Genomic DNA, 132,832 nt, shown 5'->3' with positions numbered 1-132,832 from the left:
AGACATGTCACATGTGAGAGCAGTGAGAGTGGGGAAGCGGACGAAGTGGCTTTACGTGAGGGAGCTGCTGTTGCTGGCGTTGTGGGGCATTGTACATAAGGGATATTGAATGAAATAAGGAACAGATTTAATAGTGTTGATAGCATTAGCAATAGAGAATTGAAGTGCCAGCAAAAAACATGCAAAAAGCTGTAAATTCAGGATTTTTCTTTTTTTTTTTGGGGGAGAAAAGACAAAAGGAAAAAAAAACACAAAGGAAACTGCAGAGATAATGAAGTGAAAGAAGAAGTCGAGAAAGCAGTAGAAAATGTGAAAACGAGAAAGAAAAATAAAAATCAGAAAAATGATCACAATAAAGGAAAAGTGCCAGCAAAAAGATGCAAGAGGAGAAAACTTACGATTTTTTTTTATTTTTAAATATGAAAAAGAGAAAGAAAAATAAAAATCAGAAAACAAAAATTGCGGAAGAAATGTTTAAGAACAAGTTGAGAAATCAATAAACAAGGAGAAGGAATGCTGTGTTGTTATGAAAGAAGACGGACAAGAACGAACAAAAAAATATAGCAGAAATTAGTGAAAAGTGCCCAGAAAAGGAAAAAAAATCCAGAAAAAAAATTTTCTGAGAAAATGCTGAAGACGAAGCAGACATGAGGCTTTAGGAGGGGCAACACGCAAAGTCTCTTGTGCATAGAGGAGCCAATGAAGTGAAGGCACTCTTTTAAAGTTGATTTGAAGCACATGACATTGGCGAGACTCTTAAGGGCTTAAATCTGAGACACAAGCGTATCCATGCACATATTGTTGCTTTAAATATATAAATAAAATTAGGTGAGTTCCTTCTATACAAACGGAAATGGGCCAGTCTTGCTTAAAAGGTTTTGAACTCACCAGATTCGACCATATATATCTCATTTTGGATAGTAAGGATTTGATTTTTTTTTATTTGTTTAAAATAATTATTTTAATATAGATAAAATTGAAGTAAATTACAAAATGGCACCTACATCATCCAATAACGCTATTTGAGATTGTTAAATGCTGTTATGAAAATACTTTTTTTAAGGGAAAGGCAAGAACAAAGCACTGCGAAAATGCTTTGAAAACTATACAAAACATACTTCCCTTATATTTTTAATATTTCATTTTCATATACCAAAATATTAATTGATTGTTAAATTACACATGTTGAGCCAAAATATCACTCTCTCCGATAAAAATGCCGTTTAAAATTAATTCAAAAATATAATTTGATAACATATATTTTCAAACTTGTGTTATTAATATATATTAGATTCAAATGTCTAATTCATGTGAACTCTATTTTTTCAAACTCAGCGATTACTTAATTAATGATTCGAATGGCAAACGCTACAAGAACCAAGTTACAATTAGTCAAAATTTCAACAAAATTAATACTTAATGGATTGAATTTTACAGAGTCAAAGTTTAGGCAATAATCAAGTTAAAATTATAAGACCAAAAGGATTAATTTTTCCTTTTAGAAAAACTAAGATTTTGGAAAAATTGGGAGGAAACCCATCCATTTTACCCCAAAAAAAAAAAAGAAAAACAACAGAGGGTATGTTTAGACATCATGTAAAACTAGGGAAGCCACAACTTAATAAGTAGCTTGCCTTCAATATATGGTTGGAAGTTGGAACAGGTTTCTTCTTCTTTTGGTTGGTTGCTGTCTATATTCAGAAACACAAGAATATGCTGCAAAAGTTGAAAAAAAAATTGAACTTTATAAACACCGACTGACTTTGGCATAAATCTATATTTTCAAACTTACAGTAGTGGCCAATGTCAAACTTTGCAATTTCAAGGCGTATGTAAACCTCAATCTCCCAATAGTAATTAGCTTTCCTCAGCGTTCCAACACAGATCAAGCATGAGAGACGTCTTTTTTTATGGTGTTTTGAACAACTTTGAGAAACAAACGCTTCACAACAATAGAAGCCAACTATAAAATGTGAAAGTTTACGAAAAAGGATGATGAACTTGCGAAATTAAACAGGAAAAACAACATCAACTAAACAACAAAATATCACAAAGATGATGAAAAAGCAGTTTTTTTTAAAAAAAATTATTATTACGATTTTTTTTCCCTTGAAGAAATATCACAAAACCAGAAAAATATAGTTGAAGATCACAACAGAGAAGAGCTAGAAAAGCAAAAGGAGCAAATTCAGGATTTCCTTAAGAACTTTTCTTTTAATATGGGTGAGACAGAGAGAAAAGAGAAATCAGGAAATACAAGCAAAGCCCAAAATGCCCAAAAGATGTTAAGGAAAGAAAGAATTAGCAAGGAGTGATGCGAACAGTGAAACCATGAAAGAAGATTTAAGAGCCAACAAAAGTTGCAAAAGCAGTAAATTCAGAAATTAAGGAAAAAGGAAAACAGAAAGTGGAAACTGCAGGGATGATGAAGTAGAAGAAGAAGCTGAGAAAGCAGTAGAACTTAGCAGAAGGGAGAAAGTAGTAGGAGACTTGTGAATGGAGGAGGAGGAGGAGAAGAAGAAGAAAAAGTTCTGAAGCTTTAGTTAGAAGGATTGGCTACAATGTCTCTGGTTGAGATTTTTTATTTTCTGTTTTCTTCTTCATGTTTTTGGTCGAGAAACATATAACACAAAGGAAACTGCAGAGATGATGGAGTAAAACAAGAAGTTAAGAAAGCAGTAGAAATTAGCAGAAGGCAGAAATTAGGAGATTTGTGAAACTATGAAGAAGAAGAAGAAGAAGAAGAAGCAGATTTGAAGCTTTAGTTGAGAGGAGTGGCTACAAAATGGAGTCAAGTCAATGTAGAATGGTTCAGACACTGCGGTTCATATTATTATTATTATGAGGGGGGAAAACACATTGTACGGTTTAGGAGAATTATTTGTGTGTCCTTTCTTCTGACGAGTGTTGATACTCCTTTTCAACTTAATTAACTAATTTAAAAAAATAAAAAAAAATTTAAAAAATTAATTATGACATATATTACATTATCTTTTTTAAAATATTTATATATATTATTAGATTATATATCAGTCTATAAATTAGACAAATTAATTTAAAAATCCCTACAAAATTTTAAAATTAATTTTTAAAATTTTTTTTAATCCCTCTAAATTAAGTAATTGAGTGTCATGTTAAGGATGGACCTATTTAAATGGCAAAAGGGCACCGGCGGAATCGGACGAAGCAAGTGGGTTTCACTTCGGGGGTTCTTTATGGTAGAATTTTAAGAAGCATTTCTGGTGTTTTTTACTTCAAGAAACAATGGAAAAACCCTTTTACAAATACTTTTATTTTAAATTTTTAATTTAGTATCTATGTATTTTTTTAATTAAATTATTTAATTTTATTCTATTAGAATTATCAACTCCTGAAATTTGCTCCATTTGCGCTGTCAGCTACTATTAACAATGCTAACCAACTAAAATTAAATATGTAATTAAGAGAGAAAAACATTAAATATTAAATTAAAAATTGAATGAGAAAATAATTTTCTCAAGAAAAAAAATTACAGAAATAAATTCGATGATGATCAAAATGAACAAGACTACTCATGCGATCACACTAAGTTACAAGTCCGTCATATGATAATCTTATCCATTATAATTTGGAGAAATTAATTTTGAGAAATTGAAAAATTAATAAATTTCTTAAGTATAACATAAATGACATGATCTCTCTAAAATATTTATACGTATTATTAAATTATATATCAATTTATAAATGAAGCAAATTAGTTTTAAAAAATTAATAAATATAAATACTTTAAATTAATTTATTATTTTTTGAATATTTTTAAATTAGCCAACAAAGTTTTATACTAAAGATAGAAAATAGTAATTCAAAAATTTAAAAATTGAGAAGCAAAAACTGAGGAGGAAAGGAGTGAAAAGGACAGTGAGAATAAGGAAATGGAATAGAAAGGCATCATATGTGGGGATATCAATATCATATGTTCATATCACGTCATGTATAATGTAGACGTCCCTTTACTTTTCTTTAATTCAAAAATAAAGTAAAAATGATAAAGCGGTTCGTAAATCATGAGAGACTGGGGCAGGTTTAGGGTTGACTTTATGTGGTCAGGGTCCCTAGTGGCAGGAGAGACATGTCACATGTGAGAGCAGTGAGAGTGGGGAAGCAGAGGAAATGTCTTTTATTTCAATGTTCACATTGGGGAGAAGTAAGGGAGCTGTTGTTGTTGACGTTGTGGGGCATTGTATGCAAGGGATATTGAATGAAATAAGGAACCGATTTATAACAGCCGTCCTTGTGTTTGAGTATTAACAAACTCAGTAAAAGAATTGTTAATGCCATTAATAGTGTTGATAGCATTAACAATAGAGAATTGAAGTGATAGCAAAAAAACATGCAAAAAGCTTCAAATTCAGGATTTTTCTTTTTGTTTTTTTTCCTTGGTCGAGAAAAGACAAAGGAAAAAGGAAAACACAAAAGAATCTGCAGAGATAATAAAATAAAAGAAGAAGCTGAGAAAAGAATAGAAATTAGCAGAAGAGAAAAAGTAGTAGATTTGGGAAACTACGAAGAAGAGGATGCAGATCCGAAACTTTAGTTAGGAGGAGTGACTACAAAGTGGAGTCACGCAAATGAGAGTTTTGAAGAAAATATTCAAATATTAAAATGAGGGAGCCAAACCTAAGTATCTGCACTATAGCTGGAATACATTTCTTCTTCTTTTTCTTGGTTGCTCTCTATATTCAGAAACACAAGAATATGCTGCAAAAGTTGAAACACAAATTGAACTTTGTAAGTACAGATAAATTAACCACAGATTGACTTTGACATAAACCTATATTGTCTAACTTAGGAGCTAATAGTATTGCAGAGGATAGTAGTTGCATGAGAGACATGATGATTATGATCACACATTTGTAATTGGTTACACGATATTAGGTCTGGAAATTTTTAGAATGACGTCTAAGATACTAATGAGAAATAAAGACATAAGAATGCTTGAATGGATATTAGTATAGCTATGTAAATGCCATATTAAGGATCTGTCGACACATATCTACTAAAACTGAATTTAAAAAACCCAAAATTTAAAGTAATGTCCCTGTTTAGACAACCATAAAGAGATTCATTGATAACTTATTTGACAATCGAGAATGTATAGAACCTAGAGGGAACTTCATGATGTTTTACAACACCAAAGTTAGAATACATAAAATTTTATTTTCCTTCCCTGTTTCGGCCATCTTGTTTGAGTGAGTGAGCTAGAAATTAGTTTCGATAAGTTTGAGGCTTCCAGTGATTTTTAGAATTAAGTTTTGTGTAGGATTAAATACCTGGTGCATGCTTGGAAGCTATTAAAGTGGAAATGAAATTTATATAAAAGTGTATGTTTGGAACAAGACAAGGCATCCACTTAGAGTTGGAATTTCTTAATTTTGATACCTTCAAATGAGAAAACAAGTTTGAAAGCGTTAGAAATCAAAATAGAATTTCTGTGTAATAAGGTCCTTATATTTCTCTTTTGATTAGTTAAAGGGAAAGAACCTGGAATTTGTTAATTTTAAGCTTAAAAATGAATTTCTCACGCCAAATTGTGTGGAAATAGCATGAAAAATGAATTTCACAGTGAGAAGATATGCAAATCTAGAATAAAAGATAAAGAAACAAAGTTGTGAAAGGAAATCAAGTATACAAGCCACACCTATGGTACTTTGGAACGATATTTTATACGATGGAGAATGATTGAATTGTAATGGTACTGCTAAGGAATGTTTAAAAGCTAAAGTGAATAGGATATAGGAATGAACTAAGGTTGGTGTCTATTTGATGAAATGTAATTGAAAACTCTAGAGATTGAATTGTTTAGGGTATAAATTGGTTGTTGTTTTGGGAGAACATATTGTCAAATTTTGATAAGAAAGAAAGTTCAAGTGCTTAAAACCTTTGAGGATAGAGATAATGACCAGAAGCTATTAATTAGAAATTATGTAATTGGCGCAAAGTGTGTATTTGTACAAAGATGAATGCCTATTAGATTTGAGGCTGTGTGATCATTAAGAGAGAAATGCTTGCTGCTTTAATGCTCAGGAATGAAAGAGACTAAATGGGTTAGGTTTTTTTAAAAAAATAAATAGAAAAAGGACGAGATGTTTAAAAGACTAAAGTGCTCAAGAAAGCAACGGTTGTGGAGTTCATGCTCCGTGTGTGTGTGTGTTTGTCTTTTGGCCTATAGGAACCAAAAGAAGAAGAAATTTGAAACCGATAAAGTGAAAGGTTATTAAATGGAGCAAGAGGTAAGACATTTGAAATGTCTTTAAATAAGCTAACAAATTTAACGTTTTTACCCGGTACAGTCAAGAGTTTAAATTGAACAGGAATTCAGGGAAATTACTTAAACTTATAAACCATAAATTGGATTACATTTTAACCTACCTTCACCAATATGGTAGGTTTTGATATTTACTTAAGTTTGCCAAGAAAATGCTAGAAGACATTAAGTTTTGTTTTGGAAGAAATCGTATCAGGTAGTGATGAACACGATCATGTTCATCAAATGTTCATCAAATCTCAATCGTTCAAATTTAGTATGACCAGCCGATATTTAATTTCTTAATTTTTTTAAATATTTTTTTAGTAGATAGATAATTTTTAAATATTTTTTTAGTAGATAGATAATTCAAAATAAATGTAATATTTTAAATGTAAATTTTTTTAAAAAATATGATTCTTTTTAATTTAAATTTAGTTAAAAATTTTAAATCTAAAATACTAAAACTGTATGCCAGTGATGTATCAGTATCATGGTGCTTGAAACTGCTTCCATCAAAGTATTGACAAAATTAATACTTTAAGAACTAAGCATCGAGTTAAAGTTCAATCAACAATTAAATTAAAGCTATAGCAACAAAAAGATTAATTTTTATTTTAAAAAAGAAGAATTATGTAATTTTAGCAAAAGTAGAAGGAAACCCTCATGTTTCACTCTGAAAAAAAAAATCCAAGGGCACTTCAAAACCTTGAGACATGATATGAAAGAGAGCCACACCCTAAGTTACTTCTGACTTCAATATCGTTGGAGCAGGTCTCTTCTTCTTTTTCTCGGTTGCTCTCTGTATTCAGGAACACAACAAGAATTTGCTGCAAAAGTTAAAACACAAATTGAACTTAGTAAATAAGGAGCAATTAAACCCAAGATAGACTTTGGCATAAATTTATATTTTCAAACTTACAGTAGCCGATGTGAAACTTGGCGATTTCAAGATATATATGCCTCAGAACTCCCAGCAATAATCAGCTTTGTTCCAACACAGATCAAGCATGAGACCACCTTTTTAAGGGATTTTGAATAACTTTAAGAAAGAGATGCTTCACAAAAATCGAAGACAACTAGAAAATCTGAAAGTTTTCGAAGGAAGATGCTGAACTTGTGAAATGAAACAGAAAAAACAACATCAACTAAACAAGAAAAATACAAGAAAGAAGTCGAACTCACAGGAAATGAGATCACGGGGATAAGCCGTGACAAATTGAAAAAGCGGTGTTTTTTAAACTATTTTTGGGATTTTTTCTTCTTGAAGAGATATCATAAAACAGTTGAAAATGATCACAACAACAGAGAAGTGCCAGCAAAAAATGCAAAAGGAGCAAATTAAGGATTTTTTTTTTTTAATTTTCTTAAATATGGGTGAGACGAAAAGAAAGCAGAAATCAGGAAATACAAGCAACACAAAGTGCCGAGAAGACGTTAAAGATCAAGAGTTGAGAAATTGAGAATTAATTAAGAGCTAGCACGGAGTGATGTGAACAGTGAAACTACGAAAGAGGACTTAAGATCCAGCGAAAGTTGCAAAAGTTCAGGAGTTTTTTTTGGGGGGGGTGTTCTGAGAAGGGAGAAAGGAAAAAGGAAATCAAAAGGTGGAAATAATAACACAAAGGAAATTTCAGAAATGAAGTAAAAGAAGAAGCTGAGTGAGTAATGAAATGCGGAAGGGAGAGAGTTGGAGATCTGTGAAACCAAGGAAGAAGGAGCAGATCTGAGGCTTTGCGAGGAGTAGTTGCAGAGTCTCCGGAGGTTTGGTTCAGAAACTGTGTGGTTCAGGCTACTACGGTACTCCTCTAGTCCTATATTTATAAGGCAGAAAGAAAAGATTTTTCTTGATTCTATTTATAAATCATTTTATTAAATTTTTATTATGAATGTACTATATTGTTTTTCATTTATTATAATGTAGATAGTTATTTTTTTAAAAGTTACATATATTAAATATGGGTAAAGTTGAAAAGTTATTATATTTTAATGAAGAGATAATACAATTTAAGGTTTTTTTTTGTCCGTATAAAATATATTGGAAGTGCCTATTTATACCAGAGAAGTAAGTCACAAGAGCGAGAGTTTCTATTGCGTGTGATGTAAGGACAAGGGAGAAATTGCGGGCTTTGAGTGAGAACAAACTGAGGATGTCACTTTTTTTTTAATTTCAATTATTTTTATTTTTATCTTATTTCTTTCCCTTTCTTTCTTTTGCATTTCAAACATGCCATGGGCAGGATTCCGATTTTTCCATTCCCTCCCCTTCCATTAATATAGGTTCTATGTACCAAACAGGCACTTACCACCTACCGAAATAAAAACATCAGTGACTTTAAAACCCATTTTTAAAAAATAATAATTCTCCAATCCTTAGCATAAGACTTAATTATTAAATTGATTTTGGTTCTAAATATAAAATTTATTTTCATATTTATTAATTTTTTCTAAATTACTTCTATAGATACTCTCTCAACCATAATTAAGTAAAAGACAGAAAAAGAGAATATTAAGGAAGATGATTATGGTGTTTACGAAAAACATGTTATATTTCTTATAATTAACTAACTTATCTAACTTTTTTAATCTAATCAAATTAGTTAAATATGTCTTATATTAAGAACCGGAGGAGTAATTTTTTTATTTAACCCACCCGAAATTAAAATAATAGTAATGATACCATGAAACCAAAATCCAGCATCAGCATGAAATGTAGAGGTGTTTAAGGCCGGCCCATCCCGGTCGGCCCGTTCCGTTCCTGGTCTTATTGAGACGGGACGGATTCGTCCCGAAATTTTCGGGACGGGACAAAAAAGGGACCAGGATGGGACGGGACATGGGACGGGGTCATCCCGTCCCGGTTCCCTTTTTTTTTAATTTTTTATCCTATTTATATAATATCATTTTTTCATATTTTTTTAAGATTTGAAACTATTGTATGGAACTATAGATATATTTATTTAGAGTTTTTATATTTGTTAATGATTTGAGATTATTGATGATTAGAATTTTTAGCAAGTTTTTATTGTGTTAAAAGCTTTTGTTTAGAGTTTTTAATGACTATTATATGTAATATTTTGAGCTTTTGTTTAAGAGTGCCCAAACAAATAAAAAAGAAAATAAAAAGATGTTTTTATAAGATTTAAGCTCAAAAAAATATAATTAAAAAAATTTCGAGACGTCCTGACCGGGACCGGGACAAACCCGGGACAGAAAATCTATCCCGTTACTGTTCATCGCTAAGGTGAAAAAGTAAAACAATTTGATGGCCAATGAAAGAGTAGAGAAGCCAGTGGGTTTGAACAATGGAACAAAAAAAAAAATTTATAAGAAAATATGATGACCTTTAACGACTAAAGACTTAACTAATTTCCCTTACTGGAGATGATGATATATATTCAAATGAAATTTGCCATTGCAATTCATCATAAAATAAACAAAATATCCCTCCGGTCCTAAATGTAAACCCCATTTTATAATGTAATTTACATATGAGACCTATTTTGTAACGTAATTTACACTACAAAATGAGTCTTATATTTAAGACAGGAGGAATACATAATATAAAATCGTATGGTACTGTTTATGGATAAACAATATTGAAACTCGAACTATAGTGCTTAAGAGGATACATAACAATACAATCTAACAGAAAATAGCAACACTCACGGCAACATTTACTCACTCATTTATTTCCAGAAATTTTATCTCCAACACAGACACTCCATTTTTTACCAGAAAAGGAAGATTCTTAGAACCTCTCGCAAGATGTTTTAGAATGATTCATCCCTGCACGCAATGTTTAGTGAGAAAACAATTAACTAGGAAAGGCTCTTGGTAAAAAAGATTATTGCAGCAGATGAACACGAGTAATTTATCCTTTTATTTTTCTTTTCATATTCTATAAATTAAAAATTTTATCAAGAGATTATAAATTTTCTCGCAGTTCTATAGAAGTCTATAAACAAGACAGGCAGGTGAGTGAACACTATCAAAATTTTCTTATATGCTATTTGTGCTTTTTTTATGAAATATGCTTTGCGTGGTTTAATTAAAAATTCTACAAATTTTGAAACACTGAAATTTAAGATACAAGAATCTATATGAAATTTGGGGAAAATAACTTATTAACAAATATAATAATCACATGATAAATATTCATTTGCGTGCATTACTTGGGTCAATCAAAAAGCAACAGCATTTGCATGGAAGTGAGAATAATTTTTACTCTACCCCTATGTTTGGTGTGAGGGGAATGGAGGAGAAGAGAGGGAAGAAAAAAATTTAGTGAAGTTGATTTAAAAAATAAGAAAAGTCGGGTTTTAAAATTTTAATAAAAATAAGATATAAGAGAAAAAAGTAATAAAATTAATTAAAAACTTTTCATTGTATTTCTTCAATATTTTAAAGGGAAAAATATACTCAGGTCTTACAGAAGACAATTAATTTTAAAAAAGTCCCTGAAAATCCTGAAATGATTCCTAAGTTCCGAGGGACTTGTGTGTAATTAATTATAATTGTGAAATTACCTATTTACCCCATTAATTTGAACTTAATGTAATTCATTTACAACCTCAACGGTAGTTGTTGACAACCCGAGAAGAGATGGTTAACAACCTCGGCAATGCCTCTGGCATCCCACAGAGTGAGTTGTCAGAGCACTGGCGAGGTTGTCAACCACTTCTTCTTGGGTTGTCAACAGCCACTGTCAAGATTGTAAATGAATTGCTACAATAAAATCAATGGGATAAATAAGTAATTTTACAATTACAATTAATTACACACAACTCCCTGAGGACTTCAGAATCATTTCGGAATTTTCAAAGATTTTTTTGAAATTAATTATCTTCTGTGGAACCTGTGTACTTTTTCTTTTTTTAAAATCAGCCTATTAAAATTTTCTCTCTCCTCCCCTCTCATCTGTTGTCGTCGTACCAAACTAACCCTAAAGCTTAACCAAATGAAATTACTTGGAAAAAATAGTTACCTTTCTCCAGATTTTGAAAGAAGATGCGAAATAACTTCGTCTTCCAATGCGTATTGATCAATTCCTTTCAAATTTTGATGAAAGGAGAAGCCTGGTAGCTTCATCTTCCCATTGCAATTGAGCCAACCACTCATGCTCTCCTTTAAAGCTTTGTAGATTCTTCAATACACTTTGAGAATTAAATGGGAGCTTCTTCAAATTGGGCCACTCTTGTACTCGAATCTCCTTCAAAGAAGGAAACTGTAATGCCATTGTACAAATGCTCTGTAAGTCACTCAGAGATCCCAGGTGAAGATTAGTGAGACTGGAAAAAAGATTATTCTCAGCGCCAATAGTCCCAAAGTCTGCACTTATAACTTCCTTCAATGAATGGCAACGACTTAATTCAAGGACTTCAAGGTCACAAGCATATATAAGCCAATTCAAGTCAAGTATATTTTGACACTCGAAGATAATCAACTGGCGAAGGCTGATTTTATATTCATTTCCCCGAAATGGGCTCCTTGGAATATTCACAGCTTCAAAATTCTCTGGTTTCACGACACCCATAACTTTTAATGTTTCAAGATGCGTCATTTCTCCAAGTGATGAGGACAAGTCAGGGAGTAATGAGTTTGCTTTAATGAATAGCTCACACATGCACATCTGCAACTTTGGGGACCTCAGTATGTTTTTAACAGAGGATATGCTAGAGACAGAAATGCGTATATAATGAAGATCATTTAAGCCTTCTAGCTCATGCAACAATACATTTTCACCTTCCCCCTCACGCAACCATACATTTTCATCAATCATTATCACGCGAACTTTCCAGCCTCTCATACTGAAGGCTTGAAGAGATAACAAACTGGATATAACTTCCTGTGGTAATTTAAGCTCTGCAAGTCCGTCCAGCAACAAGAACCTTAGCTTCTTCAAATTCTTGAACTCCTCTGGCAATTTTGATATATTAGTATGGGATAGGTTCATGTGTTCTAGATTTACGAAGTCCCCAATTGCTGATGGTAGATTTCTTATTCCATCATTAAACGACAAGTCCAGTACTCTAATGGTATTTGGGAGGACAAGTACCTCTGTTGGAAAGACCTCTATACTAGTATTCCTAATAAGAAGAGTGATGAGATTAGGACAATGAGGTGTTTGTAGGGGGTTTAGAATCATATGACCATTGCTCCACAAAGAGAGCTTTTCTACCTGTTTTAACTTTGTATGACTAAATCCTCCCAGGCCAGTAGTTCCATAACCGTCTTTTACAATGAATCTTGCCTGCTCCTCACATGCTATCCAAAGGGCCATATCTCTAATGACATCATGCATTTTAATTGTGTTTTCTTTGTCACCGTTTTCCAATAAGCAAGCATAACTCAATCCTGAAATTATATCTTCTCCATGCTTATGTGCCTCGTGTGTATAATCAAATTCAACCAAATAACCTTCCGCTGTCCAGAGGAAAACAAGGTCTTCCTTTTCAATGTTATAGTCCTCAGGAAATAGAGCACAATACAAAAGACATAATTTGTAGGTATCATTTGGCAATCTATCATAACTAAATTTAAGCAAGCAGTAGACATCTTCAACCATAACTTGGATTTTTGAGGGATAACTCCTCAAAATTTCTATAGCACGCTTCCATTCAGCTGGAGACACCTTATTAACCATGACTCGACCAATAATGCGAAGAGCAAGTGGCAACCCTTGACACTCATCCACCACTAGTTTTGCGAGATCAGAGATATAAGGGTTTTCAAGAATTGTTGTGCCCACGGTCTTCTTGAACAACTCAAATGCTCTATCTGGCGGAAGGCAATTTACTTTTATATGTCTCTGTGCACCCATTAGGCCACATATTTCTTTGGACCGAGTTGTGAATATTATCTTGCATTCACAATTATTAGGGGAAGGAACCCCCAATTTCCACAAGTCAATTCTTTCCCACACATCATCTAATAACAATACAAATTTCTTCTTATTCAAGATGTTGAGTAACAAAGAGGGTCTCTCATCCATTGTCGCATTATTCCAACTATCATCTTCCACACGCAATTTCCTTCTAATGGCATCTTGAATTCTTCCTGGATATACATCTTTAGACGCCACAACCCAGATGACTACATAGTCTGCTCTTGTTGAGAGGAAATCATTGTTGAATTTCTTAAGTAGAGTTGTTTTGCCCACCGCTCCCATTCCATGCAAGCCAATGACACCTACCTGGTTGTTCTCAAAGCATGTACGTAGCTCCTCAAATGTTGATTCCACACCCACAGCCTCGTCCACCGGAAGTTCAACGAACTGATCACCAGCACACTTTTCTGCTACATGATCAAAATTCCCTCTGTTTAGAAGACGGTTAACGTCATTCAACTTCCGAGTGACCATTTTGTGTAGCTTGTATCTAGCTCGACAATTCTTGGGACAACCAAAACACTTAGCTTGTTTTTCTTGATCACCTCGTTGTAGAATATCCTGAACTTCTTTTTGTAGATTTTCAACTCCGTCCATCCAAACCCGTACCTCATTCAAAACCATCAACTTTGGATCTGGATTCTTCTCTGCCGTTTCGACCTTCCTCTTGACATCAAGATATCTGCCATTGAGTATCTCTGAAGCACTTCTCAAAGGGTTGAGGTTGTCTCCCAGCCGGCGTATTGAATCTGTCCATTTGCTGCAGCAACCGAACAAACGATCTAGAATGCCAATGACTGGAGTAATAATATCAGCCATGGTTTGGCTTGGGTGCACCAAAGATGTGAGGATCAAACGTGAGAAGGAGAAGATAGAAATACAGTGAACAGCGAGTGGCTATGTTTGACTCTCAGTTGGCGCGAGCTTTTTTGACAATTATTAAAGTGGATGAACCAGCCTGTATTGAAAAATTACGGTAAAATTTTTTGAAGAGTTTCACCATCAACGGTGTAAAACAGCGTTCCTTATTTTCTTCTAATTTTATTTAATCTGATGGGTAGCCTTCCCGGTAAGAGGAAATAGTATTTCTATACACTAATATTTAATTGAGTGAAAACCACTTCTTGGAATTGCTTTTATATAAAATCCGTAAAGAATTTGGGAAATTTAAAAAAAATGATAGCTAAATTTTTAAAAACTCTAACAGGTTACTTGAAGTTAAGAAATTTCAAATTTCTTATAATCATTAAATTAAAATCTTAAAATGTTGGTGAATTCACACTCTTTAATTTTTTTTAACAGCTCACAATTGTAGATTATTATTAAATTAATGGACGTAACTAATTTTTTAAATGCTTGTTTAGAGCCACTTATTTTATGTTTACGTAAGTCCAGACAAAAATTTTTTACATAAGTTTGAAATTTAAATTGTCTTAATCTTTCTTATAAAATCATAGTTGGGGTTATCTAAACGTTTTTATTATTGTTATCTCTAATTAATTTTAGACATTACATTAATTAAAAGATTGGCAACTTGAGATACTATAATTTTTTTTATTATTACTTTATTTTTCTTTGTTATTTACCCATTATAAATAGGTGTATTTAAAAAATTTTATTTTTTTACACATTTATTATTTTTAATTAATTTCAACAGTTTCTCCAAATTGCATAACTTCAGCTGCAGGGTTTTTTGTACCGCATGGAAGTCTTTTTCAAACAATAAGGTCACTGTAGCAAAGATTTAAAAAAGCAGAAGGCGAGAAAACAGCCAACCTGCCTATCCTTATCCTACTTCATCAACCCCCACCTCTTGAAGGAAAGGTGGCTGTGATCAAATGGGCAAAAAATTTTCTGATCTCTACGGGCGGATTTCGCTAACAGTCTCCAATGGTTATTCTAGAGGAAAAAAAATTGCATAATTTCCAAATTACCAGAATTTGATTATCACTTTTATTAAAAAAACAGTACTTTGAAAGGTCGTGCGTGGCAGGGTTGGGAGGCAATAAAGCTGCAGCCTTTATGGCAGCGCGTGCAGTAAGGCGGCGCTTGGGAGTGGCTGAGCTGACTTCTCCTCCATCCTCTTTTTGCTGTTTTGGCTCGTGACTCTGCCGAAAAGAAAGGAATCCAAGAAAGAGGCTTACATCATTAAAGGCATTGACAGCATTTTTACGGGGTTTCACTATTTTATTAATATCATTTACAACAAATTTTATAACAATTTCAACAGTTAAAAAATATGAAATTTACCATCTTGTGAATGGTGATAACTAGGTTATCAATTTTTTTAATGCATTTATGAAGCTTGGAAAAAGCATAATTTATCATAAATTGTATATTTCACATTGATTAATTATTTTGAATGGTGATAATTTGATCAAATCTAATTTTTTTAGTTGTGAGAATTTGATTATATTTTACATATTAATTATTTACTTTTATTTTTTTAAGTGTTGAAACTGTAAAAAAATTATTGTAAATGACATTATTGAAAAAACGAAACTCGCTAAAAGTATTATTAATGTCATTAATAGTGTTGATTAAAGTTATGATCGAAATAGTAAGGGTCAAAAACGTTTTTTCATCAGATTTAAAAAATTATATCTATTTCACATGAAAATATTTTTATTGAGATAAATGTTGTTAAAAAGTTGATTGAATGAACATTGATACTTGTTGATCAATCCGCCTGACTCAACAATGACACAGAGTAAGCATATGGCAAAACCAAAGACTCAACACTGTGTTGGTTGTTCAAATAACTTCAAGTGATTTGATCTATTATAATAAGGGTGTTTGAATAGAAATAAAATATTTATCAAAATAAATATATAAAAAAATTTATTTTGATTTGTAAAAAAAAATATCTCTCAAAAGTACTTTTTGGTTTTCCAAACACCAAAACCTAGAATCTATTTTGCCTTGTACGCTAGAAAATCGACCTTTGCTGAAAATTGGGTCTCAGGAAAATGTTAAAATCAAAGGTGTCATCCAGGCAAAATCAACATTTTATTTCTTTGTTACAAAATTTTTAGCGTACCAAACTCAAATGGTTACGGCCGAGAAAATGGTAAAAATAAAGTAGTTTGTGAATCATGAAAGAGGAGAGGAGTTCGCATAACATGCTCAGCGCATCAGTGAGCACTTAAAACTCATCCCTCAAAACGATATTGTTTGAATTTAAGTGACCCAATATCAATCTGAACAATTTTTCTTTCTCTGCCCCCCTCTCCTTCTCTATTTGCCCCTCCTTTGCATCAAGTGTTGAAAATAAAACACATTTGTATGCCATTCCCACCATTGCTTCTTGTAACGGAAGATGAAGAGCTTTGAACGTGATTCCAAGGATATTCAGGTCTGAAAATATGCTCAAATTAAACCACGTGGTTTTCAGAGATGAGTTCCAGGTATTGATAGGTCCTCATGGGTGCGGGTTTGGGGTTGCTTTTATTTTGTCAGTGTCCTTAGTGGCAGCCTGACAGGAGAGACATGTGAGACTCTGAGAGTAGTCAGAGACTCAGAAGAAAAAGCAAGGCATCCCACGAGCAAAAAGGTTACTCAAAGTCAAAGCGATTCATGTGTTATTTGTGTGCGAATTAAATCGATTTTAAAATTAATGTGTAAAAAAAGTTTTGTTTCTATTTGTATAAAAACAGTTTTAAAAAATATTTTTTGTGATTTCTAAACGCCTTCTTAATTTTATTCTTTCATTTAGAATTTCTTTGGAACAAATAAAAATTGAGGACAGACAAAAAAATTTAAAAAATTTGATTTAGGAAATTAAAAAATTAAAGTTAAAACTTTTTAATTAAATTTTATTACTCTTTTATTTTGCTTTTTTTAATATAAATTTTAATTAATTTTCCTCTAAGCTAAGAAAAGACATCGTGTTGCTCAGCTTGGATTCCAGCTACTTATATACTCAGATCCATCTCGTTGTTTATTTTTCAATTCAGCACCCTCACCTCATACATTAGGTAATTCCTCGTTTGTGAAGTACCAAGCGAGGAAGGCAATTTTTGCAGAGATGAAATTGAGAAATACTGAGAATTTTGATTACTGAGAATTCATCCCGTGAATCTTGCTCCTAATTCAGTCAAAAAGAGAGCATGTTGATTACTGAGAATTCATCCTGTGAATCTTGCTCCTAAGTCAGTCAATAGCTCCCCCCTCCCAAAAAAAAAAAAAGCATCCAACTTCATACCTTGGATTGTCAGGCGGGGGGTCTAAGTCACGGTTCACACTTCACCAGATGCTGCCATCACATGATTTTAACAGAAGGATCAACGCCTCTCTATTAGAAATAAATTTGAGGAAAATTGGCAATCATAGCAGTTCTATCACTTAACAGTGACAATAAAAATTTATATAATTCTCGCTTCCATTATTTAACACGGGTACTTCTTCAAGAATTCATATCTACCACTTCCATTTTTAAACATAAGGACAGTTTGGTCTTCATACATTACTTAATTTCACAAACAAGGCCTTTTCCCTTCATAATGATTTTACACATTCGAGATCTTTCAGGGCTAAAAATTTTGTTAATTTGGTCCTTAAACATAACTTTCTCTGTAATCAATGGGTCAGCAAAACTTTTCAACTTTTAACATCAGCGGCGTGAACACTTCGTATGTGATAACAACTTAATTTTGGCATATGGGTACTTTAATAAAGAGCCCAGGATCATACGTGTTAAATAAAATAGCAGACGTGTTAAGGGAACATTGCATAATTACCGTTCCGAGTTGGGGGAAAAAGTAATTTTTGATTGCTGATTAATTATAGGAAAATCCTCGGAGAATGTACATGCTATTTCTTGTTATGTAAAAATATGTCATTTTCTAGTAAAAACATGTCATTTTCAAATAAATTATGGTCATTTTTAATTAATGTACATGCTACTTCTCGTTATGTATTAGGAAAAGATACATTGTTAATCTCAAGTTTATAATCGTCATTTTTCAGTAAAGACGTGTCATTTTCAAATAAATTATAGTTATTTTTAATTAATGTACATGCTACTTTTTGTTATGTATCAGGAAAAGACACATTGTTAATCTCACGTTTAGACTGGTCATTTTCTAGTAAAGACGTGTTATTTTCAAATAAATTGTCATTTTTAATTAATGTATATGCTACTTCTTGTTATGTATCAAAAATAATTGTTTTGTTAATATCAAATTTAGGCTTGTTATTTTTCAATTAAGATTTGTTATCCTCAAGTAAATTGTTGTCACGGACTCGACACTAAACCGGTTAAAATAGCAGTTCAAGGGTCAGTGGGCCAAACGGGTCAACTCATAATCAAATTAGCCATATTAAAATAATATAATTTAAATGAAAATAACAAAATATAACAACATTAATAATCATTAATAACAAAATACAAGGAAATACAATAATAGTTTGATTGTAACATAACAAAGTATAATAATATTGAAAAATTTTAACATTTACAATTCGTCAATAACTAAAATTAATAATTGTTAATACCAAAGTTATCATTTAAATTCATTGGAATCTATAATGACTAAGATATTATAAGCTGAATGAGAAAAAATAAAATCAATAGCAATACAATCATCTAAACTGATTCATCACTGGTTTACACCGGTTTTTACAGATTCATCACTTTTTGACTGAGTTGACACTTTTTCGATTTCTGGCCAGTTTAACACTCAAACCAAACCGGACCACTGCCGCCCGGATCAATCCATTTTTTTCTGGAAAAAAACACACAGGTACCTAATTGGAAAAAAAAAGTATAGGTACCTCCAAAATGGTTTTCCCATAATAGTTTTATAAAGTAATAAATCCAAATTATTTAAATTTAAGGGAAAACTGGTGATATATCCCTTATTGGAAACTTAATTGCAAATGGTCTCTAAAATGATGAGCTGCCTAAAAGAAGATAAATTGAATATAAGAGAAATTGAATTGCACATAAGAAAGATGATTTATTATTTTCATAAATTCTTTATTTGATATAGGATTATGGTAATTTATTTTACTGTTGATAGCATTTTGGTAAATTTGCCAAATAAATGGTGTTACTACCTTCAGTCCTTAATATTAGATAAAGTTGACTAATTTGTATAAATTAAAAAAAGTTTACTTAATTATTTAATAGTAGCATACATTACATCATCTTTATAGAATATTTATGCGGATAATTAGATTATATGTCAATGTATAAGTAGGCAAATTAGTTTTAAAAAATAATAGATATAAATATTTTAGAGTAATTTAGTAACTTTTTAAATTTTTTAAATTAATTAATTGAATCTTATATTAAGAATCGGATATAGTATTTTCTTTTTTTGACCGGATGTAGTATTTTCAAGTAGAATTTTAGGAAGCATTTGTGATGTTTATGACTTCAAAAAATAGTGAGAAAATCCTTTTACAAAAACTTTTACTTTTGTTATTTTTAACGTGGTATCTATGGATTATTCTTTTAATTAAATTATTTAATTTTATTTATTAGAATTATTAACTCCTCAAATTTGCTCTATTTGAAATGTTAGCCATGCTAAGTGCAAACAGAATAAAGTTAAAAATTTAATTAAGAGAAAAAAAACTAGGTATCAAATTAAAAATTGAATGAGAAAGAATAAGTAGTTTCAAAATAATTTCTCAAGAAACAACAAAATCACAAAAATAAATTTGACGACGATCAAAACAAACAAGGCTACTTATGAAAATCACACTAAACTACATGTCGGTCATATGATAATATTTTTTTTTTGCTAAAATATAGGTATCCTCTTATTGGAAGCAATCCTATTCGAGACATTGTCAGGCACTAAATTTGGACATCCCTCCTAGCGGGGATTTAAACCTTGATTGGTCACGTTGTAAGAAACTAGCCCCTTTCGTTAGACCCAATCCCGTTGATGTCATATAATAATCTTATCCATTATAATTTAGGGATTTTTGTTTATTGGGCCTTACACCAACTCTAATTAACAATATTGACATCCGCTAAAGCAAATTTATATCAATAGATACCACTTATCATGCTAATTTCTTGACAGAGAGATGGAAAGAATGGCTTTGTGGGGTCCGAAAGTGACAAAAGGAGCGTGTGGGTCCGCCAAGCATTAGTGGAAGACCGAGAGAAGACTTCCTGTATGCTTTATTTCAAAACTGTATTTTTCTTTTAAACTGTTTTATGAATGGTGATTCCCGGAGTTCATGCCTCCGCTTTCCTGCGATAACTCATTGCATGAAAGCGCTCCCTCCTGTTTCAAAGGGAACCACCCCAGAAGCAACCATACTGCGCACTGGTACAAGATTATTATCACATATTCTCTTTAATATAAGGATTACATATCTAATTTTGAAAAATTAAAAAATTAACTAAGTTAATTATTTGTAATATATGTGTTTTATTTTTCCAAACTGTCATATTTACTCATATGTATTGGGATTACTTTTTTGTTAAAACCATGTTAGAGAAAATATTATAAATTTAGGAGATAATAAATTAGAATATTATATTTATAACCAAATTTAATCCTCCAATTAACTTTTATATTGATGACTGGAGGTAGTATTATATAATCACTTTGTAAAATCCATCTCCTTGCTTATTTTACAATTCGTCAGTCCTCAATCCTCACCTCCTACATAAGTTGTTCCTCAATTTTGATTATTTCTAAAATTGTTTTTTTAAATAATCCATGTATTATCGAATATCTCTGTTTTCCTGTCAAATTCAGGTGTACTCACATGTGAGGAACAAACAATTATTTATGATAGTTTTACTTGGATGGACTTGATTGAGAAATACCTGTCTTAAAAATATAGCTAAAAAGACCACATTTGTAAGTGACCAAATTTAGAATTTCCATTAACTAGGGAGGCAATTTTTAGAAAGACCATATTAAGAAATACCACTCGAGTCTTTATTTATCATTTATAAGAGGGGATTTTTTCATAGCATATAAAATTTCTTAATTTGATTATTTCAAGTATATTATCATACTAACTAGAATAAAAAAATACTGTTTAATGCACATGTTAACATTATAAGACTGAATTTTTATTAAATTTTATAATTTAATTAAGATATAAATTAATTTATATAATATATCAATAAAAAAATAAACTAATATAAAAGTAACATAGTAAATTGATTATTACTATTTTTTTTGAATTAAACAAGAGTTAATTAAATATCTTTTTTTTTCTCCCTTCCCTTCCTCTGCTACCTTCCCGTCAAACCAAACAGGTGCTCGCTTATGAGTCCTCATGTCCTCATAGGTGCGGGTTTAGGGTTGTATTTATTTTGCCAGTGTCCTGAGTGGCAGCCTGGCAGGAGAGACATGTGAGACTGTGAAAATAGTCAGAGAAGGAAAAAGCGAGAAAAAGCAGGGTATCCAACAGACGGCGAGATTTGAGTGCAAGGGGGGTGCTTGGATTTCTCTGAAAAATATCTTGTAAAAATACTTTTTTACAAATTGAAATAAATTTTATCATATATTTATTTTATATAATGTAAACTCATTTTTAAAATTATCGTTTAGTTTTCCTTCAAATATTCCCTAAATCATGCTTTTAAAATTAGCTTTTTGATATGTAAAATAAATATGTAAAAAAATTTTTATCTCAATTTGTACAAAAAAAAAAGCTTGAAAAGTGTTTTTGGGATTTCTAAACACCTCCAATGAGGTGTTTAGAGAAGAGAAAAAATTGGTATGAGAAAAATTGGTTCTTTCATTTTGAATCTGCTTGGTATGAGAAAAATTGAGAGAAGAGAAAAAAAAAATTAATCAGTTCAATTTAGAAAATTAAAAAAATGAAGTTAAAGGTTTCTAATTAATCTTTATTATTCTTTTATTTTACTTTTTTTATATAAAAATTTTAATTAATTTTCCTCTAGGCTAAGAAAAGACCTCATGTTGCTCAGCTTGGATTCACATGAGCGTGTTCCAGCTACTTACATGCTCAGATTCATCTCTTTGTTTATTTTTCAGTTCAGCACCCTCACCTCGTACACTAGGTATTTCCTTATTTGTGAAGTACCAAGCGAGGAAGGCAATTTTTACAAAGATTAAACTGAGAAATACCCCATTCACTCTGTAATCCCTCATCTCTCCATTCAGAAAGAGAGCATTTTTATTTTTTGGGCATAAAGAAAGAAAGGATTTTGATTACTGAGAATTTGTGAGAATTCATCCCGTGAATCTTGCTCTTAAGTCGGTCAAAAGCTATTTTATACATGTAAACCCCCCCCCCCCAAAAAAATCCAACAAAAAAAAGGCATCCAACTTAATGGTTACTCCAAAAAGAACTTAATACCTTGGATTGTCAGGCGGGGGTCTGAGTCATGGCTCAGACTTCACCAGATGCCGTTATCACATGATTTTAACAGAAGGATCAACGCCTCTACTAGAAATAAATTTGAGGAAAATTGGCAATCATAGCAATTCTATCATTTAACAGTAACAATAAAAATTTATATAATTCTTAGCTTCCATTATTTACCGCGGGCACTTCTTCAAGAATTTACATCTGCCACTTCCATTTTTAAACATAAGGACAGTTTGGTCTTCATATATATGTTACTTAATTTCATAAACAAGGCCATTTCCCTGCGTAATGATTTTACATATTCGAGATCTTTAAGCACTAAAAACTTTGTTAATTTGGTCCCTAAACATAACGTTCTCTGTAATAAATAGGTCAGCAAGACTTTTCAACTTTTAAGATTAGTGGCGTGAACACTTCATATGTGATAACAACTTAATTTTGGCATACGGGTAATTTAACATAGACCCCAAGATAATATTAGCTCTGGTCTTTAATACAACAGTATGTTTTTACACAGAGATCAGTGAAAAATACAATACAAAGAAATAGCAGTGCAACTCTCCTCAAAACAATTATTTTTAATTTGATCCTAAATATATTATTTCAATCTACTTTGTCTTTCATATTTATTTATTTATTTTTCAAAATAGTCCACATACTGCTTGTACATATTAAAAGTTCTATCAAATAATAATTCTAACTAATATACATAATTAGTAAGAATATTTTAAGAAAGATAATATATGAAACAATGAAAGGAACAGTGAGAATAGGGAAAAGGAATAGAAAAGGCATGATGTATGGGGATATATACCAGTATCCATACATTCACATCACGTTGTATATAATGTAGACATCCGTTTATTTTTCTTTAATTTAAAAAATAAAATAAAAATGATAAAAGGGTTCATGAATCATGAGAGGGTGGGGCAGGTTTAGGGTTGGCTTTATTTGGTCAGTGTCCTTGTCGGCAGGAGAGACACGTCCCATGTGAGTTGAGAGTGGGGAAGCAGGGGAAGTGCTTTTATTTCAATGTTTACAGTGGAGAGACGTGAGGGAGCTGCTGTTGTTGATTGAAATAAGGAACATATTTATAACAGGTGTCGACACTTTCATCATGTTTTACTACTTTATTAATGTCATTTATGACAAATTTTTTCCAAAAGCATAAAGTAGTCCCCCACCAAAAAAGAAATTCTCTTTTAATGGGTTTTTTTTTTTGGCCAAGTTCTCTTTTACTGGTTGAGCGTCCGTTTTTGAACTATAACGATAACTAAGCAGGATGCAGGGTGATGTGACTGACATTTCATTACAACACCCTTTAGCTATACACAATAACGGAAAAAGCATTGAGATTATAATAAACCATAAGCTAAGCTCAGTCAGCACAATCGGGAATAATCATTCATTTACTCCAAGACTGACGTGGATTCAACTTAAGTGTCCATTAATCAAGAGGTTGAAAACACTGCAAGAAAGAGACCAAATGAACCATTTTTTCAGAAGAATAAATAGTCGTCAATGAACTGGGGAACCTCCACCACAATGCCTGTAGCAGTAGGACGTATGGCAACCAGTTCCCCACCAGGTGATGCTCTTGTTCTAAGAGCATCAAGTGCTGCAGATAAAACATAATTTTATGCCTTTACCACCTTTGCTTCTTGTAACGGAAGATGAAGACGTCTGAAGATGGTTCATTCAAGTCTAAACGTGCGGAGTGAGGAACACGAGGGAGGAGCAAAGAGAGAATAGGAGAGGGCAGAGAAGAGGAAAAAAACATGCTCTTGTGAAGTACCAAGAGCATTTTGATTACTGAGAATTCATCCTGTGAATCTTGCTCCTAAGTCAGTCAAAAACTGTTATATATATACACATCTCTCTCTCTCTCTCTCAAAAAGCATCCGACTTCGTAATTACCTTGGATTGTCAGGTGGGGCTGGAAATAGGCCAGGCGGCCTGTTAGAGGTTTGTGGCCTGGCCTAGCCTATTTAAATATAAGAGCAAGCTCAGGCCTGTAAAAAGGTCTTTTTACCTTATCAGGCTAAGCTCAGGCTTGATAATAAGCCTGTTAGGCCTATTAGGCGGTCTGGACCTGTTATTAATCTTTTTGGGGTTAAAATTATAAATTTACAAGTGCTGAAATTTAACCTAGGTCACTGAAACTGTTCCCATTCAGCTATTCTTATTCCTGATTATTTCATGTTTTGTTTGTATTTTGGATAATTTGGGTTGAGTTATTGCAATTTTAAATTGATTTATATATATTTAAATTTTTTTAAAAAAACGTGTTTCTTAATAGGCCACAGGCCAGATCAGACTTGATTACAGGCTAGGCTTAAACCAAATAAAAAGCCTTTCATAGGCCATAAGCCAGGCTCAGGCCAACAGGCTTCACCACAAGCCTAGCATGTTAAGGGTGAAGCCTGGCCTGGCCTAACCTGTTTCTACTCCTAAGTGGGGGTCTATCACTTAACAGTGACAATAAAAATTTATATAATTCTGGCTTCCATTATTTAACACGGGTACTTCTTCAAGAATTCATATCTACCACTTCCATTTTTAAACATAAGGACAGTTTGGTCTTCATACATTAGTTAATTTCACAAACAAGGCCATTTCCCTTCATAATGATTTTACACATTCGAGATCTTTAAGGGCTAAAAATTTTGTTAATTTGGTCCTTAAACATAACCTTCTCTGTAATCAATGGGTCAGCAAAACTTTTCAACTTTTAACATTAGCGGCGTGCACACTTCGTATGTGATAACAACTTAATTTTGGCATATGGGTAATTAAATATAGAGCCCAGGATAATACGAACATAAATGTTTATGTAACATTCGGCTTTACAATAAGTGCTAGACGGATGATTAAAAGTTAACTAAGGGTTAAATAAAATGGCAGACATGTCAAGGGAACATTGCATAATTACCGTCCTGAGTTGGGGGAAAAAAACATAATTTTTGATTGCTGTTAATTATAGGAAAATCCTCGGAGAGAATAATTACCCAAATTATATTCGAGATTTAGCTAAAGTATAAATGGAAAAAAAATACCTCAAAAACGTATTTTTAAATAATCATTGAATTTTGGCTAAATAAAATATAATTAGCCAAATTTAAATATGAAAAATAGCAAGAGGCCTCAATGGGCAAAAATAGAAAAAAAAAAATCATTTTAAGATTAATGCGAATTTATAACAAGAAACAAAGGGAGAATTTAGTTTAAAGAATATTTTAAGTGAATTTTGTCCGAGAATAAGGCATTTTCTTGAAATTTGTGAGGGGAAGAAAATACTTAGAGATCAAGTTGAAGTCTGAGAAAAATAGGGCAATTACTCCCTAATAGAAGCCAAGTGGCTCTCAAAATAAAGCACAAAGCCAGACTAGGTGTGAAAGGCTTTCAGCAAAATGCAGGGGTTGAATTTGATGAAACAATTAGTCCAGTCTTGAAAACATCTTCACTAAGGTTTGTGTTTACTATTGACATTAATAATGCCTTCTTAAATGGAGTTCTACAAGAAAACGTTGATATCCTTGATTGTTGAGCTCTTATAGTCTATAAACATTAAGCGTATTGTATTATCAAAGTTAAATAAGGAACTTAACCAGTAGTGTCTGAAATTCTCATCCATTCTTAAACATGATCTAAAGGCTCCGAGCTTGTGCTATTAACTTTAAAATCAATGCAATTGAGTGAAGAGTTGACCAAGTTGTTTGAATATCAGCTGGTTCTGGATTAGAGTCTATAAAACCTCCGATGCCCAAAAAACAAAAAGCTGAATAAAACCTCCAAGTCCATGATCCACTTCTGTGTGCTTTTGGGCTAAGCTGATTAAGTGATTAGCATTTGTTCTTGATGCTAACATTCTGTAGCAGTTGTAAGTCTTGGTGTATAGGTTTCCACATTCAGAAGTTTGAAGGTTGTTTGAATATTCGTTTGTATTTTTTACCTTTTCTTTTCTTTTATCAATAGACCTGCAAACCAACTTCCTTTTTCCATTTTCCTGCACAGTATTTGATTTATTCAACAAATTCTTCAAAATAGATAGTCAGATTTTCTAGAGTGGCTCATTAATCATTATTGCAAAAGAATTTGAACTTTCATATTGTTTTATTTTTCTTTTTCTGATTATCATGTTAACTCTTGGTCTGCTGTTTTTTTCCCGTAAAAAAAACTTTCTAGTATGTGGTTTTGTAGGTGATTTACTAGATGGAGGATCATCATGATCTGTTTAGGTTTTGACACCTAGCAGTGAAGTTAACACTCCTCAGTTTTCTAAGCCATCTCATACTATGCAAGTTGATGTTGTGGCTGGTTCAGATGGTGCAGAACATGGAGAAGTAATTTCTTTTAGAATAATTTTCAATCATCAATAAATTACTCTCCATAAATTTAGAGATGCGCTAATTTATTGAATTGAATGGTGCGCTTTTCTCACCTTCCCCTAATAGAAAATACAGCTTTTGTGTGCTTGTATAGTTTGATATCTTTTTCCCTTTCTGCTTTTAGCCACACTAGAGCTCCACTTTTAATTTGCTATAGCTCTGTGAATTCTTAAGCTTCTTCTTCTTATCCGTTAGTTTTGTTGTTTTCAATTATAGTTATTGAATATGATTAAATCAAATTGGCCATGCTTTGGAGAAGGTGTCTAACCTCTTGTGACTTCCCGTCCTGTTTAGTGATTGTGCGTCATATGCAAACTACACATACATAATTCTAAGGTCCAGTAGAAGCATTTGGATATAGTGATCTAAGTTTAGAATTTTCTCATTGAAATTTTGAAAAAGATTTAGCGTTTAATGTGGGAATCTACTGATCCAAAATAAATTTAAGGTGTAAAAGTGCGGAAATCACTCGGCTTGTGGGGTATTATTCAGTGAATTCAGCAGTTGCTTGTTTAATTACCAACTGGTGATATATGGTTTGATTCATTAACATGTTCCCTTTAATATGTATTCAAGACTTTAACATCCTTTCAGATATTACTAATTCAGTGATTAAATCATCAAGTTATAAAAAAAAGTGATAATTTGCCAATACTTTTCTGTATCAAGTCTTTTGGCCACTATCCTTATTTTGGTCACGCCATATTTTCTTATTTGTTCATATTTTTCAAGTACTTGACACTGATTCTGTTGATTTACTTTTGGTGATATGACTCCTGTTTTGCATGTCCCCTAACTGTCACAACCAGGAATTGTAACCAGGAATCGCAGGTTATAAAGTAACATAGTTTACCTATGGTATGGCAAAGGTCATTCTTACTACTTATTTTTTGCTTTGTGTTGATTTTCTCTCTGCCCTCTTCAAGTGGTTTGCCTTTGACTAAACAACAAGTCAAAGTGGGACGAGGTATTCATTTAAACAAATGCACCATCATGTACAACTCGCTTGAAATTTTTATCTATGCTCACAAGATTTAGTGAATAATAATCCTGTTTAGGTGGATGATGATTGGAAAAATCCTCTGCCCATTGTGGGGTAGGATACATGCTTTTTGCATAAGATTATGAAGAACTTAGAGCTTCTTTATGTATGCTAAATAATGAGATATATTTGATACTATGACCATTATTGTAATGTTGGACACTGAATCAGGATTTCAACCAGGATTAGCATTCCAGCTGCTTGTAGCAGTGCAAAATGTACTACTGATTTGCTTTATAATGATCTATGCATAGACTTTTTGTTTTTGTTTTTTTGGATAATTCTGAATACGTATGAGAGAGCATATCTCTTTATGATAGAGAATTTCATATATAATCCACTCAACATGATAATAAGTGACATTTTCATTGGAAATGATGTCCCTGAAGAAAATTAGTACAAAATTGAGTTTCCAACACAAATGAAGGTTTTCATTTGAACAGAGGGCTTTGTGTTTGGTATGGGACAAACCACCGCTAACTTGTAGCATTTTAGTTGCATACTGGCTGGCATCAAGTGGCATACTTGGATACGAGGAGTCCCATGTGGTTACAGATGTCTGAGTGGTTGTTGAGAATTCTCTCTTCGTTTGGGAAGCTCCTCCTTCTTGCCTACTCCCCTTTTCCATACCAATATTTTTTTACAAAAATAGATTTTCCCTATTATCTTAATAAAGGTTTCAAAATTAACACTAAAAGATGAAATAAAGGCATCAGGAGTAATTTTGTTCAATAATATCAAGAGAGCCAATAGGTGAGAAGATATGGTGAGTGACTCCTGATTTTAGCATGAATTTAAATGCTAGGCATTTTATTCATTCTAGCTAACAGTTTAGTATTGACCTATCTTCATTTCTTACCGTTATCTTTTGAAATTTGGACCGTAATAGATTGACATGATATAAATCTTATTTCTAAATTGATGTAAAAAATAACTTATCTCTTTTCTACCTTGCTCGTAGTATATTAAATATTTTAAATTATATACATAAACTTTACATTTTATTTCAGCTAGTAGTTGAAATAAAATGTAAATATATAAATGAAATCTTATAATTAGGATCGGAAGTAGTATTGTTCTTCTATAACCGATAGATCACGAAAATGAATATTGCTTCATACATCTATCAAGAACTCCATGGTCAATCGTGAGCAATCTCAGTGAACTAATTGATAATCTGAATAACATAATTAAGCAAACTACATAGTTGTTGAATTAAAGCTTCACAATCATAGGACACTGATAAATCCCTATTTTAATATATTATTTAATGTCTTTTTGGGGATATTTATCAATTAAAGTGGAATAATTTGCATTGATTTTAGATATTTTGAATTAAATATTGGTGGCACAAAATTAGAAATTTAAAAGAAAATCTTATCATATTTTATCTCTTTTTAAATAATTGATTTTGGACTTTATGATAGTATCTCAATTTATCTTTTGCAGGTCTCAGAAAAGAAAATAAACATAGAAGGAAAGTTGAAACAAAAGGAAAAGAATTAAAAAAAAAAGAAGGAAAGAAAGGAAAGAAAGGGACGGAAGAGAGGGAAGGCATGGATTTTGGAAAGATATTAGGTTATATATTAAATCCATCAATTGCAAGACGGAGGATATATACACACAATCACGCCGCCAACGCCTATTGCACCACACGCATACACAGCTTCCAAATCTATTTATTCAATTCCATAGACCACGCCGCCACCCCCCCCACTCCTTTCCTATATATATGACCGACTCGCACTCACACCCCTGGACGTCCTTCACAGCCGCACGCAAGACCACAGAGCCATATACACAGTCACGCCACACGCATCCTCCTTCTCTCCATTCAAGACCCAAGCCGCAACATTAATCCCACTCACACACACGGCCAATACCCTTCCTTTCACGCATACACCGCCGCTGCAACACTTCAATTTCAATCTTCCAAATTCATCTTTCTTCTCCTCCATCTATCCTCTATGGCTACTGAATCTTTGGCACGAGTTGTAGCTTGGTTCAAGGCTATGAGAGGCTGAGTTCGCTGTGCTCTTCGGGATTGAATTCAATGACTTGAGTTTGGGAGCTACAAAGGGGAGTTTAATTCTAGTCCTTAGTTTAGACTATTTTGTTGATGATTTCTGGTTTGAAGTTTGTTATATTTGGTTTAAAGCTAAGAGTTGCTAGTTGTAATTCTTGGTTTGGATTGGAATTGCTGAGATTTGGATTGGTATTTATAAGTTTGAGTACTTGGTTTATACATATATTTATGTTTATGCCTTTGTTAATTCATTGTTAGTGTGATTTTTATGCGAGTTGTATAGAAATTATGCTTGAAGTGAATTTAACAAGTAATTAATGTTCTAGTTGAGTATTAATTTAAAAGGAATAACTTATATAAACCAGTCTTAACCACTTAAGTTACTCCCATATCATTAAACAAGCTAGGATAGTCATTGATTCATTCCTCAAGAGCATTCTTGTTATTGATTTCTTACAATTCAAATTTGTATTTTTCATTCTTTCTTAAAAATACCAAAAAAAAAGTAGTTTAGATTTATTTCTTACTCTCTTAATTAGTTTTATTAATTGAAAAATCCTTTTTCAGCCCCTCCTTTCAATTCTTTGTCACTTAGTTAACTAAGGAATTAATAAAAAGCTCCTCAAGAGACTCGACCCGAGTTGTGCTTTACTGCATAATTTGGTTTTATTTTTGATTTAACCCAAGGCGACTAAAAAGGTTCAAATCAAGTGGCGCCGTTGCCGGGGAGCCAAGTAATTGGTTCCTTAGTAAACTAAGTGTCAGTTTTTTTTTCTCTTTCTATTTTCTTTAAATTTTTCCTTAGTTTAGGTTGCATTTGCATATCATTAATTTTTTTTAAAATAAAAATTTCAAAAAAAAAATCCTGATTTTATTTTAATTTTTTTATTTATTTATTTATTTTGGCATACCTTGCATTTCATTTTGCATCCCTCCATTTGTACTTGAATCTTCATTTGTTTTTGCATTTTGTTGCTCTAATTTCTCTGTTGCATGCCCAGAGATAAAGAACCCTTACCCTACGATCCTGAGCTTGAAATAACTTTGAAGCAATTAAAGAAGAAAAAGAAAAAGGTCAAAACAGTACAAGTGAATTTGCCTTAGAACACCATACTCCTAGTACACCTAACCAAAATCTAGACATGGCAGATCGTACTGGTAATGTTGGTAATAATGGTGAAAATGATAGAAACAGAAATGGGGGTAATGGAGATAATAATGGTCATGGGGAAAATCATGTGCCTAGGAATAATGGTGAAGACCAGAGGAGTCTTAGAGAAATAAATAACTCTACTGTGAATTTTGATCCTCATGGTTTTTACAATTTTGATGCTAATTTTGAAATCAAAGGTAACTTGATTAATACTTTGCCTAAATTTTTTGGTCTTTCAAGTGATGATCCCTATGGACACATTGAAACCATGATGATGGTATGCTCCACTATGAAGCCACAGGGTGCAAATGTAGAGGAACTTTTGAGAAGAACGTTTCACTTTACCATGGAAGGAAAAGCCAAGGAATGGCTAAGAACTTTGCCCCAGCACTATGCTACACTTACCTGGGAGCAACTCAAGAACGCTTTTCTTGAGAAATTCTTTCCTGCATCTCGGTCCTCCAAGCTTAAGAAAGCTATCTTCGGAGCACAACAAGATGAAGGGGAGTCATTCTATGAATATTGGACTAGGTTCTTAACCATGATGTCTCGGTGTCCAAATCATCAATTGCCTAAGTCACAATTGGTTCAGTATTTCTATGAGGGTCTCTTGCCATACTATCAGAGGACTGTTAATGCTGCTGCTAATGGTTCAATTCTTGATCTTACTCCGCAAGGTGCCTGGGACCTCTTTGAGAAGACTGCCACAAATGACCAACAGTATGGCACTAGAGATAGACAGTGTGTTAGAGAAGTTGCTTCATCCTCTTCTAATGATACACTTAAGCAATTTATGGAGAAGATTGATAGGAGATTGGAGAAACTAGAGAGTGAAAGGGTTCCTAGACAATGTAATGCAATGGGAACTTCCCAAGCATTGGTAGCTCCTAGTTGTGATTACTGTGGTTCTCCTATGCACATAAGCAATGCATGTCCTTCAAGATACGAAGAAGTTTCTGCTATGTTTCAGGGACATCCTACCAACCAAAAATGGAATCCGTATTCCAACACATACAATGAAGGGTGGAGACAGAACCCTAACTTCAGTTGGAGGGATAATGATAACAGAGGGTCGAAACAATTTCAAGAGGGAACTAGTGGATTTGGTGCTTCTTCAAGCCACTTTCAAGAACCTTCAAGGATGGTCATTCCACTCCAGAACAATTCACTTTCTCAACCAAAGAGTGATGAGACCAATCAACTGTTGAAGAGTATGGCCGCCCAACTTAACAATATGGATAACCGGTTGAAAGAAGATAAAGCCTTGAATGATAGCCAATTTTCATCCATTGCCACTATTTTACAAAAGATGCAAGGTGATAATGCAACCATTTGTAAGAAGTTGGAAGAGTTAGAGTTGAAGAACAGTACTGTGACATCTCATCTAACTCAAGTAGCCAATACTGTGAGTGATATGCAAGCTAGAGGTGGAGGCATACCCTCTAATACAGTTATTAATCCCAAGGCCCTTAATGCCATCACTCTGAGAAGTGGAAGGAAAGTACGCTTCACTGAAGAGGATGAAGAGGATGTGGATGAAGAAATAGAAACTGAGCCTGTCCACATTCTACTACTAAGCAAGAAATCTGAGAGCTCTAAGGAAAGAGCACTACTGGCTAACACTAAAGAGCCTACTGAAGGGCAAGAAGAGGGACAGAACCATACTGAAGTGATTCCAGATGACAAGTGCACAACATTGGAGCATGGTGAATCAAGCCAACAAGGAACTATCATACATAAAGGTAAGGAGGTAAAATCAGTGATATTCCTTTCCCTCAATCTTTTCTTAGATCACAAAAGAAAATGCATGATGAACAACATGATAATGAATTGATTGAGATGTTTAGCAAGTTAGAGGTTAACATTCCTTGCTTCAATTAATTAAGAAAGTGCCACAATATGCTAAATTTTTGAAAGATTTGTGCACTAATAAAAGAAAATTTAAGCCACACGATAAGGTTCAGTTGGGATTGAATGTGTCTGCTATGTTTAAATCCCCTCTCCCAGTCAAGTGTCAGGATCCTGGTTCCTTTACCATACCCTGTACCATTGGTAAGAGTACTATTCCCCATGCATTATTAGACTTAGGAGCTGCTATCAATGTGATGCCTAAGTCAGTTTATGAGTCCTTAGGGGTTAATATTCTTAAACCAACAAACGTAGTACTCCAACTTGCTGATCAGACCATTAGGTATCCACACGGAATACTTGAGGACATCTTAGTAAAAGTGAAAGACCTAGTCTTTCCAGCTGATTTTTATGTGTTGGATATAGCTAGTGAGTCTAGGGGTAATGGTTCTTTGATACTAGGTAGGCCCTTCTTGATGACTGCAAATACTAATATTAACTTGCCAAGAGGGACTATTACTATGTCAGTGGGAGATCATTATGTGCATTTCAACATTAAAGATTCCATGAAAAGATTGTATGAAGATAATTCATTGTTTGGTGTTAGTGTTATTGATGCTTTGATTAATGATGCTTCTAGTGAACATGGGTTATCTCTTACACACGCTCACGCTGATGGTTATATGCTACCCCCCACTTCTCCATCCCATTCTTCTCCTTCCCCCATGCATGGTGATGACGTGAAGTACTCTACAGTTGCTCATGTGGATTGTACTCTTTCCACACCATGTACTTATGAAGTTAACACATCAGATGTTGCTCTTGTTTCTGATTCAAATTGGCTTGAGAAAGGTATTGTGGATGTTAATGCTGCAGGTACCACTAGAGGGATTGAGAACTCAGTTGAGCTTACAACACAATTGATCACAGAGGTCAAGTCCCTACAAGCTACTGTTGCAGCTCTTGCCCATTCCAAAGCCAACAAGAAAAAGAAAAAGAAGCGGAAACAAGCCAGACTTGTTGAATCCATCCTGCAAGCTAACCCTGGCTCATATGGTGATTTTGATAGTATTGAAGTACAGAGTGTAGAGTCTCAAGAAACAAAGACAGAAGAAGGAAAGTATAGACTCACATCTTATGACATCAGCCACCTCATTGGCCATCTCCAAATACTTGATGTTCCTATTGATGATCCGAAGTTCAAAAAAGATGAAAGAGTAGCATCATTGGCTGTTGGTGAGGCAGTTTGGGTCCAGTTCTCTAAATTCGAGACCCCAGACCATGAGACGAAAGCAAGATGGATCGGACCTGTGGTGATCACTTCTGTTTGCCCACATGAAAAGAAAGCAGTGGTGAAGATTGCTAAAGGGCAGCGAATGCGAGTGAAGTTGGATCAGCTCCGGCTTTACCATTCGAGTTATAAGCCCCCATAACTCGTCAGGTTGTCCCCTTCCTTCTCTTGATTCACTTTTCATGTTTTATGATTGCTCGTGATATCTGTTTAACATGTTTGTTTGATTTAAGTGTGGGGGAAGGGGTAATCCAGTAGGAAAAGGTAGATGTAGTTTTTTTTTTTTATTCAATAAAATCTCTCATTTGTAGTTCTCTTACTCTTGTTGCTACTCTACATTTGGGCTATGCATTAGGGACAATGCATGATTTAAGTGTGGGGGAAGGTTTGGTATTTCTTAGTCCTTCTATTGCTTGCTGTGGTCTATAACTGGTTGAGTTTTGCTGTTTTTGCTGCTGGTTTTGATGATTCTGTTGCTCATTATACCCCGTATTTAATGGCTTTCACTATTTCCATTTGGAATTATGCTTGTTCAGGATTAATATAATGCTTTGATTTATGATACTCTTACAGCTAGCAATTCGAATAGTTTCATTAATGCTTTGTGGTTAGTTTGGTGTCCAATTAGTCAACGTGAGTGGGCATGAGAGAATAAACCTTGTTGGAAGATCTTTGAGCCTAATTTCCTTTCCTTGGGTGATTATCCACTTAGTTTTTCATTCTACAGAACTTGTTTCAACTCTTAGTTTAATTGCATTGTGATTATATGATAATATGATTGAGGCATTCTTATTTGTATCCTTATTACCCCAAACACAAACCTTTATCATTTTTATCCATTGCATACCCCTTTTGAGCCTTCACTTTCTTTTTATTCCTTATTACCCAAACACAAACCTTTATCATTTTTATCCATTGCATACCCCTTTTGAGCCTTCACTTTCTTTTTATTCTCGTTTTCGACAAGCAACAATGCATATGCATCTCAATTGCATTCTCAAAGCATCTTAACATACTCATGACTTGTCATATCATAGAATGTTGCTACTATCTTTCATAATGTGTTTGAATGCCAATTTAAAAAAAAAAAGAGTAAAAAAAAAAAGAAGAAAAAAAAGGGAAAAAAGTTGAATATGAGAAAAACAAAAAAAATAGAAAAGTAAAAAAAAAAAAGTATGGGAAATAAGGCATTCCTTTGGATTCTGTGAAGTAGCAAAAGTAGCTCTATGAGACATGATTTTATGAAATATCTAGTGGTATTTAAGATGCTTATCATTCATATGTGCATGCATAGTTCTTGTCATTTTTCTCATTCATTCCATGTGGCCTAATTCCATCATTACAACCCTTTAAAGTCCTCATGATTTATTGTATGATTGAGATAGTAATTGAGATAGTAGAGTTGTTACAAGCCTATGGTAGAATGTGAATTAAGCGGATCTGAGTGAAAATTATCCTAATAAGGTGATATGAGTGAAACACTATTATCCTTTGAGTGCTTTCTTTCGTTTGCTCACTTTCAAGGTTGATTGAATACTTGACTAATCCTTTGCATTAGTTTTAACTGTGAATTTTGCTAGCTTGTTGGATGTCATTGATCAAACTATTATATTCTTTCCATGAATTTGTATAACTTTCTAATTGCTCTTGGTGTTAGTCTTGGTTTTTCATGTGATTAATTGTTTTGCCCAGGAGTGCAAAAGTTCAAGTGTGGGGGAGTTGATAAATCCCTATTTTAATATATTATTTAATGTCTTTTTGGGGATATTTATCAATTAAAGTGGAATAATTTGCATTGATTTTAGATATTTTGAATTAAATATTGGTGGCACAAAATTAGAAATTTAAAAGAAAATCTTATCATATTTTATCTCTTTTTAAATAATTGATTTTGGACTTTATGATAGTATCTCAATTTATCTTTTGCAGGTCTCAGAAAAGAAATAAACATAGAAGGAAAGTTGAAACAAAAGGAAAAGAATTAAAAAAAAAGAAGGAAGAAAGGAAAGAAAGGGACGGAAGAGAGGGAAGGCATGGATTTTGGAAAGATATTAGGTTATATATTAAATCCATCAATTGCAAGACGGAGGATATATACACACAATCACGCCGCCAACGCCTATTGCACCACACGCATACACAGCTTCCAAATCTATTTATTCAATTCCATAGACCACGCCGCCACCCCCCCACTCCTTTCCTATATATGACCGACTCGCACTCACACCCCTGACGTCCTTCACAGCCGCACGCAAGACCACAGAGCCATATACACAGTCACGCCACACGCATCCTCCTTCTCTCCATTCAAGACCCAAGCCGCAACATTAATCCCACTCACACACACGGCCAATACCCTTCCTTTCACGCATACACCGCCGCTGCAACACTTCAATTTCAATCTTCCAAATTCATCTTCTTCTCCTCCATCTATCCTCTATGGCTACTGAATATTTGGCACGAGTTGTAGCTTGGTTCAAGGCTATGAGAGGCTGAGTTCGCTGTGCTCTTCGGGATTGAATTCAATGACTTGAGTTTGGGAGCTACAAAGGGGAGTTTAATTCTAGTCCTTAGTTTAGACTATTTTGTTGATGATTTCTGGTTTGAAGTTTGTTATATTTGGTTTAAAGCTAAGAGTTGCTAGTTGTAACTCTTGGTTTGGATTGGAATTGCTGAGATTTGGATTGGTATTTATAAGTTTGAGTACTTGGTTTATACATATTTATGTTTATGCCTTTGTTAAGTCATTGTTAGTGTGATTTTTATGCGAGTTGTATAGAAATTATGCTTGAAGTGAAGTTAACAAGTAATTAATGTTCTAGTTGAGTATTAATTTAAAAGGAATAACTTATATAAACCAGTCTTAACCACTTGAGTTACTCCCATATCATTAAACAAGCTAGGATAGTCATTGATTCATTCCTCAAGAGCATTCTTGTTATTGATTTCTTACAATTCAAATTTGCATTTTTCATTCTTTCTTAAAAATACCAAAAAAAAAGTAGTTTAGATTTATTTCTTACTCTCTTAATTAGTTTTATTAATTGAAAAATCATTTTTCAACCCCTCCTTTCAATTCTTTGTCACTTAGTTAACTAAGGAATTAATAAAAAGCTCCTCAAGAGACTCGACCCGAGTTGTGCTTTACTGCATAATTTGGTTTTATTTTTGATTTAACCCAAGGCGACTAAAAAGGTTCAAATCAGACACCAATTTGAGTCTTCCACAACTAGAGTCATAGTACACAGTGAAACAAACCACACTTTAAGGGTAGAGTTATGACCTGCAGGGCCAAATCATTCATCACCTAATTTATTGGCAGGAATATTGTTTATGATAAAAACAGCGTCTTAGTTATCAAATAACAGAGAATTCTACAAAAGCATCAACACACAAGCATCTGTCTGTATTCATCATCGCGTGTCAACATCATCACCAAAAATACCTGCATCAATCAACCAAGGAAAATGAAAAGACTATTGAGGTTATATATGTTTATATTCTACATATATCCATGTTATTAGATATAAATCATTTTGTAATCAATGAGTAAAAAAGTATGTTTTTTATGATTCTATTTTGTAAATATTTATCATTTTTTAGTGGGAAAATTGGGTTAGAATAGTTGGGGAATCAAATTATCAAAATCATCTTTTTTTTAAAAAGAAAATATGTCAGCTGTTTCTTTTCTCCTTAATCACAGTCAATCTCCTTAAAATGAGCAGAAGTTATTCACTAAATCAACGATACAATAGAGAGGGAATGTGCACAAACAAATGAAAATTGACATGTATAAAAGATTTAAAAAAACACACGCGCGCGCGCGCGCGCAACGATGGATCCTCTGTTTCATCCCTTAATTAATATATGTAGCAGTTGTTGATATTTAGTAATTACTATTGGAAAAAATATTGAAATAGATTTTAGCAAGCAACTCTAATTTTTAGTGAGAGGAAAGCACGGACAACTCCAGCAAAAAAGATGCAAATAATTTAAGGAAAGAAAAATTGGCGTGTAGGGGCAAAAATAGATGCAGGTTTTTTTTTTTAATGCTTCATTCCTTCCTATATGAGGCTTTTATTGATATCATAATAACTACCAGAGAAAATCATAGACAACAAACTAGCGAACCTGAAAATGATAACAGGGATGATGGACTTGTCCTTCCATCAATTAACGCCATCCTGAAATACAAAGGGATAATATTAGTTTGTCTAAAAAGATGTAATTTTATCACCAAAAAAAAATTGGCATAAGTATGATATAATCAATTTTCTATATGCACCTGGTCATTAACTATACATGTTTGAAAACAATATTTGTTGGTGTGTATATATCATACTTTTGCTAAGGATAGCATTTCTATTGTTTTGTTAAGGTCTCCTTCATTCTCCCATTCCATATCACATCCTTCTATTTTCACTTTAGATAATTTTGGTGTTTTCAATACTCCTCGACCAAGCTTCTTCATTTGAGGGCATCCAGTTACTTCTATATCTTCTAATTTTGGGAATTCGAAGGTGCAACTTTGTGAAGAAAACATCTTCAAGCTTAGCATATCAATAAGTCTGATCCCATGCAATTGGTTGAATGTGATTCCACCTTCTACATCTCCATTGGTCTCATTCTTTACAATTTCCTCCATCTTTTTGCAATCCTTTATCTTCAACCATTTAAGTCTCACCAAGCTTTTGGCAATTGAACTTGTCACTAAATGGATGAGCTGATGACATCCAGATACGGATAGGCTTCTCAATTTTTCAAATGAAGCAGAGGATGGTGTCAACTTGACCAAATTACAACAATTTTTGACCTCGAGGCTTGCCAAGTTTTGATGAATTGGTGGTAGTTGAGAATCATCTTTCCATATACTCTTGAGCTTATCCAAATTGGAAATGTATAATCCCTTAAACGGAGGAATTTTCTCCATAAAATCAATAACCTGGTCCTGTGAGGGGAATATCTCCTCGAATGAACTTTGCTCCACATTAAGACCATCCAACTGGGGAAATCTTTCTAGGGATCTATAGGGAAAGAGTACTCCTTCATCTTGGAAGATTTCTACAGAAAGACTTCTCACTTTAGGAAAGACATCCCCTATCCTTGTGATATTTTCTGCATTTAACACCATGAGTTGGGTTGTGGAAGTTACCTATAAAATGAAAATCAATAAAACAATTACCATAATTAGTACGCGATTTAGTAAATTAGATCAAGATATTGTTTTGGACTAATATTTATATTTTTCATCATTTTCCCCAAAAATACATCCATACATTAAAATTATAAAAAAAAAGATTAATTTTATTCCCCGCTTTTTCCCTCTAAATTAAATTAGGATAAAAAAACTATCATTTCCTTCGAATTCACATTTATCTTTAATGCTTTTGGCAGTGAAAACTACATATAAAACGCTTATTGATAAAATTATTACTATTAGACTGCAGTTTAACAAATTAGGTCAATATATTTTTTAAAATGATAATTTTGCTTTTTTATTGTAGAAAAAAATCTTTCTTCAACAATGGGTCAACCTTTTCTAATATTTATATTAAGGCTTGTTGTTGTTGATTTTCCCTCTAAAATCACATCCATATTTTAAAACAAAAAAAAATTCTTTTAATCATTTTATAGCTCCCTTTTAGTAAAAAACGTACCAAACAACGCAACACTATTTGTAGCCTGCCACATACATTTATCATCATTTGCGCGCAATTAGAGTCTTGTAACATGAAAAGTGTATAATTTATGGGAGACGACACAGACGACTTCAATATTTGTATTAAGTAGTTACCTTATGCTAAATTTTGTAGATGACAAGGAATTATTTAAAAAGTAGAAAATAAGAATCTCAGAATGTTGGACGTACCTCTTGAGTCATAAACTGATGTTGGATGGTATTGTTAAGATCAGTCATCCAAATATGTTTATGATGATCATAGCTATCCACTCGAATGCTTTGAAGCTGCGGAGCATGAATGGCTCCTGGACAGAACATTACGAGCCAAAGACAATCTACTACAGTTACACATTTTAATAATGGAAACTTGAAAGTGTAACTGTGGCCATTAAATCTCTTCAATCTTGCTAGAGAGCGAAGTTCCAAAAGCTTCAGTTTGCTAAAAATGATTTCCTCGTCCTCATCATCCTCTCCATCCTGCTTCATTACAATTTCTTCCATCTTATGGCAGTAACTTATCTTCAATGTTTCAAGATTGACCAAGCTTTTGGCAGTTGAATTTGTCATTAAATAGACGAGCCCATGACATCCGTCCACCTTGAGCACCGTCAAATTGGCAAGGCAGAGTTCCCTGAATGGTGGAATTTGATCAACAATAATGTGTGCATTATGTGATGGGAATATCTCCTCAAAAGAACTAATCTTCACACGAAGTTCACTCAGTTTCGGAAATCTTCCAAGCAATGTGTACGGAAATGTTACCCCTTCACCAACAAATCCTTCTATGCGAAGACTTTCCGCGTGAGAAAAACGGTCCGCTGGAAATTGGTCATTCCTTATCATGCTGACATCATCCTCATCTAACACCAGCTCTCTTGTACCGACAAATCGCTGTAAAAAGATTTTAGGCAAAGATATATTATTCAACTATAACTACATAATTTAATATTTTGTACTGAGAAACGTTTATAAATAATAATGTCCCATTTTTGTATCACATAACTTCATATTGAATCAGTAACGTAGAAACAATAATTTATTTTTTATTGATTCCCAAAGTCGAATCGCCCACTAGCTAGAAGGAAAAAAAAAACTATGAATAATTTAATTTGTTGCCCATGATCTTCCTAATCAAACAAGTGTCACACACTTTGAGTTCATTAATTTTTATAATTAATATTGGAAAAGAAATAACGATATCAACTACAAAAACAAAAGAATAATAATACTAAAACACTCTGCTATATGTCCCATTAATTAATTATGACGAAACTTTTTGTGGTGTTTAATTTGTAATTAAAGTGATGCAACAAGATTATACTTACAAGTTTAGCAGAATCTTTGATTAACCCAAAATATGCGCAGGGAGATTTATATTAAATATCATAAACATGGAACTTTTATAGATGATTACTTTTGTAAAATATGGAAATAGAAAGAATTAAGCATGCTGGTGGACGCACCTGTTGGTGGATTGTTTTGTTAAGATTGGTGTCCCAAATTTCATGATGTTTTTCCCTCCAATGTTGTGACAGTAGAACGCTTTGAAGTGATGGTGTATCAATGAGCCCTGGAGAGAATACTTTGAATTTCGGACATTCTGTTATGATCAGCTGATCCAATAATGGAAACCTGAAAGTATAATTGTAGCCGCAAAATCTCTTCAGTCTTGTTAGGCAATAAAGTTTCAAGTACTGCAATTTGTTGAAAAGGATTTCCTTATCCTCATCAACCTCTCCTTCGTGCTTCGATATGATTTCCTTTATTTCAGAGCACTGATCAATTGAGAGATGTGTGAGATGGGCCAAGCTTCGAGCAGTTGATGACTTCATCAAAGTGGTCAACTGAAAAGAAATTGTCACTGTAAGATGTGTGAGATTTGGTAAAGAAACTAAGGATGGTGCCAAACTTGTCAACTCGTAAACCTCCTGGAGAGTCAATTTTGAAAAGGGAACTTCATCCCCTCCAGAAGCCTCCTTAATGTGACCACCCAACCCTAACTCCTCTAATTTTGGAAAGCTCTTCAACAATGATCTGTACGAGATAGTTCTGGCTTTCTTTATAGATAGATCGAGCAGTTTTACTTTGGGGAAGTGGTAGTTCATTGGAAAGCGGTCAGTCCCTATCATTTCAGCTCCTTTACCCTCCAATCTCAACTTCTCCAAATTACGAATATCCTGCACAATACATAAATAGTAACTAACAGTACCAATTAATCAATACGTCAAAAGCCATATGCGATTTTTATGAGGGTGTCTTCAAATTAAAATTTGATGCATCCACAATTTTGACATACATATATTTCGTGCACTTTAAATATCAATTATGATAAATTCAAATGAACATAAATTTTTGGTCTAGAATTTTAATCTTTGCAAGGTTGTGACACACAAACATTACACCTCCCTTCTTTTTTAAAAAATAAATAAATTAAATTAACGCTTATAATGTCGAGAGAAAAGAAAAAAGAAGGGGAAAAAAAAAAGGAAAGAAACTCTGTCCCCTCCCTTGACTCAACAACAAACCTTTTTACGTGTAGATAGAAGCTGAGGATTGGAGCCCCTCTTTTAAAAACAATAGACAATTATTTATAAAATCTATTAATTAAAATAATTATTATGAAATATTCTTTTTTAGTTTTTTAAAGCCAATCATCAAATCCTAAACTGAATTTTTATGAATTACAATTTGATGCATCCACAATTTTGATAAATGTGTATTTCATGAACTTCAATTATTAATTATGATGAATTAAATAAATTTTTACTTTGGAGTTTCAATCTTTGATTATGACCCACAAACGTTATTCCTCCCTTCTTTTTAAAAAAGAAAATATTAAATTGAAGCATATAATGTTTGAAAAGAGAAAAAAGAAAAAAGGGGTAAAAAACCTATCCCCTCCCGTGATTGAACAATACACTTTTTGTGTGCGAGAAGATGGAAGCTGAGGATTGGAGTCCTCTATTAAAAAGAAAGAATATAAAATTATTTATAAAATCTATTAATTAAAATAATTATGATGAATTATTCTTTTTTATTTTTTAAAGCCAATCAACAAACCCTAAATTACATTATACTCTAACAAATATTTTAGTAATAATAGGAATAATTCACATACTTGAATATTCAAAAATATCAAATTCAATTGCTTTTAGGTTGTAAAACAAAATAATTTAATGTTTCATTGTTTATTTTAATGCTTCAAGTTATGTTTGCTTTTCTATTAGCTTATTTTAAAATAAATAATACATGAATAGCTAATTTGTAAATGTACCTTTTTATGGGACAGTAGAGGATATTTTGAGTCTAATGTGCCCTCTGCCTCATGTATTTCTAGTGAACTTGAGACTTCATTTTCAAATATCTCCAATTCATCACAACGTTCGATAGATAATCATCGAAGCTGTGGCCATTCTAATGTGTGTCTCTGTGGATAGAAGTTCTTTAAATTTTGAAGCGAATAAAGCTCAAGGGAAGTCAGCCTAGGAAATTCAAATACAGAAGCAACGGATTCTGAAACTTGATCTTTTGCAACAATTACATCTATACCACAACACGATATTCGAAGCTCTTCAAGATCATGAAGCATGCCTTTGGCTATAGATGCAGGAAACATTCTTGTGAGACTTTCACAAGAGAAAACTTGTACACTCCTTTGGTTTGGGAAGGAGACATTTCCCTGGAAGTGATTGCTCCACAAATTTTTTAAGTTTGGCAAAGACCATAGCTTCAACTTTTTTAGTGGCACAACTTGGATTGATGATGACACCTTCGCTTTGTACTCATTCAAATCTTCAAAATCAAACACAATTTCCAACATGTGACAATCGCTGACTTCCAGTTCTTCCAAATTGTACAAATATTTTAGCATATGAACGGGCACCAATTTCACAAAGCCACAATTCTTCACAATCAATGCTTTCAAATTGCCAAATGAGGTGTGTGAAAGTTGGTCCATATCAGTGGAATCAAACTGATTGAATTGGACAATTCCAACCTCTCTAGTTTTGGAAGTAACACCTGTTAAGAGAAAATATGATTAAACACAAGTAACTTATAATCCCCGGGCTTACTCTTCATGAAAGATTGTTTAAATGTCTAAATAATCTCATCTACCACAATATTTTTTAAAAGATTGCAGAAAGTTCAATTTGAAATTTCACGATCACAAAATTAAAAAAATTAAGTAATCGAAAAAATGAAAGAACTATAAAATGCTATAGTAACTAGCCTAATACCAAAGTTAGTAATTCCAGTGAATGTAATTTTTGCAGATTTCGTTCGAAAAAATAAGAAAAACGATCCAACAAAGCAGATAATTCTAGTGAAAATGAATTTTTTTTTGGCAGGCAATTAAGTTTGAAGGTTTGTCGGAAAGTTAAAACAAGAAAAAGTAACTAAAATAATATGAGTATAACCTATTGCTGAAAAGGGATTGGAAAACCATGACCTATATTCTCATAAATTTTTTTTTTGAGTAAGTAACAGTACAAGCGTCTAGCATGCCTGTCGAACAAGGTCGTTATTCAGAGCATCTAAAATACTCATAAATACTATTTTAGTAACAGGAACAATTTATATATTAAAATGCTCAAAAATATCAAGTTAATTAACTGGTTTTAGGAAGTAAAATGAATAATTTGAGGCTTCATTATTTATTTTAAAACTCGAAGTTATTAGCTTTTCTTTTCTATTGGCTGATTTTAAGTAATTAAAAAAACAAAAAGCTACAAACTTCCATAATTGCCTAATAGTAGAGCCAGTAATTCTAGTGAAAATCATTTTTGCCTATAATTTTGAAGTTTTGTAAGAAGATAAAGTAAGAAAAAAATTGTGAACAAAATAATCTGCACATACCTTGCTGAAATGTAACTCGGACATTTTGCTGGATATGTTATTTGTTGCAGCTTTAAGATGTGCTGAGTTCAAAACAATATATCTAATAGTATCATTACTTTCAATCTGAAGATGCCTTAAATGTGGAAATGCTCTTCCATCATGACTGTGAAGAACATTTTCAAGCCCATTAGATCCATGTAAATACAAATCTTCAGCTCCTGTTATCAACTTTCGTACTCCAGGCTTCAAATGGATTCGACCCTCTAGCTCAAGTTTCAATATCTTTGAAATTTCATGATTGCCTTGCCATTTCCAAAGCTCTCCAATGAATATTCTATATCTCTTCAAATTCAAATCTAAGAACAAAGTCTCCGGCAACATAGAGACTTTAGGAATATGAATATCGAGAGAAGAGATGGGCAAATCCTTAACTCATCAAGACTTGCATTTTCATTAGCTTCACTAGATCCTTCAATTTTCCATTGGTTAAAGATGTTTCCCATGGGCAACACTTGCAATCTTTTCAAGCTAAATAGAAGTTTCGGGGGAATCACTTTGAGCTTGGAGCAATGGGCCAAATTCAACATTTGTAAAAAAAGTCAACTCCGCCAATTGAACTGGTAGCCTTTCAATTTCAGAGTGAGCAAAACTTAGGACTTTTAAATTCCTCAAGCTTCTAACCTCAGTTATATCTTCTAACAAACACGAGTGTAGACACAATGTTTTTAGTTTTATTAAAAAACTAAGTGATGGTAGTGACTAAATGCCAATACTTGGACTCAAATTAACATGGGCCAGCTACTTAGCATGTAATTATATGCTTCGTAACTATAATCAAAATTTAGTTATCCAATGTTTAAACATCCAACATAATTCGTTGTAGTCTAGTTGGTTAAGACACTTGCATGGCTCTCACTCGAGAGGCCTGGGTTTGATTCTTGGCAACAGAAAGTTTTTCTTTTGTGTTTCAGTTTATGGGATGAGACAAAATCGAGATGACTTCGTCCCTTGTCCTGTTCTATCCTGAAGCCGTATTGGAACAAACCGAGATTGGCACTTTCCGTGAGATTTTTTTTTAATTTTAATTTTTGATAAAAAACCGTATTACCATTTTGATTTAAATTTTTTATGTGACTTCTATTTACTTTTTTATGCTCAATGTTTATTTTTTGTTGTTGTTTGAATAGATAAACAAAAATAACATATAACAAAAATTAAATTAAAAAATATATATTAATGTATACCCTGGGACAGTTTCGGTATGAACAGCCTTAGCTACGAACATAAAAGGGGGCATTATAGTCTTTTCGTGAGATTCACGGCACTCCGTCGTATCACTTTCAATTTCAACCTTCCCCCTGTTCATATGTTTTTTTCCTCTGCATTGCTGTAGTAATTGTACACTTCTTTTGTAAATCGAGTGATTTGTGAATGTGGTTACATGAATGTTTATGTAGGCTTTGGAAAAGAAGTGTTTGAAGCCAATAAGGGAAATCAAATTCCAGAAGCTCGCCCTCAACATCTCTGTTGGTGAAAGTAGTGAACTTCTTACTAGTGTTAGTTGCCAAGGTTGGCTCTGCACCCACTTCCTATTTCTGGTTGGGTTCAGAGGACTATTGGGTCTCCAGAAGTCATAATGCTTCTACAAGTTCATTTCTCTTCTAGTTCCTACGATAAATGAAGCAACCCAGAAGCAATTAAGTCGTTGTGCAATGGTACAAGATTACTGCTATTATATATTCACCATGTAAAATCCATCTCCTTGTTTATTTTTCAATTCAGTCCTCATCTCATGCATAAGGTGTTTCTCAATTCTGATTATTTCTCAAATTGGTTTCTTTAAATAAATCTATTTATCATCAAATATCTGTTCTTTTTCTATCAAATTCAGATTTTCACGTTATGTGATGGACTATTATTTATATTTCTGTTTGGGAGGGAATTGATTGAGAAATATTTATACCTTAAACATATAATTAAGACAATGTTGCCAGTGCTGAAATTGAGAAATATACACCTCATTTATACTGTAATCACTCATTTTTTCAATATTATGCCTAGGTGCTAAAGCAACTAATTGGACTAACCCAAGTAAATAATTAAGTTTTTGACAGTTGAAAACATTTAGTAAGAAGAAAAACCCTATTTACTCATTTATCATTCCTTGATTGGTGATAACTAATTTCAGTTGCCATCATTGTGCCTTTTGCCAGCTAAAAGAAGAGACTTGAACAATTACTTTCTTTTGACTCTTGTTCTGTTTTGCAGTTTTTATGTCATATCTCAGATCCCAAGATAACTTACAGTCAAAGTTATGTCTAGAAGTATTTATGAAGTTTTCCATTATATTCTTACAAGAGGATTCATATTGTTATCATCTGGATTAATTGTTTGTTTGTATGAATGTGTCTTACACAATATACTCCTAAAGACCAAACCCAAAACATCCAATTTGACTAAAGTTTCTTCTCAGTAATTCATGCTACTTGCAATATACAGAGTAAAATTAATTACCCTATGATTACACATCACAGTCAGGATATTTTATTAATTTTCTAATCAAATATCTGCATAACAACAACAACAACAAAAATAACAACAATAATAAAAATAAAAATAAAATATCTCACATATTGACCTTGGAATCAAGTACGTTATAATTATCTGGGTCTAAGTATCAAATAATGAATTTTGAAAAATATGTCCTATGTTATTATTGGGAAATTAACTTCACTTTAATTATATATCTTCACGCCATCAGGCAAAATGGTGGGGCAACTTTGATGTCTTGTGTATTGCATCGGTACTTTATCAGGAAAATCGATATTTGTTTCTGCTTTTTTGATTGGCTTATATATGTTGCTACCTTTTTTTCATTTTGTGATGCGTTTGTTTTGGTAGCTAGGGACCATCAATAAATATGTTACTATTGTCTGATTGATAATGTTTGTTAGCAGCATTAAGGTCTGTAAAGTTTGACACCGCATGGGCCTAATCAGTTGGCTAACCTTGTTCTATCTCGATGTATGATCCTTCAATTGGGATCCATGGGATGGATTTCTTCGTCGTCTTAAAAGGTCCTGGATTTCATGCTGTTCTTTGTTATTCCCGGTCGTTGTACCTAGTATTACCATTTTTCTTCTCTTGTGCATGATAAAATCGATATCTCTCTATCTCTTCCTCCATAAGGAGAGTTCGGTAATCCCCCAAAATCATTTAAAATTTTTTTCTTCATATAAGTCAAAACAAAATTCATCTCATGTACTTACTTTATACACTGTAAAATTATGTTTAAAAACCTAATTCAAACACCTCTTAAATCATATTTATGCATTGGTTATCATCGAATAATTGTAAAATGAATAATTAAATAAGCTAAATAAAGACCCAACATTAATATTTCTCTCCTTTTGATATTCATGTAATTGAAAAATTCTATTGTTTGGAACATTTCTCTCTCTCTTGGCTATCTTCGCCAAATTAAAATTGAATTATCCATATTTAAGAAGAATATTGTTGCTATTGTCTTCAAAATATCATAATTATTACTACTTCGGTTTTTAATATAAGAACTAGTTTGATTTTCAATTTGGTGCTCAATATAAGATCGCAGTCTAATTTGTATCTAATATTTATTCATTTTTTTTTCTAAAGTAGTCATTATAATAGTTATACATGTTAAATGTTTAATCAAATATTAAAGCTAATAGAATATTAGCAAGGATATTTTAGAAAAAAAATAAATATTTATTACAAATAACTAACTTAACATACTTTCTTAATTTACTCAAATTAATTAATTAGTTTTTATATTAAAGACTAGAGGTAGTAGTATACATGTTGAATGTTGATTATTAATAAGAGAAAGAAGTAGTCCCTGTGCGTGTAATCCTAAAACAAATATTAGAATATATTTGTTACAAACATCTATTTAGTACAAATAGCTAACTTAACAAACTTATTTAATCTACTCAAATTAGTCAACTAACTCTTATATTAAAAATCAGAGGTAGGATATATATGTTGAATGCTGATTATTAGTCAGAGAAAGTAGTAGTCGCTATGCGTCTAATCCTAAAACAAATATTAGAATATACCACCTCCAGTTCTTAATATAAAAGCTAGATGATTAATTAGGTAGATTAAAAAATTAATTATGTTAGTTACTTGTAATAAATAAATGTTGTTTTTTTAAAAATATCCTTATTAATAAAGTGCATCGGCTATAACTATCATTATTACAAAGACTACCTTATAAAACAATAAACAAATATGAGAGACAAAATGAATTATAATTTTATATTTAGAATTAAAATAAAAATTAAACGAGTCTTTATATTTTCCTGTTCATTTTTAAATTCTGGATCAATAGTTTTTCTAAACTTCGCATAAATTTTCAGCACTAGCTACTCAAATTAGAATTACTTTCTACGGCACGTACCTTCTAACTCTCACGAATCAGAAAGATCAAAGCGCCAATGATGGTTCTCAACTGGGGTAAATTATTGGGATGACTTGGATTTGTATTTGTTGAATGCCCATTAGTCAGAAAATTTAGTTATTGCCATGCGTATAAATCTAAAATAAAAATTACTTTTTTATATAAATTAAAATAAATATTGCTACATACGCTTAATTACTATTCTTTTGACCTCAAATTTCGCAACTGGGGTAAATTCAAGTGGACGGGAAGTCTTGGACTACCTTATTTTAAACATAATAAAGGGAAGCAACTTTCTCGTGCGGTTTGTGTTTCTGGAAGATTAATATTTGAATCTTTGTAGTTTACCTCGATTTTTAATTTGGTCCCATACTTTTATTTTGTAGCTACAAACGCAATAATACTACTTCTATTCATAACAAATTTCTTATCAGCGATCATCATCTTTAGGAAGTTACCTACTCTGCTCTTCTCTGTTTTTCCATTTAGAAACAGAGCATTTTGATTACTAATAATTCATCTTGTGAATCTTGCTCCTAAGTAAGTGAAAAGTTGTTATATAAATATATATAGGTATATATATTTTTCTCCTTGCTCTCTCTTGTAAAGGATTCACAGGGAGTAATCGGAGGAGACTGCAACGGCTCATGCTTCATGATAAGTCTATATTTTATAATTAAAAAAAGTGTATATTTTGATTTATTTGGTTAAATTTATGGAGATCTTATACCTATTTAATTATCTTTTGTAGGTTTTTCTCTCTTTTATCAATTATGGGATAAAAGATGATCTTACAATAAATCTACTCAAATCTTTTATTATTTTTACTGCAGGAGATATAAAATTATTGGGAGAAAAAAATATTACAAATAAAAGATAAAATAAAAAAAGAGTAATATTTGCTTAGAGGTGTGGGCCATGCGGATCCAAGGAATAAATCAATTGCAATAATATAATATATTATATTATATTGATTGAATACAAGGAAGAAGATAAAAGGATAACAGTGGTAGTAGTAACGCAAAGAAAATAATCTAATATATTATATTATATTAAGACATATGGATATGAATAAGAGGTGGTGGATTCAAGGGAGAAAAGATTCAAAACCATTATAAATAGGATTGGAGGAGATGAGAGAGCAAGCATCGGAGAGCATTCCCAGAGGCAGTAACATAGCATTGTTTGTGACAGCAAATCAGCAAAATTACTACCTTTGTTCATCCTGTGACAATAGTTGAGCAGAGGACCTCTATTGGATCCTTCGACAGTTTATTCCTCTTTTCTTCTTCATTTGTCTTGTCATATTTGGGGATTTTAGAACAATATTATTTATGATTTATTTTATTATGAGTTTCTAAATTCCTCAGTTGGGGTAGGGATGTAGTCCAACTGGGAAGCTAGTTTTTATCAGTTTTGTGTTGACTATTTTTATGGCTTTTATGAATATCTTTTGATTTTTATATCTATTTCTCTTATTTTCCATGTGGATTTTATAACTGGCCACCATTAAATTTAAATTATGAGTGATCTTGATGGACTGGAAGGTGAAGAGAGAACCTAGATCTAGAGAAGTAGACGTAAATATTTAGGCTAGGGATAGTTCTAGATATTTATGGTGACTTAAGACTGTAGTTTCAAAGTTTAATTAGTTGTTTTGGTGTTATGGAAACGAATTCAACTCTAATTAAATAGAGACCAATAATTCAAGAGAATATTAGGACACTCTAGGAATAGTTATCACTATAATAAATTAAAGAGTCAATTCAAAGGATAGAAACTAGCAACCCATAGAATAAATCCTAAATCCCAATACTTTGAGTGATTGATTTTCCTCTTATATTTGATTTTCTCCTGCTTTTAATTTATTATTTCATTATGTCTCATCAATCAATTCATCTATTCTCATTGTTACTTATTTGGATTAGTAAAATCACAGTCTCTCTATTGGTACGACTCTAGATTACTTTAGGATTTTTACTACATTGAGTCCGTACACTTGTGGGAGCGATGACTTCACACTTCACCAACTCTAACGCTGTTATAGAAATAACTTTCTGGGAAAAGGGCAAGTATACCAATTCTATTATTTAACACTGTAACAACGAAAGATTATTATTGCAGCTTTCATCATTTAACACTCCGTCAAGAATTCATATACACACACACCACTTCCATTTTTTAACAAAATGATTTGATCTTCATACATTACTTAATTTTACAAACAAGAACATGTCCCTTCGTAATGATTATTAAGGGATAAAAATTTTGTTAATTTGGTCCTTCAACATAATTTTCTCTGTACGTAGCCAGCAAAACACGTCAACCTTTAACATATAGTGGCATCAAGACTTCATCTATGATTAGCAACTTAATTTTGGCAAATGGGAAATTTAATATAAGCCCGAAATAATAAGAACACAGGCATGTATACTGGACGCACCTTAGACAATTATTTGATAGAAACCACATGGTTGTTGAATGAAAACTTCATAATAATACAAGCCACGCTTTAAGGGGAGATTTTTGACCGGGACTAAGCCCTTGATCACCCAATTTAGTGGTAGGAAACCGGGAATATTGTTTATGACAAGAACAAAGTCTCATTTATTTTCAAATATAATTGAACATAGGCTGCTAGAACATATCATTTGAGAATTCAACAAAAGCATCATGGCACAAATATCTGTCAACATCCTTCATCAAATGTCAAGGAAAGTAAAAAGGCAAGTTTATACTTTGAGTATATCCATGTTATTATATGTAGTAGCATAATCATATTGTAGCCAATGTGTCAAAAAAATTTATGTTTTCTATGATTCTAGTCTGCAGATATGTGGCATATTACTTAAAAAAATTGGGTTAAATAGTATCAAAATAATTTTTGTTGAAAAAAAAACATGCCAGCTGTTTCTTTTCTTCCTAATCACAGTTAATCTTTTCAAAGCAAGCAAAAATTGTTGTCTTTATTTTTTTTCCCCGCTAAATCAATCAATACAATAGAGTGAGAATGTATGGAAACAAAGAAAAATTGACATCTATAAAAAAGTTTAAAAAGACATGCACAGAAAGATGGCCCCAATCTGTTTTAATCCTGAATATATGTAGCATTTGTCGATATTATAGTAACTACTATTGGAAAAGAAATATTGAAATAATTTTCAACATGCAACTCTGTTTTTTAGTGGTAGAAAAGCACAGACAAATGTAGCAAAAAGATACAAATAATTGAGAAAAAAAAAAGATGCAAGTTTTTTTTATGCTCCCTTCCTTCATATATGAGGCTTTTGTTGATTTCATAGTAACTACTAGAGAAAAACATAGACAATAAGCAGGAAAAAAAAATCATAAAACTAACCAATCTGAAAATGATAACATGGATGATGGACTCAACCTTCCATATATTAACACTATCCGGCAATGCCAAGTCATAGTATCGGTTAGCCTAAAGAAATGTAATTTTGAAGAAAGACGACATTGGCATAAGCACAATATATATTCGTTACTGTGGATATATCATACCTTTGCTAAGGATAGCATTTCTACCATTTTGTTAAGGTCTTCTTTATCTTTTCGTTTCATCTCATACTCTTCTATTTTCAATTTAGACAATTTTGTTGTTTCCAACACTTCCTGGACAAAGCTTCATTTCAGGACATCCAATTATTTGTATCACTTTTAATTCTAAAAATTCAAAGGTGCAACTTCCTGAATAAAACATCTTTGAACTTGGCATATCAGTAAGTACGATTCTCTATAGTTGGTTGATTATGATTACACCTTCTGCATCTTCACTGGTCTCATTTATAACAATTTCTTCCATCTTTTAGCAAGCATTTATCTTCAAAAATACAAGACTCAACAAACTTTTAACAGTCGAACTTGTCAGTAAATGGATGAGCTGATCACATATGGATACGAGTGACATTCTCAATTTTTGAAATGAAGCAGAGGGTGGTGCCAACTTGACCAAATTACAACTTTTGACTTCAATGTATGTCAGATTTTGATGACTTGGTGGTAGTTGAGAATCATCTTTCCAGATGCTCTTGAGACGGTCCAAATATGCAATGCATGATTCCTAAAATGATGGGATTTTCACCCTAAAATCAAGAATATCGTCATGTGAGGGAAATATCTCCTCAAAGGGACAATGTTTCACATAGAGCTTTTCTAGTTTGGAAAATCTTCCTAGAGAGTTATAGGGAAAGGTTATCCTTTGATTCTGAAAGCCTTCTACTTAAAGAGTTCTCACTTTGGGAAAAACATTGTTTAGCATTGTGATATTCTCCACATTTAAAGCCATGGTTTCGCTTGCAAAAATTACCCATAAAATTATAATTAATAAAACAATTACCATAATGAGTAGGTGATTTAGTAAATTACATCAAGAATATCAATGTTCAAAAAATCGAACCGGACTCGTTCATACAGGAAACCAGTGAACTAGCCAGTTGTCCTGTCCGATTCACCTCCTCAACCAGAAAAAAATCAACCCGTTATAACTTAGCCTAAACTGGAGTAAGCTAGAAAAAACCAACCGCTGGTTTGGTGCGTTACATTGGGTTGCTTATGAGGAAAGAGAAAGAGGGGAAGGGGGAAGAGGAGGAAGATGGAAGAACAGATCTGAAAGATAAAGGAGACCAAAGTAAGAAGGAAGAAAAGTGATAGTTATCGTCGTTCGTAGGCCGTTATAGTTCTTCTGCCATCGCCGTTGTCCTCTGTTAAGAGCCGATCAGTTCTGAAGTGAAAAGCCATGGAAGCTGTGAGAGAAATGGTTACCCACATAAGAAAGAAGAATGAAGACACACACTGACGCTGGAGGAAGAGAAGTCTGGCATAATAGGCTGTGTAGCCTGTACAGTGTTAAAAACTCAAGCCATAAAGTAAGAGAGAGAATGAAAAGAGGCCAAAAAACTAGAAAAAATTATGTACAGGTCCTACAGAAGGTAATTTATTACTTTAAGGTCCCACAAAATGTCAAAATCACTGACAGGTCCCAAGGGACCTCAGAGTAATAATATTTTCGATTTGTAAAATGACATTACTGCCCCTCATATTCCATATTCACATTTGCTCTGTCATTGTGATTTACAACCTCAACAGCGACTATTAACAACCTAATGAGAGGGCGTTAACAACTCTAGCAGTATCCGTTAACAACTTACTTTATAGAATCATATAACCTCCACATAAGAGTAAATTATAACCAAATAATATAATACAACAACTTTAACACTAAAATGGGAAGCTTTTTGATATCATTAAAAATTTTAATTAGATCCAATAAGATTATAGTAATATTTTAATGCGAAAATCCATTTACAACCTCAATAGCGACTATTAACAACCGACTGAGAGGGCATTAACAACCTAAGTAGTATCCGTTAACAACTTATTTTATAGAATTATATAACCTCCGCATAAGAGTAAATTATAACCAAATAGTATAATACAACAACTTTAACACTAAAATGGGAAGCTTTTTTATATCATTAAGAATTTTAACTAAACCTAATAGGATTATAGCAACATTTTAATACGAAAATCCATTTACAACCTCAACAATAAGTATTAATAACCTAAGGAGAATTGTTAACAACCTTAGCAGTGTCTGTTAACAACTAACTTTATCGGATAATATAACTTCTAACTATAACTAACTAAATTATAACTAAATAGTCTTAAAGTTAATCTTATATAGTTGTTAGAGGTTATATTATCTTATAAAGTTAGTTGTTAACAGATACTGCTTAGATTGTCAACAGCTCTCTTTGGGTTATTAATACTCACCATTGAGGTTGTAAATGGATCTTCGCATTAAAATGTTGCTATAATCCTATTGGGTTTAGTTAAAATTCTTAATGATATCAAAAAGCTTCCCATTTTAGTGTTAAAGTTGTTGTATTATACTATTTGGTTATAATTTACAGTTATATGATTCTATAAAGTAAGTTATTAACGGATACTGCTTAGGTTATTAATTCCCTCTCATTCGATTGTTAATAGTCGCTGTTGAGGTTGTAAATGGATTTTCGCATTAAAATATTACTATAATCCTATTGGATCTAGTTAAAATTCTTAATGATATAAAAAAACTTCCCATTTTAGTGTTAAAGTTGTTGTATTATACTATTTGGTTATAATTTACTCTTATGCGGAGGTTATATAATTCTATAAAATAAGTTGTTAACGGATACTACTTAGGTTGTTAATGCCCTCTCATTCGGTTGTTAATAGTCGCTATTGAGGTTATAAATGGATCTTCGCATTAAAATATTACTATAATCTTATTGGATCTAATTAAAATTTTTAATGATATCAAAAAGCTTCCCATTTTAGTGTTAAAGTTGTTGTATTATACTATTTGGTTATAATTTACTCTTATGTGGAGGTTATATGATTCTATAAAGTAAGTTGTTAACGGATACTGCTAGGGTTGTTAACGCCCTCTCATTAGGTTGTTAATAGTCGCTGTTGAGGTTGTAAATCACAATGACAGAGCAAATGTGAATATGGAATATGAGGGGCAGTAATGTCATTTTACAAATCGAAAATATTACTCTGAGGTCCCTTGGGACCTGTCAGTGATTTTGACATTTTGTGGGATCTCAGAGCAATAAATTGTTTTTTGTGGGATCTGTACATAATTTTCCCAAAAAAATAAGGACGGGTCACGTGGAGGAGATAGGAAAAAGATCAAAAGAAGAAAGAATTTATATTATACTTCCCCTACTCCTATTACATCATAAAATACATATTATATTTAAGATTAAAAGATTATGGCTTAAATAAGGTTAAATATTATATTTTTTAGATTTAAATATGAATATTTTATATATTTTGATTAAATTATATTATTTTAATAATTACCGGTTTAATTTTGATTTGATCCTAATCTAACCCCACCAATCCTTCAAACACGACCTCAATCGGTTTAATGTTTGGTCTGGTTTTTTGAACCTTGAAGAATATTGATTTCAAGAACTTGTAAATGGATCACTCATCTTTTGCTAATATTTAAAATTTTTATTATTTAATATTAAAATTACATCCATATATTAAAATTAAAAAAAAAAGTCCCTTTAAGTTAACTTCGTAGCCCCCTTTCTTTACTCTAAATTAAATTGAAAAAAAAATCCATAATCCCCTTCAAATTCACATTTAACGCTTAGCTTTTTTTTATGGTTCTATTTAGATTGATAGTAGAAATAGTAACTTATTTTCAGTCTAACTTTTAAAAAAGTTAGATTGGGTAAAATGATTTATGTTTGGATTGATTTTTATAAAAATTAGCTTGTAAAGTAGAAAAGTTGTTTAGATGATAGTTGAATAAATAAGTTTAGTCGGTATGACCAAAATAAATATGACTTTTATTAAATAACAAAATGAGTAAAAGTATAAATTTACAAATATAATAATTTTAAATTAACATAATAGCCAAAAAATTATATTTGATAAAATATATTTAAATTAGAAATACTACAAAATTTTTAAATCAAATAATGCTACCTAATTATGAAAATTTAAATTCAAATTTTGCATAGATATCAGTCAAATATCAATTTAAGTGGTCATTTTTATATATTAATAAAAAAATACACAAGCAATAAAAAAAAATTACAATAAAATTTTTAAAATATAATTATAAAATAAGTCTCAAAAGTATTTTTTTTACCTTAAAACTTATCATTAAAAACTATTTACATTGTTATTAAAAAAATTTAATATGTTTTTTTGGCACCTTATTATAATTCTTTCAAATAGAAGCAAAACACATGCGATATAATTAAATATCACATGCGCAGACGTCAGACGAAGGCATAAAGGGCAAAGACAAAATAAATACAGTGCTGACTTCTGGACACATCTGAGTGTTTTCGTGGACAGGCTGCACCTCTCATGAGCCCTTGGTCGGTGCTAAAAAAAAGATATTTCATGCTAGAAATTCTTCAAAAATAATAAATATAGTATAAAAAATAACCTGTGTTTGAAAAGTTATTTACAATAACTTATGTTTTAATAAAAATTAACATCATTTTCATAATTTAATTGCAAATAATAAGTTTAATATGAGAAATAATAAATCTAATTAAAAATTAAATATTAATTTAAGCTATTCACTAAATTGTAAACTACCTTATCTTACTTATATATATATATATTTCAATAAAGAATTGTGAAGATTTAGCCATAACCTTCCATTTGATCTCTAAGTCGTCAAATCAAATTTATTATCATAACCAAGAGTTAGCATCTTGCCAAACTTTTGCTTTCTGTTTTGCTGACATACTTGTCAATTGAACAAATTTCTAGATTAATTATTAAAAAGACCTCAAATTTGTCCTAAATAACATAAATTTATTAGTTAAACTATGAGTAGGTGTCATTCCCATTGACAAAAGGTAGTTTACAACTTAGTGAATAACTTAAGTTAGTATTTAATTTTTAATAGACTTATTATTTCTTATACTAGACTTATTATTTATAATTAAATTATGAAGATAATGTTAATTTCTGCTAAACTCAAGTTGTTATGAATAACTTTTCAATATTTGTTATTTCTTATATGACTTGTCGTCATTGGCAACTAAATTATGAAAATAATGTCAATTTCTGTTAAAATGTAAGTTATTGTGAATATCTTATCAACACTTGTTATTTTTCATATTGGACTTGTCAATAGTAATTAAATTGTTAAAATAATGTCAATTTTTACTAAAATATAAGTTAATGCTAATTTTTACAATTTAGTTGTCAATGACAAGTTTTTGCTGGGAAATAACAATAATGTTATTACTAATAACAAAAGGCAGTAAGTGTTTGACAGCAACCATTTTCACTTTTTTGTTCAAGCAAAACAAGAATCTCAACAGTTTGATACTTCAATCACAAGTCAATTCAAGATTTTTTTACATGTAAAAATCAATTCAAGACAAATTATTCCAATGTTGTTCATGTTTGCGGATGTTTTTAGAAGTAAATTATGATTTACAATTTGAGCATTTTACAGTAATTCATTTCTTGAACCCTCCATGATTGCATAATAGCCAAGTTTGTGTTCGAACGCTTAAACAAAACTCTCATGAAACATACTACTACCTTCAATTCTTAATATAAAACATTGTTTGAGTTTTATTTTAATTCTAAATATAAGATATCAATTTATTTTGTCTCTTATATTTTTTTTCAAGATAGTCCTTGTAATAATGGTAGTTTTAAGAAATACACTTGATTAGTAAAAATATTTTAAAAAAGATAGCACTTATTTATTACAAATTACTAACTTAAATAATTTTATTAATTTATTTAAATTAGTTAACTGATTTTTATACTGACCAGAGGTACTATTATTTCTTGAAGTCTATAACTTCCAGCCACTCCCCAGAACAAATGCCATGGCCCATCTACATTAATTCCGAGTCTTTTTAAATTCATGGCAATCCAGTCACGTTGTTGAGCAGCCAAAAAAACAAAAACAAAAAAAAAGGGAGGAGAAGAATAGTGTCTAGGATGCACCACCTGCTGCCACGAGTTTCAAGCATACTCGCAGTCCGTTGAGATATGCAAAACATCTTCAACTCCACTATTACAGTAAGAACAAATATAAACCAACATATTCATAACAAATTTTTAAGTGGGTTTATATCCTTAGCGATAAAAAAAAATCAAAATACAAGAACATAGATGGTAAAAGAAAAAAATCATGAGCGTTGATGAGTGGCAAGGAAGAGAAGAAAGAGTAGGAGAAGGAAGAGGCAAGAGAAGAGGAGAAAAGAGGAGAGAATGAGATTGGAAAAAAGAGAAGAAGAAGAGGGTATTTTGATTTTTTTTAAATATTTTATAATTCATATTTAAGATACCCGTTTTTTGACAATAATTTTATTAATTTAAGTATTTATTTTGTAATTTTATAATTTCAAGGGTTTCTTTTGCGATTTTTCCTAAAAAAATATTTCAAAGCTGGTAAAAAATTTTATTTTCAATGGCATAATGATGTGGCACATTATGACCTCTTAGATTAATCTCAACGGCTGCAGTCCGGACGCTGGGAGCATCCTCTTTTGCAAAGGTAGGAGCAAGCAACAAATTCTCGCCTAAGGACTCGAGCGCGCGAAAGTAACAGTTTTGCACTATGAATAAGGAATTGAGCTGTTTTTTTTTTTTTTTTGGGTCAAAAAGGAATTGAGCTGTGTAAATTGGATAATTCCAACATTTCCAATTTTGGCACTCACGCCTATTAAGAGGAAATAAGATAAAAATAAAATAACTTTGATGAGCTGTTTGAGAACATAAATAATGAACATGCACTATATCTTAGCATTGTAAGAATTTTTATGATTTAATTAATGGTAACCGTATTATTACAATTTTTATTTTCGTATTATTAGCAATTTTTTTTGCTTCCGAGAGAAAAAACAACCCAGTAATTAATTAATCATCCAATATAAACATATTCTTAATCAACTTTTCATTTTAATTCAGTACCGGAAAAAAAATTTCTCGTTTTAATTCAGATATATAGATCGACTACTTCCAACACCGTACCATCTATCCAAGATGAAGCATTCTTTGGAATTTGTTTCCTGATATATCTACGCGTCTTAAATATTAAAAAGAATGATTCCATTGAAAAAACAAACATCCTGAATTCGTTCGGGGTAAGTAAAAGAAATTCTAAAGCTATAACTATGGGGAATGTAAATTGTCAAGTTTATTGACATTATCTTAATTAAAAGAATAAAAAGCCGGAAAATAGGATCTAAGCGAAGCAAGCAACTCTTCTTTTGGTTTTTCCTTTTTTTAAAGAACAATCAACAAAGTAATTCTAGTGAAATTCATTTTCACAGCACAAGTCCGAAGTATTGTAACAAGTTAGAACAAGAGATAAATAAGCATAAATAATTAATTTGAATACACCTTTTGGCTTTAGATATATATGCCTTGTTATCTCAGCCAATTTTCAACTTTGACTTCAATTGAATGCTGCGCACTGGTTTGTTCATCCTCCAGTCCTTCACTTTCTTCTTTCAGATCCTCAATGTTTCCCACCGGATAAGATCAAATATCCAAGCTGTCTTCCAACCACATTTACCATATAATCCTAAATCTTTTCAGCAACAGAGTAATGCCGCCAATTAAAACGAATAATAGAAAAGATATACATTCTTCCCGTCCTAAATATAAGACTTTTTTTGTAACGTAAATTACACGATAAAAAAGTTCTTATATTTACGATCGGAGGAGTACGAAGCAATATAATGATGTTGGCAAATTTAATTTGTTTCCCACTGCCTTTGAGATGGAGACTGATATTTATTTAAGTGAGCTTTTTTTCTTTCTTTCTTTTGATTTGGAAGTCAATATGAAGAACTGAAGAGAATGAAAGTCAGAACAAAGGAAAAAATCACTATGTAAAATCCATCTCCGTATTTATTTTTCAATGGAGTCCTCATCTCATTCAATTTTGGTTCTTTAAATAAACCTATTTATCATCGGATATCTGTATTTCTTGTACACATCATATGAAAAACTCGTAGAATAAGTTACTCACTCTGTTCTTCTCTGTTTCTCCATTCAGAAACAGAGCATTGAGAATTCATTTTTTTTAAATATGTTTTTCCTTGATCTCTCTCGTGGAGTATCAAACTTCATATCTAGCCAATCACCATAGACGTCTCCTGCCACGTGCTTTCAAACCGGATATTTATTCCGATAGGAAATATCATAAAAAGTTTTCAAAGTGAAGCTAAAATTAAATACTTCGTTACTTGTACCTTGGTGGGTTCTCGCTTCCACCGCCAAATAGCTTCCTTGACTTTCTCTTCTCTACACAAATAGTATCGTTGGACAGAAAGGGCCCGCTTAACTATTTTATTTTTTTTAGCTCTTAATGCAACAAGGTTCTTTTCTTGTTTTTTTTTTTTTTTTTGTTCTTTTGGAAAACACTTGGTGACTGATAATCAGTGTCATTAGAAATCTTATTACTAGACATTCGAACAACCAACTAATTCAGTTCTATTCGAATGTGGTGAAGGCCAAAGGTCTCCCTAAGAGCGTTTTTGTAGTCATTATGTTTTCAATCTTCGAGGCCAGAGGGGACATGATTGTGTTTAATCAGTGGGCACGTGTTCCCCTCTCTTACCCCTTGTTTGGTTGAGGCCAAAGGGGCCACCAAAATCCATTTTATATTCCTTTACACGTAGAGACTACAATTTTTCCGAAGAGCATTGAAGAGTTGGGGATGTATGTATATGTATTTACCTGTATATTATATTCAAAAAGTATAGCTTACCCCTTACTTTATTCAAGGGAAGCCACGCTCTAGTTTGACAATTTTTCTTTTTGAATAACAATTGAAGCCACAGTTAGGACGGTGCGCATGAAATAGGGATTAAGTCAAATCAGAGATTAATAAATCCCCATATCTCAAGGGATATGGTTATTTAAAATCATAACATTTAAGCTATAATGGTTTGCTTTATGAGTTAGTTAGTAGGCATTCTCTTCTCCAGAAGGGTGATCGAAAGAGACAATCCAATCTCGCATGACAAGATTCATGCATAATCATATCCAAAAAATGGGGGGGAAAGGGATAATTTTGAAAGTGCTTGTTCTATGTGAATGATGATGATAGCTTTCAAGGAACTGTAGGAAACATTGACTCTCGTAGAAGCTTTTCATTCCAGAAGAGACTGAGGGCCTTCATGCATTTCCAATAGTTCAGCTGCAATTATCTAACTTTCCAAAGGAAGGTTTTGATTAACTCGTCATAGGTGAGCCATTTCCACATTTTTGTCCAAATGTGGGGGTTGGAAGCGATTTTTTTTTTAATTTTAATTTTCAGTGGCTTTATAGGCAGAGATTTGATTAAGAAGTTGCCATCAACGAAAGGTCTCCAACAAAGAGCATCATCATCATCCATCCTCATTCGAATCAGGCAGTTGAACAAGAAAGATTTGGTTGATGACATTCATAGAAGGATAACGGATAATCTTGTTTTAAGTCCCAACCCCTTACTAACGTTTTACAATTAGTGACTCTGGCATTAAGAATATTGCATCCGCATTAGAACCATATCAAACAAGAGGTTGAGGAAAAAGTGATGACCATCTATCAAACCATAAAGAAACTTGATTCCTTTTCCCAATCCCTAATCCTACATTTCCCATATGAGTTCGTCGCAAGAAGATTCTAGTCCAAGTAAAAATTCAGATGGGCGTGGTTTAACAAGGGAACGGTAGGTTTGTTACACTTGTACTCACCCCTTCAAACCTTGACCTGTTCGGTTTAGGGATTTTCATAATGAAAGCAATTTTCCAACTTGGGGAATTACTGTGAGATCTCAAATAAAAAAAAATAATTATTAAAAAATCCTAATAACAAGTGAGAAGTAGTCTTAAAATTTGTCATTACAGATTGTTCAGTTATCATTAGGATTTTGAGATTTTATTTCAATTTCCTCTTCCAACTTGAGTTTCCTAAGATCAAGGCCAAGTTTGAGGAGCTTTACGCAATAACCCAACATGTACTTAGCTAGTCAAGATTTTCTTAAGATTTTTGCCCCCAAATAATCTTAAGGACTTAGTTCTAGTTTTATCCTCCCATCTATTTACAATACCAAATAAAGATTAAAAAAAATAAGACGATGAACGTAAAAGAATAAATAAATAAATCAAACCCATATTTGTAATAATTACTTCTCCGTCCTCAATCTAGAAGTTAATTAAGAAGTTAATATTGATTCTATATATAAGATCTATTTCACATGTTTATCAATTTTTTTCCAAATTAACCCTATCGGTATTCTCCCAACAACAATCAAGTAAGAGAATGAGAAAAGAATTTAAAAAAATGTTTAGGGTGTTTTAGAAAAAGAATGTCATATTAACTACTCCTTCGGTCTTAAATATAAGACCCATTTTGTAGTGTAGTTTATACTACAACATAAGACCCATTTTGTAGTGTAGTCTACACTACAAAATAGGTCTTATATTTAGGTCGGAGGAGTAATTTAAATAACATCATTAATCTACTCAAATTAGTTAATTAGGTCTTATATTAAGGATTGGAAGAGTACTTAAAATCAACAGCTATTTTATTGAGATAATGACCAGCACATTACTAAAAGGACCATGATACTCTCCAAAGTCGGCTATAAAACCTATATCTCTAACATGGTGAAGAAGTGACTTTTTTTTTTGGCCAATAGTGAAGAAGTGACATTCACATTTTGCAAATGTGATCTATGAATCATGTGACATAACCACTATACATTTGTTGACTTTGATAAGATTAATTATAAAACAACTATATTATTATTGAAAAAGCAAATAAGTTGACCTATACATTGTACGTAAAGGGTTAATATAATATTGAAGCTTAAGTCAAGTTCATGCTTTATGATGATGCCTTAATGACACGCAAGAATATAAAACGAAACTGCTTTAAAAAATACTACTTCCGGTTCTAATTATAAAACTCAATTGACTGATTGGAAGAGATTAATAAACTTAGTTAAATTAGTTATTTGTAATGAATAGATGTTGTTTTTCCTAAAATATCCTTATTAATCAAATTTGTTGTCTAGAACTATCATTGTTAGAAAGATTACTTTGAAAAAAAATGTATAAATATGAGAGGCAAAGTGGATTAGGGTCTTATATTTAGAACCAAAATAAAAGTCAAATAAAGTCTTATATTAAGAACCGGAGGTAGTATAAATAGGTAAACAAGGCGATCAAACCAAAGATAAACAAACGAAGCTCCAAATATATCGGCTTTTTTTTTGGGGGGGCGTGATCTGCTGAAGTGGCAAACGCAGATATGAAAATATTTCATAATAAGTCCTTTACTTTTTTAATTATTTTTTTAACGCCCCTTGAATGCCGGAGAGTGGTGATTTCTTTCTCGATGTAATTGGGGAAAAAAAAATAGCAGAATGTTGATAAATATCACATGGCTTTAATTATTTATGTATTTAAAGCTTGTTTAGTTTTGTTGTGTATCGGTAGAATTAACTAACTTTACAAACTTCTAAGCAAAATTAAAATTGGCCCAAATTGAGTTTGGCCAAAACTGAAGTTACCCAAAAACAGGTACAATTTGCTTCTATTCCTAAATAAGGGCTGTGTTTGGATAAAACTAAACCATGGTTTGGAGAATAGTTTCTGAAGAATAGATTCTGGAAAAAATAGATTTTGTGAAGAATAGATTTTGTAAAAAAGTGATTATGAGAAGTGAGAGTATTTGAATAGTTGTTATCAGAAGAACTTTTTATATGTACAAATTATTAAAAAAAGCATAAGTTAATATGATAATTACATAAAACATAGATTGTATGATATATTTTAATTTGAAGGAATAAAATTGTTAATAATATATTTTTCACCAACATAATTAATAATACATAAGATAATGTAATTAAGAAATAATTAATATGTGTATATTTATTTATAAGATATAAGATTAAATATGTTTATAAAAAATTAATTAAGGGGTGTTAAAGTCATATTATTGTTGAGATTTACTCTAATAGGCACAATCATACTCTCCAATTTGAGCCAGAAGCAGAATGGATTCACTTCTCCCGAAACCATGGTTTTGGGTTCTAAAACTATGGTTTTGACCCAAACCATGGTTTCAGATAATTTGTGCCTGTTTGGATTGTTTTTTTTCAAACCATGATTTGGCCTGCTATCCAAACAGGGCCAAGGTTTTGGACTTAAACATAGTTTTAAAAAACAAAAATTGGTACTATTTGGTTTTAAAATTCATAACTACGAAAAATTGTGTTACTTGTTAACCACTCTCAACAAACATGGATTAGGCTTCAAATTCATGATTTTTTTTAACCACAAATATTCCTTTATCAGAAGTAATTCTGTTTGAAATATTGTTTGATACTAAATATAAGTACAGCTTACAGTGGGAATTTATATATTAGTTCGTCGTGTTATGATGAGTTGGCAATTTTTACTAAATTTAACTCTTATTGGTTCAACTTCAAAATCATGATTTTGAGCCTCAGAACAGTTTTCCGCAAATCGGCATTTACGATAACATATTAGGCCTAAACAAGGAGCAGACAATCCAATCTAGATCAAAAATTATTCGGCCCATTTGAAGTCTTTAATGTGAGTTTTTCTTCAAGAGTGGGATTTGAGTTACTGCCGTCACCACATTCCACGCCGTGTTAAGGTGTAAACAGTTCTTGGCCCAGGGAAAAAAAAAAGAAGAAGTTGTAAACAGTTAAAAACTTCAAACTACAAATACAAGAATTATCAGAGAAATAGACTGATATATTGAGTATTATTATTTATTAAATAAATGGATACTTGAATTTAAATGTTGAAAAATTCATATAAGATTCTTAAAAGGTATTGATGAGAAAAATTAGGATGGAGCGCGACTCGCTGATCCATTTGGCTAGAATATTTTGTGTTTTTCCGACTCTAATTTTTTGATAAAAAAGATTAGTTATATAATATGAATAAGTTATAATATAGGTGAAGTTGGTGTAATAGATTTTGTGAAATAGAAAATTAATAAAAACATCAGTTTTATGGAGGGAGTTGCTAGAAAATGATCGAATGCAAGAGGTAACTATGTATATCTTTGAATTTTAACCTTTCCAGTTGCAATTTTAATGTTGGACTGACTGTGGTTTGAATTAAAAATAACACGTATAGTTATAGAACTTTAGGGCAAAACAAGATTAACAGGCTGGCCCACTAAAAAAATTTCTCATATTTCCATCCTTCTTGTTATTTCGATTACTCAGAGTATTCTCCCATCCGAACACTAAGAAACTAATCTCTCAGAATACTGTTAGACGCCGTAGAAGAGATCTCTCCCAATAGTGTTTTTTTTTAATACATACTGCTCTAAGAATCGAACCCAGGACATGATGTTTAAGGTGTTCAAGTCCCTTCTACTTGGACCAACACTTGTTGATATATCCATCCTTGTCGTGCGTTGGAGACTTGCTTAGTTTCTTTCTTTCTTCCCAGTTAGAATAGAGGGCTCATAAAACAATTAAACAAAGGGGGAGCTAAGTTCCATAGTACAAGTATTATTTATTGGAGCCTCTCCATTCACTCCTAGTTAAATGGAACAAATAACTACCTCTGACATTTTCTCATATGTATATTAAGTAGAGCAGTTTTCAATTTCATAATGCCCGCAAGTGAGAGGTGGTGGGATCTTGCTATAATTTTATATCAGAAACTCAATCTTTCTGTAATTTGAATATTATCGCTGGACTAAAGCTGACGTGTCATTCTCTTGGAACTTTGGTTTGTATGCTTGTGGATGAGGTGATGCCAACCACTTAACTTACCCCACTAAATTTAAACAAAATTAGATCAAATATAGTGAAATTATATGAACATGATAATAAGAGCAAATGGTAGAAGCCAAGATCACGTGCTGAGCAGGTGTGACGCCACTGGGTATCTACCATCACTATGTGTAGACATTAGTCACTTTGACCTCATTTTGTTTGTATCACTGCTTTATTGCTTTATTTTGACTTGATCAATCGATGGGCCATTGCCATGTAAATTGTCACTTTGTGATATAAAATATACTCCTCTTAAATGAAAATTTTCATTTGAGTCCTGCAAATGCCGCTTAATGTTTAGTAGGTATTAAGGGATAAAAATAAAATTATTCTTTCGTGTAAAACGATTAACTTGTGAAATTTTGAGAATATGGAAAATAGGAATTGCTGGTCATTGTTAATTCCTCTAAATGTACGTTTTAATTTGCTAATTGCAATTGTTCTTATGAAATTTTGGAAATATGAAATAACTACAATTAGCAAATTAACAAGTATAGATAAGGAAATTATCAATAATGCATAAGAGAATTAGGATGTAAATTAGGAAACTTAGTGTATTATATAGATTTTTGCACAACATAAGTAAATGAGTTTGATGGCTTGGTGATTAACAAGAAAAAAGATTTCATTTTTATCATTTACTACTAAATTGAAAGGTCATAATTTTTTGGAACTTATTGAAAATTAAATTTCATGTGCGAAACTCAGATGAAATTTTCCTTTATACACACACGCGCGCGCGCGCACTACCATATCCATCTCTGTTGGTTCAAAATCTAGGGGCATTGCCGCTCACATTGCTATATCTCGTAGTAAATACAAGACAACTTTTAAGCAATGGTTGGTTCAAAATCTAGGGCAACCTATGGTGAAGTATTTATATTTTTTTTCAATACCCTTATCCAATTATTACTAGTTTGAATTGAGAATTTTTGTTTTTACTGTATTATTGTTTGTTTTTAGTTGCCCACTTAATATAATGTTGGTAATTTATTGCATTAAATGAAAAATCGAAAAGGAATGATATTTTTTATAATACAAAAATATAAATGACCAAGTATTTCTTAAAAGCATGAATTAATTACATTTGACCTATATTACATGGCATGCATAGTTTTTTTTTTCCCAATATTTTATTAAAGTATTATTTATTATCATTAATGGAACTGGAGATGTGTGGGCGTATAGCCTCTACTCACGTCAACTGCTACTAGAGTGGTTGTAACCATTTATTGCTACTTTCAGCTTCAGATATGATTCATCATTCTAATTAAAGACCAAATTGAATATATGAAGAGATTGGTTTACCCAACGAATGGAGTTAAAGTGAAGGCACCATAATTCATGACTTCTCAGAGCTCTTCAAAAGTCAACCAAAAAAGAATTGTTTGTTAAGTACTTAGTTTAGAGCGAATATGTCCATACATTTCAAATATATCCATATTTAATACTTTTCTGATCCTATTTATAAATAACTTTTAACACGTTTTATACAGACCAAGAAAAATCTTACATTTCATTAACTCTTATTTAAAATTTAACTTTTTAAATTTACCCCTATTTAATATACATTATCCCTCATGTAAACAAAGCTAACATAATAATAAATGAAGGGTAAAGTTATACATCCATACAAAAAATTTCACTCGGTACCCTATAAATAAGATATCCTCTCTTTCTACCCTGTAAATAGAACCAAAGGAGTATACAATATACCTAATGAAAATAAAGTTAACATAATAATAAATGAAGAGTAAAATGTATATTGATATGGACATTTTCTTTCTTTGTCCTATAAATGAGACTGTAGCAGTAAGTTTTTCTGCAAGGGTGTCATTTGAGTTATTACCATCACCACATAGTTGTGAACAGTTCTGGTCCAATAAAAAAGAGTTGTGAACAGTTAAAAATTTAAAATTACAAATACAAGAATTATCAGAGAAAATAGGCTGATATATTGAGTATTATTATTTATTAAATGGATACTTGAATTTTATAAAAATTCATATAAGATTCTTAAAAGGTATTGATAAGAAAAATTGGGATGGACCGTGACTTGCTGATCATTTGGCTTGAATGTCTTTTGTTTTTCAGTTCGACTCTAATTTTTTGATACAAAAATTAATTAGATAATATGAATAAGTTATATAGGTGAAGTTGGTGTAATGGATTTTGTGAAATAGGAAATTAATAAAACATCAATTTTATGGAGGGAGTTGCTAGAAAAGGATCGAAACAGCGTATTAACATTCTTTTTCAAAGTGTCACTAAAATCAGAATAAACAAAAAGACCATTGGATAAATTCTTGTTGTATAGGATGACATTAATGTAGTTTTGGGATACAGAAAAGGGTTTCATATAATTTTTAGATAGTTAAGTTTGTCCTTATTTTAGTTTTAATCCCTCAAATTTTAAATTATAATTTTTAGTCCTTCAAGAGACAAATATAGTCTAAATTTTTATTGGATTCTAGAACCAATATTTTAAATAAAAAAAATTTAAGGAATTATTAAAACCTAAGATTTAAAACTTGATGAACCAAAACTAAAATAAAAATAAACTTAAAGAACTAAAATTTGTATTAATTCATACAAAAAATGTTGGGACAATTTGAGTTATCTAACACAGTATCGGTCTCAAATAGAAGATGCAAAAATGAAAAGGATTAGAAGATTGCAGTTTCATCTATATCAAAGGTTGAATTTCATAATGACCAAAGGAAAAAGGTTGTAGCAATGCATGCAAGAGGCAATTAGGTATATCTTCGAATTTTAACATTTCTAGTTGCAATTTTAATGGTGGACACATGGACTCTAGTTTGAATTTGAATTAAAAATAATACTTATAGTCATTGAACTTTAGGGCTAAACAAGATTAACGGGCTGACCCATTAAGGAAATCTCTCCAATTTCCATCCATGTTCTGTCGTGGGGGCTTGCTTAGCTTCTCTCTTTCTTTTCGGCCACAAAAGAGGGCTCATAAAACAAACAAAAGGGCAGCTAAGTCCCATGGTACTATTATTTATTGGAGCCTCTCAATTCAGTCCAAGTTAAATGGAACAAATAACTACTACCCCTGACATTTTCTCATATGTGCATTAAGTAGAGTAGTTTTCAATTTCATAATGCCCACAAGTGAGAGTTGGTAGGATCTTACTATAATTTTACATCAGAAACTCAGTCTTTTTGTAAGTTGAATATTATTGATAGAGTAAAGCTGACGTGTCATTCTCTTGGAACGTTGGTTTGTACGCTTGTGGATGAGGTGATGCCACCACTTAACTTACCCCCCTAAATTTAAACAAAATTAGATAAAATATAGTAAAATTATATGAACATGATAATAAGAGCAAATGTTGAAGCCAAGATCACGTGCAGAGCAGGAGGGACGCCACTGGGTATCTACTCTCACTGTCTAGTCTTTAGTCACTTTGACCTCATTTTGTTTGTATCACTGCTTTTTTGCTTTATTTTGATTTGATTAATTGATGTGTCATTGGCATGTAAATTGTCACTTTGTGGTATGGAATATACTCCTTTTAAATGAAAATTTTCATTTGAGTCCTACAAATGCCGCTTAATTTTAAGTAGGTTGGAAAAAGATTTTGAAATTTCAATCTGGTATTAAGGGATAAATATAAATTTTTTTTTATGTAAAATGATCAACATGCGAAATTGTGAGAATATGAAAAATAGAAATTGTTGATTATTGTTTATTCCTCTATATGTACTTTTTAACTTGCTAATTGCATTTGTTCTTTTGAAATTTTGGAAATCTGAAATAGCTACAATTATAACTAAATGAGTTATATTGTGCAAAAATTCATTTTTATCGTTTACTGCTAAATTGAAATGTCATAATTTTTTGGAACTTATTGAAAATTAAGTATCATGTGTGAAACTTAAATGAAATTTTCCTTTATACACACACACACACACACACACACACACTAATAGTTTGAATTGAGAATTTTTGTTTTATTGTGTTATTGTTTGTTATCTGTTATCATTAATGGAACTGGAAATGTGTGGGCGTATACTAGAAGTTCAATAAAATAGTTGTGATCATTTATTTTTGCGACTTTCAGTTTCAGATATGATTCATCATTCTAATTAAAGACCAAATTGAATATATGAAGAGATTAGTTTACCCAACCAATGGAGTTAAAGTGAAGGCATTATGGTTCATGACTTCTTAGAACTCTCCAAAAGTCAACCAAAAAAGAATTGTTTGTTAAGTATTTAATTTGGAGCCAATGTGTCCATACATTGGAAGGTCTTAAAATTTAAAACTAACAATGATAAAGGGAAAACTTGCCTTCCAAATGCACATAAAATGAGATGTGTTTTATTTTGTTGTTGTTATTATACAATAATTAACTGTTATTGTCTTTAATGTACTTTTTACTTAGAGACCAAAATGCCATATTCATATATACATATATTATTTCTTTCTATTCTTTTTTCCTCATCTCCGTTGGTCTTTTCATCATCTTTGTGCAATGGTGTCTTTCTCTTAATATTTTTATTATTTTAATTTATCAATTTGGTATGGATAATATTTACTCTTAAAAGAATGACTCCCCACCATCATTATTATCAATCATCAATGCCATTAACAAAAATAATCATATCAATATCAATGAATATACAACATATAAATTAAAGAGCGTCACCCTTGCTCATCACAAGAAAAAGTGACAAAAAATAGCATAAAATATATTTATAGATGAAGAGTAGTGTGATGAAAAAATATATGTGGAAAAAAAATACTTTATCAGCTTTTTTATAAGATTCAATTAATTGCTTTGCGTAAGAAAGTTGATTAAAATTAATTATTTCTTATAAAATATAACATTGTATTGAATAAAAGCTTTTTAAGTAGCATTATAAAGCTAGTATTCTGGGGGATTCATTGTAAGATTCGAAGAAAAGAATATATCACCAAAAAATCTCAATAACAAATATTTTTATGTTTTGACAATTTGAAAAAAGTTATCGTCTACCACAAGGTCACGTACGATTGCATCTGCCGATACTACATGAACATGATGCTTGTAACTCTCCGAATGAATGAGAAATAAAAAGTGGGACCCCTTGAGTTTGAAAACTTGAGAAGTCGCCTTCACATCTATTTTGGGACCATCTGACTTCCTACCCATTTGACCTTCTTGCCCTCTACATTCGTTCGGACTTCAATTTCCTGCAACGTAACTCAGTCCATTTTTTTGTTAGCACTGCGAATTAAATTCAACGCTAACATATGTCTTATTTTCCAGGGGAAAAAAAAGCACCATTCCTTTATAAAAGTATACATATAACATCGTTTTTAAAAAAAAATTTATAAAATTTTTTTAAATAAGTTTAATCTTACAATTTTAGTGGGGTTAGGATGTGTCCTCCAGCATAAATAATACTCCCTCCGTTCCTTATTATAAGAGACGAATAACCGAATTACGTTAATCAAAAAAGCAGTTAAAATTAGTTAAGAACAATTAATGTGTAAAAAATATAATTTTTTTTCCAAAAATGCCCTCATTAATAAGGAGAGAGAGCATGAGAAAGAATAATTAAATTATTAAAAGAAAGAGAAGTGGGAGGGAGAGAGAGTGTGTGTGAGTTGGAAACAATAAATATGGATAAAATAGGAAATCAACACACAAAAATAAAGACAACTTTTAAGTGTCTCTTATATATAGGAACATGCCATAAGCATCAAATGTCTCTTATAATAAGAAACGGAGGGAGTACTTATTATAGAGATGATTATAGTCACAGATTACCTCTTGAAAAAAGTTATCGCAATGGATTATGATTTAAATCCATAACTTTGCAGAATACAATTACCAGTTTTTACTCGCACGACATCATGTCTTGTAGTAATTAATTTTTCTTTTAAATGACAAATAATGGATTAACTACTCTGCAACTACTACACATCATAAATAAATATATATACAAATATATTATTTGTAATATGCTAATAGTATAATTTATTTTTCAAGCGCTGATGAAAAAAAATTTATTTTTCAAACGTATTTATATCTTCCGATTCACATGATTACAAATAAACGTGTAATTAGAAGCTATAGTACTTTGCAGCAAAAAAAAAAAAAACAGAAGAAGAAGAAGCTACTCCTCCGGTTCTTAATATAAGACCTATTTAACTAATTTGATTAGATTAAAGAAGTTAGGTAAGTTAGTTAATTATAAGAAATGTGACATGTTTTTCCTAAAACACCATAATCATCTTTCTTAATACCCCCTTTCCTTCTTCTACTTAATTATGGTTGATGGAGTATTCATAGGGGTAATTTAGAGAAAATTGATAAATATAAGAAATGAGTCTTATATTTAGAATTAAAACCAACTCAACAATTAGGTCCTATATTAAAGACCGGACGAGTATAATAATTTGTTAAGTGCAATGGTCAACAGTCAACACCTCACCCTCTTCCCATTCTCCCGAGCCGTTAAGTTCTCCGTCAACCATGACGTCGTTGATTCTTTATATTCGCACGAACTGCCCCACTTCAACTCCAACTCCCTACCATCCTCCCCCTCAAAGCCTCTCACTGAACAAACAAGGTATATATGACAGAAATAATTCGAGTCTCTCACTTGCTCTAGCTAAAATGAGACCCTTTTTCAGATTCTTCATTCTTCTGGCTCTGCTTGCTTTTGTTGTACCTTCTTCCTCCTCTTGCAAACTTAGTCAAGAAGAAGCCGACCTTGTGTCCAAGGCCTTCAAATCAGTCTCCGGATTCAACGTTTCTTGGTTATCCCACTGCTCTGACGACAATCATCTTAGGGCCATAAGGCTTCCTTCCAAGAATCTTCATGGCCCTATTTCGTGGAAGTTTCTGAGGAACGTTTCAAACTTGCAGGTTCTTGATCTCTCTGGAAATTCTCTTCAAGGTCAAGTGCCTGGTTGGTTCTAGGCAAGCTCGAGCTTATTGGAGGTTAACCTTTCCAATAACAGGTTCGGAGGTAGCATTCATGGCTCCTTCGCTTCTACTCTTCAAATGCTTGATCTCTCACACAATAGGTTCACAAACCATGTTCAGCTTTCTGGGTTTTCAAAGCTGAAAATTCTTGACCTTTCTCACAACAATCTGAAATACCTCCCTTCTGGGTTTCAGAAGCTCACCAACCTGAACTACCTTGACCTGTCCAACTGTAAAATCAAAGGAAATGTCAAATCTATCTCTGTTTTGAAGTCACTGAATTACTTGGACCTCTCAAGTAACAAGTTGAATGGTACTTTTCCTTATGATTTCCCTCGTCTTCATACCCTTCATTTCTTGAACATTTCTCACAACAATTTCAGAGCCATACTTGGCTTCAATGGGTACAAGAAGAAATTCGGCAAATCAGCTTTCCTTCACGCCGGTGCTAACTTCAATTACAACGCTTCTAAAACGTCGACGTTTCATCACCCTCCGCAACGAGACTCGATCAGTGCGAAACGACCCAAATCAAAATCTAAAACACTGATTCTCTCAGTTTGCTCTACTTCAGGAGTCGTCATTGTTCTATTGTGTATTTCAGTATTAGGCATCTACAGGAAGAGACGATTGGCTGAGAAAAACAAATAGGCAATCTCGAAACCAGTCCCTCCATTGCCTTTCAAGGTCGACAAATCCGGACCGTTTGCTTTCGAGACCGAATCAGGTACGTCGTGGGTGGCTGATCTGAATGAGCCATCATCGGCACCGGTCGTGATTTTCGAGAAGCCATTGATGAACCTGAGCTTCAAGGACATGATCGCGGCCGCATCACACTTCGGTAAGGACTCGCTGCTCGCCGAAGGGAGGTGTGGCCCCCTCTACAAAGCCGTCTTACCCCCCGACGAAGACATCCACGTGGCAATCAAGGTTCTGGAGAACGCTAGAGACGTCAAACATGACGACGTGGTTGAATTGTTCGTTGAACTCTCAAAGCTGAAGCATCTAAACGTACTGCCACTCTCCGGTTACTACATTGCAGGTACTGCGTCGAGTTGCATCTGTTCCAAAATCCAAATGTTTTCTTCCAAATTTTACTTGTTTTCTTTTCAAGTCTGTTTTTTTGGCAGAAGCAGCGTACATTCTGAAATTGAATTCAGGGTGTGGTTGGGTGACACCCCAAACCATGGTTTGGGGAATAGATCACCCAAACACCCCCCTTAAAAACTAAAATCATGGTTTTGGGTCAAAACCATGGTTTTGACTCCAAAACCATGGTTTTGGAAAAAGCAAAATTTTTTTGCTTTTGGAGAAAAAAGGGAGAGTGTGAGAGCTTATATGATATGTATCTTGTTATTTTTTTTATAAATATATTTTTTTATAAACATATTCAATCTTATATTTTATAAATATATATACATATTAATTAATTATTAATTATGTTGGTAAAAAATATATTATTAACAATTTTATTCCTTCAAATTAAAATATATCATAAAATCTATTTTTTTTGTAATTATCATATTAACTTATGTCTTTTTTTTAGTAATTTGTATATATAAAAAGTGCTTCTGATAACAACTATCCAAACACTCTTACTTTTCAGAATCACTTTTTTACAAAATCTATTCTTCACAGAATCTATTCTCCCCAGAATCTATTCTCCAGAATCACTTTTCCAAACCACGGTTTGGTTTCATCCAAACACACCCTGAACCTGCTCCTATTAATTGCCTTCATGGGTTTTAATCTGATGATGTCGCACTCACTAACTTGCTGTGTACCCATTTTCCCTAAATCTACACTCTTGTAATGATTACGTATAGGAATTCGTGTCTGTCCTGTCGTACATTTTGGTTTCGTAATTGAAATGTCTGTTTCTGGAAATAAGCAAAATATTTCAAATGGTTTTAGCCTAACAAACCTTTTCTGTTAATATTAATCTTTTTTTTGGAAAAAATTATAGAAGTTGGCAAACTTGATTCATGTTTGGCCTAATTGAGAAATTTGCTTAAATATGAGCGTAATTAAATGTGGTGAATTTAATTAAAATTGAAATTTGATTATGTTTATTGCAATTTCAGGAAAAGAGAAGCTCGTGTTGTACGAGTTCATGTCAAACGGCGATTTAGGAAGGTGGCTTCATGAGCTGCCAATGGGGACTACTAATGTGGAGGATTGGGGTAGTGACACGTGGGAGATTCAAAATGGTGTCGGATCATAGGCGTCCTCATCGGAAACCATGGGTTGGCAAACACGACATCGTATTGCTGTCAGGATAGCACGTGTCTTGGCATATCTCCACCATGCCGGATCAAAGCCCATTGTATATGGCCACCTAGTCACCTCTATTATCTTACTAGTCGACGACTTCCAACCCTGAATCGCAGATTTTGGGTTCTGAAAAATTAGGCAGCAAGATAAGTTGAATTGCATAACAGAGACGGACATTTACTGCTTCGGTGTCTTGCTGATGGAGCTCTTAACAGGGAGGGTCGGCACGGTGGAGAGAGTCGTGTGGGTGAGGAAGATGGTGAGAGAAGGAAATGGGGTGGCCGTGTTGGATGAGAGGCTGAGAGATGAGGGCAGTGAGTCGGAGAGGGAGATGGCAGAGAGCCTCCGAATGGCGTTCTTGTGTATGGCGGAATCACTAGCGAAGAGGCCCACGATGTGGCAGGTCCTGGGGTTGCTCAAAGACATTCATCCTTGCGGTGGACTCCATCAATCTCAAGTCTAAATTCTAAACAACTAGTTCTCCATAATTTTTTTTTTCTGCATCTTTTTTTTTGGTAATATTTTTCTGCTTCTTTTGTTTTTCCCCCTTAAAAAATACACAATTTAATCCTCAAGTATACATTTTTCATTTTGTAAAATTTATTGTAGGCATCATATGGCGTGAAGGAAATTCTTGCTCCCAGAGGGGCATGCTTGTGACGATTAAGATTTATTCTGTACATGGAAGTAGTAAAAGAACTTGCAGTGCGTTATGTATTTGAAAAAAAAAAATACAGCGTAACATGCATCTCATATCAAATTTCTTACAAATACAAAATCTCTAATCCAACATGCTTACTCTAATTTATTACTAATTCTTATGCTTTTAATTAGTTCATTGACAAAAATAAAATAATTAGTTAAATTAATTATTTGTAATAAATATGTATTAATTTTTTAAAATATCTTTTTTAATCAAAAACTGTCTTAATATGAGTATAAAAATATTTTTAAAAAATAATTATAAATTCAAAGAAAATATCAATTAAAATTTTATATTTAAAGCTAAAATAAATTATTATTTGCCTCTTATATTTACAATCTGGACAATATTTATGTTGATGAGTGGGAAGAAGCCTAGGCCGTGTTTGTATGTAGTACTCCTCCGCTATATTTGTTTAAATTTAAGTCTTTTTAATCAATTAAATTTTTAAACAGGCTATTTTAACAAAATTTCTCTAATTCTTTTTTTGTGGGCATAGTGCAGATAATCCCACTCACATTATTCACTTTTTGCCTCTCCTTTTTGGCTTTTTCCTTTTTATTTTTTTTATTTTTGTTTTACTCCTTTTTTGGGCCTTTTTCCCTCCTTCTTTTGTTCTCTTTTAAATTAGTTAATTCTTCCGTGGGAAAGAATATTCCTTTCCCCAGGCTCGGGGAGCAGTTAGATGTGGATGTCGTATTAGCACTTCAGCAGTTTTGCACTATTTAAGTAATTTTTATTTTTATTTATTTTTAACTTTAATTAAATTAAAGCTTGAGTTTCTGTTTTGTTTTTCTTTTCAGATAATTATTATTCCTGAATGAAAATGCTCGTTCTAGATCTATTCCGCCTCGATGAGAGAATTTTTATACTTTTTTTTTGTTATAAATTCTGAATATAAATTTAAAAAATATAATTGTGAGGTCAATAAAGTTTACCAAAAAACTATACTTCATGATTTGAATGATATATCAATTTATTTATTATTCTTCAATGTAATCTGAAACTTTATTTTTTTCTCATTATCGTATAACTATGTGGCTACAAAAACTTCAGGTGACTTTTGTATCAATGGATGAGTCATTATACGGTGTTTGTCCTGCACGGGCATGTCATTCTCGACTTTCAGCTTTTATCCTGATTGGTCTGCTTGCCCGGGCATGCTAATAAGCCCTTGCATGTAAATGCGGAATCATATATTGGTTCGAAATTATTGAGATTCCCTCACATTTTCTTAAGACTTTAATTATTTCTCTCTTCTTTTTTAATTGTATATTAATTAATTCCGCTCAAGAGTACTTGTTGAGTCTTGCATGTACTTATTCATTCTTTTAATTTTTAATTTGATATTTTCATATTTTTCTCTTTTCATTAAATCTTTTAGCTTTACTTTGTTAACACCGTTGAGTCCTGCTAATAGTGTTAATAGAACAAAATTAAAGGATAAAAAGTGAAAAGTATATCAAAAAATAAAGAATGAAAAAATTACATATACCTAATTAAATATTGAGTTAAAATACAAGTATCCAGAAAATTATCTTTCCTTAAAATCAAAGTAAAAGAATTTTGAACTGAGCAGTTGCAATGATTTTTGGATATTTTGCAATGGTATAGTATTATAACTATAACATGCACTAAAATATTTTATTTTAACGTTTCTCGTAGTTCCTACGGGGTGGAGACGATGGGGTCGGTCCATGGATTTTCTTTCCTTTTGCCGCATTTATCACAACATTATATTCACACTAAGTTGGCAAAAACAAAAAAAAATAGATTCAATTCTAAGATCCCTGGCACTTGATGCGGGAGTGCTTTAGTATTGGATTTGTACTGCTTTTCTTTTGCTTTATTTCATGTTTCGAAACATAACATCAAGATCTGACTCAGATTCCAACCTCTTTTCTTTTTTTTTACGTAACCTTTTCTTTTACTTAAAAAAATGGCCATTTCTAGCTTCATGATGGGATCCAGTGCCTTTAAGCTTTTGTTAAAGTTAATTTCTAACACACGAATAAGATTTGCTTTGATTCCTCGCTTTTCAGTAACTTATCCCCACATCTTCGACTGTTCATCTGAACAAAAGGGGATCGACAAATTCAAAGAAAAGAAATTGATTAGAGCGAAATGAAATTGAGTAAATTATTATTGTATGATTGTGTACAAAATTCATGCTCAGATTTGATTAGATTAAGGAAGTTAGAATACAAAATACTCCTCTGGTCCTTAATATAAAACTTATTTAACTAATTTAATTAGATTAACGAAGTTAGGTAAGTTAGTTAATTATAAAAAATATATCTATAAAAAATATGATATATTTTTTTCTAAAATACCATAATCATCTTCCATAATATCCTCTCTCCCTCTTCTACTTGTTTATAGTTGAGGGAGTATTCATAAGAATAATTTTTAAAAAATTGATAAATATGAGAAATATGTCTTATATTTAGGATCAAAATCAACTTAACAATTGGGTCTTATATTGAGGACCGGAGGAGTACTTTAAAAATTTCTTCAATTCCTAGTGATAGATGGGAGTGATCAAATATTATTTAGGTCATTGGCTTAAAGGTTTTTCTTGGCCAATATAGGGTTAATCAACCAGTTCAAATTATGCAGTGTAAGTTGATATCAAAAGTTATATATGCACACGTGTATTCTTGGGAGAATTACACGAAGTTTTTAAATAATAAAATCAATTACATATAACTCTAGTTACTTGTAAATATAGAAGGTTGACATATAAATTAAACTTAAAAAAGTTTATCAGTTTTCTTATTTGGAACGGTTTTGAGGAATAACAATCCTTTTCGAGTTGGCAGGGCATTGCATGGGAAGGGGAAGATTTCCAAGGAAACAGAAGTCAGTATAATTTCATTGACAAAGTGGTAGAGAGTGAACGCTATGGAAATTGCGAGCGACTCTCGATCATATAAAGGTCTAATGGCTCCATTTTTTATTTCATTGACAAAGTGGTAGAAAGTGAACGCTATGAAAATTGTGAGCGACTCTCGATCATATAAAGGTCTAATGGCTCCATTTTTTAATTAGAACTTTGAGTGTGGTTGGCTTAAGACCACCCAGAAATGAGTTGTTGCTAGGATTGAGGGGCTTCTCTAGTTGAGCTTTTTGGTACTTTGGTCCCCCCCGGGGTTTGTTAGGCCTTTTATTGTGTAATTTGTCTTTGCTATTTGTTCCACGTGCATATTTTTATACAATTATTTATATTTTTAAATCTTGATCTTTTGATTGAAAAAATTATGAACGAGTGGATTTTTCTAGTAATTTTGTGATTAGGACGTTAGTTATATAATTGAGTCTTATTCTTGAGGAAAGATAGATGGAAAAATCGTAATAACAAAAAACAAAAGAAAACAGTGGAAATTACGAAATCACAAATTAGGCTTGTTACAACGCTTTCATAGGTTGACAATAATTGGATTGCAATTGACAACATATATTTTTTTTTACAAAATACTTGATTTGCAATTTCTCCAAAATAGATTCAATTTTAAGTTAAAAAATTATACTCCTTCGGTTCTTAATGTAAAACCTAATAAACTAATTTGAATTGATTAAGAATATTATTTAAATTAGTTAATATGATACTACCTCCGGTCTTAATTATAAGACTCAGTTTACTAATTTAGAGATATTAAGGAATTTAGTTAAATTAGTTACTGGTTAAAAAATATCACCTATTTTCCAAAAATACCCTTATAAAATTTAAAAAAAATAGCCCCGTGCAGTACCTAATCACCCTTACCAAATCTCAATTTGACAGCACTAATCAATCTCTTTGCATTTTCAATTTCTAATTTCTACTTTGTGATTTCAGATTTTTGTTTTTTTTTAGCTGAGATTTCAGATTTTCTTGTTTTTATGAATTCATTGCATTCTTCCAACCGCTTCAAACCTCCACTTGACAGCACAGACCGATCTCTTATTCTAGACTTTTGATTTCCAATTTTTGGTTTGTGATTTCAGATTTTCATCGATCTAAGAACTTCTACCGTTCAATGTGTTTTTATTGATTCAATGTGTTTACTTAAGGTTCATTCACATATTTTTGTCTTGATTGTCCTTTTAGTGTCGCCGATAAGATTACTAGCTTATCTCCCTAGAAGTGCATGTGGCATCCTACTTGCTTGCTATAAATGGTCGCTGCTAAGAATCAATCTCACTCAATGCCCACAAACTTGATTTGAACAGTGAAGGAATTGGTGAATCCAAAACAAGTGATGGCATTAATATGATTTTAGGACTTTACAGCTTATTGTTATCTTAATCAAAGACTAAGAACTTTTTGAGCATAATTAAGTCAATAGTTTGATTATTAATTCTATAATCACTTCGCTTTTATGTCATTAATTTGGTTACTAATTTTGTTGCCCTTCAGAGAGATAACTTTCAGGTAAGTTTCTCCTGGACCTAAACAAACTGCCTAGTCAATTTCAGGAAGTGGATCGGAAGTTCATTCAGTGGAAATTTCAGACTTTGAACATGATGCTGAACAACGAATGGAACACATTCATGCACCCGAAACTAATGGTACCCAATTATATCTTTAGATTGACACTGCATTCGCATGACTTGGAATATTTTTATATGTATTTTTGTTATATATGGTACAATTATTACTTGCATATATATATATATATATATATATATAGGCTGCTACCCCATCACTAAGTTTTAATTTTATCTACTTCATTTATAATTTTGAGACTATGACTTCTATGGTAATCATATCTATATAAATAGAAGTCATGTTCTGCTCTGAGTTCTGCTTGTTTGGCTTATTCTTTGCAGTGAAAGGGGATATCCTCTTTTGTTAGTGGCAGTCTCACCCAAGAGAGGGGTGAATTTGATGAGTTATAAAAATTTGCGAAATTAAAGCAATTAACTAACAGAAACAGAGAGTGTAAGTTAGAGAGATTTCACCGTAGAAAAGTGGACACAAGATTTATACTTGTTCGGTCTCAACCACTTGACCAACGTCCAGTCCTCAGAACACCTTTGAGTATTCCACTATGTTCTAAGATTGATCAGGCTCTTGACGCCTCAGTACAGTAATTGATACTCTCAATCACTCCCCCTTACTACCCGTAAGGTTACAAACCCACTCAAGAGTCCTCACTCTTGAGTTTCACACAAATCGTAATTAATGAAGAAGAGTACAAACTCTCTTACAGAGTGAATAAATTATAATCACTAAAGCTCGGTGTATGGAAGAACAGAGTATTGAATGCAACAGTAAATAATCAACAGAGTGTAGCTCGCGTATTCAATCTGTTCATTTAATGCTTCTTCACGCCTTTTATAGTTGAGGTAATTTAGTAACAGTTAGACGGAAGAACTTCTAGCCGTTGAGAGTCCGGTTGTGTGTTTTCCTAGTTGCAACGGTTTTCACCATTATTGCTTCTGACAAGGTAGGTTACAGGCTACTTAGACAGCCGTTGAAGAGCCGTTGGGTTTTTCTTCGTAATCTGCAATAATACATTGATTCAATAAGTTTTTCTTTGCATAGTAAAATCAAAAGTAGAATCGAACAAATGATAAAATGAGCATTCATAGTTTACGGCTAGAATCAATCAGTTGTTAAATGTGCTGAGTAATAACTGAACGTGCTTGATCGAAGTAATGATCGATTATTGCTTGATCGATCAGGTTATCGATTATTCAGAGTAAGAGTTTTTGAAACAGATAACTAAGTTTATCGATCAAGTGATGGATCAATGATTTATCGATCAAGTGATCGATAAAAGGGAATAGTGACTTCATACTAGTATGCATAGAAAAAGAAAATCAAGGTCACTTTTGATTTTGAATCTCTTTAAATAGAGAATTAAGATAAACAAGAAGGCTGAGAAAAGTTTGAATGAAATAGATGATAAATTTTGAGAAACATTGTGACTATTTAAAGTTTAAACTGAAATCGCCTCATGTTCGAACAAGTGATCGAACACTTGTTGATTGATCAGGTTATCGATAAACAAGATGTTACTGAACATATTTTAAAGCAACAATTTTCGAACACATTATCGATAAATAGATGATGGATAACCTTATCGATAAACAATGAGCAAAAGTATGTTCAGTGAAAACACAAGCTATGTAGGTTGATCGAATAAATGACCGATTAATGAATGATCGATCAAGTGATCGATAAAGAGGTTTATTCTTGTAAAATCAAAGAATTGATTTGTCGATCACGTTATGTGAAAAACAAGGTAAACATGAAGTGCGGTGATCGATCATATTATCGGTAATGAGATTATCGATCCTGTGATTGAAGAATCATGATTTAAAAAACGATGTGCTGATTATCGATCATGTGATCGATCATGTGATCGATAATCTGCTGATCGATCAGGTGATCGATAAGCTACTGAAATAAATACCTACACGCAGAGTTATGAAGCAATGTTCGATCATATTATTGATAAATGATTGATCGATAAAGTGATCGATAAATGGTGACTAAAGCAAAACAGAGAGTGATAGACCGCATTACCATTTATCTGTCTTCTCATTGATAATCTGTTTATCGATCATGTTATCGATAAATGCCTATCAAATTTGTATCCCGATATTCGATCATCTTGATTATCGATCAAGTGATCGATAATTTACTTTAGACTTTCATACACAACTAAGTTAACAATGATCAATCAATTGATCGATCAACACATTATCTAACAAGTTATCGATCAAAGTTTCTGCTAAGTTACTTAATTATACAGAGATATTATCTATCAGCTTATCGATAAGTCCTTGATCGATCAGATGATCGATCAACATACTGAAACACAAATTACTTACTTTGTTATCATCAAAACCTTAATCCTAACATATTTCTCTTTCTATCTATCTGTGTCGTCATCTTTTTGTTCTTGGCTAGTAAGCATAACTGAGTTGTTTGCAAAGTTGCATGGTAGAAATTATGAAGGAAAGAGGTTCCAATAAATATGATATTCCACATATAAGAAAAGAAGTCATGGAAAAGGAAGGTCCACTACCAAATCAAATATAAGTGTGATCCAAAGTTAGTACAAGAAGTGATGAGGTAATTGAGGTAATTTTTTCTTTCTGAGTATTTCTTCTGTTTTTTTTTTTTTGGTCTTGTTCTTTTGGTTGATATGTATGCACGGTGCTTAAATTTTGTGTGTTGGACAATTCATAGTTGTGGCAATATTGAACGATTCGATGGCAAACTGGCCTTTGGCTTCAGCTACTAACTGTTGCAAAAGAAGTATTGTGGGTATTGAGCGCTATTTAGTCCTTTGAATTAATGAAATCTACCATATTATATATTTGATGGTTATCGTTTCTGGAGAATTTACAAGTTCACAAAGTTCATCTAACAATTTTTTATGTGGTTTGTAGATTTTTTTAAGAATAAATTATTCATAGATTTAAAATGGTTTTTTTTACAGTCATAAGGCGCCAATTTATAAATTTAAAATGATTTTTTAATGACTAAAATTTCATTTTTCTGTTATTTTCTTTCTTAGTTTGTTTTCCAGATATAAATTAATCTTTTAAATATTTTTCATTGCGATTTAAACAGTGATGGTTAAAATCTAACAATTTGAGTTATTTATTTATTTTTAAAGTTTATTAATATATTTATAAAAATATTGAAAATAACCGAGTCAAATTTTAATTCAATAGTTGAAATGAGAAGTGGAGAGAGGAATTAGAATTTCTCCATGTGTAATACTCCTCCGGTCCTTAATATAAAATCCATTTAACTAATTTGATTAAATTAAGGAAGTTAGGTAAGTTAGTTAATTATAAGAAAAATGACACATTTTTCCTAAAACACCATAATCATCTTTCTTAATAATCCCATTTTCCTCTTCTACTTGATTATGGTTGAGAGAGTATTCATAGGGGTAATTTAGAGAAAATTGATAAATATGAGAAATGGATCTTATATTTAGGATCAAAACTAACTTAAGAATTGAGTTATATATTAAGGACCGGAGGGGTAGTATTTATTTGAATTATTATGGTAGTATTTAATTATAGTTAATGGAATCTAAAGTAAGGGTAGTTTGGGAAAAAAAATGGAAAACAAAGCGGATTGAAGTCTTCTATTTAGGACCAAACTAAAAGTGAAACTAACTTATAATTAGGACTGGAGATAATATATTTTTTTTCTCAAATATCCTACATAATTATTGTTGAAAGAATATCAATAAGGTTAATTTGAAAAAATTGAGAAACATATGAAATATGTCTTGCATATAGGACTAATATCAACTTTCGAATTAGGTCCTACATTAAGGATATGAGGAGTACAAATTAAGTTAAATGTAATTTTTTCATGATTTTTGGGTTTGAATATTGGCACTTGCCAGCTTGATCTCTCTCGACAAAAGTTCATGAACTTCGCCAGGATGTTTAAAAATTTCTCCCCATACAATTCATGGGTTGGAATATTAATTTTTAAAACAATTATGGAGAGCAAATATATTTACATTTAAATATATTGATAGAATAGATTGGGGAAACACGTTACATTACCATTGGCTAATTATTAGTACATATCTGATAGATTTTCTTTGGCTAATGGTCATCAGTACAAACTAATAGCTATGTAACACTTAAGCATGATTAAGGTGTTACATTTTTCTATTGAAATATAAGCATGCTGCACACCTTAAACATGATGCACTATATTTCAATAAATAAAAAATAAAAAATGTCAATTGCTTTACATTATTGTAATTTATAGCTGTAGATACTCTTTTATAAATATTTTAGGGCAAAAATTTGAAACACTTCAGAGATGAAAATAGCTTTTAACTTAAAATTAACAATACATTAACTAAATATTAAATATTATAAACAAAAAAATGGGGAAAGTTAGTTTTTAGGATAATACTTATGTTAATTTTCTTATATTGATTATATCTAGTTCTCCACATGAAATAAAAAAAGACATATGACCATGTATGATTGAAGAATTTGACATAATAGATATAAAAAAACTTGACATAAGCTTTCATTTTTTTTTTTAAATACCCCTCAAGGACATGAGTCCTCAATCAGTTTTCAGGCAATAAATTTTGTAATTGATGCTTTTTCAGCAATTTTTCCTTCTTATTATAATTATAAATTAAATTAAAGTCATAATTAAGAAAGTTTATCAGTCTAACTACGTCGTTTAATTTATGGTAGATTGTAGCCGTTCAAGCAGTGGAAAAATCGAGTTCGTCTATTCAACTCTATCAGTTTCTTCCGTCATGGCTCTCGCGAGTCTCGACGAGGGCGGCTTCTTTTCTTCTCCCTCTCCCGAAATGTCTCGTCGACGGTTTATCTGAACTGATTCACTAGCAGGTTCTTGTCACGGGTTTTCCCTCTCCGTTCTTGTTGCCGTTCTTCGATATGATGTTTTAGATCGTTTTGCTTAAGTTGTGCTGTGAGTCAGTGTAGTCCGAAAAGTAAAAAGCCTGGAAGCATCTTAAGCTTAGAGAATTCGAAAGTTTAAGTCGGTGTAGTCTGAAAAGTAAAAATCCTGGAAGCATCTTGAGCTTGGAGAATTCAAAAGTTTAAATGATCTATAAGCATTCTGAAACAAAACAGAGAAGGAAAATAAAGAGCAAAAGACAACGAACTTATCAGGAATGCTTTTTATTTCTTTCTTACATAAACGAATACATCAGCTGCCTTTTATAACTCAAGGCTTTCAACTTATTCCTAAAATATCTCCTGAAATCTTGCTAGCACTCCCTCTTTATTCAGAATAAAATAAATCACCAAAATAATAGGAACTAACCTACTTGACTGGGTAAACTAAGCAAAGACGATAAGATAGAGACCAAGAATTTCGGAACTGGACGTTGGACTTGCTACCATGTGCTTCTCACGTGCTAACGAGTTTGTACTAAGTTTTAACACTCCCCCTTAGTACAAACTTCCGGTCTTCTATTCCGAGAAACTTAGGCTTCACTAAAGCCTTGGTGAATATATCTGCAACTTGAGCTCCTGTCCGAACACCAGTAAGCTCTATCTCTTCGTTCAGAACCTTCTCACGGATAAAGTGATGGCGCACTTCTATGTGTTTAGTTCTAGCATGAAACACTGGATTTAGTGCAAGTTTGATAGCACTCTCATTATCGCACTTAATTTCCACCGTGTACTTGTCTTCATGCAGTATATCTTTGATCAGTCTCTTTAACCACACACACTCTTGAGCAGCCATTGTAGCTGCCACGTACTCCGCCTCGGTGCTGGACAAGGCAACGATATCTTGCTTTTTGCTACACCATGACACTGCTGCTGAGCCGACGTTAAAACAGTAACCAGAGGTTGAATGTCTGTCATTTGTATCTCCTGCCCAATCTGCGTCTGTGAACCCTTCTAACACAAACTTGGTATTCTTCTTGTACAAGAGCCCGTATTCAAGAGACCCTTTTATGTAACGCAGGATTCTTTTTGCTGCTTCTAAGTGAGGAACTCTCGGTTCTTGCATGAACTGAGATATAACGCCTACTGAGTATGAAATTTCTGGCCTCGTAATAGTCAGGTAGATTAAACTACCTACTAGTTGTCGGTACTTTTTCGGGTTCTTCAACATCTTTCCCTCCTCTTTCTTTAGCTTCAGGTTTGGTTCCATGGGAGTGGCTTTTGTTTTTGCCTCTCTCATACCAAAACGATCTAAGAGGCTCCTTGCATAAGCTTGCTGTGTCATAAAGTACCCTTGTTCTGTCTTCTCAACCTCCAAGCCAAGAAAGCAACTCACTTCCCCTAGATTTTTCATGTCAAAACGCAGAGCTAGATCATTCCGTAGGCTAGAAATTTCAGTTTCATCATTTCCAGTTATGATCATATCATCTACGTACAAGAGAACCAGCAGCTGCACATTGGACCTTAGCTTCACAAACAGACTTGAATCTGCATCTGACATCTTAAACCCACAGAAGGCAAGAAACTGAGCTACCTTTCCATACCAAGCTCGTGGAGCTTGCTTCAACCCGTATAATGCCTTCTTCAGTCGACACACATGACTTGGAAACTTTTCGGAAATAAACCCAGGAGGTTGTTGCATGAACACATCTCTGTCTAATTCACCATAGAGAAACGCGTTTTTCACATCCAATTGCCACAGCTTCCACCCTTTGTATGCAGCCAAGGAAATGACAGTTCTCACGGTCACCATCTTTGCTACGGGACTGAAAGTTTCTTCATAGTCCAGCCCATAGTTTTGAGAAAAACCACGTGCTACGAGACGAGCTTTGTACCTGTCAATAGTGCCATCAGACTTTCTCTTCTGTTTGAATACCCACTTGCACGTGACAGGTTCACAATGTTCTGGTTTGGGTACTAACTCCCATGTTTCGTTCTTGTCTAAGGCACTTATCTCTTCTCGCATGGCCTTTTCCCACTCTGGATTTCCCTTTGCTTCTTCATAGCAAGCTGGCTCTCCTTCGTTTTGCTCCCCCATAAAGAAACATGCAGCAACCGAGCAAGTGTTCACTTCATAGTCACTTAGATAATGAGGTTGTTTCTTCTCCCTTGTTGAACGTCTCACTACTTGCTCTTCGGGTTCACTGTTTGTGGGAGATATTTGCCTATCTTCTTCTGCATCCTCATTCGTCATTTTCTCACTTGTTTCAGGAAACCGAAGTTCTGTGTTGCTGTCGTTTGGAGCAATTAACTTAGGAGCTGGGAACGTTGTTGAGACTTCATCAAACACGACGTCCCTGGAAGTTGTGAACTTCTTCGTTTTTGGATCCATACACCTCCAACCTTTCCTGCACGGATCATATCCAACAAACACACACCTCCTAGCCTTTGGGTCAAGTTTAGTTCTATTACTCTTAGGGACATGAACATAACATATCGACCCGAATACTCTAAAGTAATTAACATTTGGTTTTTCTCCATATACAATCTCAAAAGAAGACTTCTGTGTACCTGGCCAGATTGGCAACCTGTTTATTACATGGCATGCACACTGAAACGCCTCTGCCCACAGCTCTTTAGGGAGGTTCTTGTCATGTAGCCATGAAAGACAAACAGACGTGAGATATGCCAACTTCCTCTCAGCAACCCCGTTCTGCTGAGGGGTATCTGGACATGTCATCTGCCGAGCAATACCATGTGTATCACAGTACTTGAAAAATTCATCAGACATGTATTCTCCGCCATTATCACTTCTGAGGCACTTGACTTTCTTCCCGAACTCCTTCTCAACTGCTTCTCTAAATTCTGCAAATTTAGTCAACGCCTCGCTTTTCTCCTTTAAGAATTTCACCCAAGTGAACCTTGAGTGATCATCTACCAGCACCATCACGTACTGGTGTCCACTACAGCTTGCTGTCTTTGTTGGTCCCATGAGATCTGTATGAACTAGTTCTAGCATTGAGGAGCGTCGGTTTGATGACCTTTTGAATGGAAGTCGGTGAGATTTGCCATATTGACATCCTTGGCATATCACATCTTCACGAACATTTTTCAAGCCTGGCATCCCGTCCACTAGTCCTTTTGAGGAGATTTGTTGCAACAGCTGGTATCCCACGTGTCCCAACCGAGCATGCCATATGGCTGCATTATCGGTTTGACTTGTCTTCTTCACATAGGCCTCCCCTGCTGATAGAACAAACAACGAGCCTTTCTTTTTGCCAGAAAAAAGGACATCAGCAGATATCTCTTTCACATTACCAAGTATTTTTACATCTTTTGGGCCAAACAATACATACTTTCCAGTGTTAGTGATCTGGGGAACAGACATTAAATTTTTAGTCACACCTGGGACGTGATACACATCATGCAGCTTGATATTTTCTTGACCATTGCCTTCAACCATTACTACTCCTTCATTTGTGACGGGATGGGTTGAATTGTCGGCGGTCACCACGACTGTGTCTCCACAATATTCATGTATTTCTGAAAACAGAGTCTCATTACCGGTTACATGGTGGGAGCATCCTGAGTCAACTATCCATTCTGTACTCTTGTTGGATGCATAATTAGCGAAGCTCAACGTGGACTTCTGATCTACTGCTTCAACTGTAAAGCATTGCTCCCACTTGAGCTGATCATCCTCCTCGGTGCTAGCCACATTCGCTTTGGAGAGTTTTACTCGACAGAACCGTTTTATGTGCCCAGGTTTGCCACACCTGAAGCACGTAATAGGCTTCTTGACTTGAGACTCGTCGTTCTCTTCCTCACTTGACTCCACGTCCCTGTTCTTGCTACTTGACGAGGCTTTCACATTCGACTTCCCTTTTGAGAAGAGAACAGCATCAGTTTCGAACCCTTTTGACATCTGCTTGGCCAAGGCTTCTTGATTTGAGAGCAGGTTTTCCAATTCTTCAATGGAAGGTTGTGTTGCCCACCCTTGTATCGAGGTGACAAAGGGTCCATATTCCTTCCGTAGGCCACGTATAATATAACGACGCAACCTCGACTCACTAACCTTTTCATCCTTGTCGATCTCTGAAATTTCAGCACACACACTTTTGACTCGTAAGAAATATTCTGAGATCGTCATACCTTCTTGAGTTAGGCTAGCCAACTCATTTTCCAAAAGTTGCAGTCGTGCCGTGTTCTTCTTTGTGAAGAGCCTCTCAAGAATCTCCCATACCTCTTTCGGAGACGTAACATCTCGAACGTGTTCTATATACTCCCTGCTAATGGACGTTCTTAGTGCATAGAGAGCTTTTCCACACTTAATCTTCCATTTGCGTCTTGCTTCGGAGTGTTCGGAATCTTCGCTGGGGATCTTATCAGTGCCGACAACTAGTTCCCACAAATCCTGTCCTTGAAGATAAGCCTCCATACACATCCGCCAATATTTGTAATTGGTGCCGACTAGCTTCTCCATTCCAAGGTGTCCATTTCCTCCGTTTGAAGGCTCCATTTCAGCAACAAAATAACGTTGTTATCCAAACCAGGCTCGGATACCATGAAACAAAACAGAGAAGGAAAATAAAGAGCAAAAGACAACGAACTTATCAGGAATGCTTTTTATTTCTTTCTTACATAAACGAATACATCAGCTGCCTTTTATAACTCAAGGCTTTCAACTTATTCCTAAAATATCTCCTGAAATCTTGCTAGCACTCCCTCTTTATTCAGAATAAAATAAATCACCAAAATAATAGGAACTAACCTACTTGACTGGGTAAACTAAGCAAAGACGATAAGATAGAGACCAAGAATTTCGGAACTGGACGTTGGACTTGCTACCATGTGCTTCTCACGTGCTAACGAGTTTGTACTAAGTTTTAACACATTCAACCTTCTTAAGTTTTTTTTTTTTTGGTGATTTCCCCATTTTACTTTTCTCTTCGCATTTATTGGAACAATAATTGTAGGACGAATTTGAATTTTAAACCGTATTTTTGGAAGTTATTGTGTTGGTAACGCTTTGAACGTTGATTTTCTTGCTTGTTGAGATCTTATAGTCTATAAAAGTTAAGCATATGTATATTATCAAACTTAAATAAGGAACTTGACCAGTAGTAGCTGAAATTCTCGTCCATGTTTTAAACATGGTCGCGGCCACACATCTAAAGGCTCGAGGCTTGTGATATTACCTTTAAAATCAATGCAATTGAGCGAAGAGCTGGGTAAGTTGTTTGAATATCAGTTGGTTCTGGTTTAGAGTCTATATTGTCTTGAGCCTACCAAGTTAAGGTTGCCAGTCATGCTGTATAGATTCCCATATTTGAAAGTTCAACTTTTATTTGAATATTCTTTCTACCTTTTCTTTTCCTTTGTCAATTTACTTGCAAATTAAGACTAATTCCCTTCTCCATTTTGCAGCACAATACTCGATTTCTTCAACAAATTCTTCAAAATAGGAAATCAAATTTTCTAGAGTGGCTTATTAATCATTATTGCACTGACTGGTGGCAAGATTCTTCTCTTTGTATGGTTGATGTCATTTTACGCTGAATGTGAGCTGCAAATAGGAGGGCTGGCAACGAGAGAACCCAAGCGACAATGATTCTGTCTTTACTAAAATTTAAATTTGAAGATTTTGTTCTTTTCCACCTTTAATGCATTAACACTTTGTATTTTACTTGAATTTGCACTCGATTCCTTCTATCTACGATACTTTTCTATTTGATCAACCTTTTGGATTAGTCACTGGAGCCCTTAGCATCATGGCATCCAAGAAGAAGCAATACTAGGGTATTGCTTTGCTATCCATGTACAAAGATGAGGAAGATGACGAGATGGAGGATGTTGAAGGAGGAATAGAGGGAGGAGAGCGACAAGAACAGGATGGTGGGGATGTGAGGATTGCATAGGAAAATCTAGAGAGTGATGCTGAGATGATGAGGATCGCTGATTCTGCTAATAAGGCTACTCTACTGGCTGAAAATGATGGGATGACCCCGGAGAAGAGCAAATTTGGGACTTCAATGCCACCACAGCCTATGGTTGATATGTTGGTTTCACAGCAGGATCAACAATTAGTGTCTGTTGAATCTAGGAGGAGTAGGAGAGGGACAATTACCATTGTAGACTGTGGTCATGATGAAATAGCAATGTCACCTGAGCCAGAGTTGCTCTCTCTTACTTGAATCCACCCCTTGTTTTTTTCAGAAATACATTTAAGTAGGACTGAGGACACGGCAATTTTGGTATACTATATTTGTCTTCTATACGTTCCTTCATCATTATTTTCTTCCATTGATGGAGTCATGTCTCTTAAACTTGAAAATTGCCCAAAATGTTTAAGACCCTGACGTTACCTTAGGCACCCTGGCCTTGCTATATTTTCCAGGCAGGTTACCTTCTACTAGGAAACCATTTTCTCCTTCTTTATTTTAGGTTATAAGTTAATAACTTATATTTGGTTCTAATATCAGGATGGAGGGCTTGATGGTAACGGTCGACTCATGTTTGAGGAAAAACTTCAAACAACAAATGGTATTTCCTCTTTTGATTAAAGAGTGTTCTGCTAAATTTATTGTATCCATTCTTTGGACACCTCATCCCACTATAGGTTATTCTCAGAGAATGAATATTACTTGATTAATTTGTTGGCCGTAAAGAAGAATATATCAATGTCATTGATTTCTTTTTGGAACAGAAGAATTTAAAATTTTGACCAGTAATCTGTTCTCTCATTTGGCCAAAAAGTCTGTTCTTTCTAGAACTTGTATAGACAGTTTTGGTAAGATAATTATGAATATGAGCTAATGAATCTGAACTGTCATATTGATAAGGTAATAAACATATAAAACAGTTAAAATTAACTTCTACATGAAATGTATTTAATCAAGAACGATTATTCAACTGACCTTTTATATGCAATTTTTTTTTCCTATATTTGATTGTTTAACTGTTTAGTTCTGGATAATTGAAGTGCATAAGAGTTTGTATGAGACTATTAATTTGAGAATATGCCAATCTTTTGGACTCTGTCTGGGTATTTAAGAATAAGATTATTGAAAAAGAGGCTTGGACATTACGTTGGGGTGGTTTTAGTTCACTTTTCCCTGAAGTATATTAGATGGGAACAATCCTATTGTTTTATTTTGTTTTTCTGTTTATCATCTTGCCTCTTGGTCCACTGTTTTTTCCCCTCTGAAGAACTTCCTTGAATGTGTTTTTGTAAGTGATTTGCTAGATGGAGCATCATCAGGATCTGTTCAGGTTTTGACACCTAGTAGTCAAGTTAACACTCCTTAGTTTTCTGAGCCATCTCATACCATACAAGTTGATGCTGTGGCTGGATCAAATGGTGCAGAACATGAAGAAACAACTCAGGAATAGCAGAAGTTTGTAGATCCATTGGATAGATTTCTCCCACCACCACCCAAAGTTAGATGCTCTGAATGCCTACAAGTAAATTCCTTTAGATTAATTTTGCAATAATCAATAGATTATTCTCGATAGATTTTAGATATGTGCTAATTTATTGAATTGAATTGGTGTGCTTTGCTCCCTCCCCCTAAAAGAAAAACAACTATTGTGTGCTTGTGTAGTTTGATGTCTTTTTCCCTTTCTGCTTTGTGCCACACTAGAGCTTCGCTTTTAATTTGCTATGGCTATTTAAATTCTTAAGCTTCTTATCCATTAATTTTATTATTTTCATATGTTAGTTAGTGAATATGATTAAACCAATTTGGCGATACTTTGGAAGAGTTGTAATGCAATATTACACTCTAATCTCTTACGACTTCCAGTCCTGTTTAGTGATTGTGCATATATGTAATGTAAATTACACATACATACATAATTCTAAGGTCCTGTAGAAGCACTTGAATATTGTGATCTATGTTTAGAATTTTGGCATTGAAATTTTTGATTAAGTGTTTTAGTGTGAGAATCTACCCATCCAAAATTAATTTAAGGTGTAAAAGTGTGGAAATCACTCATCTTGAGGGGTATTATTCGATGAATTTCGGCAGCTGCTCTTGTTTAATTACTAAGTGGTGATATATGGTATTATGGTTTGATTCATTAACATGTTCCCTTTAATATGAATTCAAGACTTATCATTTCAGATATTACTAATTCTGTGATTAAATCATTGAATTATGAAAAAAGTGGTAATTTGCTAATACTTCACTGTATCAAGTTTTTTGACCACTAAACATCTCATTGAGTGCACCTTATATTATTATATTTTCTTACTCCCTTCTTGACATTCTGCACATGGGAAGCTGAATGATCATCACTTTACTCCTTAATTAGTACACTGGCAGTTTAGCAGTTTTAAGTAATAGTTTAAATTAAAAAATAATTTCCCTCAATTTTTGATAAAGTAGAAAATTGTATAAAACTATTTTTAGCTTTTGCATATTTGTTGTTCTTTCATGACAATGTGCTATGATTTTTTATTATTATTGCAGAGAAAGATAAATAAATTTCTTGAGTATAAGAAGGCTGGAAAAAGTTTTAATGTAGCAGTTCGCAGTAGGAAGGACTATCAGAACCCTGACTTCCTATTGCATGCTGGGAGGTATCAAGATATTGACCAAATAGGATCTTGCTTTGATAAGGATGTATTGGACCCTCATAGATATGACCCAAGTGACTACTACGACCAAGTAGGTGCTTAACTGTTTCTTCTCTGCATCTACTTTCTTGTGCTTCCCTGTACTTGTTTATTTCATGCTCATATTTTACCTGATTTTGTCAATTGTATGATACTTCTTGTGTGTTCTTGCAAACATTAATATTTCATGTGTGTCATATTCTAGATATACTGCTTGCTGGTATTTGGGCTGTTTAGGCTATTATTGTTCGCTATACTAACAACGGACTTGATATCTGGTATTAAAGAACTTGTTTGTCTTCTAACCTGATGTTGAAATTATGTTTTGCCGTTGGATTGTGTTTTTTCTCTTCAAAAGTCCTTTTGATAATATTATTTACGCTGAAATGGACAGCCAACATCTATACGTAGCTGTTATGGCTAGTTATATCTGCTTTGGGGTTTTTTCTATATTTTTTATGAATATGTTGGTCATGATTTTGGAAGTTAAATACTAGCCTGGTTTAAGTTTTCATTGCGAATTTAACCAACTTATTTGTCATGCCATATTTTGTTATTTGTTCATATTTTTCTCAGCACCATCAGATCATTAAGGCCGACTTTCGTCCCTAATTGACGGATTGGTCTTGCAGTCAAGCTCTCTTTAAGTACTTGATACTGATGTTGCTTTACCTAACTGTCACATAGGCAGATATGAGACGTGGAAGTGACAAGAAAGAGCAGGAGAATAAAGCCCAGAAAGTTGAATTTGCCTCTGGGTGAGCACAACCAGGAATTGTAACTGGTGTTCCAAGGATCAATGTACCCGTTGCAGGTTAAAATGCAACCTAACCTAGTTTACCTATGGTATGGCAAAGGTCATTCTTACTACTGATTTTCTATTTTATGCTGATTTTCTCTCCTCTCTTCAGGTGGTTTGCCTTTGATGCCTCCTATTGCTGAGGCCACCAATCGTGATCGTAGACTAAACAAAAAATCAAAATGGGACGAGGTATTCATTTAAACAAATGCACCAACACGTGCAACTTGCTTCAAATTTTTACACAATATTTCAGTGAATAATAATCCTGTTTAGGTGGATGGGGAAGGATTCTGTGCCTACTCATGCTGCAATTTTGCTGTTAATGCTGGTGATGGGTGAGATTATGAATAACTTTGAGCTTCTTTATGTATTCTAGAATGAGATGTGTTTGATACTATGACCATTGTTGTAATGTTGGACAGGCAGCAAAAACGAAAAGAGGGGGAGGAGAGAAGGTCAACTGAAAGGAAGGAAAGAAGGTCATGAGCTCCACTCATTTTGGTCTGTCAAACTAATACCTCCAACCATTTTGAAGTCCTTTAGATTGAAGTCGACAATAATGTTTGTCTATTCAGTAAGTTTTGCTAAGTCACCATTCTATATACTCCTCTAGTCCTATTTATAGGGCAAAGAAAGAAGGTATTTTTTGGTCCTATTTATAGGGCACTGAAAGAAATTTTTTGTATAGATGTACAATTTTACCCCTCATTTATTATTGTGTTGACTTTGTTTATATGAAGTATAATGCATATTAAATAGGGATAAAGTTGAAAAGTCATTGAATTTTAAATGAGAGTTAATAAAGTTTAAGGTTTTTCTTTGTCTGTGTAAAACATACTGGAAGTGCCTTATAAATAGGACTAGAGGAGTATCATGAAAGGTGGAAAGGAATAGTGTTGTGGTTATCACTGCAGGATTTCAGTCAGCTAAATGGTTGGTTTTATTTTGTTTAACTTTTCTTACGAGCACGCTCAATCAGGATTTCGAGTAGGATTGTCATTCCAGTTGCTTGCGACAGTACAAAATGCACCACTGATTTGCTTTTTAGTGGTCTATGTATAAGCTTTTCTTTTTTATTTTTTTGGATAATTCTTAATACATGTGAGAGAGTATATAAGTGACCTTTTTACATTAAAAATGGCATAAGCAAGTAAAGTGAAAGATAAAATAAAGGGCATCAGGGAGTAATTTTGTTAACTAATATCAAGAAAGTAAAATATGGTGAATTTAAATGCTAGATGTTTCATTCATTCTAGCTAACAGTTTAATATTTGACCTAATAGAGTTATTTTCATTATTGCCTACCATTATCCTTTGAAATTTGGACCGTAATAGATAGATTGGCATGATTTAAATCTTTAAATTGGTGTGAAAAAATAACATCTCTTATCTAGCTTGCTTGTAGTTAAGTCCTAGTCAATTACACAAACCTTATATCTAATTTCATTTATTGTTTTTTTGTGCCTTCACAGATCATAAAAATAAATATTGTTTCATACAATGATCAAGAACTCCATGGTCAATTGTGACCAATCTCATTGGACTAATTAATAATCTTTATAACACAAAGCAAACCACACAGATGTTGAATGAAAGCTTCACAATCGCACCACACCAATTTGAGTATTTCATACATTAATGAAACAAACCACGCTTTGGGTAGAGTTTTGTCATGCATCACCCCATTGTTTATGATGAAAACATAGTCTCATTTATCAAATAATTGAGAATTCAACAAAAGCATCACCGCACAAATGTCTGTCCATATTTATCATCTTGTAGTCAAGGATTTTGTAGTCCACACTTCGGATTAGCCCCCTGCATTAATCAATCAAGGAAACGAAGGCTATTGAGTGTATTCTACATATATTCATGTTATCAAATATAATTCATTTTATAGTCAATGCGTCAAAAAGCCTTATTTGTTTTCTTATTTTGAAAGCCGTTTTTTGTTTTTAAAAATAAAAAGGCTTATTTTGTAATTTGCTGTTAATTAAGTGTTTTTAAAAACCAAAAAACAGAAGTATTTTTAAAAACTCAAAAACAAAAACAACTTTTAGTTTTTTTCTTGTTTTTGTTTTCACATTTCCTATTTTTTTGTTTGCAAAAATTGGAAAAACTTTTTCTTCTCCGCTTGATGGCTTTTTTCTCATTTAAAAACTTGAGTTCTCATTAAAATTTCACTTTCCAGTCTCAGTATGCTTATGTTCAAATGCAGTCTTTTGAAGCAATTAACCAAACAGATTTTTTTTTTGTTTTCAAAACTTGTTTTAAAAAACCATTTTATAAAACTATTTTGAGGAAAAAATAAAAAAACAGAAACAAACAGCCCCTCTGTTTTTGTCATTCTATTCTGTAAATATATATATATCATATTTAGTTGAAAACATGGGTTAAATAGTTAGGGTAAACAAATTATCAAAATCATCCTTTTTGAAATACGCCAACTGTTTCTTTTCTTCTTAATCACAGTTGATCTCTTTAAAATAAGCAAAAGCGATTCACTAACTCAACCGATACTATACACAGAGAATGTACAGAAACAAAGAAAAATTTTATAAAAAAGTTTAAAAAAAAAAAACACACTCACTCACAAAAAGATGGCTCCCCCGTTTCATCCTTTAATATGTAGCAGTTGTTGATATTATGGCAACTACTACTGGAAAAGAAATTGAAATAAACTTCGACAAGCAACTCATATCTTTGAGTGATAGTAAAGCACAGACAAATGTAGCAAAAACATACAAATAATTTAAGAAAAAGAAAAAAAATTGGCGTATAGGGAGAAAAATAGAGATGCAAGTTTTTTTATTTTCAAGCTTGTCCCCTCATATATGAGGCTTTTATTGATATCATAATAATCACTAGGAAAAAAAACAGCCGCTAAGCAGAAAAATCATAAAAGTAACGAACCTGGAAAGAATGATAACATGGATGATGGACTTATCCTTCTATATATTAACACTATCCTGCAATAACAAATCATGATATTAGCTGCCTAAAATAGAAGGTAATTTTGAAAAGAGACGTCATTGGCATAAGCACGATACAATCAATTTTCTGTTTCCTTGGTCATTAACAACTCATTTTCCAAAACAATATTTGTTAGTGTGGGTATGTCATACCTTTGCTGAGGATAGCATTTCTATTGTTTTGTTAAGGTCTTCTTTGTCCTTCCATTTCATCTCATGCTCTTCTATTTTTACTCTAGACAACTCTGGTGTTTCCAACGCTCCTGGACAAAACATCTTCATTTCATGACATCTAGTTATTTCTATCACTTCTAATTCAAGGAACTCAAATGTCAGACTTTGTGAAGAGAACATCTTCAAGCTTGGCATATCAGTAAGTTCAATCTGCTGTAATCGGTTGAGAGTGATTCCACCTTCTACACCTTCATTGTTCTCATTCAATACAATTTCCTCCATTTTTTTACAATCGTTTATCCCCAACCATTCAAGAGTCACCAAGCTTTTGGCAGTTGAACTTGTCACCAAATAGATGAGTTGATGGCATCCAGATATATATAGCCTCCCCAAACTTTGAAATGAAGCAGAGGATGGTGCCAATTTGACCAAGCTATGACAACTTATAACTTCGAGGCATTTTATTAGGCCTTGATGAATTGGTGGTAGTTGAGAGTCATCCTTCCATATGCTCTTGAGTTGATCCAAATCGGAAATGTATAATTCTTCAAACGAAGGGATTTTTCCCATAAAATCCAGAATCTCATCTTGTGGGGGGAATACCTCCTCAAAGGAACTATTCTCCACATAAAGCTTTTTCAACATGGGAAATCTTTCAAGGGAGCTATGGGGAAAGGTTACCCCTTCATCCTTGAAGCTTTCTACATAAAGAGTTCGCACTTCAGGAAAGACATCCCTTATCATTGTGATATTCTCTGCATTTAAAGCCATGCTTCCGGTTGTGGAAATTACCTATAAAATGATAATTAATAAAACAATTACCATAATGAGTAGGCGATTTAGTAGATTACATCAGGATATTGTTTTCAAGAATCAAAACTTTTTAAATGGATCACTCATCTTTTGCCAATATCTAAATTTTCATCATTTCACCATGAAATAAGATCCACACATTAAAATTTAAAAAATCGTTTAAATTAACTTCATAACCCCCTTTCTTTTCTCTAAATTAAAAAAAAAAACCCAAAATCCCCTTCGAATTCACATTTGAGGCTAGGCTTTTTTGACTATGAAAATAACCTGTAAAATTATTGGTAAAATTATTAATAAGAAGGCAATTTAATAAAGGTCAGAATATTTTTTAAATAATAATTTCTTATATAATTGTAGCTAAAATCTTTCTTAATTGACCTGTCATCTTTTTCTAATACTTATATTTTCATCATTAATCCCCCCTCCCCTCCTCAAAATCACTTTAAACAGAAACAAAATTCTTTGAATCACTTCATAGGCCCATTTCTTTCCAGTCAGAGATCTACAAACATTATCACACTATTTGCAGTCTGCCACATCCATTAATTATCATTTGCTTATCAGCTTTCGCGTGCAATCAAGGTCTTGTAATTTGATGAAAAGTTTACAATTTTCAGGTAGACGACGGAATGTCCAAACTTTAATATTTATTGTCAGATATTTATCTGAACCTAAATTTTATAGATGATGAGGAATTATTTAAAAACAGAAAAACAAGAATATCAGTATGTTGGACTAACCTCTTGAATAGTAAACCGATGTTGGATGGTGGCATTAAGATCAGTCATCCAAATATCTATGTGATGACGTTTGTATTGCTTCGTCACTCGAACCTTTTGAAGCAGCGGGGCATGAATGGCTCCGGAACAGAATATTGTGAGTTGAGGGCACTCTCTTACGATGGCACATTGTAATAATGGAAACTTGAAAGTATAATTTTGGCTGCAAAATCTCTTCAACCTTGGTAATTCATCAAGTTCCAAAAACTCCAGTTTGCTGAAAATGATTTTCTTGTCCTCATTGTCCTCTTTTTTCTGTTTCGTCATAAGTTCTTCTATTTGATGGCATGAACCATCTAGTGAAGAAACTAAGTTTATTTCTCCTTGGCGGTCATTATTGCCCAACACATTCTTCAATTTTGGCAAATCTATTAGCCTTAACTTTTTCAGTGGCACAACCATCGATGATGACATAATCTCTTTATAATCATTTAAATCTTTAAAATCAAACACTGCCTCCAACATGGAACAGTACATGACTTTCAATTCTTCCAAGTTGTTTAAATATTTCATCACATGAAGGGGCGCCAATTTCACAAAGCCACAACTCATCACAATCAATGTTTTCAAGTTGCTAAATGAGTGGTGTGGAAGTTTGTCATCCCATATCGGTGGAATCAAACTGTTTAAATAGAATAATTGTAATATCTCTAACTTTGGGAATGACACCTGTTGAAAGAAAATATAATTAGACGAAAATGTTTTGGCAAAAAACAAAAACGAAGTTACTGTTGATTTGTGAGGCTTAGTTTTCATGAAAGATTGTGTAAATGTGCAAGTATAGCTCTTGTGTACCACAATATTCTTCAAGAGATTGATAAAAGTTCAACTTCAAATTTCAAGTTCACCAAATAGAAATAACTAACTAAAAAACAAGAGAACTATAAAATGCTACAATAGCTAGCCTAATACCAAAGTAAGTAATTTAAGTGAAATAATTTTTTTAGATATATTGAGACAAGAAAAAATAAGAACATATTTTTACTGAACAGAGTAAATAATTCCAATGAAATTAATTTTCACAGCGCAAGTTTGAAATTAAGAAGTTAATAAAGTAAGAAAATCTTGGTAAGGAAAGAACATACTAGATAAGGAAAAAACGAATTTTTGTCCAGAAAAAACAGTAATAAATTGATGAGTAAAATATTCTGCCCTTTCTTGCATTTTGCCCTAATTACAAATTTTCCTTCTATTTTAAAAACATAAACTTAAGTCCAAATAGTTAAATCTGTTGGGACTATTCTAAAAAGATGCTTTTCTAATTAAAATTTATATTAAAATACTTTTGATTTACTAATTTACCCTTCATAATACTAAATTCTTAAATGTTGGCTAAAAAGTTTTGAAAATTTTAAAATGCTTTCTTTTCCTTAATTTTTTTTTCACTTTTTGCAGCTACTTATTTGTTCAACGTTTTTATCATATTAGGATTGAAAATAAGTAATTTAGTGAGTGGAAATTTGGTTAATTCTTTAAATAAATATATAATTGACTAAATAAGTTATAAATATTTCTCATTTGTTTAAAAATTTTAAACTATAAATTTAAATAATTTCTATAATCTATCAAACTTAGATAATCTATATTATATGACGAAAAGAATAATTCTTCAACATATTTTTTAGCCATTTAAAGAAACCTAAAAAATTAATTTCAATATGCGTGACAAACAATTAAAATTATAAAATTTTATAATAGAATTAAAATTAAAAAATTTTAATACATTTTAAAAAGTCTGAAAATACATGTATTAAAATTATTTTTTGTGGTATTAAAAATTATTTTTGCAAAAAAATGAATGTTTCAATAACTTTGATGTGAACGAGGGGTATTTTGGTCAAAATAAAAGTTTAAAGGTCAAACTTAACTGTAACCTTACGATTGGGTAGATGGAAATGGAATTTCAAATCAAATATACAAGAGAGGTTTGTTCAACATGCATTTTAATTTTAAGGGAGTTATATATATTTTTAAAATAAAAGGAAGGTTTCTATAACTTCGATAAAACACAGGGCTAGTTACTATATTTTACCGTAAATTGATTTGAACATACCTTATGATTATTTGTTGCTGGGTCTTCAATATTAAAATCCGTTTTATGCTCTTCCGCTTTCAATCTTGGTAGACTACTGAGTTTTAATCTTCTCAACGCACTGAACGTGATTCCACCTTCCACATCGTCATTTTTCTCATTCTTTACAATTTTCTCCATCTTTTCACAATCATATATACCCAGTGTTTCAAGATTCACCAAACTTTTGGCGGCTGAATTTTTCATTAAATAGATGAGCTGATGACATCGGAACACCTTAACCACTGTCAAATTATGAAGTTGTTGAATTTGATGAACAATGTGTGATGGGAATATCTCCTCGAAAGAACTATCCTTCACACGAAGCTCAGTCAGCCGCGGAAATCTTTCAAGCAATGTATACGGAAATGTTACCCCTTCATAATCAAATCCTTCTATGCCCAGAATTTCCACTTCAGGACAACTGTCCACTGGAAATTGGTCATTGCTTATCATGCTAACATCATACTCATCTAACACCATCGTTCTTGATGCCACAAATCTCTGTAAAACAAATATTGAGTCAGAAGCATGGTAATATTAATTTATTAATTATGTCGCAACTTCTTATTGAATCAGTAATATTATTTTGTTTTTTATTGTGTCCCAAGATGAAATGCGCTCACTAGAAGTGCGAAACATTTTGATTTCATTTATTTTTCATAATTAATCTGGGAAAAGAAATAATTATATCAGCCACGACAAAAAGCAATAATGCCGACACATTTCGCTGTGTATTGCATTAATTATTAAATTATGACGTAATTGTTTGGGATACTTTATAATTAAAGTTATGTAATTAAAAAGTGATAACTACTCCCTCCGTTTCTTTTTATAAAAATTTGAAATTTGAATTGTTTTAGTTTTATTTTTATAAGAACCATCTTGGATCTGTCTAAACATTTAATGTGTTTTTACCCTTTTTGTCTCTAATTAATTTTATCTATTGCATTAATTAAAAGGCTGACAACTTGGTATATTACCTTATCTTTCATTTTTTTTTCTCATTATTACTCTATTCTCTCTCTTACTTTTTCCCTCATTAATAAGGGTATATCTGGGGGAAAATTTTCATTTCTTACTTAAACATTTAGCGGTGTATCCCATTAATTAATTAATTATGATGTAATTGTTTGGGATGTTTTGTAATCAAAGTTATGTAATTAAAAAATGATAACGAAAATTTTAGTAGAAACTTCAAAACCAAAAGATGTATAGGTATATTTATATTAAATATCATAACAATGAAACATTTATAGATTCACATTTTTGTAGAAGCTTGAAATAGGAAGAATGGAGCATTCTAGACGTACCTGTTGGTAGAATGTTTTGTTAAGATTGGTGTCCCAAATTTCATAATGTTTTTTCCCCCATCCTTGTGACAGTAGAACGCTTTTAAGAGATGGTGTATCAATGAGTCCAGGAGAGAATACTTGGAATTTTGGACATCTTTTTATGATGAGCTGATCCAATAATGGAAACCTGGAAGTATAATTGTAGCTGCAAAATCTCTTCAATCTTGGTAGATCTTCAAGTTTCAAATACTGCAACTTGCTGAAAACGACTTCCTCATTGTCATCATCCTCTCCTTCCTGCTTCCATATAATGTCCTTTATTTTAGGGCAGCTTCTAATTGAGAGACTTGTGAGATGGACCAAGCTTTGAGCAATTGATGACGTCATCAAAGTGGTCAACTGACCATAATATGCCACATGCAAATGCGTGAGATTTGGTGAAGAAACTAAGAGTGGTGCCAAGCTTGTGATATTGTAATTAAATTTGAGAGTCAATTTTACTGGAAGAGGAACATCATCCCCTCCAGAAGCCTTCTTAATGTGACCCTGCAGTATCAGCTCCTCTAAATTTGGAAAGCTCTTCAACAATCTGTATGAAATAGTCCTTGCTTTATAACCAACATGTAGATCAAGCAGTTTTACTTTGGGGAAGCGGTACGTTGAAAACTGGCCACTCCCTATCATCTCAGCTCCTTTACCCTCTAATATCAACTCCTTCAAATTATGAGTGACCTGCACAATACATAAATCATAACTAAATGTAACTAATCAATGCGTCAAAATCCAGCCGTGTGCATTTTTTTAGGAGGATATCTTCAAATTTAAATTTGATGCGTCCACAATTTTGGCGTACATGTATTTTGTAACTACAAATAATAATTATGATACATTAAAATGAATATAAATTTCTAGACTGGAGTTTCTATCTTTGATTATGACTTACAAACGTTATTTCTTCCTTTGTTTGTTTTAAAAAAATTATCAAATTAAAGCTAATAATGGCTGGAAAAAAGAAAAAAAAATCCCCTCCCTAGATTCAATGACACACCTCTTTTCGGTGAAGATAGAATGCCGAGAATTGGAGTCCCACTTTTTTAAAAAAAGAAAAAATAGAAAATTATTTAATTAATTTCTAATATCTATTATTGATTAAAATAATTATTATGAATTATTCTTTTTTAGCTTTTTAAGTGAATAACCAAATTAATCCTAAACTACATTATATTCTAATAAATCGTTTAGTAACAAGAATAATTCACATACTTGAGTACTCAAAAATATCAAATTCAAACGTGCTCTTGGACTGTGAAACAAAATATGTTTCATTATTTATTTTAATGCTTAAAGTAATTTTTTGCTCTTTTATTATATTGTTTTTAAAATAAATAACACATGAATAGCTAATTTAGAGATGTACCTTGCATTGGGACAGTACAGGATATTTTGAGTCTAATGAGCTCCCTTCCTCATGTATTTCTAATGAACTTGAGACTTCCTTTTCAAATATCTCCAATTCGTCACAACTTCTAATAGATAATCGATAAAGATGTGGCCAATCTAATGTGTGTCTCTGTGGATAGAAATTCCTCAAATTTTTAAGCGAAGAAAGCTCAAGGAGAGTCAACCTGGGAAACTCTAACAGAGGAGCAACAGATTCTGAAACTTGATCTTTTGCAACAATCACATCTATACCACAATCACTTATTTGAAGCTCTTCAAGATCACGAAGCATGCCTTTGGCTATAGATGCAGGAAACAGACCAGTGAGGCTTTCACAAGAGGAAACATGCACGCTCCTTAGACTTGGGAAGGAGACGTCTCCTTTATAGTGATTGCTCCACACATTCTTCAATTTTCGCAATTTATAAAGCGTTAACTTTTTCAGTGGCACAATCACTGATGATGACTCCGCCTCTTTATAATCATTCAAGTCTTCAAAATCAAACACCAACTCCAACGTGTCACACTCCCTAACTTCTAGTTCTTCCAAGTTGTTTAAAGATTTCAGCACACGAAGGGGCACCAATTTCACAAAGCCACAATTTTCCACAGACAATGTTTTCAAGTTCCTAAATGAGTTGTGTGAAAGTTGGTCCTCCCATATCAATGGAATCAAACCGATTGAATTAGATAGTCGCAATGTCTCTAATTTTGGAAGCAACACCTGCAGTTCACAGAAAATATGATCAAATGAAAATCACTTTTAATTCACAGACTTACTTTTCATGAAAGATTTTTTAAATGTCTAGATAAAACTCTCATCCACAATATTTTTCAAGAGATTGCTGAAAGTTCAATCTGAAACTCCAAGTTAAAAAAAAAGTAATAAAAAAATGAAAAAAAAAACTGTAAAATGCTATTTTAGCAAGCTTAATACCAAAGCAAGTACTTCTAGTGAATGTAATTTTTGTAGATACGTTAATTAAAAAAAAGAACAAAATAAGAACAAACTTGAAAAATGCCACAATAGCATGACGGCAAAGTAAGCAATTCTAGTAAAAATTAATTTTTGCGGGTAACTAAGTTTGAAGTTTTGTCAGAAAAAAAAAAAAAAAATAAGAATAATTACAATGATTAGTCATCAAAACCACGAGCCACATCCTTACCCCAAAAAAAAAAACCAAGAGCCACATTCTCAGATATTTTAGTGACAGGGACAATTTCCAAAAATATCAAATTAAGGTGCTTTTAGGCTGACGAATAATTTGAGGCATCATTATTTATTTTAATACTTGGAGTTAGCTTTTCTCTTTTATTAGCTAATTTTAAGTCATTAAAAAAAAATAAAAAGCTGCAACCTTCCATAATAGCCTAACAGCAAAACAAGTAATTCTAGTGAAAATGATTTTTGCATATAAGTTTGAAGCTCAGTTTTGTAGGAAGATAAAAGAAGAAAAAATGTGAATAAAATAATCTGAACATACCTTGTTCAAAAGCGACTCAGACATTTTATTGGATATGTTATTTGTTGCTGCTTCATGATGTGCTGAGTTACAAACAATGGACTTAATAGTATCATTACTTGCAATCCGAAGATGCCTTAAATGTGGAAACGATCTTCCATCATGACCGTGTAGAACATTTTCAAGCCCATTAGATCCATCTAAACGCAAATCTTCAGCTCCTTTCATCAACTTTTGAACCCCAGGCTTCAAATGGATATCACTCTTAAGCTCAAGTTTCAATATCTTTGAAATTTCATAATTGACGTTCCACCCTATCCAGTGCTCTCCGATAACTATTCTGTATCTCATCAAATTCATATCTAGGAACAAATTCTCCGGCAACATCGAGACATTAGGAATATGAATATCTAGAGAACAGATTGGCAAGCCCTTCAACTCGTCAAGACTCGCGTTTTCATTAGCTTCAGTAGATCCTTCAACTTTCCACTGGTGAAAGCTATTTGCCATAAGCAAAACCCCCAATTTTTTGAAGCTAGATAGCAGTTTTGGTGGAATCACTTTGAGCTCGGAGCAATGGGCTAAATCCAACATTTGTAAAGAAGTTAATTCTGCCAATTCAATAGGTAGTTGTTGAATTTCAGAGTAAGCAAGACTTAGGACTTCTAACTTCTTCAAGCTTCCAACCTCAATTATGTCTTCTAGCAAACAAGAGTGGAGACACAATGTTTTTAGTTTTTGCAGGAACATGAGTGATGGTAGTGACGAAATATGCACATTGGTAAATGCCAACACTTTCAGCTCCTTTGATGATTTGAAAAACATCCTAGGTATGGCCAAATCGCGTTTTGTGCTGTCTAGCAGAAAGAATTTTAATCTTGGACCATGAAGCTCTTCTGGAAGGTCACTGATATCACCCTTTTGTAAGCAGATTCCCTTGTAGTCTTCAAGCTTATTTTTGTCTGGCCATTCTTTCAAGCTTCTATGCCTCACAATGAATGCATTTAATTCATTGGGTGCAATCGCTAATGCAACATCTCGAAAGACGTCATGTATTGTAATGCGATGACTAGAAAAGCTATCAAGAAATAAGTTTAACGATTTTAGCTTAGTTACGGCAGCAGAGACTCCAATGTGGGCATCTTTTATGTTTTCTATTCCTTCAAGAATATCTAACCCCACCGAGTACATGAGCAGGTCTTCAATTGAGGGATCATGGGACAACATGGCAGAGAGCAAGAAGATATTTTTGTTCTCTTGGCTTAGAGGATTGTAGCTTAACTTCAATATCTCATCCACCTCTTTAATTCCTGTGATGTTTCTCCTTAAAGGATGATTCAATCGTGCATAGTAATCATGCCACTCACATAGGCTTTTTTTCTTTAATGCCTTGGCAGCTGTAGCAATCGCTAGTGGCAGGCCTCCACACTTTCGAACAATCTCACAGGCTATAGGTATCAAGTTGTCAGGAGTGCTTGAATCAATAGGAAGTTCAGAAATCCTCTTGAACAACTCTAATGCTTCATCCTCTGACAAAAAATCCACTTTGATAATTTCTTGACATTTCATGCCATTTGACAGCAAACTCTTAGTCCTTGAAGTTAGTAAAATTTTGCAGCATTCATTCTTTTTGCTAGAACTTCCAACATCAACAAAGGGAATTCCAACTTCGCCTAAATCAAGTTCCTTCCAAAGATCATCCAATATTAGGAGCATATTCTCCTCTTGCTTCAACCTTTCACATAGACGATAAGCTCTTACTTCAAATTTTTCATTCAGTTGAAAACCCAGCTTCTCTGCAATCTGGCCTTGAATCTTCTCAACGTCCAATTCATTAGAAACAGTTGCCATGATCACCTTTTTAAACATGTTTTGATTCTTCGCCTTCTCTGCCACCTCTTTAGCTATAGTGGTCTTGCCAACACCGCCAAGCCCACACAATCCGACAGTATTAACACTGGGATTATGTAAGAGCTCCATAATTTGATTCACAATTCGCGTTCTAGAACCAATCCCTTCATTGCTTTTTCTGTTGAGTAATTCTGGCATCGATGGGGGAGAAACAGGATATGAAACCCTATCAAAGTTTCTCTTCCCATAGATTTCAACAACTTGTTGTGCCATTGCCTTTGCTCTTTTGCTTAGTTTATAACGTAGCCACAGGTTGGGACAGGAAGTTACGCTACACTCTGTTTTTGCTTGACTCTCTTCTTCATGAAACATTTGTGTTTGGGTTAAAAGCTCATCTACTTTGCGCAACCAATGCTGAACTTTCTCTTCAATTTGTTCTAAATTTTTTCTAGCATTATCTATTTGCCGTTGTTTGGAGCTTCTTTCATTGGTGAGTTCCTCAAGTCGTTCATTGAGCTCCTCAATGTTTCTGTGATACTGAAACAGATAACGAAGCTGCTCCCAAGTTAGATCGATCACTAGATCCCAGAACTTGTCAACCAAACTACTCAATGGGTCGCAAGTGATATCCATTGAATTTGCACTCTGTTAAAAACACATAGCCAAAACTCAATTAAACTTGGGTTGTGAATTGATGCAGAAATATTGGCACCCTTCGAACAAATGTCTCACCTTTTTTTTTTTTTGGGGTTAATGACGATGAAAACTTGATTTCCCCTTTTGCCTGTCTTTCCTTTTTCACCCTGTGGAAATCAAAGCAAGACTTTGGTCATTCAAATGATCACGATTGACAATATTAAATTATCCGCAGTCAGAGTATTTTTCTCATTTATGCAATATCAAGACATGATCACTAAATTTGGCACCCCCTGCAAATAGATATTTGAAATTCTAGAACACGTCACCATGCAGGTGAGGTAAGGCGACAGGCAAGCTTATCATTACACAATTAGGACATAAATTTAAAGTGCAGTTTTCTTTCTTCTTGAAGAAGCATAAAAAACCAGCAAAGTTAAAAATGATCACAATAAAGGAAAAGTGCCGGCAAAAAATGCAAAAGGAGAAAACTTAGGATCTTCTTTTATTTTTTAATAGGAAAAGGAGAAAGAAAAACAAAAATCAGAAAACAAAAATTGCAGAAAAAGTGTTTAAGAACATGTTGAGAAATCAAGAAACAAGAAGTAAGGAATGCTGCGTAATTAGGAAAGGAGACAGAGAGAACCAACAAAAATATAGCAGAAATTAGTGACAAGTGCCAAGAAAAGGAATAAAATTCAGGAAAAAAAAAATTTCTGAGAAAATGCCGAAGAAGAAGCAGGCATGAGGCTTTGGGAGGAGTAGATCGCCAAGGCTCTCGTGCATAGAGGAGTCGATGTAGCATATAGTGATGAATGAGACCCACATTAATTGAAAAGAAAAGGGCTGCATTAAAGTAAAGGCACTATTTTGAAGTTGATTTGAAGCACATCACATTGGCAAAACACATAATACCGTTTGTTATGAAACGTTGAAAATGAAAGATAGAGATTGAGATTGAAAAAAATGTTTAACATAAAAAATTAATTATTACACGATGGCGTGTAGGGTCTGGAGTGACAAAAAAGCGCGTGGCCCCCCACAATTGTTACTTTACCACTCTTTTTGGTTTTAAATTTATAAACTAATTAATTAATTCACATGAATTAAAAAAATATCACTCAGTTAATTATTTACACTGAAATACATTACAACATAGCATATAAATTATACAGTTATCTTATTTAAGATTGTTGAATGCTATTGCGAAAATACTTTTTTGAAGGAAAAGGCAAGAACATAGCGTTGCGAAAATGTGTTGAAAATTGTACAAAACAAACCACCTTTACATTTTCAAGATTTCATTTTCATATGCCAAAATATTAATTGATTGTTAAATTACACATTTTAAGCCAAAATATCTCTCTCTAATAAAAATGCTGTTTAAAATTAATTCAAAATTATAATTTCATAACATATATTTTCAAACTTGTTTTATTCATATATTAAATTTAAATATCTAATTCATGTGAACTCTGTGTTTTTAAACTCAGGGACCAATTAATGATTCCAACAGTAAAAGCTAGAAGAACCAATTAGTCAAAGTTTCAATAAAATTAATATTTAATGGATCGAATTATACATAGTTAAAGACTTAAAGTTCAGCCAATAATCAAATTAAAATTATGAGACCAAAATGATTAATTTTTCCCTTAAAAAGCTCGGATTTTAGCCCCCAAAAAAAAAAATACAAGGGGGCATCCTTAGAGATAATGTAAAACTAGGGAAGCCACACCTTAACAAGTAACTTGCCCTCAATATATGGTTGGAAGTTGGAACAGGTTTCTTCTTCTTTTGGTTGGTTGCTGTCTATATTCAGAAACACAAGAATATGCTGCAAAAGTTGAAAAACAGATTGAACTTAGTAAATACAGATCAATTAAACACACACTGACTTTGGCATGGATATATATTTTCAAACTTACAGTAGTGACCGATGTGAAACTTTGCAATTTCAAGGTGTATGTAAACCTCAATCTCCCAATAGTAATCAGCTTTCCTCAGTCAACACATATCAAGCAAGAGAGACCTCTCTTTTTATGGTGTTTTGAACAATTTTGAGAAACAAACGCTTCATTACAATAGAAGACAACTATAAAATCGGAAATTTTACAGAGAAAGATGACGAACTTGTGAAATTAAACAGGAAAAAACAATATCAACTAAACAACAAAATATCAGAAATACAATGAAAAAGCAGTTTTTTTAATAATATTTTTGGGATTTTTTCCTGGAAAAAATATCACAAAACCAGAAAAATAAAGTTGAAAATGATCACAACAAAGAAGAGCCGGAAAAAAAATGCAAAAGGAGCAAATTCAGGATTTCCTTGAGAACATTTCTTTTAATATGGGTGAGACAGAGAGAAAATAGAAATCAGGAAATACAAGCAAAACCCAAAATGCCCAAAAGACGTTAAGGAAAAAAAGAATTAGCAAGGAGCGATGTGAACAGTGAAACCATGAAAGAAGATTTAAGAGCCAACGAAAGTTGCAAAAGCAGTAAATTCAGAAAGTAAGGAAAAAGGAAATCAGAAAGTGGAAATGCAGAGATGATGAAGTAAAAGAAGAAGTTGAGAAAGCAGTAGAAATTTGCAGAAGGGAGAAAGTAGTAGGAGACTTGTGAAACTATGGAGAAGAAGAAGCAGATCTGAAGCTTTAGCTGGGAGGAGTAACTACAAAGTGGATTCAAGTCAATGCAGAATGGCCAGGACACTGGGCGGTTCATATTATTATTATTATCAGGGGGGAAAAACACGTTGTACGGTTTCGGAGAATTATTTTCGTGTGCTTTTTCCCAAATAGTGTTGAAACTCTTTTTTAAATTATTAACTTAATTAGCTAATTTAAGAAAATTAAAAATTAAAAAATTCCTTAATTACCATATGCAATAAAATGTGCTTTCGCATTATTTATGAAGAAAAATTACTTAATTATGACATATCTTACATGATCTTTTTAAAATATTTATGTGTATTATTAGATTGTAGATCAGTCTATGAGTTTAGACAAATTAATTTAAAAAAATAATAAATATAATATTTTAAAATAATTAATTTTTTGTTAGTTTTTTAAATTAATGAATTAAACCTTAACTGCATCTATTTAACTAACGAAAGGGCACCGACACTCCGACAGAAATCGGACGTGCTCCTAAAGCGAGGGGGTTCCACTTCGGGCGTTCTTTATGGTGGAAGCGCTGGGTAATTACCAGAAATAAAATAAGTTGTGATATTTTCAAGCAGAATTTTAAGAAGCATTCGTGTTGTTTTTGACTTCAAAAAAACAATGAAAAAACTCTTTTACAAGTAGTTTTACTTTTCTTAAATTTTTAATTTAGTATTTATGTGTTTCTTAATCAAATTGTTTAATTTTATTCCATTAGAATTATCAGCTCCTGAAATTTGCCTGTTTGCATTGTCAACTACTATTAACAATGCCAACCAAATAAAATTAAATATTTAATTGAGAGGAAAAAATTAAATATTAAATTAAAAATTGAACGAGAAAGTATAAGTATTTTCAAAATAATTTTCTCCAGAAACAACAAAATTATAAAAATTTTTTGGCAATGATCAAAACAAACAAGACTACTCATGCGAACCACACTAAGTTACATAACCGTCGTATAATAATCTTATCCATTATAATTTCGAGACTTTTTATACCAACTCTAATTAACAATATGAGCATCCGCTAAAGCAAATTTATAGCATTATACACAAACTTCCTTCTATTATTGTTTTTTATAGGGTTAAAGACCATTTTTGTTTGTAGAAGTATTTTTGCCTCAGACATGGGGTGAAGACTCCATTAGTTTTCATCGTTGAGAAATGGAAAGAATGGCTCAGCCCCCTTCGTTTCAAGTTGGCTTGTTGAAAAGGCCAGTACGTCACAATGTGACAAACCAAAGTTTGAATCCTCGTTAAGAGAGGTGTTCATATTTAGTGCCTGACAATGCCTCAAAATAGATAGAAGGATACCTATATTTTAGCAAAAAAAATAAAGAAAAACATGGCTTGCTGAGAGAGTGATGGAAAGAATGGCTTTGTGGAGTCTAAAAGGGACAAAAGTAGCGTGTGGTCCGCCAAACATTCGGGGAAGACCGAGAGAAGACTTTCTGTATACTTTATTTTAAAATCATATTTTTCTTTTAAACTGTTTTATGATTGGTGATTTCTGGAGTTCATGCTTCTGCTGGTTGTCAAGAGAAAATATTATAAATTTAAGAGACCTTAAATTGAAATCTTATATTTATGATTAAATTTAACCCTCCAGTGAACTTTTATATTGATAACTTGAGGGAGTATTATGTAATCACTTTGCAAAATCCATCTCCCAGCTTATTTTACAATTCTGCAGTGCCCACTCCTCACCTCTTACATAAGGTGTTCCTCAGCTTTGATTATTTCTAAAATTGTTTCTTTAAATAAATCCATTTATTATCGAATATCTCTGTTTTTCTATCAAATCCGGTTGTACTCGTATGTGGGGCAATTATTTATGATAGTTTTACTTGGATGGACTTGATTACGAAATGCCTGCATCTTAAAAGTCTAAGTAAGAAGACAACGTTTACAAGTGACAATTTAGAATTGCCATTAACCACGAAGGCAATTTTTAGAAATACCATATTGAGAAATACACTCCAGTCCCTATTATTTGTCACCTATAAGAAGAGATTTTGTTCTTTTTTTTATTTGTCACTCGTAACCTTTTTAATACTTTATTTTCAATTTTGCTTATACCAGTTATTTAATAAGGACAAAAATAAAAAATGTCATCTATTTAATACTTTCTTTAATACATGAGAAACTCTTCCAAATGACAAATAAAAAGGACGAAAATGGTACTTATTTAATCTATAATCCCTCTTTCTTCCATTAAAAAACAGAGCATTTTGATAACTAGGAATCCATCATGTGAATCTGCTCCTAAATAAGGGAAAAGCTATCATATATCATGAAATCACTCCTACCAAACTACAACATCTCATCCTAAATATAAGATCTAATTGATTAATTTAAAACAATTAAAAAAATTAGTAAATTTTTTAATTCTAACATAAATAACACGATTTCTCTAAAATATTTATACTATTTATTAGATTATATATCAATTTATAAACGAAGCAACTTAGTTTTAAAAAATTAATAAATCTAAATAATTTAAATTAATTTAATATTTTTTAAATTAGTTAACTAAATTTTATATTAAAGATAAAAAGTAGTAATTCAAAAATTTTAAAATCGGAGGAAAGGAGTGAAAGGAACAGTGAGAATAAGGAAATGGAATAGAAAAGGCATTATATACGGGGATATCAATATCATATGTTCATATCACGTCGTGTATAATGCAGACATCCCTTTATTTTTCTTTAATTCAAAAAATAAGTAAAATTGATCGAGTGGTTCGTGAATCATGAGAGAGTGGGGCAGGTTTAGGGCTGTTCTTCTTGACGTTGCGGGGCATTGTTCGTACGGGATATTGAATGAAATAAGGAACATAATTAGAGCAGCCGTCCTTGTGTTTAGTTACCATAAATTGTATATTTTACATTGATTAATTATTTTGAATGGTGATAATTTGATCAAATCTAATTTTTTTAGTTGTAATCATTTGAGTTTTTTTTACATATTAATTATTTACTTTGATTTTTTTCAAGTGTTTAAGTATTAACAAAACTCGGTAAAAGTATTGTTAATGCCATTAATAGTGCTGATAGCATTAACAGTAGAGAATTGAAGTGCTAGTAAAAAAAAATGCAAAAAGCTGTAAATTCAGGATTTTTCTTTTTTTTTTTTGGTCGAGAAAAGACAAAAGAAAAAGAAAAACACAAAAGAAACTGCAGAGATAATGAAGTGAAAGAAGAAGTTGAGAAAACAGTAGAAATTATGAGAAGGGAGAAAATAGGAGATTTGTGAAACTATAAAGAAGAAGGAGCAGATCTGAAGCTTTAGTTAGGAGGGGTGGTTGCAAAGTTTGTGGTTTAGATAGCATTCGAGTCAATGCAGTCTGGTTCAGACACCGTGCGGTTCCTAGCAGTAGTAGTATTATTATTAGGAGGGAGAAACACGTTTTAATATGTTTTCTTAATTAAATGTTGGGTTAGTATAATATTTAATTTTTCAGGTTCATCTTTATTTTGGTTTTAATTTTTTAAGTTTCAAATCATAAGTTTTGGTTTCTTAAAAGATAAAATGGTCTAAATTTTTATTAGATTATAGAAACTAATATTATAAATAAAAAAAACTTGAAAATAGGGAAAGGAACGCTGAAAATAGGAAAAAGGAATAGAAAAGGCATGATTGCTATACACATGAAAAAAATAATTACACTTACAAAAATAAATGATAACATATTTTTATAATAATTTTTATTTTAAAATTTTAAAATTCAACTGTCTTTTTTTTGAAAATTTTTTAATTCAAAAAATAGAGTGAAAATGATAAAGGGATTCGTGAATCGTGAATCGTGAATCATGAGAGCGTGGGGCAGGTTTAGGGTTGGCTTTATTTGTTCAGTGTCCTTAGTGGCAGGAGAAACATGTCCCATGTGAGAGCAGTAGGAGTGGGGAAGCAGAGGACGCGGCTTTTATTTCAATGTTCACACTGGGAAGACATGAGGGAGCTATTGTTGTTGACGTTTTGGGGCATTGTACGTAAGGAATATTGAATGACATCATTGAAGTTATGGTCGAAATAGTAAGCAAAGGTGAAAAACGTTTTTTCATCAGATTTGAAAAAGTATATCTATTTCATGTGAAGGTTGATTGAATGAACATTGATACTTGCTGATCAATCCGCCTGTATTGGTTCAATGACTCAACCGTGACACAGTGAATAAGCATATGGCAAAACCAATGACTCAACACTGCGTTGCTTGTTCAGGTAACTTCATGTGATATTATCGATTACGTACCTAGAATCTATTTTGCCTTGTACGCTAGAACATCGACCTTAGCTGAAAATTGGGTTTCAGAAAAATGTTACAATCAAAGTTGTCACCCATGCAAAATCAACATTTTATTTCTCTGTCACAAAATTTTTAGCATACCAAACTCAAATGGTTACGGCCGTGAAAAATGGCAAAAGTAAAATAGTTCATGAATCATGAGAGAGGAGAGGCGTTCGCATAACGTGCTCAGCGCAATAATGAGCGCTCAAAACTCATCCTTCAAAATGACATTGTTTGACTTTAAGTGACTCAATAGCAATCTGAGCAATTTTTCCTTCTCTACCCTCGTCTCCTTCTCTCTTTGCCCCTCCCTTGCATCAAGTGCTGCTGATAAAACACACCTGTATGCCTTTGCCACCGTTGCTTCTTGTAACAGAAGACGAAGAGCTTTGAAGATGGATCCGAGGATATTCAGGTCTGAACGTGCGGAATGAGGAACCCGAGGGAGGAGGAAGAGTGCCAAGGAGAGGGAAAAAGATGCTCAAATTAAACTACGTGGTTTTCAGAGATGAGCTTCGGGCGTTGATGGGCCCTCATGGTTGCAGGTTTAGGGTTGTCTTTATTTTGTCAGTGTCCTTAGTCTCAGCCTGACAGGAGAGACATTTGAGGCTGTGAGACTAGTCAGAGAAGAAAAAAACAAGCAAAAGCAAGGCATCCAACAGGCAAAAGGATTACTCAAAGCGATTTATGCGGTACTGGCAGAGGTTTTTTAAAAGATTTTTTTAATCTTATTTATAAGTTATCTTATTAAATTTTCAGTATAAATATAGGGAAAATTGCAAATAAAGACCCTCCAATATATAAAATAGCTATCAGGGACCCTGAATTTGGAAAATAGCTTCAAAGGACCCGGTCCCAAATTGCAAATATGAAATGATGGTAGAATGTCCAAAATGCCCTCTGCTTTTCTCTCTTTCTTCCTCTCCAGATCATCTTCTTCCCGACCTTGCCTCCTCATTTTCCTCTCTCTCTTCGTTCTCTCTTTCCTCTCCAAGTTTCCTTCCCTCTCCTCACTCTTTTCCCAGAGTATATGGAACTCCCAATGTCTTTCGGTGGTCCTCTCCTCATTGTCATCCCCGTCACCTTCTTTTATCTTGCTTACCTGCTCTTTCGTCAACAATGAAGCCTCTTCCATCATTCTCTCTGTTGCTGTGGAAGGAGAGGAGAGTCGGGAGTTTGAGGGAGAGTGACAGTCATTTGTAATGCTTGTAATGTTTGCTTGCAATGTGTGTGGTGATTGCTTGGTGCTGAGACAATGCCCAATAAATCTGGATTTTTATTCTTCATTTCTATTTTGATTTTCAGCTTGTGTTCGTAATTGAAAATAACGAGTTTGATAAGTTGTTGAAAATAACAAGTTGACAAGTTCTGATACCCAGTTCACGACAAGTTCAGTAATGCGAATAACAAGTTTAGCAAGGCGAATAACAACTTCTGATAAGCAATTCATAGAAATTCGAGTTTCTCTGTTAAAATGACAGCATTTTCAGATTTCTTTAGCAGATGACAAGTTCTGATACACAATTCATGACAAGTTCAGTAAGGCGAATGACAAGTTTAGTAAGGCGAATGACAACTTCTGATAAGCAATTCATAGAAATTTGAGTTTCTGTGTTAAAATGACAGGTTCCCAGTAGGTTTTCATACTTTTTCCTGTTAAAATGACTAGATTTCCACATTGATTTATCAAATGACAGGTTTATAATAGAAAATGACAAGTTTTCATAAGATCTTTATGCTTTTTTTTTGCTGGAATTACAATTTGCACATTTCTGACAGCAACAACTTCTGATAAATACGAAATGACAAGTTCAGAATGAAAAATGACAAGTTAAGTATAGCAAATGACAAGTTCCCACAATGTTTTCATACATTTTCATACTTTTTCTGCTAAAATTACAATTTGCACATGTCTGACAGCACCCACTTCTGATAATTGCAAACAAGCTCTAAATTGTGAAAATCAAGTATGATGATTGTATTTCGGTGGAAAAATAGATCAAGGTGTGGCATGTGAGGAACAAACGAGCCCTAAATACAGTGCTAAACGAATAAAGTTCTCGCTTTATATGTAGAATTTGATGGTTTCTTGTTCATATGATATGGCAATTTATATTTGGGATTTCATGGTTGAGGATGCACTTGTGAGTGGATATGATCATCGTAGTGCATTTGCCACTGGTGTTGATATGAGCATGCTTCTTGAGGGGCTTATGAGAGTTCTGGTGCTATAGTTTTATACATTAGGAGGAAATGAGAGGTGAAGTTGATGATGAAAGATGTTAATCAGAAGTGGTTGCTGTCAGAAATCTGAACATTGTTATTTCAGTAGAGAAATTTACATTTGTATGAAAACGTGATGGGAACTTGTCATTTTACATACTTAATTTGTCATGCGCTATTGTGGACTTGTCATTTATTGTTTATCAAAAGTGATTGCTATCAGCAATGTGCAAATTGTAATCCCACCAGAAAAAGTATGAAAATGTATGAAAACATTATGGGAATTTGTCACTTGCCATACTTAACTTGTCATTTTCCATTATGAACTTGTCATTTCGTGTTTATCAGAAGTGGGTGCTGTCAGACATGTGCAAATTGTAATTTTAGCAGAAAAAGTATGAAAATGTATGAAAACATTGTGGGAACTTGTCATTTGCTATACTTAACTTGTCATTTTTCATTCTGAACTTGTCATTTCGTATTTATCAGAAGTTGTTGCTGTCAGAAATGTGCAAATTGTAATTCCAGCAAAAAAAAAGCATAAAAATCTTATGAAAACTTGTCATTTTCTATTATAAACCTGTCATTTGATAAATCAATGTGGAAATCCAGTCATTTTAACAGGAAAAAGTATGAAAACCTACTGGGAACCTGTCATTTTAACACAGAAACTCAAATTTCTATGAATTGCTTATCAGAAGTTGTCATTCGCCTTACTAAACTTGTCATTCGCCTTACTGAACTTGTCATGAATTGTGTATCAGAACTTGTCATCTGCTAAAGAAATCTGAAAATGCTGTCATTTTAACAGAGAAACTCGAATTTCTATGAATTGCTTATCAGAAGTTGTTATTCGCCTTGCTAAACTTGTTATTCGCATTACTGAACTTGTCGTGAACTGGGTATCAGAACTTGTCAACTTGTTATTTTCAACAACTTATCAAACTCGTTATTTTCAATTACGAACACAAGCTGAAAATCAAAATAGAAATGAAGAATAAAAATCCAGATTTATTGGGCATTGTCTCAGCACCAAGCAATCACCACACACATTGCAAGCAAACATTACAAGCATTACAAATGACTGTCACTCTCCCTCAAACTCCCGACTCTCCTCTCCTTCCACAGCAACAGAGAGAATGATGGAAGAGGCTTCATTGTTGACGAAAGAGCAGGTAAGCAAGATAAAAAGAAGGTGACGGGGATGACAATGAGGAGAGGACCACCGAAAGACATTGGGAGTTCCATATACTCTGGGAAAAGAGTGAGGAGAGGGAAGGAAACTTGGAGAGGAAAGAGAGAACGAAGAGAGAGAGGAAAATGAGGAGGCAAGGTCGGGAAGAAGATGATCTGGAGAGGAAGAAAGAGAGAAAAGCAGAGGGCATTTTGGACATTCTACCATCATTTCATAATTGCAAATTGGGACCGGGTCCTTGTGAGCAATTTCTCAAATTCAGGGTCCCTGATTGCTATTTTATATATTGAGGGGTCTTTATTTGCAATTTTCCCATAAATATATTATTCTATTCTTTATTTATTATAATATAAGTAGTTATTTCTTTTAAAATTTGTATATATTAAATATGAGTAGAGTTAAAAAATTGTTATATTTTAATAGAGAATTAATGCATTTTAAAGTTTTTCTTAGTCTATGTGAAATATGCTGGAAGTGTTTTATAAACAAGACCAGAGGTGTATTTGTGTGTAAATTAAATCATGATGTTAAAATTGATGTGGGAAAAAATTTTATTTCAATTTACATAAAAATAGTTTTTTAAAAAAATTTTGGGATTTATAAACACCTTGTTAATTTGATTCTTTCATTTAGGTCTGGTTGTTACAAATAAAAATTGAGGAAATAGGAAAAATTTTGATTTAAAAAATTAAAAATTAAAAGTTTTTAATTATGTTTATTACTATTTTATTTTAAATTTGTTAATAAAAATTTTAATTAATTTCCCTCTAGGGTAAGAAAAGACCTCATGTTGCTCAGCTTGGATTCACATGAGCGTGTGCCAGCTACTTATATGCTCAGATCCATCCCTTTGTTTATTTTTCAATTCAGCACCCTCGCCTCATACGCTAGGTATTTCCTTGTTTGTGAAGTACCAAGTGAGGAAATGCAATTTTTACGAAGATGAAATTGAGAAATATTGAGAATTTTGATTACTGAGAATTCATCCCGTGAATCTTATTTCCAAGTAGTCAAAACCTATTATGTATGTGTATCAAAAAAGCATCCAACCCTTCTTTTTAGTTTTTACCAGAACTTCATGCCCTGGATTGTCAGGCGGGAGTCTAAGGGGATGTTTGGGTTTCAACCCAAACCATGGTTTGAGAAAAAATCTCCCAAACACCCTTAAAAAACCCAAAACCATGGTTTTGGGAAAAGCAAAAATTTTTTGCTTTTAGAAAAAAAAAGAGAGTATGAGAGCTTATAGGATATGTATCTTATTGTTTTTTTTATAAACATATTTTTTTATAAATATATTTAATCTTATATCTTATAAATATATATACATGTTAATTATTTATTAATTATATTATCTTATGTATTATTAATTATGTTAATAAAAAATATATTATTAACAATTTTATTCCTTCAAATTAAAATATATCATAAAATATATTTTTTCTGTAATTATTATATTAACTTATGCCTTTTTTGGTAATTTGTACATGTAAAAAGTGCTTTTGGTAACAACTATCCAAACGCTCTCACTTCTCAAAATCACTTTTTCACAAAATCCATTTTTCAAAAAATCTATTCTCCCCAAAATCTATTCTCCCGAAACTATTCTCCAAACCATGAATTGGATATATCCAAACACTCCTTAAGTCATGGCTCACACTTCACCAGATATGCTGTTACCACATGATTTTAACAGAAGGATCAACGCCTCTATTAGAAATAAATTTGAGGAAAATTGGCAAACATAGCAATTCTATCATTTAACAGTAACAATAAAAATTTATATAATTCTTAGCTTCCATTATTTACCGCGAGCACTTCTTCAAGAATTTATATCTGCCACTGCCATTTTTAAACATAAGGACGATTTGGTCTTCGTATGTCACTTAATTTCATAAACAAGGCCATTTCCCTTCGTAATGATTTTACATATTCGAGATCTTTAAGCACTAAAAGCTTTCTTAATTTGGTCCCTAAACATAACGTTCTCTGTAATAAAAAATGTCGGCAAGACTTTCCAACTTTTTTAAGATTAGTGGCGTGAACACTTCATATGTGGTAACCACTTAATTTTGGCATAAGGGTAATTTAACATAGACCCCAAGAAAATATTAGCTCTGGTCTTTAATATAAAAGTATGTTTTCACACAGAGACCAGTGAGAAATACAATACAAAGCAATAGCAGTGCAATTCTCCCCAAAACAATGACTTTTAATTTGATCATAAATATAATATTTTAATCTACTTTATCTTTCATATTTATCTATTTTTTTCAAAATAGTCTATATAATAGTTGCACATATTAAAGGTGCCATCAAATAATAGTTATAATTAATACACATGATTAATAAGAATATTCTAAAAAGGATAACACACGAAACAGTGAAAGGAATAGTGAGAACAGGGAAAAGAAATAGAAAAGACATGATGTATGGGGATATATACCAGTATCATATATTCATATTTGTTCATTTCTACTCTGAATTGATAAGGACTAAGATGGAAGCTGAACTTCAAGTTCATATCACGTTGTATATAATGTAGACATCCATTTATTTTTCTTTAATTTAAAAAATAAAGTAAAAATGATAAAGGGATTCATGAATCATGAGAGAGTGGGGCGGGCTTAGGGTTGGCTTTATTTGGTTAGTGTCCTTAGCGACAGGAGAGATATGTCACATGGGAGAGCAGTGGGAGTGGGGACGTAGAGAAAACAGCTTTTATTTCAATGTTCACAGTGGAGAGACGTGAGGGAGCGGCTGCTGTTGACGTTGTGGGGCATTGTACGTAAGGAATATTGATTGAAATAAGGAACATATTTATAACAGGTGTCGACACTTTCATCATGTTTTACTACTCTATTAATGTCATTTATGACAAATTTTTTCCAAAAGCATAAAGTAGTCCCCCACCAAAAAAAAGGTTCTCTTTTGATGTTTTTTTTGGCCAAGTTCTCTTTTACTGGTTGAGCGTCCGTTTTTGAACTATAACAATAACTAAGCAGGATGCAGGCTGATGTGACTGACATTTCATTACAACACCCTTTAGCTACAGTACATTACAACGGAAAAAGCATTGAGATTATAATAAACCATAAGCTCAGCTCAGACAGCACAGTTAGAGCCGGGAATCAGGGCCGGCCATTCAGGGCTGGAGGGCTTAAAAGGGCCGGCCCTCCAGGGTTGGAATTTTAAAAATACCTCAATTTGCTAGGCGGCCCTTAAGCTACAGGGCCAGAGCCGGCCCGCGGGCTTTTGGCCCTTTAAGAAAAATACTATTTTTTTATATTTATCATATTTTTTTAATAAAAATATAAAAATAAACCAATGAAATTATTAATAAAAGACATAAATATGAATAAAATTAAGTGACAAATATAAAATATCATCATATATAAATATTCATCAACATCTGAGAACATCTAAAACATTCATTAACAAGATAACAACATCTAAAAGTTTTATCTATAATGCAATTGTACAATAAATAAACACTATCATTAATCTTTTGAAACTTCATCATCACTATAATTAATTACTTTTCTTCATAAGTATACTTTTCTTTCATAACAAAAATATCAAGTTTTTCTTCTTTATAAGAATTTTATTTTTAAATTTTGCAATCTAACTATTATTTTACTTATTTTACTTTAATGTGAGAAACATTGTTGTTGAAACTTATGAATTTCTAATTCAAATTATAGAACCACAAGTTATATAAGTATAAAAATATTCTATTATCAAATATAAATATATATATATAGTTTAAAAATATCAACGCATATAATATAAATCAAATCATTATTAAAGTCTAAATTAACCTATGTTTTAAAAATTTAATTGGATAAATTATTGTCTAAAACTAAATTTAATTTTAAAATGATAATAATAACTAAATATTTGAAATATTATTAACAATGTAAAAAATTAATAACATTAATATTATATTAAAAAAATTAAAAAATAAAAAAATTATAAAAGGGCTTAAAAGGGCCCGCCCGCGGCCCTTCAGGGCCGGTCCTTTTAAGCCCTCGGCCCTTCAGGGCTTATTTCTCATTTTAAGATAAAAATATCAAGCCCGACCCTCATAATTTCAGAGCCTAAACGGGCCGGCCCGATGGGCTCGCCCGTTTTCCCGGCTCTAAATGCACAATCGGGAATAATCATTCATTTACTCGAAGACTGACGTGGATTCAACTTAAGTGTCCATTAATCAAGAGGTTGAAAACACTGCAAGAAAGAGACCAAATGTACCATTTTTTCAGAAGAATAAAAAGTCATCAATGAACTGGGGAACCTACACCACAATGCCTGTAGCAGTAGGACGTCTGGCAACCAGTTTCCCACCAGGTGATGCTCTTGTTCTAAGAGCATCAAGTGCTGCAGATAAAACATAATTTTATGCCTTTACCACCATTGCTTCTTGTAACGGAAGATGAAGAGGTCTGAAGATCGCTCATTTAAGTCTAAACGCGCGGAGTGAGGAACACGAGGGAGGAGCAAGGAGAGAATAGGAGAGGGCAGAGAAGAGGAAAAAATAAGCTTAAATTAAACGACGTCATTTTCAAAGATGAGCTTTAGTCACCCATGGGTCCTCACGGGCGTGGGTTTTGGGGTTGTCTTTATTTTGTCAGTGTCTCTAGTGGCAGCCTGGCAAGAGAGACCTGTGAGATTGTGAGAGTAGTCAGAGATGGAAAAGGCAAGAAAAAGCAAGGCATCCAACAGGCAAAAGGATTACGCAAAGCGATTTAATTATTTAATTTGATTGATTCGTGTCCGTTTCGTACCAAAAAAATTGAAAAAAAAAACAGAGAGAAAATAAATTTTAATAATTTTAATTTAAAAAAATTAAAAAAATGAGATTAAAATTTTTAATTAATTAATCATTATTATTTTATCTTACGTATTCTTTTTATAAAAATTTTAATTAATTTTTCTCTAGGCTAAGAAAACACCTCATGTTGCTCAACTTTGACTCAGATGAGCGCGTGCCAGACTGCCAGCTACTTATATACCCAGATCCATCTCTGTTTATTTTTCAATGCAGCACCCTCACCTCATACATGAGGTATTTCTCAGTTTGGTTCTTTAAATAAATCTATCTATTATCGAATATTTATGTTTTGCTATCAAATTCAGATGTACTTTTGTTTTGGAAGGACTTGAACGAGCAATATCAATATCCTAAAAATCTAATTTAGCGACGACAAAATTGAGAATTGCCTTATTTGTGAAGTACCAAGAGGATTTTGATTGCTAAGAATTCATCCTGTGAATCTCAATTGTGGAAATTAATACAACTGGCATAATTGGTAGGTGATTTAGTAAACTAAATCAAGTTATTGTTTTAAACAAAAAAATGATTAAATGAAAACAACTTCTGATCTCTACACTTGTTCATGAAAGATTGTTTAAATGTCAAAAAAAAAAGAAGAAGAGGAAAAGTAGCTTTCATATCCGTGAATCCAACCTTTTGAAGGAAAGATAGAAAAGAAACGCGTGTGGAGTCTGAAAGTGGAAAAAGAAGCCCGTGGGTCCACCAAATATTAGGCACAAGGTAAAGGTTTAGAAGACTCCCTGTTGCTCAGCTTGGATTCCCATGAGCGTGGGCCAGCTAGTTGCAATTGTATGCTTCGTAACTATAAAATAATTAGATAAGATGCGTTGGCATAAATTTAGAATTAGAACTAGCTATTGTATGATTGAATGATATAAATATAAAGTGATGGCAACTTAAACTTTGGAGAAACGGAAAAATAAAACCATTTTCTTTTACAAATATATATATGCACTGAATACTTAATACTGAACATTTAAAGTTTTACTTGCATCCGTGTTATCAGATATGGTAGCATAATCGTTTTTTTTTTTTTGGGTGTGTGTTTAGGCGATTGTGCTTTGTGCTTGGTACATCAGGCAGAAAAATTTGGTCAAAAAGTTGGAGCCTTGGAGGAATCAAATCATTTTCCTCGTTGAAGTGTTGGGGAGAAAAATGAAAAACCCAAAGTAGGTAAAAACACCTTTTTATCCATGCATGCTTGCGTTTTCTCTGAGTTGGGAAAGGATCAGAACTTTTGACAAACTTGTGATAAAGTAATTAGATAAAGTGAATTTGAGAGAAATAAAGCTTAAAGCAATAGCTTGATGAGAGACACTTTTTCTAACCTGTATTCTTCTTGGTTAAGTAATATATCATGAACTTAACTCTCTTTTCATATTGGGATTTGATTTATTGGAATGTGGGCAAGTTGATAAGGCATAATCGCTTAACTTCTAATCCTTTGTTTCTAATTTTGTTTTTCTTTAGTCTGTACCCTATCTCTTCTTCTTCTTCTTCTTCTTCTTTTGGGGTGCAGAAAGGTATACCCTATCTCTTCTTTTTACTTCTTCTTATTCTTGCTTTTTAGATTGAGTACATGATATTGCGTGGTGTTATTTTTATGTGTAGGTGACATTGGAATATTTGAGCACATACGACTTGTATCAATATAATTGGTCACTTAGGGCTGCAAAATGGTGCCATTCTTGAAAGGAGATAAGTGAGATAAATTATATAGCATATACAGCAGATCACACATCTAGTTTGAGAAAAGACAAAAGCGTTTTAGCGAAACCTGAACATAATGTGTAACCCACATGATGGACTTAGTATTCTATAAACTCATACCATCCCGCAATGCCACCAAATCATAAAATTAACTGGTGAGATTCTGAAAAAACAATTTTGAAAGAATTAATAGAGATGGCATTGGCATAAGTATAAAAACTAAGTAATCAATTTTCTGTTTCGTTGGTTTTTAACTAGACAACTATAAAAAGCTGTTCCTGATGAACTAGTTCATTCAAAGGTGTTTCTCAAGCCATTTGCTTCGCCTTTGCCCCACAAATGACGAATTCAGTAGCCCTCTCAACCATAACGAAATTAAAATGGGCACTCCATTGGTGGTACCGTCTCATCTTCAATACGGTAAATAACAGAGTAACAAGCAGAAAATTTAAATAATGCAGGTCAAAGTCATCAACAACTAGAAGAAAATATACGTCATCGGTGAAATGGATGAATCTAAAGAACCACACAGAATTCAAGATACTCTCAAGTCAGACAAGCTGAGACAACCTACGAAAGAGGCCAAATATAATGCTCTAATAATAATTGAAAAAACATGGTTACCTGTACGATAATCACGACAAGGCAATGTAGTTGAATTTGATGAAACATTTTGCCCAGTCTTGAAAACATCTTCAATGAGGTTGTGTAATTAAAACAAAACAGAAGGGTGATTAGGTTTAAAATATAAAGTGATGATCAAGTAAAAATTGGGAGAAAGAAATAATGAATACTACTCCAGTCCTTAATATAAGACCTATTTAACTAATTTGATTAGATTAAGGAAGTTAGGGAAGTTAGGTAAGTTAGTTAATTATAAGAAATATGACATATTTTTCCTAAAACACTATAATTATCTTCCTTAATATCATCCCCCTCTTCTATTTGATTATGATTGAGGGAGTATTTATAGGAGTAATTTAAAAAAAAGTCAATAAATATGAAAAATAAATCTTATATTTAGGACCAAGATCAACTCAATAATTAAGTCTTATATTAAGGATTGGAGGAGTATTTAATTTTTTACTCACATCCATTCTATCAGATACGGTGGCATGATCATTTTGTTGTTGATGCGTTAAAAATATTACGTTTTGGTGATTGTGCTTTGTGCTTTGTACGTGTGGCAGAATATTTTGGTTAAAAAGTTGGAGATATTTGCCATTATTTTTGTATGTCACTACACTTTGTTTTGGCTGTTATCACTTTGATTGAGTTAATTAGGTCTTAATTGTGTTTAAAGGTATTCCAAAAAATTTTGTTCTTAGTTCTCATATTTTTAGGGAATCTAAATTCCTAATGATTTTAATTTCCTTGAATATATGATATTATATGGTGTTTTTTACGTGTAGGTGACGTTGGAATATTTGAACACATACAACTGGTACCAATTGGTCACTTAGGGTTGCTAAATGGCGAAAGTATAGGATACTGGAAATCAACCTACCACTTGAGTCCTTATTAAAAGTCCTTTCTAGAAATAATTTTTCATCCTAAATGTGAGCCACTTTGGTAATTATTACTTCCTTTGTCCCTTTTATAAGTAACAATTACCATTATATTTTTGTCTTTGAATATAAGTGACATTTGTAAAATGTTTTAAATTTTTGTAGCAAATTTTTTATTTTGCCTTTATTAATTACCTATTTTAATCTATAATATATTTAGTATCTCATCTTCCAAACCATCAATACTCTCCATCCATCTTTTCCCTCTTTAGTAAATAAGGATATTTTGAGAAAAAAATTTTCTAAATTTCTATCTATTTATTATTTTAACTAATTTTTTAATCTACGTAGAGTCCAATCTTACTTATAAAAAGAGATGAAGGGAGTAATATAATAATTGTTTTCTAACTTTACCCTTATTAACTGGAAAGAGGAGTACATAACATGTTTTTTCCAATGCACATTAACTTCAAAAATTTTATCAACGCCATAAATATTTAATGGCAACTTTTATTCTTTAGTTAGCGAGAATTACTTTAAAATGAATTATAATAATTACTAGAGTGGTAAGGGCTAATTTTATTAGAGGAAACACATTATCAGTTATAGAACATGACATTTTGGGATATTTTAGGTTTTGTTATTTTAATTTTATTTCCTAATTCTCAGTTAGATCTTAGCCATCCATTGGGAGCAATGAGATTTGAGATGATATATAAGTAATCATATCCCTCCATATTTATCGGCCTCCTCCAGTTAGTCCCCTCATTATTAAATTGATGCCACTGTCTTTAATAATTCATGTACCACCACAGAAAGAATTCTGCTCCACTTGCGCATTTCAAATGCAAATCCACTACCTCCACGGAATTTGTCCTTTTGCATACAAAGCAATTGAAAAGAAAAAGGCAACCTTAAAGACTTAAAGTAAATGCGTTTTTAGAGATTGATTTGAGCGATAATGAAATTTAAAATGCAGGATGTAAATTTAAAGCTTAAAATAATAAATATTTTTTTTGCGCATTGTGACAATTAAAGCTCAATCATTTTTTATTGAATAATACGTGAAACTGAGCTGCGAAGTCATAAAATTAATTGCAAGTTGAATTAGAAATACGAAACAATTCATATTGCTGCATGCTTCGTAATTGCAAATAATTAAATTAAATGCCTTGGCATAAATTTTGAATTGAACTAGCTAAGGATTGTCTAATTGAATGATATGAAGACAAAGTGGTGGTAAGATTAAAATTTGGAGAAACAGAGAAAACTATTTTCTTCTACATATATAGAAGTGCTAAATACTCAATATTAATACTTTATAGTCCACTTTTTCTTGTGAAAACCATTTAATTTGGCAGTCATAATTTTTTCTTTATTTGTTAAATCTTTTAATTTTATTATATTAGTGTCGTTAACTCCTATACAGGAGCTAATGATACTAACATAGCAAAGTTAGCCACTAAAAAATAAAAACAAAAAATTAAAGGAGAGCACATATAACAACCTCTAAAATGTGTTTTTTTGTTTTTTCCATCGTTGTATTCTATTTATATTAACGTAATAAATTTGGTATTAATCACCTTTAATTTTAGGACGTAAGTGGTGGTGAGATTAAATCCCACCTTCACCAATTGCTCCAAAAAATTCCTCTCGGCTCATGAACATTCCTCGTTCTGGCGGGGAGTTGTGCTGCTGATAATATTTAATCTCTAATGAGGGACTCTTGACTCTTTTCTTTCTATAAATGAGTTATTTTTAATCTTTTTACTTGAATTTTAAATCCCATTTTTGAATCGGTTCCTTGTAAGAATATATTGATTTTAAGTACTTTAGGGAGATTTAGCATGTTCAAGATTTCTTTCGAGTCATTTTCTCTAACTATTTTCTTCTTGATGTGTTAACAACATTGGGTTTGGGTGATTGCATTTTGTCCTCGGTGCATCGGGCGGAGAATATTATATTCTACCTTTATGCTTTTGTTATTTTCCTCTCGTCTTTTCCCTCACTTTTCTCCTTTCGAAGCAAATTATCATTGCCACTCCCAATCATCCACCGTTTCCCGCATTAATTCTATATCCATCTACATACATTTTATGTAACTTTTTCCATTATTATCTGGTTATATAATATTAATTAGTTAAAAATATATCTATTAAATATATCTAATTAAGTCTTTTAGTATTTACATTTTTTCAATAATATATTCACTCTTTTCATTTTTATATAATTTTAATTTTAATATAAAACAAATGTATTTTTCAGTCATTTTACATCTAATGTGCTTTTCAAATATATCCAAATAAATTTCATTTTGTCTTGCTGATTTTTGTTAACAAAAACCCGTACAGACATAAATTACATTGTAATACTTGATTCTTACTCCAATTTTAATTTGTAATAAAAGTCATTTTTAGCAACATTATATTTAATAATGTTTTATCAACATTTGAAATTTAAATATCAATATTTTTTGTTAACAGTCTTAAGTTAAAAGACTGAAAAAAAATTTATAAAATTAAAATATCAAAATCAAAGCTTGTTAAAAGTTATTGGGTTGAAGATATATTTGTGTCAAAGTGATATGAGATTTTATATGAATTTTTAAAAATATTTAAATTATAGGATTAATACAATTTTTGGTCTCTCAGATTTTGTTCTTATTTTTATTTTGGTCTATAAATTTTATTTTATTTAAAATATTAATCCTTATAATTTAATAAATATTGAGGCTATTTAATGAGCAGGATCCTGTATATATTAGTGGGGTACACACTGCAATTATTCTGTTTGCCTCTAATGCTGGTGGGAGATACGTGCTTTTTGCGTGAGATTATGCTTTATGGTAAAACCATTCAAGCCGTGAAAACCAGCGCTAGCTTCAATGTAATCCATATTCTCAAGTGTTGGAATACTCGCCATATGATCAATAATGCGGTCTTGGGATGGGGGCATGCGCTCGAAAGATCGAGCTGCGCTCTTTGGAAATCCTTCAAGGGGACCAAGTAGGGGGGGCTCACTTCGGCAAAGACGCCTGTTATTGATCTGATGTTCTTCACATACATTGAACGTCGTGCTTTTGATTGTGGAAATTAATACAACTGGCATAATTAGTAGGTGATCTAGTGTACTAAATCAACGTATTAGTTTAAGCAAAAAATAATTAAATGAAAATAACTTCTGATCCGCACGCTTGTTCTTGAAAAGAGTGTTTAAATGTCCAAAAGAAAAAAGATAGAAAAGAAGGAAGTGACAAAAGAAGTGTATGGGTCCGCCAAATGTTAGGTATTATAAAGTTTAGAAGACTTCCTGTTGCCCAGTTTGGATTCACATGAGCGTGGGCCAGCTACTTGTAATTATATGCTTCGACACTATAAAATAATTAGATTGGATGAGTTGGCATGAACTTAGAATTAGAACAGCTACAGATTTTATGATTGACTCATATAAATATGAAGTGATGGTAAAGTGAAAATTCAGAGAAACCCGGGGGGGGGGGGGGGGATCATTTTCTTTTACAAATATATGAGCGCTGAATGCTTAATACTGAACACTTAATGTTTTCCTGGCATCCATGTTATTAGATATGGTAGTATAATCTTTTTTTTTTTTTCCCCGTTTAAGTAATGTACTTTGTGCTTGGTACATCGGGCAAAAAAATTTGGTTAAAAAGTTGGAGCCCTGGAGTTATAGTGTTGGGGAGAAAAATGGAAACCCAAAATAGGTGAAAACACCTTTGACAACCTTATGATAAAGTAATTAGATAAGTGAATTTGAGAGAAATAAAGCTTAAAACACTAGTATGATGAGAGACACGCTTTCTCTAACTTGTATTCTTCTTGGTTAACTAATTATCTTTTCACATTGGGATTTGATTGGAATGTTGGCAAGTTGACGAGGCATAATTGCTTTGTGTTGTGGTGATTTCTTTAAGAAAAGACAAAAGCGTTTTAGCAGAATCTGGACATGATATACAATCCAGATGATGGACTCAGTATTCCATAAACTCATTCCATCCTGTAATGCCACCAAATCATAATATTAATTGGTGAGATTTTGGGAAAGCAATTTTGGAAGGACTAATAAAGATGACATTGGCAAAAGTGTAAAACCAAATAATCAACTTTCTGTTTCGTTGGTTTTTAACTAGACAACCCAAAAAAACTGTACCTGATGAATTGGTTCATCCCAAGGTGTTTCTCAAGACATGTACTTTGTCCTTGCCTCACAAATGATGAATTCAATAGCCCTTTCAATGATAAAGAAATTAAAATGGTCACTCTAATGTTGATACTGTCTCATCTTCAATGCTGTAAATAACAGAACAACAAGCAGAAAATTTAAATAATACAGCTCAAAATCCTAAACAACCAACGGAAAATATACATGATTGGTGAAATAGATGAATCTAAAGAGCCACGCAGCATTTAAGAAGCTCTCACGTCAGACGAGTGGAGACAACCTACAAAAGAGGCCGAATATAATGCTCTATTAAAAATAAAAAAACATGGTTACTTGTACGATAATCAGGACAAGGCAATGTAGTTGAATTTGATGAAACATTTATCCCAGTCTTGAAAACATCTTCACTGAGGGTTGTGCTTGCTATTGATGTTACTTTTGGACGGCAAATTTGGCAGATGGATATTAATAATGCCTTTTTAAATTGAGTTCTACAAGAACGTGTCTTGATGAGGCAACCAGAGGGATTGGAGTTCAAAATTTCCTCATTATGTTTGTTTGCTGAGTAAAGCATATCCTTACATCTATGTGGATGGCATTATTGTGACTGGAGATTCATCAAGGCTACTGAACTTGATCATCAACCCACTCAATACTCTGTTTACTTTAAAAGACTTGGGACAACTACTTCATTTTTGGGCCTAAGTCTTGGGTCTTTCATGCTCGGTCAAAATACATAGAGTTTACCAACAGGGGTTGGGTTTAGTAGAATGGGCTAGTCTCTCACAACGTGTTGAATCAAGATTCGAATTCCTACTGGAAGAGGTGCCTACATTTAGTGCCTGATAGTGCCTCGAATAGGATTGCCTCTAATAGGAGAATACCTATGTTTTAGCAAAAAAAAAAAAAACATAGAGCTTTGTGTTCATAAATTGAGAGAGCCGGTACTTGTTTGACCATTTTATTCTTCTCGTCTGATTTATTGGAACAATGTGCTTTTGAATAGTTTGAACTTCAAACTGTATTGTCGGATGTTATTGTGTCGGGAACATTTTGAACTTTGATGTTCTTGCTTGTTGAAATCTCATAGTCTATAAAAATTAAGCATATTGTACATTATCAAAGTAGTATCTGAAATTCTCAACACATCTAAAGGCGCCAGACTTGTGCTATTAACTTTACAATCAATGCAATTAAATGAAAAGCTGGCTAAGTTGTTTGAATATCAACCTCTGCGTGCTTGTGGGCTAAGCTGATTAAGTGATTAGCATTTGTTCTTTATGCTAACATGCTGTATGCAGTTGCAAGCCATGGTGCATACATTTCCATATTTGAAGGTTTGAATGTTGTTTGAATATTGGTTTTTACCTTTCCTTTTCTTTTATCAATAGACTTGCAAAATAAAATTAACTCCCTTTTCCATTTTCCAGCACGGTATTCAATTTCTTGAACAAATTCTTCAAAATAGGAAATTAGATT

The 132,832-nt window shown here is 32.6% G+C and overlaps 3 protein-coding genes, 1 long non-coding RNA gene and 2 pseudogenes across 4 annotated transcripts; 2 read left to right on the top strand and 4 right to left on the bottom strand.

The window, feature by feature from the left end:
- Positions 1-11,327: 11,327 nt before the first annotated feature.
- Positions 11,328-13,991, bottom strand: LOC114719661 (probable disease resistance protein At5g63020). The gene has a single exon (XM_028905173.1). The coding sequence runs from the start codon at positions 13,989-13,991 to the stop codon at positions 11,328-11,330; it is 2,664 nt and encodes an 887-aa protein (XP_028761006.1).
- A 24,586-nt stretch (positions 13,992-38,577) lies between these two features.
- On the bottom strand, positions 38,578-40,422 carry LOC114719659 (probable disease resistance protein At1g61300). The gene is made up of 3 exons (XM_028905172.1): positions 40,302-40,422; positions 40,111-40,226; positions 38,578-39,393 (listed from the first exon to the last, which is right to left on the bottom strand). Exons 1-3 carry the CDS (start codon positions 40,420-40,422, stop codon positions 38,578-38,580), a joined length of 1,053 nt encoding a protein of 350 aa, XP_028761005.1.
- A 32,758-nt stretch (positions 40,423-73,180) lies between these two features.
- Positions 73,181-76,229, top strand: LOC114719658 (calmodulin-binding receptor kinase CaMRLK-like; annotated as a pseudogene).
- Positions 76,230-91,771: 15,542 nt separating this feature from the next.
- LOC114719657 (uncharacterized) lies at positions 91,772-95,512 on the top strand (annotated as a pseudogene).
- A 1,467-nt stretch (positions 95,513-96,979) lies between these two features.
- Positions 96,980-98,421, bottom strand: LOC114719647 (uncharacterized). Its single transcript, XR_003737926.1, has 3 exons — positions 98,377-98,421; positions 98,165-98,220; positions 96,980-97,069 (listed from the first exon to the last, which is right to left on the bottom strand). It is a non-coding gene; the product is annotated as an uncharacterized LOC114719647 (long non-coding RNA).
- An 8,132-nt stretch (positions 98,422-106,553) lies between these two features.
- On the bottom strand, positions 106,554-108,742 carry LOC114719656 (probable disease resistance protein At4g27220). Its single transcript, XM_028905171.1, has 2 exons — positions 106,698-108,742; positions 106,554-106,620 (listed from the first exon to the last, which is right to left on the bottom strand). The coding sequence occupies exons 1-2, from the start codon at positions 108,740-108,742 to the stop codon at positions 106,554-106,556; spliced, it is 2,112 nt and encodes a 703-aa protein (XP_028761004.1).
- Positions 108,743-132,832: the final 24,090 nt, after the last annotated feature.

The sequence above is a fragment of the Neltuma alba genome, unplaced genomic scaffold, assembly GCF_004799145.2.
Source record: "Neltuma alba isolate B1F8T4 unplaced genomic scaffold, ASM479914v2 tig00011931_pilon, whole genome shotgun sequence".
Lineage (NCBI taxonomy): Eukaryota > Viridiplantae > Streptophyta > Magnoliopsida > Fabales > Fabaceae > Neltuma > Neltuma alba.
This window is presented reverse-complemented; position numbering and strand designations above follow the sequence as displayed.

Bases quoted from the DNA above. Each gene is read 5' to 3' on its own strand.
- LOC114719659 (XM_028905172.1), bottom strand. From the start codon at position 40,422: ATGGAAGAAATTGTAATGAAGCAGGATGGAGAGGATGATGAGGACGAG. The intron at 40,227-40,301 runs GTTACACTTTCA...TGTTCTGTCCAG, and splicing joins GAAGAGATTTAATGGCCACA to GAGCCATTCATGCTCCGCAG. The intron at 39,394-40,110 runs GTACGTCCAACA...TTCATTTTATAG, and splicing joins ATCAGTTTATGACTCAAGAG to GTAACTTCCACAACCCAACT.
- LOC114719661 (XM_028905173.1), bottom strand. From the start codon at position 13,991: ATGGCTGATATTATTACTCCAGTCATTGGCATTCTAGATCGTTTGTTC.
- LOC114719656 (XM_028905171.1), bottom strand. From the start codon at position 108,742: ATGGATATCACTTGCGACCCATTGAGTAGTTTGGTTGACAAGTTCTGG. The intron at 106,621-106,697 runs GTTGAAGGGCTT...ATTTGTTCCTAG, and splicing joins GAAAACGCGAGTCTTGACGA to ATATGAATTTGATGAGATAC.